Genomic DNA, 144,179 nt, shown 5'->3' on the forward strand with positions numbered 1-144,179 from the left:
ATGTCTAGAGTCACTGACACCCCCGTAGTAGTGCATGATGATAGTAGAATATCGGCTGATGAGGTGATAGCAGCTATTAGAGGCACTAAAAACATGAAGGCCGCGGGTATGGATGGTGTAGTCAACCTCGAGTTGAAAACTTGAGTATTGACTTCTTCAACCATCTTACCCTTATCTTCAACAAATGTTTGGAGCTTGGCTACTTCCCTGCATGCTGGAAGTTAGCCAAAGTGATTCCAATACACAAGCCTGGCAAAGATCCTATCAGTGCCAAAAGCTATCGCCCCATCAGCCTCTTGTTCTCCATCTCGAAGCTATTCGAAAAGTTAATATTCAGCCGCCTGCTGGTGTTTTCAAATGATAATAACATCTTTCTCAAAGAGCACTTTGGGTTTAGGAAAGGCCACTCTACCATCCAGCAACTCGCACGCATCATCAAGCGGAACAAGTCCGTTTCCAATACATCTGCCATGGCATTGTTACACGTCGAGAAGGCGTTCGGCAATGTCTGCCATGATGGCCTAGTGTACAAGCTGCATCGATACAACTTTCCGATCTACCTCGTGAAGATCATCAAAAACTACTTGTCGGGCAGATCATTCCAGGTCTACTTGAACAATGTCCCCTCTGATACGTTCAACGATGATGCAAGGGTCCCTCAGGGTAGCCTGCTTGGGCCTATCCTATTCAACATTTTCACGTCAGACGTTCCTCCCCTGCCGGGTGGTGGTATCCTGTAAATGTTCGCAGATGACACCTCCATCATCTATAAGGGCCAAGTGATCCGTGCTCTGGCGAGTAAACTACAATCAGGCCTGGATGTTCTGTCCGACTATTTCAAGAGCTGGAAGATTTGTATCAATGCAGCTATAACACAAACCATTCTGTTTCCACACTCGAATTCACCTCGGCTTGTTCCGCCTGCTATAGTCAAGGTCCATCTTGATAGCACTCCCATTGAATGGTCGAGTGAAGTAGTCTACCATGGTATCACCTTCGTTAGCAAATTGCTATTCCGATCCCATGTGGACAAGACATCCACCAAGTGTAACATCTTGATTAGGTCGCTCTACCCTCTGACAAATAGGAAGTCCACCCTGTCCCTCAAAAACAATCTTGTTGTCGACAAGCAGATCATTCTACCGGCTATTGAGTATGGTATGTCAATCTGGGAGAGTTGTGCTAAGTGTCACCACCTAAAGCTTCAGAGGATCCAAAACAAGATCCTCAGAATGATCCTTAACAGTCCACCGCGAACTCGTAATTCTGAGATCCACGCTGGAAAGGTTCAGAGTCACCTGTCTGCGATCAAACCACCAGATCATTCGTGATTTGGCAACCTAGTTTAAGTAGTTAGGTAGGTTCCTGTGTTCAAGTAAGTAGGTTATCAAATTTTTAAATTCAAACGAAAACAATCCCATAAAAGGGTATCCTGTAAATTAGCGCTAAACGGAATCATCACATTAGAATAACCAATTAACGAGAACAAAGATGAAGAGCCAAAGGCTAACCAATTGAAATGTTAAACCAAATGTTGAAACATAAAAAAAATAACTAGAAAATAAACGTAAATTTTACTATTACCACTTATGCGTAAATTCATTTTCGTACTTTCAGCTGGGTGCAGACAGTTTGTTGTAAAAAAATACCTAGTATCCCCTTCATTGGTAGCAGTGCAATAGCTAGGTGCGAACACTTGCGTCCCTGATTCACAATTTCGGGGAAAAATTGGAAAAAAAAATGGTTAATTTGAAATAACTAGCGCCTCTGATATACATGTTCAGGTGAAAATTTGAAATTGTTAAAATCGAAATGGCTTGCGCCCCTGGTAAACATGTTCAGGGAAAATTAATCAAAATCGTAAAATGTGAAGTGAATAGTGTACATGATATGAACGAACAGGAAAAAATTAAAATAAAGCAACCAACCGGGAGACGAACCAACCCAGAGCTGAAAGTCTCCTTAATAAAAATATAAAAAAAAATAATAATAATAAACCAATGGATCTTCCGACGAACCATGGTTCCCCACATCGCATATAAATACAGAGAAAAGTCAAGGACTACTTTGATCAAATTTACGCAGCAATCAATTTTACGGATGTCATCTGATGACCAGTCGGACAAAATGACCAGCTGATATATTAAAAATCACCATTTTACTTAAGTTTATACAGTTACAGAGAATAATCAAAAATACATATTAATCAAGATTCAGGTTGATCCGGGTCACCGGATGACCTTTCGATGGACACTCGGTATTTAGTACCAGGTTTTGAGTTGGTTTTGTTAAATATTAATCAGTACTACCCATAGATGCCTGTTTTCACATCTGGTTTTTGAGTCAAGATGTTTCCAATACTCCGAAGAAAATCGACCCACTACAGCGCCACCTAGAGCCGCGTATGTGAAAGTGGCTCGTTTACCCATATGTACATTTCATATTCTGCTCACTATCACATGGCCTGTATGTTGAGTAAGAAGTGTAGAACATAATATTGAGTAGAACTTCTAGCAAGTGAATTAAAAACGAATTAAATTCTTGTACTAGACATTTGCAGAAACACATAAATCTACTGCATATAGCAGAGATCGCGGGCTCCCAAGTAACAATTCTGCGATCATTTGGCAACCACTCTGATTTATGATGGTTTTATAATGGCAATTAATAATCCATTTAGTTTAAATACAGCATTCACAGTGTAAAACGTTCCTGCTTTAGTAGTTCACCTATTCGCTGTTTTAAAAACCTTTTATAGTCTGGCGAGAAGTTAAAAACTGTCTTGTTTAAAAATTAAATTTAAAGTAGTTCTCAATCCCACCATAAAACTGTTCTAAAAATCAGTCATAAACTTCATTAGCAATTTTTTATTATTGTCTTGATAAAATACTCTATAAACCTGTTCTATCATTATAAAAGCAACCATAAAAACCATTAGATTTTAAATTAGAGTAAAAGCCATGCCTATTAGGCTTTTAAAAGTGTTTCATAAAATCTCCTCTGTTTACAAATTGAACTTTAAGGATGGATCCTCATAGTGAATAAAAACCAAATTTATGACAAGGATTCATAAAACATTGTCAAAACAGTCTGAAAACAGACCAGCCTTCTCCAGACCTTGCGAATAGATGAAGATCGGAATAACTTGCGTCAGTACCGACAGCTGAAACTGTCAGTTAGCGGACACTAGTTGGTTTCCGATCCATAGCTGCGATCTTATTCGGTGGAAGGGTCATCACTTGGAAAAAATTCATTCAACCGTACATTCCTGCATCGTTTGATGATGCACTTCCAGAACAATCCGAAAGAAGGGGATCTTTTCGGGAATAATCGAGGTTACAGCTGTGTGAAATGCGAAATGTTGTGAATACTTTCTGAGTAACTGCTTCCAAGCCATCGGGAGAGAATCGCCTGGAAGAACGCTGAATCGCACAGCGCAACTATCGAAAGATAAACAAACTTTGACGTTTAACATTTTGTAGGCAGCATTGCCGCCATAAATGCTGCATAAATCTGAACGGGTTAGGATCAAGCAAAATTGCTTTAGATAAATGCAATTCAGTCTACAAGTTTTCTTCATAAAAGCCATTTCAAAACCTTATGAAATTGTTAAGGATTTCTTGAAAGCAAAATAACTTTTTCACAAATGGCCCATGAAAATCAACTTTTATGCCTCCGCCATATTACAATTATTTTGTTTTTTTTACAATCTTCGATTTTCAAACCAAGGAAATATAACTTTATTTTAGCTAATTTAGCAATGAGAAAATATTTAGAATACAAAAATCATGAGAATCAATAATCTTGGCTAATCTTAATGATCGATCTGAAGAATATATTTTTTTCTTAATGAAAAATAATTAGTAAAATCGATGCTTTCCGTGGGCGGACTCAAGTTTTTCGAAAACTAGGCCACTTCATGGGAACTATTTTATAATTTTGGAAATTCGGCAGGATTTTTATACGATCAGTTTTTATTTTGATTATTTTGATAAGATCGGATGGTATCTATGAATCCTTTTTTATCTTGATTGTTGTTTTTCTAATGAACTTAGCAAGCAGCTAGGGTAAATGGCTCGGATATTGGTTTTAATTGTTGCCAAATAGCTTTTATTGTAGCTTATATATGGTTTTGAAATGGATCTCAATGCGTTTATCGTACAACCATTTTGCAGTAAATCAATCCTGAAGAGCTTCGAAAATATACCCTTCAGAACCTTCTCCAGGGTGGGCCAACTAGACAGATTCTAGCATCAATGGGGCTTTGGTGGATGCATCAGTGGCAAAGCAGTCTTAACCAGGATTTTATAAATGTTGTTTTATAGTAACTTTGTAGTATTTTTTAAAACTTAAAATGTTACTTGGGGTCTCTGATAGAAATATAAAGGGTGTCCACGATGAAATTGCCACACACAAAATTGATTCGCAAAATTCGAGTTTTCATCCGATTGCCATCAAATTTTCAGGGATTGAGAAATAACTATTAAACTTCATTTAACCATTTTACCCGTATTTTATTTACAGTCCATACGCAAATGCCCGCACCTTGGCCTTAACCCCGGCCATAAGATTCTGCACAACCTCTGAATCAACCGTTTTTTGCATGTAAACCCATACTTTCTTCAGTTCCTCGACTGTCTTCACTACCTTAGGTCGTTTAAGAAGGTGCTGCTTCATAATCGCCCAGCACTTCTCGATGGGGCGGAGCTCCGGAGTGTTGGGAGGGTTGAACATTTTCGGCACGAAATTGACCTTATTGTCCGCATACCACTTCAGCACGTCCTTGGAGTAGTGGCATGAGGTCAAATCCGGCCAGAAGATTGTTGGGACGTTGTGAGCCTTCAGGAGAGGAAGCAGCCGCTTCTGGAGGCACTCTTTTATGTACACCTGTCCGTTCATCGTGTCCTGGGTCACGAAAGGTGCACTCCGCTTCCCGCACGTGCAGATGGCTTGCCAAACCAGGAATTTCTTCGCAAATTTGGACATCTTCTGAGTGCGGAAATGCTCCGGAACACTGAACTTATCCTTGGCCGTGAAAAACAGGTTGCCGGGGATCTGTTTGAAGTCGGCCTTCACATATGTTTCGTCGTCCATGATGCAGCATTCAACTTTCGTCAGCATGTTGAGGTACAACTTCCTGGCACGGGTTTTGGCGGACTTGTTCTGCTTCTCGTCGCGATTAGGGGCCTTTTGTACCTTGAACGTTCGAAGCCCAGCCTTAGTTTTGGCCTTCTGGACAAAACTTCGGCTTAGATGCAGCTTCTTAGCCACATCCCTAACGGAGGCGTTCGGATTTCGGTTGAAGGCCCAAACTACGCGGTTGTGATTTTTGGTGTTGTACGGAATACTTTTTCCTTCACTTCTGGGCTTCCGATCGGTGGTCAACCGTTCCTCGAACCGCTTAATCACTCGCGACACCGTGGAATTCGCGATTCCCAACGTTTTAGCGATGGAACGATGCGAGAGATCCTTGTTCTCGTGATGAATGCGCAAGATTTTATCACGCACGAGCTGTTCTTTCGACTCCATTTCCGCGAGTTTTGATCACAGGACTTTAAAACTTGCAGGATGTAAATAATGCACTATGAACTAAATCCACCCAAATTTTCATTAAATTCTACCCAACGGTTAAAAAGTTAAAGCAATTTCATAGTGTGGCAATTTCATCGTGGACACCCTTTAGGGTTGTATTCCTTGGGCCTCGAGGGTATTCAAAAGTTGCTCTCTGGCGGTGTCATTATCCGTACATTGCCAAACTGCGTGATCGATTTCATCGTAACCGTTTCCACATCGACAGATGTTGCTGTCCACGAATTTTATCTGTGGCTGAAATTCGTCAAGCTGAGTATCCGTCATTCAATTTGACCATCATTCGGTGTTGACTACGGTTCGCTCCCTGTAGCGATCCACCCGGTGTTGCCACCGATGTGTTTAAGAACTATCGCCGAAACGAGCAGATCATAGTCCTGGATGGGGCAGTAATTAACCAACGTTTTTCTATTCATGTTGGAACTAATCTTCTCTTTATTTTCTCATCCATGGAGAACCAAAACTAGCCAACGGTTGAGTTCTTTAAACTTACTTTTGAATTGATGCCTCTCACTTGCCCTCTTGTTGTTGTTAAAAACGAAAAGATAAAACAACCCAAAATTGCGTTCTATTCACCCAACTCGACAGTTCCGTGCGCCAAGTTAAAATTAAGTAAGTTGTGTAAAACTCAATTTTGAGTAGCTTGAACTTGACGTTGAGTGAAAACAAAGTAAGTACTCCTGTTTACATGCGAGTGAATGACAATAACTCAAAATCGAGTTGACGCACGGAACTGCCAACCTGGGTGAAAAGAACACAAAATTAGGTACTATTTATGTCAAAGAATCAGTTCAATTCAACCTTCCTACCATCGAAGTTATTGATGGCAACTGGTTCTTGGGCATTACAGTTGTGCGTGGCATGAAGATGGGTAATTATGGTGTTTTGTTCTAGTGTTCCTGCGTTTTGTTGAAGTTTTAGAGAACTGGCTCGAGACATTCCTTGATTCTAGTAAATTAAATATATTAGCTGGTGATTTTTATATTAAATGGCGTGATAACTATAATTCGAATCATTTGAAGCGTTCAGCTGAGTTTTTTAATTTAAAGCAAACGGTAAATGAATATACGCGTACTTCCAGGCACAGTAGAACTTTAATTGACCACGTTTATTCCAATTTTGATTCCATTTGTTCAGTTACGGATACTGATTTAAAAATAACCGATCATGAGACCTTAGTGATTAATGTCTTAGACCATGTTAACGATAACGATAATTTTGTAATATTGAAATGCTGGAGGAAATTTTCGAAGCAAGCTGTTTCGAATCTTGTTGAGAGGAGCGTGGATCTACAGCTGTTCTTAATAACGCTTTGAAAACGTGTACCAATCAACTAGTTGAGCAAAAATTTGTTTCTTTGAAAAACTCGAACAGCTGGTACAAATTGGATCTTTTGCGTCTTAAACGGAAAAGGGACAAATGGTACAAAAATTTGGCCTAGGTACACAATAAGGATTTGAAGGTTTTCACCCAATTACATTAGATGAACTTAGAGTTATTTGTTTTTCATTAGGAAAATCGGCTGGAGTAGACAATGTTAATGCTAGAGTTATTCAAGATTGCTTTCATGTCATTGGCCACATCTTGCTGGACCTTATTAATGAATCATTGCAAACTGGACATGTGCCACAAATTTTGGAAAGAATCCTTAGTGGTTCCTATTCAAAAAGTTGCTGGAACGATTAAAGCCGAAGAGTTTCGTCCCATCAACATGTTGCATACATTAGCGAAATTTTTTAGAACTTGTTGCTAAAGGCCAGCTGTTAGAGTATTTAAATAGTAATAGTTTGTTGATACCAGAACAATCGGGATATCGGGAAGGTCATTCTTGTGATACCGCATTGAATTTGGTATTAGCGAAGTGGAAAAATAACTTGGAGTGTAAAGATACGATTGTTGCTGTTTTTTTTTTGGATCTAAAACGCGCTTTTGAAATAATATCTAGGCCCTTATTGTTAAGATCAATCAAACACTTTGGAATTACGAGTTAAATGGTTTGAAAGCTGTTTGTGTGACAGAACTTAAAGAGCTGTTTTTAATGATTATATTTCCAGTCCCTTGGGGAATAACCTTGGAGTGCCCCAGGGAAGTGTATTAGTGCCCCTTTTATTTATTATGTATATTAATGATTTGCAACGTGTTTTACGATATTGCGACATTTATCATTAAGCTAAGGATTTAGATGATGCCATTATACACTTGAATGAAGATTTGCATTATCTAATTACATGGTTGAAGTATAACCAATTGAGATTGAAAACAAGTAAAACTAAATTTATGGTAATTTCGCGGAATCGAGTAACTGTGAACGTCTCCGTTGTAATTGATGATGAGGCTATTGATCGAGTTCGGGAGATTAAATATCTTGGCGTGATTATTGATGACAAACTTAAATTCAACTCTCACATTGACAATGTCATCAAGAAAATTACTAAAAATTATGGAATTCTATGTCGACTGAAAAAAGATTTAACTATTTCCAGTAAAATATAGCTACACAAATCAATCATCTTTCCTCATCTAGACTTTTGCCCTTCCATTTTATTTCTGGCCAATGCAACACAAATATCGAGATTACAGCGCTTGCAGGATAAAATAATGCGTTTGATTTTGAGATGTAATAGATTCACTTCCTCAACTTTGATGCTAGACACTTTAAAATGGTTATAGATGAAGCAAAGAAATGTATATTTTACTATGGTGTTCATTTTTAAGGTAGTTAACGGTTTACTGCTTCGATATTTGTGTTACCGAATTGAAAGGGGAAGTGATTTTCATAGATATAATACTAGAAACGCGGACGAAATAAGAATACCACATTTCTTGACCTGTGCTTCACAAAATTCATTATATTTTAAAGGAATTAATGTTTTCAATGCGATGCCCAGACACATTGAACGTGCAACTACACTTACAGAATTTAAGAGACATTTCATTTCACAAGTTAAAGCTGTCTTTTGGTCTTATGATTTATTTTTTTATGAATTGACAAATTATGTATTTTGACAAAGTTTTTAACGGAGCAGACGATAATTTCAATGATTTGGTATCAAACAATAGGATTTACAATTATTTAATTAATATACAAAATATTAAACCTGAAATTCCAATTTACAATGGGAAGCCCGTTGGTCAAACATAGGCAAACACTTTATTTGCACTAATGAGAAACAAAGCTTATGTTTAGTTTCCAATGACATCGTTCTCACAAAAACTAAGTTATTGGTTTATAAAGTTATGGGGATGCACATTATGCGGTAAGGTAGACACAGTAGAACATCGTGTAAAAAGTACCAATAGTAATGAAGTAATTTTATTTTGGATAAAGGAAACAATGGTAAAAAAAAACCTTAAATTACAGTTAACGATCCTGAAGAAATGTTAAACAGAACTATCGTATCAAAATAACACCAAAGTAAAACAGCTTTATGACTTGTTGCTCGAGACATAAGCTATAATTTGTCAAATAGTGAAAAACGTTCAGTATATGATTTTACTAAAATGTTGCGAGAGAAGAGGTGGAATAATATAGCTCTAGTAAAGAAAGAGTTTAAACATTGGATTAATTTATTGTAACTTGGAAAGATGTTCCCCTACAATGGATGTAATGTCGGCCTAAATGCCCTTAATTGGGGCCCATACATAAATTCAGCAATCGACTAAATTTTCAAAAGCGACCAAAAATATCCATTAGTACCGAATCAATGACGCGTTCATCTAGATAAATTGATTAATAGCAGATTTTTAGTGATGGACCCAATCTTAGATCCATAGGCCAACATTAGAGCCATTTCGCCTATGTAAAATTGTTTTGAATAAAAAAAAATATTTAAGCATGTTCGCAGATGACAGTTCTGCAGCTCTTCTAGTAATTCTTGATGGAAACCCATTAAATTTGTTTTGAAACACACGTAAATAAGCGCTGTTGCTCATATTATCCCTTGGCGCAAAATACCCCAACTTACCCGATAACAATTTCATTATGCTGTAAAAATTTTGATCGAAAAAATTGTAAGAATTTTTTCCCGATTTTGTCAGTTTCTCGTTTAAGTCAGCCTAAAATTTGAGAAGGGCTGTCAAAATCGGGAAAGTCAAAGTCTGGAATTTCAAATGGGGGGTCAGAAACACCCTACCAAAATTTGCAGTCATTTGGTTCAAGGGGGAACCCCTCGCTCAAACGGCTTGAAGTTTGTATGGGGAAAATCGACAAAATGTATGGGGGAGTGAGCCACTTTCACATTCGCGGCCTGCTTTGATCAAATTTACGCAGCAATAAATTTTACGGATTTTCCGTATTTTCTGTACCACCTGGTGGTAACTCGAAGCCAATGACCAGCGAATATATAAAAAATCACCATTTTACTACATTCCATTTAGTTGCAAGGAACATGCAAGGTCTGCTTTGATAGCATTTACACATAAATCAATTTTACGGATGTTCCGGATCTTCTTACGGACCATCTGGTGACTACTCAGAGCCATTGAACAGCTAATGTATCTAAAATCACCATTTTACTACACTCCACATAGTTGCAGAGCAAAATCAAGGCCTACTTTAATCAAATTTACGCAGCAATACATTTTACGGACGTTCCGGATCTTTCAGCGAGCCACTTGGAGCCAGTGAACAGCTAATATATAAAAAATCATAATTTTACTACATAATATACAGTTGCAATGAAAAATCAAGGCATACTTTGATGAAATTTACTTAGCAACCAATTTTACGGATGTTCCAGATCTTTCGGTGGATCATCTGGTGACCATGACCAGCTAATATTTCAGAAATCACCATTTTACGGTATTCCATATAACTGCGGAGGAAAATCAAGGCCTACTTTGATCAAATTTACACAGCAATCAATTTTACGGATGTTCCGTATCTACCAGCGGACCATCTGGTGATAACTCGGAGCCATTGAACAGCTAACATATCAAAAATCACCATTTTACAACATTTCTCATTGTTGCAGAGAAAAATCAAGGCCTACTTTGATCGAATTTATGTATCACTAAATTTTACGGATGTTTCGGATCTTCCGGCGGATCATCTGGTGACCACTTGGAGCCATTGAAACGCTTATATATCTAAAATCAATAATTTACTACATTTCATATAGTTGCAGAGAATAATCAAGGCATACTTTGATCAAAAATACATAATAATCCAGATTAAGGAAGATCCGGGTCATCGGAAGGCCTTCCGGTGGACGCTCAGTATTTAGAACCAGGTTATGGGTTGATTTTGTTAAAATATTAATCAGCACTACCCATAGATGCCTGTTGCTGTGGATTTTCAGCATCACCTTGTTCTAGATGACTAGTACCTTTTCACCCCCCGATGGCCTCTCAGAAACCCGGAATAAAACCGGAACCACTTGGCCAATCTGTTCCAATTTTTAGTAGACCATAATTTCGAACATTTTTCTACTCACTGTGAAAATTTCAACCAATTTCATGGTTAAACAAAAAAGTTATACCTATGCAAACATTGCTATTCGTATACCTGTTCGTAAAAATAAAAACTGCACAAGCGCGTTAGGCCCTCCCCAGAAGTAAAGCAGGTGGTGTTCCTTTGAAACGCTACTAACTTTTCGGGGGTAACTCGGATCCACATCCAGCCTTCAGCCAAGATGTTCCCAATACTCCAAAGGTGCTACATTTTGTACACGAAGAAAATCGACCCACTACAGCGCCACCTAGAGCCGCGAATGTGAAAGTGGCCCGCTCCCCCATACATTTTGTCGATTTTCCCCATACAAACTTCAAGCCGTTTGAGCGAGGGGTTCCCGTGAACCAAATCACTTAAAATTTTGGCAGGGTGTTTCTGACCCCCAAAAGTACCATTCCAGAGGGTAGCGTTTGAAATCCCAGATTTGACCTATTTTGAAACACTCTAGGCAACAATTGTAAAACGTAAACGACAAACAAATAATTGATTGATTTATCTTTATTTAGGAGGCTGGTTCACCTCCACGCAAACAAATAAATAAAAGATCTGGATCTGACGCGTTGCAGCAAAGTGACAGCTAAATCTATTGTCTAACTGTCAAATTTACGTCTACGCAAGGCAAACGGATCTATTGTGGGTGGCCCTTTAGAATTAAAATACATATTCACAGATATGTAAATGAATAGTATCAAAGCATGCTTTCCTACAACGTAACAGTAGTGTAGAAAAAGAATGAACGCGTTTACTGTTTTCTACCTATATCTATCAACGCATATCGTTGCACCAGTTGACGAAGGAAAGAGTCTTGCCAACGACCCGACGGATTAGGAATTGGGGATTTCCAAATGCATGGTAGAATTTGTAGAATGAAAAATTGGAAAAACCTTGATGCCTGTTGGCGTCTGAGCCTGTTCTATGAACGAGTTCCAGACAGAATGAATGAAACGGTATATTATTTTAAAATAACTTTGTGCACTGCTTCCTTTATGTAGGTAGAAAGGTAATCCTGCTGAATTAATTTCTGCAACTTGATTAACAATTTCTTAACGGCTCTAGCACAAATGTTCAAAACAACCGTCTAACCTCCCTCGCATCGCCCCATGTGCTAAAGAATGCTACTCTACAAAAAAAAAACACACTTCAGACATATGTTTGCCCACAAAAAAGCTAATTGATTTTAAATTTATGGGTAATTACCACATAATTCAAATAAAAGCGTTTAAAAGCTTCCACTCCTGCTTCGAAACAAGTTTGTAAAACAAAACAACAACTCACAGTCAACTTGCAATCGGACCTGGCACGAAAAGCGCAATGTAATAAAAACCAGTTTCATCGGAAGACCCTCTCCTGCCACCAACCCACCCCCATAGGTATCCCGAACATCCCCACGCTTGTCCTGAACGTCCACCGAGCGAGTCCGGTGGAAACCGAAAATCATTAAATTTTCTACAAATCATTATCCCCTCGGATAAAACGTAAATTCATAATTAATCATGTAATTTATTTAACCGATTCTCTCGCCGCAGGAAGACGACCGGGAAAAGTCGATCGAGGGGCCTTCTCCATTTCACGCGCAAAACCGCAAACCGAGAGAACGCGCTAATCCGGTCCCGTCGCATTAAGAACCCGACGCCGACCAATAAAACAAGAAGACATCTTGTTATGTACATTGTTCATGCACACACTCAGCGCGCAAGCAGCGAGAAGATAAATATTTGTAGGCATAAATGAGCGTCGTCCCCTCGAGGGTTTCCGCAATGGTAACGAGGAGAGCGAGCACATAGGCCACGCCCATCACGCTTTCTCCCTTTTGCCAGGGTGCATCCGTGAATGGTCGATTGCACGGAAGGTTACCACTACCATCATGCCATTCCGTCGCACATAACGAGAATCCATTTTCCTTTCTGATGAAATGTTTGCTCTCTCTACTGACTGTGAATGTGTTGGTCCCTGCTGGGTTCAATGAATGAAGCGTGGTAGCAGCAGCAGCAGCAGCGAGGAAAAGCAGGAGTGCACGGCTGGTATCTCTTTCCCGCTTCATTCAACGCCGTTCGAAGCAGGCCGGGGAAAACCAAACGCTGAAGTGAGAAGGCGTCTTTGCTCTGCCCGCTCTGAGCTTCTCATGCTCACCTCTGCTAGGTCGGAGATTTTTTGTGTCAGTCTCAACCGAGCAAGTGTTTCAAACGGATCGTGCTCCCTATAATTCGAGTATTATCGATTCATCGGCAACCACTGGTTAATTAATGGTTGGCTTATTCGGAGTAAAAGTGAAGTGAAAGCTGCGGAAGTGATTATTCCAAAGTGCAAATAAACTATTAAGCGATCAGCTCCCGAGCTACGCAGAACAAACAATTCAGTGCTTCAGTGCATCGATCAACCATGCCTCGACCGTCACGTGAATCCTACGGGGATCAGAAACCCCCGTACTCGTACATCTCGTTGACCGCCATGGCCATCTGGAGTTCACCGGAGAAGATGCTGTGCCTCAACGACATCTACAAGTACATCACAGATCGGTTTACGTACTACCGAAACAATACTCAACGCTGGCAGAACTCCCTGCGGCACAACCTCAGCTTCAACGATTGCTTCATCAAGGTCCCCCGGCGTCCGGATCGACCTGGCAAGGGTGCGTACTGGACGCTGCATCCGAAGGCTTTCGACATGTTCCAGAATGGTAGTCTGCTCCGACGGCGCAAGCGCTTCAAGCTGCAGGACGGCGACAAGGAAAGCCTCAACGAAGAATTCATCGCTCTGGCCAACATGAACCGATTTTTCATGTCACAGGGAGCCTACTACCACGACCCTCACTACGCACCCATGCCGGAGAATATCAACCCAAACATGCTCTACACACCCATCTCGCCACCTCACTCACCACCGGAAGCACTCCGAGCAACCAGCCAGTCTCCGGAACAACCCCAACCCGCAGCCCTTGGAGGATTCCAGAACCTGCCCAACGCCGTCACCTCCTCTCCAGTTACCAAACCAAAGCGATTGTTCACCATCGAAAGTCTGATCGGTTCCGATGATTCCGACAGCAAGGAGGAATGCTCTTCATCCGACTCGGAAGACTATTCCAGCTCACCGCCCAACGTCGTCGCTCCGGATCCTCAGCATCTGGAGCAGCTGCGCGCATCCCTACACCTCAGCCAGCACATCCAAGCCCAGCAGCAAGCGGCATTCAACGAGTACGCTGCCGCTGCAGCAGCCGCGGCCGCCCATCACCATCACCAGCAGCAGGTGGCAGCCGCCGCGGCCATTGCCGCCTCCAATGGGGTGTCTCCGTACGGGATGCATCCGCTTCTGATGCCGATGGGCAAGTTACCACCCGGATCCTACTTCCTGCCGCCGGGTTATCAAACGCCGTCGGCACCGCATCACCACCACCATCATCATCATCTGGTATCGTCGGGTGGAATGCAACAGCCGACGGAAGTGCACATGCTCGATCCGCACAAGGATTCCGCCATGGTGTTGGGTTAGATCGCCCTATTTTGGAGCTTTAGAGAGTTGATTTATGTAAGTAGAAGATTATTTATTACTGTCCATTTGAGTTTATTTTTCTGCAATATATTTTGATATGAAGAGAGAGGGAGAGAGAGAGATAAATCATTGACCTCGGAGGAAGTTGTTAGATTATTATTCTAATATTTATCGGTACAGTTGCGTTTTCGTTCCCCGTTTTTTGTCGGCAGAGTTAGGGAAAATAAGTGCGGAATCGAAGTTCGAATCATTGTGATGTCCTTAGTTAAGTAGACGCCAGCGCAATACCTGTTCCCTCGATTAATATAGTAGGTTTAAGTTGCAACGCAAAAGGACTGATATGTTATGTTTAAGTGTGAAACAGAATAAAAAGGATTTATTTGGAACCAACGGAATCAAGATTACTGCATATTTTAATCAATGAAAAGAAAAGAAATTGTCCTGTACATTGAGATAATCATCATCCACAGGTAAGCCCAGTTGGTGTTCATTGAGAAATGCTAGAAGAACTTAAAGCCGTCATAAACTACTTAGGGAAGTCGATTGTAGGTGGAAGGGATCAATCAGGATTGTGGTTTCCCAGCTTTGTCGTTGCTCGTTCGTTTGCCTGGAAGGTGCTTTTTACCTGATTGCTTGAGTGTCACCATAAAGTGTTGCCCGAAGCAAGTGTGCCTTCTGCGCTTAGCGGTAGAGATATGAATGAAGGAATCCAAGCATGCTGTATAGTGATATTAATGCGGATAAGGGCGTGGTTCAGAATTAACTTTTCGGTAATTTGGTGTTGTCCGATCAATGGGCTGACTTCACACTTAAACTAGTTAGGGATTGGTGAGTTTAGGAATTCGATTCTTGCGCATTAATTAATGCTCAGCGTTAAGTTATTAATTGCCATTAAAGTGCAATAAGAGCGGCACATTTTTTCCGAACTTGATGAGCACCCCCCGGAACGAAACAGAATTTTTGTAACATTCAACGGAAGTTTTTATTCTGATTTTCTTCAAGGTTATTGCAAATTTATGATGAAGTTTTTGGCTATTCACTATTTGATTTTTTGTTCATACTAATGCGCAATTTAACCCAATAGTACATAGATCTTCCCAACTATATAGAAAACTGTATCAAGTTGGTTGGTTGGTTGTCTTTATTAAGGAGATTTTCAGCCAGACGCTGGTTCATCTCCGGCCGATGTATCAAGTTAAATTTTCTGGTCGATTTCCAGTGAAGAAACTAAAACGTCAAAATGTTGCATGTGGCTCAATGAGCTTTGTCTAGCTGGATTACGAAAGCAGGGCTGGTAGCGAGTCACTTTTTAGTGACTTGGTCACTTTTTTCAAGCCAGTCACTAAAAAGTCTCCTTTTTTAAGGCCAAGTCACTAAAGTCACTTTTTCTTGTAATCAGTCACTATTTTAAACTTTTTTTTTTTTGCGTGAACTTATTTCAAGCGTGGTCATTCTTATTGCAGTGTGTAGGATAGGCCTACATTTTGTTCTAATTTTGAACAATTTGAAGTTGCCGACCTTGTATAGTGTTTTTTGACGTTTAATCGTCTTTCATCTACAGGGTCTCTATTCTTTTGACTAAATAAAGTTCCTTGACTATTCCAGATTTTTCTATAACTTTGGCGGATAATTTCTAGGTGAAGTTGTGAAGAAGTGAAGTTATAATAAAAAAGCAATTTATGAAATACGTTTTTTTTTTGTAAAACAACAACAACAACAACAATAATTAACTCAAACGTTTTTAAGACATGACCATCAGTTTTAAAGAAACAGCCTTACATCATTTTAGTAAGTTTAAGATCAAAACATTTAAAATGTTTTCAATTTTCGTCATAGTAAAATTGTGGAAACTTTTCATAAGTTCTATTTATCTTAGAAAAGTTAGATCTAGAGATCTTTCGGGAATTCCACAGATCTTAAGGGAAAGTCCCCGAAACTTTAGCATCGTTAAGCGTTAGTATAGACAAATTCACGATAGTTCCATGATGTGCTGAAATGAAATCGAGAACCCTTAAGATGTTTCGAGAGATTCAGTAGAGAGATTTTCTGAAAATTTATGAATACTTCAGAAATATTTAAGGAACTTCACAGAAATCCAGAGAATTCTTCATCTTCGAGATCTTCATTAGAATTGAGAGCTTTAGGGAAACTCCGAGAATATCAAGACAGGTCATAGAATTAAAGGGCATTTAAAAAGGAAATTGCAGAAAACTTAAAGAAGTTTCCAGAAATTTCCGGAGACTTCGGTTTGCTTACAGAAAATTTCTGGAACACAATAAAAACTATATGAACATCCGGAAAATGTGTCAGTATTTCAGGGGTGTTAAATCATGGAAATTTCAAGATCTAAAAAATTTCAAAAACTGAGTTATGTTGATTAGAGTACATCAACGAAGTTCGATTGATTAAAAAATAACTTTTAGCAAGCACCGATATTTTCAAGAAATTCCAGACAACTGCTAATAAATTAAGATATTTTAAGATTGTTTCATTATATTCAGTGAAGTTCCGAGTATTTCGAGGACGATGAGATAACATCTGAAAAATCCCATTAACTTAAAGAAATTTGCAGTGACTAACAAGGAGTTTATTGGAATTATGGGATGCTCCGAGAATTCTATGATTGATCTGAAAACTTTAGAAGATTCAGAGAACAATAAATGCATATCAGTAAATTTTCCGGAATATTTGATCAATTTAGAGAGATTAAGGTAAGCATAAAAAACTTCAGGGTTGGACTTTCCAAGGAAGATTACTGATTTAAGGCAAAGTTCCGTGAGCGATTATAAGCCTAAGAAAAATTGTAGAACTTAAAGGCAATTAAATTAATTCTTTGAAAAAAAAATACTCAGATATTCAGGGCAGAGAATTTTAAGGAGATATTTTGCGAGGGGGGCGACACATCCAGATTATCTCATTTTCAGCGTGAATCTGCCCTATTTTTTTATATTTATTTACCGTAAATCATCTGTTTGCATCTGTGGCATCTACTACCATCTACTTGCGCATGCTCGAATCTTCTCGTGATCGAGCTATCACCGAACAAACAACCTAGAGCTTTTTGACGTTTAACCGGCGCACACTAATGCTCCATTTAAATGAAAGCAGTGCGAGCAAGAAGGAAACAGATCAGTGGGAAAACAAACCATCCAGGCATCCCTGTGTGCTAGATAGAGAAAGACGATTAAACGTCAAAAAGGTCTATAGCAGACGACGCAGCAAGCCGGAGGTGTTTATTTACATTTCGGTGGGACAACAGAGTTAAGATTTGTGAGTTTAAAGCGGACCGTTCGGAAATAGAGATGGTGCCGCCAATTGATGTTCTGGAAGCTCTAGTATTACAGATTTTAAGAATCTTTACTTTTAAGAGCGAATGAATTCAGCGCTACGAAATTGCTTTGTGGAAGCTAGTGTCCACTGCGTAGCAAAACGTGAATCCTTAGTGTACCGAGTACCGGCCAATGAAAACCTCTGCCAGTTTAGGGTTCTACAATGAGATGTAAATTTAAACATTTTTGGAACGCTGTTTTTGTACATGACGTTATTATGCGTTCATTCATGAATTTAACCATAAATGTCTCGTAAAATGCTCAATTCATGGAAAACCACAAGTTTTAATAGACAATTCTTCCCATCCACTTAGGTCTATTACTGTACTGGATCACCAGCCTGCTAGGTTTTCCTATCGATAACATGTGGTGTGTTATATAAACCAACCAGCAGATGATGCCTGATTAACAACACCTGTATCTCTATATGGTACATCCCACCCCGCAAAGTTATTCTGCAAAACAAGCGTTAAAAACTACATAGGGGAAAAGTTGGCTTCGGCAATACCATAACTTATTATCGTCAGGGGGGTAAACAAAGTCCTAGAGCACTCAAATTTGGCCAATAGTTGCTCTGAAACACAATGTATCTACATGCCAAGATTTAACTCTCAAGGACGTTGTTTACCCCCCTGACGATAATAGGTTAAGGTATTGCCGAAGCCAACTTTTCCCCTACTTAGGATTCGGCTGCATTATGTATGGCTACCTAAATTTAATTTAAATTGAAAGAATTGAATAATTAGGTATGACCGTTTAAAAGTTTTGTTTTCTCAGGGTTTCTATTGAAATTAAAGTTCTAGATCACAGTTCTATAGGATTCCATTTTATGGAGTGAAATCTCCCGAAGGTTTAAACCATTTCATTTTTTAAACATATACAGGAAATGGCTCTAATGTTGGCCTATGGATCTAAGATTGGTTCCATCCTTAAAAATCTGCTATTTATCAATTTTAACTAGATGAACGCGTCATTGGGACGGTACTAATAGACATTTTTGGTCGCTATTGACAATTTAGTCGATTGCTGAATTTATTTATGGGCCCAAATTAGGGGCATTTAGGCCGACATTAGATCCATTTCCCCTACTATATAAAATTTTGTATGCTGCTCATAAAATTAATTATTTCTGAGTATTGGCGCTATGAAATATACCAATAATTATTTTATTACAGTACATATTATAATCCTCTCAATTTCCGAGAAACAAACTGTTCTAGACCGCGGCACCTCAGAGCTGCAAGCTCACTGATTTGAAGCATATGTGAGTAGATGTTATAATATTTGTCACATCACAGTCAACTCTACATTGAAGAGACGATAAACTTACAGAATTAAAAAAACTTATTAATCCCAAATTATTCCATCTACTGTAGTATCTGTCTTTATTTATCCATATGAATTCGGAAAATGGTTCAACAATAAAATAATAAAATTAGTTACAAAAAATTGTTTCAGAGTTTTAATACGAGTAATTATGAATATGTATTATGATGATTTCGGGGAGTATAACTTCACGGTTGATACTACAACTGCAGTACAGGGTTTTAAATTAACTTAGATTTAACTTGAAGCTATTTATGTATGTCACGCACTCTTCTGGGTAATAGAATAATGCGGATAGGGCAGACGGCTTCCGCAAATGAGATACATAGTGTTTCACATCTATAACAACATTGTTGCTTGTAAATTCTAAAACGTAGTCTCCATCGCATTCAATTATTTTGAATTTGCTGCCCAGTAGTCCTATTCCTCTGGGCGCTACATTTTCAGGAGCTTTTGTAGGAACAGTTGATAGAGTGTATGATTGTTTTTTTCCTTTTAAATATTTGAATCCGTACACTTTGAAAACGCTTAGTTGCTCTTTTTCCTTCATCAGCAAATATTCTCCAGTAACGATATCCTTAAAGGTTTCATTAGCATAGCGTGGTTTATTTTTCTTGGCTTGCTTATCAAAGAACCGATACGTACGATCTACCGAGCATTTCTGCAATCCTGACGTAAGCATCCACAAAAATGTTCGTTTTTTAACATGCACGATTTTGTTGCGTTGGTTTCTTATCTTGAATACATTTTTATAGTTTCTGGAATCAGGTAGCATGAGCTCTTCACCGATATTATCGAATAGTTCCACTGCATCATGTACATCCTCATTATTTTTTGGCACACAAGGTTCAAATTCTTCTGGTATTGAAATGAATTCAAAATCACCGCAGTTCACTTGTCAACTTTGATTTTGGTTTGTGGGTAGTTATACTGCTTTCAAACGAAATATCTTCCGCATCCACGCCCAGTTCTAGCAAAATTTCTCGAACTGACTGCTGTGCATATTCAACTGCATCTTTAATATCCATATTTGTTGGCATCTCAAAAAGTTCATCTGCTTCACAAGGTTGTCTCTTCATACTTGGAAAATTTTAAGTATGTTCGTTTCGATGCATGATGTCTTTTTTTAATTGAATTTTGTTGAGTCGTGACTCGAACCCCTGAATAGTGAAATTTACAACCGTGGATTCAGTTGACGTGAAAGCTCGAGCATCTCTAAACGTCCCTTCGCAGGTTTGGCTTTGAAGCAGCGTGGTATGGAATTCATTGTTGCTGTTCCGACAATGGACAATATAGTTAATTAATGCATGAGCATTAATTTCCAGTCCCCAATATGCATTCGTCGTTACGCAGTGCTGAATGTTATGATATTTTTTAATACACCAATTGTGCCAGCTCCTAATCAGAAATAACGTGTGCCTGTAAATAAAATTAATAGACATATTTTAAACAAATACTATAAGAAGGCTTGATAATAACTTTCATGGTGGGAAACGGCTCTAACATTTTGCTTAAAATTCATGCCATGATAAGTCAACCCAAGCGTGTTGAAGCGACTAAAGGGTGATACGGTCAAAATTTGGTCAAGGGAAAACGCGTGTAAATCGGTGAAATCGTTTATTTAAAAAATCAAATTAAATTTCTTTTTCAAGTTCAATTAGTATAAAATTCAGGAAAAATATTCAGTTAGGCTTCCGCTTTTCCAAATCCGAATTGCCGGGCCTTACGCTTGACCCCTGCCATCAGATTTTGTACAGCCACCTTGTCCACCTTCTTCGCCGCAGAAAGCCAGTTTGCCTTGAACTGCTGCTCGTCCTTAGCAGTTTTTTTGGTCTTCTTTAGGTTCCGCTTGACAATAGCCCAGTATTTCTCAATTGGGCGGAGCTCTGGCGTGTTGGGAGGGTTCTTGTCCTTGGGAACCACCTGCACGTTGTTGGCGGCGTACCACTCCATGGCCTTTTTACCGTAATGGCAAGATGCCAAATCCGGCCAAAACAGTACGGAACAACCGTGTTTCTTCAGGAAAGGCAGCAGACGTTTATTCAAACACTCTTTCACGTAAATTTCTTGGTTGACAGTCCCGGAAGCTATGAAAATGCTGCTTTTCAAGCCACAGGTACAGATGGCTTGCCAAACCAGATATTTCTTTGCGAACTTTGACAGTTTCATGTGCTTGAAAACATCTGCTACCTTTCCCCTTCCTTTTGCCGTATAAAACTCCTGTCCCGGAAGCTGCTTGTAGTCGGCTTTGACGTAGGTTTCGTCATCCATTACCACGCAGTCAAACTTCGTCAGCATCGTCGTGTACAGCCTCCGGGATCGCGCTTTGGCCGTCGTATTTTGTTTATCATCGCGATTTGGAGTCACTACCTTCTTGTAAGTCGATAGTCCGGCTCGTTTTTTGGCTCGATGCACGGTTGTAGACGATACACCCAGCTTATTTGCGGCATCTCGGAGAGAGAGGTTAGGGTTTCGCTTGAAACTACCGGCAACTCTCTTTGTCGTCTCAGCGGCTTCCGGTTTTCGATTTCCCCCCGATCCAGACATCCTTGCTGTCGACAAACGTTCCCCAAACACTTTAATTACATTTGTAACGGTTGATTTGGCAACTTTTAGCGATTTTGCCAACTTTGCGTGCGAGTAGCTCGGATTTTCGCGATGCGCGAGCAAAATTTTGATACGCTGCTCTTCTTGCTTGGACGGCATTTTGACAACTGAAGAGTGAATTCCAAAATCAAAATAGGAGCAACATTCTACACACACACACCTTCAAAATGAGGGGTGTTCAGGTTTTTTAAATGCAAAATTGAAAGAAATACGTCAAGTTGATATTGACCAAATTTTGACCGTATCACCCTTTATATTAAGACAAAATCAAAATTATTGACGAAATGTATGTAATTGCATGAAGTATACTCTATTGTATCAGATCCCTCTTAGGTCAGATCTGATTACAAAAATTGAAATAAAAATAAAATGAGAAATAATGTCAATTGTTTAAAATTTGTACTCACTATTGGGTAAAGTTTCCTCAATTTCCACTATTTTTGGTTAAATTTTACTTCGTGTAAATTTATTAAATTGCTCGAAAATATTTACTTATTTTTGAGATCGATTTTGATGAAATCTTATACAATTTTGAGTTGATCAGATCGACCGTGCACACAATTTTATAGAGATTGATAAAGTATGATTGTGTCAGTGATTTGTTTTCATCGGGAAAATTTTCCGCTATGAATTTTTTTTTTCCGATGAAAACATTTTGCGTATACGAATACGTGACGTAGTGTGCGTACGATAAACGTCAGCAATCTCTATAGATCTAAGTTTTTTTTAACAACCTTGGTAAAAACTTTCATGAACGACAACAAGATGTATGAATCGATCATCGCAGTTGGGTCCTTATGATTACGAATGCTAGAAGAATAATTTTATTGTGAAAAATATTTTTGAGTGATAAGCAGGAATACCTAATTTTTAACCTGATTCTTTCAACAAAAAGATTTTTGTTTTGCATTTCGGATGGAGGTGTTGACGAGAAGACTGTCGAAACAGGTACATTTAAAAAGCAACGTGCATGACGACTTATGTTTACAGCACAGCTAGCCACCCGGCTTTACTCTGGTAAGTAACTTTAAATTCTAGCGTTCAGAATCATAAGGGCCTGGTTGGAATAAAATTCCTCGATGAGTTGGATGCTAGCTAATGCAGCTTTTTACAGTATTGTATTGGGAAAATTTCGTACACTTCAAGCTGAACATTGCATTAGGTCCTAAGTAACATTGACAGATTTTCTTCGTCGACTTTCTCTTTGCATCCCCACGACCATGTAAAGACATTCCCACTTATTTTCAGCTCGGAGATCGAAGCTTTTATGTAACATCTAATACATCAACCAGATCAAGAAACGGTTGTGTGCTCAAGTTATAAACGAAAGAGAAAGTCGATGAAGAGAATCGATCAATGTTACTTAGGACCTAATGCAATGTTCAGCTTGACTTGCTTCACTTAATTTTATAGTAATACATAGAGAAAATCGATGAAGAGAATCGATCATCGCAGTTAGGCCCTTATGATTCCGGACTCAGGATGTTTTTTATTCAAAAAAAAGATGCTAGAAGATTTTCCATACAGTTCCATAATTGTTTTTCAGTAGTGGCTCAGTTGAATTATCTATAAGATATGGACGAGTATAATGAGTACACGGAGGAACTTAAATAAGTATTGACTTTTTTAATAGAAAATCCAACTGCAATGTTTAGGTCCTAAGTAATATTGGCAGATTCTCTTCGTTAACTTTCTCTTTGTCCACGGCCATGTAAAAACATTCCCAGGTAGAAGCTGTTATCTAGCATCTAAGGCCGCGGCCAGGGTAGACGCGTTTATTATTATTCCTTGCGAAACGATTATGATGTTATTAACGAAAGAGACAGTCGACGAAGAGAATCGATCAATATTACTTAGAACCTAATGCAATGTTCAGCTTGGATTGACAAACACGAGATGGATTGAAAAGTTGTGGGAAGGAAAGGGTTAAGAACACATCTGCAAAATCATTGCCTGAGCCTGGGCGCCCACTGATGTGGTGTGGCATCGATATTTTGACATGTTGTTGTATGATGCCACATCACCGCCACACCACTGGGGTCCAGCCATATGTGGTGGTGTTCATGGAAATCGATCAAAGTAGATAAGACGTTTTGAAGTGTTCATCTAGATTTAAGAAAGGCTGTTGAAACTCACCAAATATCATGCACTTTCTGCAATGGTGTTTGTATTGAGTCCATGTAAGATGACATGGCTTTTCGTATTGCCTGTAAGAATATTGCCGTTGCTTCACTGCCTGGAACTTGTTGAAGACACGAGATTACTCGGTCTTCCGTCATCTTCTCTACAGGCCGAAATTTCATTTTATCGGTATCGTTAATGTCACTTAAAGATAAACCATGCTGATCCTTAGACACAGTAGACACTAACTCCATCAAATGTATGCAAGATACATTGAAATTCCCTACAAAATTTCACAGTTCGTTTATTCCCAATATTGTATTATAGGTAATGTATATACAACTAATAATTAAACTGAATTACTTACCTAATATGAGTGGTTTGCTGGTTTTCATCAGTCTTGTCCGCAATTTATTAGCCAGATGAGTTGGGTCTTGGACATAGACTATGCTTTCTAGCGATATGAACCAGTTGCCAAATTCGTTTGGTTGGTTGGTGCCTGGATTATCTAAACCCATTTCCTTTACCATAGCCCCAATGAATCGGCTGTCCCCATCAGTAGCCTTGCATGCGATCGAAATTCCGACCTTTTTGAATTCCTCTGTTACATGATACCATTTTTTCTGCACCGATGTAGTATCAAACTTATTATCAGTGCAGTAATAAAGTACACAGAATGGTGCTGCGTTCAATGCAATAGGCTGCGCCATAGCAAGTTGAACGTTTCTACCCACTGGATACTTTTTTATGTTTTCAATTACCCGTTGAGGCGATTCACAATCGAAGATTCCTGTGATTGGTAGGCCACTGGTTTCGTTTAGTGGAGCAACAAGGCCACTGAGCTGGTTTGTAGTAGACCTATATTCGACTCCACCAGTAATTCTAGTCGCGTCCTCACTCCAGCAGACACTTAATGGGTAGCCGTTATATTCTAAATAATCTTTCAGTTGCTTCACCATACACGCTAACTTGAATGTACCCATTAAATGCGTAAATTTGACTCATTTTATGCTATTATTCCAAACTATCAAAAAATGGGTATTTTCAAAAAATGAAAAGCGGGTAATTTTTAATCATTTTAAAATTATCTTCTTGCAATAAAAATGGGTAAAAAGGGTTTGGTGAAATGGAAGAGCAAAGTGTTTTGAAAGTTAACGGATTTCGCGTGTGCTATGTCCTGCAAATTGATCGGAATTCGAGAGATAAATACCGCGTTTCAAAAAAATATGCGGCGGAGGCAGCAGATTCTTTCCGGCCGGTGTTGATTCTGGTGAAAAGGGTGATCGGGTAGTTCCATTATTTCCATAAGAGTCAAACCGCAAACCTAAGTGTTGGGGAAGATCCAAGAGAAGATCAGCACGGCATTTCTGTGTGCTTTCAAGACCCGATTGCTACGAAGAATGTAATTATGATTAAATTTAGGTATGTATTCTAAAAACCGACGGTCCCGTTTCAGGTTAGCAGATTAATAGCGGGTTCGGAGAATAAAACGATGGTTATATGCCCAGGAATCCAAATCCGATTGTACATTTGGAACGAATAGAGGCAACTTCTTTACCCTACAAAAATTACAATAATGTCTACAACTTACTGCAACACTCGCATATTCCAGTACATCGGTTAATTCTATAGTGTTTATGATTACCTATGTGATTATGTTTAATAAAGACTATGAAGTGTTTTAATGATTTTAGCTTTTACAAATGTTCAAATCCCTTATATTTCTCAGTGCAAATAAAAAAAAAACAATCAATAAAACGGTTACTTTTTACTCATTTACAGAAAAACAAGATGATTAAAAACTACCCATTTTATGAAGTATTATTCGAATACTCATTAATGAGTAAAGTCACTTTTACTCATTTCATGAGTTAAGCCATTTTTCTTCAAAATGAGTCAAATTTTACTCATTAATGGGTACTTTAGAGTTAGCGTGTAAGCTCTCCTTCTACAAGTTGAGCTGCATGTGTTTGTAAATGGCGCTGAATCGTTCTAATGTGTGGAGAAGGCGTGTTAGCTCTTTCGAATTTATATAATTCCTTTCCTCCCTGGATGATACTGAAAAGAATAAAACAAATTAATCAAAAAGACTATTTTAAGCGAGCAGCAGTCCCTTTACCGGTATGTAAAAAAGTCTTTCTCTAAGGTAGAGTATCGAACTCCCTTGGACTCGTAGGCTGGTATCGAGGGAAGATGTCTTGGCCATTGAACTTGTGCTACTACCGGCCATGTCGTAGCACGTTACAAGTTTAAAGCTTCGCTTTCATCACAGTCCAAATCCTCGTTGCCCCCGTCACAACCAACAAGATTTTCTCCTTCAACGTCCGATATTTCGAATCTTTCTTGCTCAATCGTCAGCATTTCCTCAAGTTCAGAAATGTTGATATAAATAATCAGGAATATTTTCAAGGATTTCGATCAATGGATCTTCAGTTGCCTCCCATCCTAGGCATGCGTTTTCAAATTTCGCTACTTTGGGAATTTTCGAATTGCAGCTTTGATCGTGTGCCTCTACGCCCTCTGCAGGATGTTCTTCTGAATCAGTATCGAGGATGGCCCGTTTGTGTGTATTGCTGGACTTTTTTTCCTTGAAATTCACATTTGTGGACGTTTTTTATATGCGCCACAAAGTTTGACACTTTCCACAAACCGGATTTTTCAGGACGGCTTGCTATGCAGTTTTTTGTAGGGCATAAAGGACATACAATTTTGGCAACTCTTTCACAACCTTCCTGAGGGGGTATGACTTCCAACATATTTAAAGACAGCAAAAAATCCTGTTCTCCTGTATTCCCAACCTCGGTCCCATCGTACCTAAGAAATGCATTTTTTTTTAATTTTTGTTTTAAATTTGATTGATTATTAAAACAAATTAAGATTGAATAGCTTTTGAGTGTGTTGATTATTTCCTTTTAATTCCGTTATAATTGCTTATCTTTTGACATATACGCGTATTTCGTCTACTACTTACAGACTTTATCAGTGCCAAGTACTCAACATCACTACTTGGCACTGATGAAGTCTGCAAGTAGTAGACGAAATACTCGTATCTGTTAAAAGATAAGCAATTATAACGGAATTAAAAGGAAATAATCAACACACTCAAAAGCTCTTCATAATGGGATTCCGTTTTTAGGTTCGACAACATTAAAAGATTAAATTAAGATTACTATTACCTTTTTTGGTAGAACTCCAACACCCTTTGTCGAATTACGGTTTCGCAATCAACGTTCAATTCGGTGCTACGTTGAGCCTCTTGGAAACTTTTCTGCCATCTCATATAGTGGTTAAAGCCGCGTTTTTTTATTGTGGCAGCTAACATCTTAATTATCGCCTTCTCTCCAGCAAGAAAGCGGAAGTCCTCTGGTTTATTATCAAATTTTTCGAAGCAATCCTTAAGCTTTGCGTTGGAAGTAGATTGGGTTTTTGTGACTCTTTTCATATCTTCTTCAATCGCTTTGATTTCCAAATCAACACACACACACACACACACACACACACACACACACACACACACACACACACACACACACACACACACACACACACACACACACACACACACACACACACACACACACACACACACACACACACACACACACACACACACACACACACACACACACACACACACACACACACACACACACACACACACACACACACACACACACACACACACACACACACACACACACACACACACCTACTTTTCATGATAAATCCTTCTGTACCTATCGCCATCGACTTCTATCTACTGCAACGACTGCAACATCGAAAAAGTAGATGCCAGCGAACAGTAGGAAACGGTAGGAAACGGAATCCTGCAAATCTACACTGAACAAGAAAATCATATGTAAATAGAGTTGAAGCTAAACGACATTTTCGATGTGTCGCCCCCCTCGATATTTTGGACATTTTTAAAAACATCAGGAAACTCTAGACTGTCGAAGAAGTTATGAATTAGTTTCGATAATTTTTATTTCAGACAAATCTTGAGAACTTCAGTGAAAATCGTAGAACTATATTAATTGTTTCGTTACGGGAGCAATAAGTTCCTTAAATTTCAGAATAACTTCGAAAACTTCACAGAGGTACAGAGGTCATCAGAAACATTTCAAAAACTTCATAAAGTCTATGGAGCTTAAGGGAAGATCCGAGAACTGCAGGAACTTGTATGAACATTTCGGGAGCATTTCAAATAAGTTTAGTAAAGCTCCAAAAACAAGGCGGAGTTCAGTTGTTTCACTAAATTTGCGGGAAATTTTAAGAAGTTCACAGATTTTCAGAGAACTTTATAGATGCTAAGACAATTATTGCAGGGCTGTTACAAGAGGAGCGGATTTCGCGAATTTCGCGGATTTGTCGCAGATTTGAACTTTCAGTCGCGAAAATCGCGGAAACATTAAATGGTGTCGCGAAAATCGCGAAGGGGCTGATGTGCTGTCACTGTACCGTTTCGACGCCTTGATTGCACTTTCCGGGAAACAGACAAACGTTCTTTGAAATGTTTCAGCACTGCACAGACGGTGATTTTGGCCATTTTCAACTCCTTTGCGATCTTCCATGTCGGGTTTTCATATCTTTTGTGCAGAATTAATGCTCAATGCAAGAAAACATAACCTATTTTAAAAAAAATTCCTCAGGAATTCAAGAGAGAGACATTGTAAACAAATTTCTGTTAAAAGATTCCAGAGCCGACCACTAAGAGCGCTGTATCGGACAAAAATAAGTGTATCGATTCTAAATAGGCAGAGCTTTACACTGCAAGAGCTATTACTAATATAAAAAGCATTGCAGAAAGTGTTCTGAAGAAGATTTTCAAGAGTATTATACCATAGATAGACATCATCATAGTACCGTTGTACCCCTTTAATCCAGTACTGCATTTAACGTACTAGAATTAAGGAGTACAAATAAACTGGTACTATAGTCGGTTCCAAGCTGCACCCCTCAAAACATAGGAAAATCCACGAATCCCACATTTTATCGGTCAAACTTTCATAGCGAATCAAATCAAACATACTGTAGTACTAGAATTTCGACTAGAATGGGGTACGTGATTCGATTTGCTTGGGACCAATAGGCTTAAAATCGTTAGTTTCCGCCGGTTGGTATTATACCATAGACAGACATCATCATAGTACCGTTGTACTCCTTTATTTCAGTACTGCATTTGACGTACTAGAATTAAGGAGTACAACCACCGGTTGGAAACTAGCGATTTTAAATTGGCTCACTGCTTAACTAGCCTATTGTTCCAAGCAAATCGATTAACGTACCCCATTCTAGTCGATATTCTAGTACTACACAAGTTTGACAGATAACATGAGCGGTTGGTGGATTTTCCTATGTTTCGAGGGGTGCATCGATTAGCTTGGGACCGAAGAGAGTACCAGAGCTGAGCCAAAAAGTTGAGCACTTTTCTTCGGACCTACTAGTCTTAGAGTTACCTCTATGGTACAACCATAAAGGTAACTCTAAGACCATATAGTGTTTATGCGAAAACGGTCAATTTAAGCCATATAGTGTCTTCGGAGAAGTTTGTGCACTTAAAACGTCCCTTCTTTTGAGCTTAGCCATTTCATGATTAATCCACCTAGCAGAGAGATGAAAAATTTACGGGGGAGGTAGCTCATCGATTCTTCCGGTTCGCCTCCTAGCATCGTGCTATAAGGTACCAGGCGATAACCAGGGTAGTTGATCGATAGCTTGATGACGTCATTTCGTTGGCGTCTGCTATGGGAAATTCTCATAGCAGGCGTTGACGATGGGACGTTGTCGAGTTGTTGAATAGCAACTATCGTGGTAACTCACCGATTACCTGTCGATCTGCCAAATTTGGAAAGACGTCTGCATTGAATTGTCTCATATAATAATATTGCGCCCACTATATCACAAGAAATTGCGAGTAGCTGAGTGGAATGGAGTTAAGTTAAGCATTGGGTACAGGACCAAGTCTCCCCTGGGTGGTGCCAGAAGATGAGCGCAATAGAATCATCAAGTTGCCATAAGGCTCGGAACGAGACTATTGCATGGCTGGGTAGTCAAAGTCTTCCATTCGTTAGTCATTTCAGGTGGATTAGAACAGGTTTAGGTTTAGGGTGGGCGTTGGCCAGATTTGGTTTCCTAAATAGGACCTAGATTATTTAATACACTAGTAACCTCAACTTCTGTCACAATGTTTCATTGTGACCAATCAACACTCAATGGGTAAAATATCAAATTTGCGGTAAATTTGAAAAAAGGGAACTTGGAGTGTAGAGTGCACTGTCCACGGGACGATTCTGAAGCCCGACCAAGTGAGTGGGTTACGGGTTTATTTGATTGTACGTCATTTCCAAGTTATATATAGATACATTCATACCATTGGCATTTTGTATTTGAGATAAGACAGAGACAGGATGCGGAGGGCCCGCTTAGGGGGAGCGTAACCCATGTTATGGCTTCCATTTATTAAATAGTTCAGATAGGCTGGAAATGGTAGGTTCATGGTGAGAAAATGTACCATATGGTGCCCGTTCACTGATCAAAATTAGATTCAAATCGTCAGGCCCTGCCCTGGAATAAGGGAATCGACGATGATTTGTCAAGTTTCATTTTGCATTTGCATATAATTGTAAGTTTAGGTTTGCTTTTGTAATTGTAAGATAGATAGTTTGCCTCAATTGAAACATTGAGTTAAACATACCTCTAAAATAGTAGTAGTTACAGTGCCGCATTATCTAACTTTTGTTTTGTTTGTTTACATATAACTAATACTAATACCTCCTTGTTTTCTCTCTAATTTGTCTACTATGTCCCACCATCACGATGAGAGATGAGCTACCGTACATGGTACACGCTCATATACACTCCCAAAATAGTATGCCGCAAGTAAGTATATCACAGAGGCAACTAAAGATCCAGAAACAAAAACCGAAAACGCTGAACGGCAGATTGGTTTACAGTGGTCGACCAGGGTGTGTGCTGATAAATTACAAAATTACAATTACATCATCATTTCATACATCACATCATTTACTGCACTACAACACCGGAGCTAGCAAAGTTCAACAATCCATCGTTGCTTATGCCTTTGTTGTCGTTTGGAACCAGTTTTGCGAGGTAGGTGACGATTGTGCGTATTTCTCGCGTAAATTTTGAAAAGGGCTTAGCCTGAACAATACGTAAAGAGCAAATTGAAACATTGTACGTCGCGTGAAAGTGGAACTTAATGAAGGCCTAAGTACTTTTTCGTAGTTTTTAGTTTTCGGATTTGAAAGATCGTCGGTTACAGTGGCCTGCTTACTGAGCAGAAAAACGCGGTCCCAGGTCCTTACACATCAAAGAGATTTATAGTAAAATCGCTTGTGTATCGTGTATTTTGCGAAACTCGTTGTTGTCGTTGGTTCCGGGTTTGAATGGATACAAAAATTAGAGCAACGGTATTATGTGATATGAGGGGCTCGGTGGCCTTAGAGCAACCGTTTTTGCTTACTGAGCAGAACATCATGAGTCTAATCTCAGGCCCATCCACAATCAAGATTCGTCAATCGTTTTATTTGTTAATATGACTACATGGTAATAACAGCAACTCGGTGATTAAAAAGGTGCTCGTCTGCCTAGTGGCAAACGTTTTTGCTTACTGAGCAGAAGACCGTGGGTTTAATCTCAAGCTCCTTCGCGTTATATGATCGTTAGGACATCAATTCAGCTTATCGTTTACCAAAACGAACCCTGCTGCAAACCCAACCCTCTTATCCAACATCCCAGTGATTCCTCGTGGAAGTGCAGAGGTGTTCTCGGCTTCCATCAAAGCGAGTGTCATGTCAACACAATCCTTCCCATTCCTTTCTTGACCTGTGTTCGGGCGCGGCCGGCGCTGGTATTGCCTAATTTAAGATCACCAGTTTTTACACATTGAGGATGATTGCTAGTCCCAAGCATCGTCTATTGGTTCTCTGTGTAATTACAGCTGATCTGGCAATAACAGAGTAGCAACCGTGGGCGGTCAATCAAGCTCAAGCAAGCTCAAGCTCAAGCAGAGAGATGAAAATTTTACTTTTTTTGTTTGTCGAGGTAGCAAAATGGTGTTTTAAGCAAAGTTTTAGACAATATAAAAAAAAAATGTTGCTGAAGATGTCAACCCTCTATCTCTTATGTTAACAGAGATATGTCATTTTTTTTGGTAAGAGCCTTTAGTATGTTCTACACAAATGTTTATTTTTTTTAATTACGCCATTTTGTCTTGGGAAGCAAGTCCATATCTTCAATATTTCTTGAGATATTCAAGGTATTGATCCAAAATTAGTACTATTTACCAGGTCAATACCTCGAAGTTGGGCAAAATTGGGCAAACTAGGTTGATTACATTTGAAAGTATACTTAAAATGCTGCCCATTGCATACCAAATCATTAGCCTTCTTTAATATTCTCTGCTGATCTGCTTATTACCAAACTATAAGGTCACGACTTCCCGTATAATGTGTTAAAAACAACATTATAGTTATATTTCATCAACCGTTTCATACAATATCAAAGAAAAAAAAATATTCATCGCTACCCATTTCCTCGCCACTTTCAGAATTGTCACTTACTTCTGTTTCACCATCGGTTCATGGATCGGTAGATGGAACTAGAAGAGTTTGAGCATCTTCTGACAAAAGCAGTTTTGCTTGTTTTGGAAGGGGTCTTATTGTTGAAATTAACGGGTAAGATGATTCAAGGACCTTTGCTCGTTCGGTTAACCGGTTGCTACTATAAACACCGAGAATCACATTCCGGGAAGAACAAGGACCACTGTTCGTTCAATCAATCGGTCACTACAACCGACACTGTGAATCACCTGGCGGGGGCGGAACAGAGGCCAATCGTAGTACAGGCATTTTTGACGTAGAACTACGTCTTTGTTGACTATACTGGGGTGCGAATCAAAAATTATGTGTGGTGAAATAGTGTTAGGTTTTGAACGCTTGTAACTTTGCCATTTATAGATGAAACCTAAATACAAATACGCCAATCGATAGAATATTACTTTACAAATCTGCTGAAATAAAAACTTTTACAATTTTCCATTAAAAAGCTTGTGAAATATGTAGAAATGATACTTTTATCACTGTGTTTATGAAATAAACGTTTTCCCCAAACCCAGTCATCATAATCGAGTACCCATGGTGGCACATCGTTCAGCTTGAACCTGAAAATATTTAAACCAGTGCTTCTTTGGACGGCGAGGCAAGCAGCAAGCAAGAGCAAGAGGTGGATTTTCTTTCTCTCTCTCTCTACCTTCGTGCTGAATATTCTCGGAGGCACTGTGACCGGATGAAATCGGGCAGGTGTGAGATTGAGGATGTCGAACCGAAGCTAATTGTTGCATCGGACAACGTGGTGGAGATCGAACCATCGGTCCTTCGCAGGACCACAAATTTTTACAGAAATATTTATATTTCTGGGATAAATCAGCAGTCCACCCCCCCCCCCTTTAAATGACTCGTTGGACGTAAAATAAACGACTATTTGAAACATTTAGGCTTTGATTTTTAGATCTTAGATTTAGTAAACATAAGAGGCAATACATTTGGAAAATCAAACTTTGTTCGAAAAATAAGCAAACTTAAAAATTACAAAATTATTAAAAAAAAAAGTAGAAGGGTCTGTGTCTAGGGGTACGAACGGAAGCTTGACGTAGGACCGCTAGTGGACGGAATAAATGTGAAGAACATTGTTGATCAATTATCTATTATCTCAACTCTTTCCGTTTTTGAATTGTAGGCGTACCAAATTTGTAGTAATTTTTTTTTCAAAGAGAAAGTTGATTAAGAGAATCAATCAAAATCACTTGCACCCCTGCTTCCAAGTTTGGCTACAAGATTACAACTCTGGAGAGCATTTTGTGTGGTCGTTGGGGGCTTGTGATTCTGAATATGGACAAACAAGCACAGATAAATTCTATTCCAACTCTTTACTGCTGTAAGCTTGATGGCCCTGAAAAGGGCCGTTTTATTGAAGAGGACATCCATGGCCACTTACGCTTGGCTTTTTTTTTTTTCCTTCATTAGAGAGATTTTTAGCCTAAGGCTAGCTCATCTCTTACGCTTGGCGTGTTAAGTGTAGGTGACCTCATTTTCCAGGAACATCTTCAGCACACCTCGTAGATCAGACCGGAGATACGTTTGACCTTTGCCACGACCAGTCAATTGTTGCTTGTTAGGTGTGAAGGAGTGGACTAGCCACCATCTTCCTACTGCTGCTATTGCTGTTCACCACACTGTCCGAAGCGAAAATGAGCTAATGCCATACAGCAGCGCTCTTTTATATATTTTCAGGTTAAAACAGAATTATGTGCAACCAAGTGGTATAAAAACTACAAAGACTCCTCCCATTATGAGTAGTTTGCTATCAAGTAGCGACACTGGCTCTTTTCCTTTTGCGTACACGGCGAATGAGAACGACCCAAATTTGAGTTTAGTTCACTCATAATCGTCAAAAGTGCAGGAACTCAGCGATGAGTAAATTTGTCTCATGGTTTCCTGTGGAAAACCTAAAAAATCTGCCAGAAAATGAGGAAATTGACGAAAATTTTATTCAGTCTCGGAGCAGTACCAATAGACTGAGTGAATCGCATCTTTACTTTTCTAAAATTCGGAAATTTTTCCTTGGAAAAACCTGGGAAAACATGAGGCAAATTTACTCATCGCTGAGTTCCTGCACTTTATTTCTTATTTATGAGGTAACTAAACTCAAATTTGGGTCGTTCTCATTCGCCGTGATATCACCTTGAAAGATATCGGCGTCAGTGGTAAGCGTGATTACCTCTTACCCCAGCAGGCCTGGGTCTAATCTCAGTCGGCGCCACCGGCATGTTCTAAGGCATAAAATCTCTGATCACGCCTTCCTTCGGGAAGTAAACCCGTTGGTCCCCGGTTGAGTTGATGGGTCGATTGGCAGGGTCCAGGTGTGGGAGCTGCCTCCCTGGCGTCGGTAGCAATGGAGCTCGGTACGGAAAACAAATCTCGCGTCACTTTTCAATAGGTCCTATCTACATTGATCGATTCTCTTCATCGACACTCTCTTTCGTAAATAACTTGACTTCACAAATGTTTCCTGCCGTCTTCGTCGAATTAGATGCTTGATCAAGGTTGATCAAAATAATTTGTACCTCTGCTTCCAGTTTGATTACATGAGCATTTTGTGTGGTCGTTGGTTCTGAATATGGACAAACAGGCAGATGAATTATTTTCCTATTCTTTACTGTAATAAGCTTGGTGGCCCTGAAAAGAGTCGTTTTGTTTCCAAAGTTGGTGATGATTTAACCTACGAAACCAAACAGAGTGCGTATCTGTCACTTCAAAACGTAGATGACATCCATGGTCGCTTACGCTTGGCGTGTTTAGTGTAGGTGACAGCATCACGGATCTCATTTTTCAGGAACACCTTCAGCACACCTCGTAAATCAGACCGGAGATACGTCAGACACCGCCACGACAAGCCAGACGACGGATGGTAGTTATCTTGGAGAATTTGCGTTTGGTTCTGAATATGGCGATGAGTGTGTAAAATATTACGCAATTCCATCCTCCCTATTCGCACGTGCCCGAGGATCGGAGGCGAATGCCACTTCGACTTGTTTCGTCTACTTACTACTCTCTGACGACTGTGCTGGGGAAGCAGCATATGCATGTAGGTAATTGGTGGATTTGTTAGTTAATTCGACGGTTTTGGACAATGCTGAACATTTACCAGTTTTTCAATAGTTTCTTGTTGAAAATCAACATTGTTATCGATGCGTAGCCATATTTCTGATCGATTGGTGATAAAGTTATTGAAATTGGACCAGGGGCAGCTGAGTTATTAACGTTCAAAATCTTTCTTAATTTGTTACATGTTCCATTTTCGGTTTTCACAAAGTGTACCCCCATATAGAAATCAAAGACGTAGTCCTACGTCAAAAAACAAAATCTGTTCATGTCGCGAAACATTGCATACTTTCCATGAGAATCTGTAATGGAATCTTGCATTTCCCGGATGGGTGTATCAGTTTTCCGCAAAAATTTCCATTTTCATCAACACCTGCATTACTGGTGCCAGTCGTTTTCCAGTAGCTCCTTGACGTTTGAATTAGTTTGTTCCTTCCAAACATTCTCGCAAGACTCAGAAACCAGAACACTTCTCCGTGTGGCAGCCAATTTATCCGCATTAGGCGAGAGCTCGTTTGCCTTGTGTTTGGGCAATAAATCAGACCTGGTCTGGGCTTGCGATATCCGACACCGCCGCCACCTAACGTATTGTTTGCCTTTATTCCCCAGCTGCCTTCACCACTCCAATGAAGGAAGCAAAAAAAAAACGCAAAACACACGATTAAGTTTCCGGTAGTAAAATTATAACAAATATTTACCGCAGAATTTTAACAGCCACTGGCATAGCTTAAATTGGCTACTGCCACCAACCCAGCGGACTATGCAACCGGATCCGACCAGCAAACCATTTAATCAATACGTTCTGTCCCGCTGCCCCTGAATGCAAAGCATTTTGATATATCTCTATTAGCTACGGCTGACGAAAATTTCAAGATTTACCACTGTCTGCCTGCTGGGGCCGTTGTTCGTTTGTCATTTTTGACAAATTGCTGCCCAATTTGTGCTTATTATGCACAGAGTCCAACACCTTCCCGTGTTCCAAATTCGTCCAGGCAACCGTGGGCTTTAAATCGCAAAACCATACGCTTTTCCACTATCGCTCATAGAGTTGACCCTGCGCGTCGTGGGGTCAACCACCATGGCTATCGGAGCATCGCATCGGCTCAGCAACTGAGTTCTGGTTGATCCCGGTCGCACTGAAGTACACCACCACCGTGTCATTAGCGAACATAAACCATCGTACCATTTCTTGGTTTGAAATCAACTTCACGCGCTTCGGCATCGCAACAGAGATATGGTAGTCGGATCGGATAGCAACACCTCTTTCTTCCGTGCTGGCAACTTCTGGTGTCCGTAGGCACCTCGCTCTGATATGGTGGACCGGGGCTGGACGCTAATTACAACCCAACCGTGAATCGCAAAGCCGGTCATCGTGGCCGTGGGGAAGAACTGCAAACGAACGCACCTGTGTGTATGCCGAGCCAATGACGTGACGGTTGAGTATAGGATATATGGGAATATTACCGGAGACTGCTGCTCTTTTCCGGGGAAGAGAGTGAGTGTAAATGAAACTTCTCATTATCGCTTCTGACGAAGTCTGCCGGGTTTACTCGGGACCTGTGTGTTTGCACAACGCTGGACCGTGGATGTGTAATTACCAAAACTAGCCCGGTGATGATCTCCCAGGCAATAAGTGCTGCAGTCAGGGATTTCTGGTTTTTTTTACCCAGCATCGTTTGGATGGAATTAAGGGCACTCACAGTGGGTCACGTGTAGGGAAATTCAGTTTATGTAAGTATTTTTATTTAACTCTGTATTTGATAACATTCAGCTGAGCTAACAGAATCTACTTAAGTTTACGATGTACATTGTTTTCTATAGTTCTTAGCAAGGGGTAAGTGACTCTGCCACCTTGTGCTTGTGTTGATTGTGTTTCTTGCATGTTTTTGGGTATCAGAAGGTGTTTCTGCATGACGACCGACCTGTCAAAATGATGAGCGGAAATTAATGCTTACTGGCAACCAAAACATCCATATTTGTATATAAATTAAATTGTTGGTTCGATTCAGACTAGACCCTCTCCTTCCATTATTAACATATCATTAACGTAACGTAACAAAATCAATGCGACACATTTGCAGGATTACTTCTACGATCTGCGGTCGTTGGAGAATTACACCTTATTGGATGAAAACGGTAAAGACCAAGGCAGAGTGGCACAAGATTCGTGAGCTGATCGATAAAATGATGAAAACCTGGCGGAAAGGGCAAGTCGGATGTGACAGGTGGAATGCAGTATGGTCATAGAGGTAACTCTAAGACCAGAAGGTCCCGAAGAAACGTGCTCAACTTTTTGGCTCAGCTCTGGTACTCTCTTCGGTCCCAAGCTAATCGATGTACCCCTCAAAACATAGGAAAATCCACGAACCCCTCATGTTACCTGTCAAACTTTCATAGATAATCAAAACAAACATAATTTAGTACTAGAATTTTGAGTAGTATGGGGTACGTTCATCGATTTGCTTGGAACCAATAGGCTAGTCAAGTAGTGAGCCAATTTAAAATCGTTAGTTTCCACCGGTTGGTATGGTGGCGGTGGATGCGGTTCCAGTGAGTACGGTGCCTATCAGGATAGCAAATCAGCCAATCTGGGCATCAACTTGTCGGCCCACTGCAACACCGACCCCGAAGAGATCATCAACACGTTCAGCGAGAAACAGCAGCCAAGCAATGAAATTCTCAGAATCTGTCCGCCGATGCCTCCGCCAATGATGATTTCGACGACTTTAATTCACGGGAACGCCAAACAATTCCGACGCTTCCGGCTGCATCAAGGGCGGTCAAAAGTTTGGATATTTCAAATCTGATTTAGGAAATACGACAACGAATTCTGCTGTCGATGACTTAGACAATTTTGTGGCGTTCAGCACCGGTACCAGCAGCTGCCGCTACTCCAGTCGGAATAAATCAATATGTCACGTCTCCCTAATAAAAAAATACCATAAACGAATGATAACCCAAATCATAGAACTATTCCACAAGTGGTTTGGATGATACCCGGAACACGTCGTTAAGCAAAATAACCATAACAATTTTATTAGGGCAGCTGCCCCAGCTACCACCGGGATGAATTGCTTCAATACAGTTTGGAAAAGCTAAATAACTTGTGAAATGTACTAAATCACTTCAGAAAGTACTGAATCACTTTATAAAACTGTAGACTCACTTCGGAAAGTGCTGAATCACTTCTGAAATATTTTTTCAATCACTTCGGAAAATACTGAATCACTTCGGAATGTATTTTATCTCTTTAGAACTGTTCGGAATCGCTTTAGAAATGTTAAAGAAAAGAATCGAAAACACTTCAGAAAATTTCCAAATCACTTTGGAAAGTACTGAATCATTGCGGAAAATTCACTTCGGAAATAATTGAATCATTTAGGCACTGAATCACTTGAGAAATGTTCGGAATAACCTCGGAAAATACTGAATATCCTCAGGGATGTTCAGAATCACTTTGGAAATGTTCATGATTACTTCGGAAAGTACTGAATTATTTCAGAAAGTACTGAATTACTTCAAGAAATTCGGAATCATTTTAAAATGTATTAAATCACTTAAGAAAAATTTGGAATCACTCCAGAAAACTTTAGAATCATTCCAGAATGTTTCAATCACTTTGAAGCACTTTGGAAAGAGCTGAATTACTCTATAAAAGTTTGAAATCACTTCAGACAGTACTGAATGACTTCATAAAACGGGGAATCTCTTCGGGTAATATTGAATCATTTCAGAAAATTTCGGATTCACATTGGAAAGTATTGAATCATTCCAGAAAGTGTGTAATCATTTCCGCAAGAACGGAATCACTTCGAAAATAATTGAATCACTTCAGAAATATTCGGAATCACTTCAGAAGTACTGAATCTCTTCAGAAAGTTCATAATCACTTCGGAAAGAACTGAATCATTTCAGAAAGTACTGAATCACTTCAGAAAAATTCGGAATCACTCCAGAAAGTACAGATTACAGATAGTTTGTAATCACTTCCGAATGAATTGGAATATGCATCTAGAGCAGGCAATAAACAAAGCTACTAATGCTCTATGGATATGCAAAAGAACATTCGGTAAACAGTGGGGACTGAAACCGAAAATGATCCATTGGATTTACTCGGCAATTGTGAAACCCAGGATTACATATGGTGCATTGGTCTGGTGACCAAAAACAAAAGAGAGTGTTGCTCAGAGAAAGTTAGAAAAACTCCAATTAATAGCAACTCTCTCAATAACCGGTGAAATGAAAAGTACACCATCGAAGGCATTGGATGCTTTGCTTTATATGCTACCATTGCATCAATTTGTACAATTAGAGGCCAAAAAGTGTGCTCTAAGGATTACAAGGTCAGTGAAATTCTTTGAAGGAGACCTTAGAGGACACCTTAGGATTCTAAAAACTGTTAGTATCAACTCTCTAGTGAGGAACAACGAAGACTGGATGGAGAAAAGATACAATTTTAATCGACTTCTTCAAGTAGTTGACCCTGGGCGTAATTCATGGCAATTTGGTGGCCCGGTTCTTCGTCCAGGATCGATTGTTTTTATACAGATGGTTCAAGATTGAACAATCAAGTGGGAGCAGGAGTAACTGGCCCGGTTCCTATGGGCAGATGGCCAACTGTGTTCCAAGCTGAAATCCAAGCAATTTTAGAGTGTTCCATTATATGTTTGCGTAGAAACTATAAGAGTTCAAATATATGCGTCATGTCCGACAGTCAAGCTGCTCTAAATGCTTTAAAGTCGGCGACATGTACATCAAAACTTGTCTGCGAGTGTGTTCAATCACTTCAAAAATTGTCTTGTCATAATCAAGTCAACTTATATTGGGTTCGTGGTCATTGCGGGATTGAGGGAAATGAAAGAGCTGATGCACTAGCAAGACTCGGATCTTCTCATAAGTTCATCGGGCCAGAGCCCTTTTGTGGCTTATCGACTGCATCTCTTAGAATGGAGCTAAAAGCGTGGGAATCTTCAAAAGTGGAAGAAAACTGGAAGAACACTTCTATTGCTAGGCAGTCGAAGCGATTCATTAATCCAAACATTTCTGTGACCCACAAAATCCTGGAACTTTCTAAGAAAGATCTTAGAATATATGCAGGTCTTATACCAGGTCATTGTCCGAGCCGTTATCACTTGAAGCTGATTGGAAAACTTCAAGATGATGTATGTCGCTTCTGTGGCATAGAAAAGGAAGACTCGGAACATTTGCTATGCCACTGTCCAGAAATTTTTAATAAAAGGCGTAAGTTCTTCGACAAGGGGCTGATAGAACCCTTTGACATTTGGAGAACAACTCCCAATGCGGCTGTGCACTTTATTCGAAGTATAATGCCGTGCTGGGATAATGCTATTAGTCAAACTATGGCGATCACTCCTAATAAAAGTGATACGGCATCTTGATATAGCTAAAGAAAAAAAAATGGGGAATATATCACAATAGATCAGAAAAAATGGTCGCAGTGATAAAAATACCCGACAAGGAAAAAAAATACTTCCGAAAGAACCGAATCACTTCGGAAAGAACTGAATCACTTTTGAGAAGTTTGAAATCACTTCTGAAAATATTGAATCACTTCAGAAAAGCGCGGAAATTCTTCGGATAGTTTGAATGACTTGAGAAAATTTCTGAATCTCTTAGGAAAATACTTAATCTACTTGCTATCATTTCCTCAAGAACTGAATCGCTCTGTAATAATTGAATCACTTCAGAAAAATCGGAATCACTTTGGGGTGCACAGAATCATTTAAAAAAGTTCTAAATCTCTCATGAAAGTACTGAAACACTTAAGAAAATTTCGGAATCAGTTTCAAAAGTACTGAATTACTGTAGAAAAGCTTCAGAAAGTACTGAATCACTTCGGATAGTACAGACAAAATTTAGCATGAGAATGATTAACCACTCGCGGTTGCTACTCCGGGATTATCAGATTACCTGTATTACACAGAGAAGCAACTAGCGATGCGTAGGACTAGCATGCATCTGCAATGTGTAAAAACTGGTGATCTCATACTTACAGCGCCGGGCGCATCCAAATGTAGGCTAATTAGTTAATGGATAGGAATGTGTTGACGTGATTCTCACGTTGTTGAAAACCGTAGGACTTCTCACTTCCATGAATTTTCCAATCGTTTTTCAACAGAATTCACTTAAGGTGATACTCTAAGGAAGCCTTAGCATGAAACTTTAAAGACGCAAATGTCAGCTTCCATAAAACATACAATTTTGAAATTGCTTGTAGTAGCATAGCAAACAAGAAGTAGCAATTTTAAATTTGTATGTTTTATGGAAGCTGACATTTGCGTCTTTAAAGTTTCACGCTAAGGCTTCCTTAGAGTATCACCTTAAGGGAGCATTGATTCTTATCGCTAAGCCACATTAGTACTCAATTGTGGCACATTGAAAAAGTTCTCGATTTTGGCAGTAAACCCGATTTCGAGTTGTAAACATGCATTTCATGGCTACTGCGATAGAGAATTTGTATGGCATTCAGATTCTATAACTCGATGGTCCCTCCAATATCGAGTTAAAGAGAGTGCACTGTAACTAAACTAGATCTATCTGTACTGACTTAACATTGCATTAGGAAAGTTTGGAATCACTTTGGAAAAGTTCAGAGTCACTCCAGAAAGTACTGAATAACTTGAGAAAAGCTTAGGACCACTTTGGAAAGCACTGAACCATTTCAGAAAAGCTTAGCACGTACAAAATCACCTCGAACAGCAGTGAACTTTACAAAAGTTTTAAATCACTTAGGAAAAAATTGGAAACACTGGATCCGTGTATTCAGCTCATAAAATATTTAATAGCTTCAAAACATGTTTATTCGAATGAGCCTGTACAAATAAAGTTATTATTAAAAAAAAAAGCTTCAGAAAAGCTTCAGTTCAGTAAAGAAAATATTGATTCGCTTAAGGATAGACTGGCTTCAGACAGTGTAATGTTTTCTGAATGCTTTAATACTTTCGGAAGTAATTCCACGTGCTCTGGGGAACGTCTGAAACAAGAACCTGATTGATGATTTGATTTGAGTAGCTACGATTGCGTTATTGACACGCACAAATGATTGAGGAGGTTGGGATTTCACTTAAAAGTAGCAAAAGTTGGGTTCACGTTGTTTCCTAGATAAAAATTTCCTTTACGAAAGTAAGGATCTTGTACGAGAGCCACATGGGATGTGCTATTTAGCATTAATCTACATAAATTGTTTTTTTTTTCATATATCTTTATTAAGGAGACTTTCAGCCCTGGGCTGGTTCGTCTCCGGCATACATAAATTTATCATTGCTATTCTATTATGCTGTAGATTAATTTATGCTATCTTAACAGTAATCATAATTGATCTGTCATCTGATCACTCAATGCGCACAATGTACTGATTTGCTGAAATAAACAAAGTGAGAATCAAGCAAACATAAAGTTTGCTTGTCTTTCATTCTGCGCAAGTGTAAAGCAACATACCCAGAAATAAAGAAAGCTCAATGTGTACCCATCGCTCTGACGGCTCCGACGCAAAGAGCACCACTCTGTGTGGGAAACCCAGCAAAAAGACAAAATTATTCTTCGTTATGCCCTTCATCTCCTCCTATGCATGCAGTCGTGGTAAGAAAAGTCTGCAAATAACATTAGCGCTTGTTGTATTCGCTCCCTGCGCCGCACGGCGTGTACCGCTCATTGTGTGGATCGGTTTCTCACAGATTAGCTGGAAAAGAGTGTGTGAAGCAAATGTGAGAACCACACGCTCTTTGCCGAGTGTTGTGAGATGCATGCACAAAGTTGCTTTGCTAAAGCTCTGAGGTGCTTTCCAGCCCTGACCTCCAGAATAAAGTTAACAGCAACGTAGAAACCAAATTCGGTAATTTTTTGAAAAACACCAGAGGTATTCTGAGTTGAACGCAGTATTTTATTGTTTTTTTTTTTTAAATTTAAGTATCATCATATCCATAATCTTGCCCTTATTAAGCCTCATTCTTAAGACTTAAGAAGGGTGACCGAGTGCCTCGGAGAAACAAAACTCCGTTGCGCCATTGCTTTGGTTAGCGCAGTAAGGGCTCCATACTGTGGAGGTTTTAATTTTCTTACTTACTAGTAGTTTTGGGAACTTTGTTGGCCCGAGATTTTGCCCACGAATGTTTAGGAATTTTTTTAGAAATTGTTCAAGTCATTCAAAGTTTTTTTATGTTACTTCATACGCGAAGTTAGCGATTTTCAGAGTTGGTTGGAAATGCTAACATGAAGCTTTTAGTGTGATAATTTATTAGCAAGAGAATGATCTTTAGAAGAGGGTACGTGGATAGTTCCGTTAGAGTACGGCAGTATGCAAATTGAATAGAAGTTGAAAATGAGCGAAGGGCCATTAATGCGACAGTATAAAGACAAACGCACATCTTTTGCCTAACCCGTACGATGTACGCGGAGACTTGAAGTATGTCTTACTTATTACTGACTGCGGCTGTGGAATATGTCTAGCGACGTTTCATCACTACCTGAAGACCCACGTTGCGAGAGCATTTCCAGTCGATGGTGTGTTATAATGCAATTCTTCTTTACCCAACTATTGTGTTGCTCCTCTCGTCATGACCAACTTGGTCATCTCAGAGAGAAAGCAGTAGGTGGTTGTTGCGTGCTGTACCATCATCAGCATTGTTGTTGTTGTTACTTTAGGTAGTGATGAAACGTCGCTCGAACTATTCCACAGCCGCAGTCAGTAATGAGCAAAAAGAGGACGCACATCTTTTGCCTGTAAACTTGAAGACATACTTCAAGTCTCCACGTACTTCGTACGGGTTAGGCAAAAGATGTGCGTTTGTCTTTATACTGTCGCATGAATGGCCCTTCGCTCATTTTCAACTTCTATTCAATTTTCATACTGCCGTACTCTAACGGAACTATCCAGATCATTCTCTAGCTAATAAATTATCACACTAAAAGCTTCATGTTAGCATTTCCAACCAACTCTGAATTGTTCAAGGTATTTCCTGAATTTTTGAGAAAGTAAAGTATGATATGAAATAAATAAGAAAAGATAAAATATGATGCTTGGAAAATGTTGACAGAACTTTTGGAAACTAATCACAATTTCAAGAAGTAAGGATACAGGGACTTTGTAGATGCGCAAGGAATATTAGACCGGTTTTCCGCCCCTGGGATTTTCGTTGTGTGTCAAATGCCACCTTCGACATCTGTATAGTACGGTGCCGCTCATCATGCAGCATCGATAAAGTGCAAATGTTTTGCAACGTACCATATCAACTAGATAATACACTATTTTAAACTACGTCAGGGGCGGACGCATCGTTATTTTAGGCAGATTTATATTTTAAGGGCGCAGGTCAATATTGGGTGCGACCACTTAGCTCAAATTTTAGGAACACAGCACTGATACAACTAATGTCGTTTTCGTTTTTGCGGTGTAGCACTGGTGTAGTGTAAGCAGGAATAACCCCAGACAACCAGAAGTCGTATAACAATGTACAGACAGTATCGTAAATTGCTACAGTTTAAGTCAAAATCGCATATTAGAATGGCATACCTCGCATTATGTTTAAGTTAAATCGTATTGAATGCAAATTTCCGACTTATATTCGATGACTCATTTTTCCGTCGTACTGTATCACAAATTAAATCGGTTTACATCGTAAGACTTTTCAAAATGGATTTGTTATTACAGATCAAATCGTATATGATGTTAAATCAACTTGGTTAAAATTAAACGAAAATATGCACGTATATGGCCTCCACTTTTGTACGTATAGGACATTTTTTTTGCATTATATACGACTTGTTTGTTTGTATATATGTTTGTATATCACGAAAACAACTTTGAATATACGTGCATTCTTGTTGTCTGGGAAGCGCGAGTCTTTGACAACTCAACATCATTTGTTTGTAAACAAAGGTGCATCCTATATCTACACCCTAAAATATTTCGGTGTACGGCAGTGTAGCACCGGTGTAGCTACACCGCAAAAACGAAAACGACATAAAATTTCACTTAGCTTTTGTCTCCTTTGCTCGTTTCATTTCCTTCTGGTTCTGGTTCATCATCAGCATGCTAATTGCATTTCATCTCTTGTTTTCATGTCTTCTTCTCTATCAAGTTTACCTTTACTTCTTATATCTTTTCATTGTCTTCTTTCATCATCATCTGTGTTTTCTTCGTGTCACAGTGGGGCAGGGAAGCCATTCGCGTGGCCGCGATACAATGTTCTACAAAGTTGCTCAATATTAAAAGCGCCATATTTTGAAAGTTTCATATTAGTTTATTTTTACGCCACATAGGTGGCGCTCGAGTATATCTTTCGAACGGAGCATCCTAGCTGAATGGTTTTTTGAGCAAAGTTGTGTAATTTGAAGTTTTGAGAAATGTTGTCCAGGACATCAAAACACTATGACTCACATTAAGTGAGATATCGGGTAATTAGGAAAACAAACCTCTAAAATTACGTTTTTTTCTTCCTTTTTTTCTCCTATATAGTCAAATGCTCGTCTTTATGTTAGCCTTTATAAATGGTACCCAATGCCAGCCTCTGTCCATTAGGTTTTAATCAACGGATCGTAAGCAATCCAAATTGCAAATAAGCGAGAAGGCTCAGGAAGCCAGAAATAAAGACTTCAGAATATCTCGGAAACGATACAGTCGCAAAACAAGTCGAAAGGACTCTATGGAGGACGTTTTCCATAATATGCTGCTTTCTTCAGATCCACTTTTATCCACAATGAGATCTATTCCAACGAGAAAGGATGTACATTTTAAACCAGCAATTTTATGTCTCCTAGAGTCAGAAGATTGAAGGTAAATAGGTATAAAAGATTAAGTAACGAAAATAATTTTCATTTCGTTTTCAGTGTTCATTTTCATGCTCCTTTCAAACTCCAGCCCTGCTTGCATTACTGAGCTACAATCATCGATTTAAAAATGAATAGTGCAGCTTACAGTCCACAATTTAGATCAATAACATCTTATCATGTTTTACACACAAAGCAAAATTTCAACAAATTTGAAAGAATCTACCATATGCAATATTCAAAAGATTTTACATGAAAATGCCAGCAGTTGCTTGTTGATTTGTGGTCGTTATTTTACCCAAAAAGGTCTACACTAATCACTGTAAAAAAAAATTAATAACTTTATAACTTTATAATAAAGCATAATTTACAAAATAATGGGTAGAACATTGTATCGCTGTAGAAAGCAAACCAACGGCGCTAAAGGTTTTGGTGACGCGAATGGCTTCGCTGCCCCACTGTGAGCCTTCGTGCATTTCTTACTATCCGCCATTTTTTCGATTTGCTCTAATTGCTGTTCCACTTCGCTTTGTCAGCATCCTTATAATCCTCTTCTCGTCTGCTTTTGTCCGCTTTTCTTCAATTTCTTCTCTCTTCTTTACACCTCCTTCGTAATTTTCTTGTTTCGCCTTGAATCCGTGTCTTCTTTTTTCCTTCTGCGGACATTCTTCTGGTTCACCTTCTTCATCCGCCTTTTTTCATTGATTTTCACTCAGTTATATTTCCATTAATCTTCTCTTGCTCGGTCTTGTTCTGTTTCCTCTCCATCATCTTCTCAGTTTCTACAATTTCTTTTACCCTCTTCTTCGTCAGCTTCCATCCTGTTGTCTTTTTCATCTTCTTTCGTCTTCTTTACCACGTTTCATCCGTTGCGTCTTCTTCTGTTTCCTCTTCATCACCTTCTTATTTCCTGAGTTTCCTTTAGATTCTTCGATACATATTGACTTCCTGCAACTGCTTTTCCTTGTCAGCGTCGTTGCATAACGCCGTATGTAGGCTGGTTGATTCAATATCGTATTTTACTCTGGCTGTTTCAAACTTCTTGCAGGGCAAAATTACGTGGCGGACATCCTCGACAGTCCCGCAGCATTCGCAAACCGGTGGTGATGATTTTTTTCAGCAAAAACTCGTGTGTAAGCCTTGTATGGCCATTGTCGAGTGAGCACTCGCTGATCGGTGAAACTTTGCTGGTCAGTCCACTCTCGCGTTTAACCTCTTTCAATTTTTTTGGTCATTAATTTATTTGATAAGGCTCAACTGAATTAATTTTACAGAGCCAAGGATTCTTGTTCACTATACAATGTTTTTTTTTGTTGTACATCACTGAATTCAATCATCAAAAGTGGGTATCAAACATAGCGCTATTATCAATCAAATGCAGCAAAAATATGGGAAACTTTGCCGAAGACACTTTAACCTCATTTTTAATCTTTACAAAGTTATTTGTGATTTACTGTGGAAAAAAAAGTTCAGAATTTCAATACTTGTAGTATGTCCACCAGCAAATCAAACTATCATTGAAATCGATAAATACAAATCACCTACTTTGTTGCAAATCATTTGATAACATTTGTTTCGAAGTTTCTAGAATTCAATAGGAGGATATATGAGCGGAGAGGGATCACACAATTTATTAGTTCCCATTTGATTGCCGTAGCAAGCAGAACCAAAAAAGAAAATCATGTCACCAAAAACCAAGCCCAAGTCGGATCTCATCACCGGTATTGCGAGGATGCATTTGTCCAGAAACCGTTTACCGTCGGAGTTGGCCGTCGTTGCTTTCGATTCAAGCATGAAACCCAACAGCTTTCAATCGGAAAAAGCATTCAAGTTGTGGCTATCGAAGCTGTGGAGATTTGGAATCAAGCCGGACTTTCGCACAGCTCCCAGATTTCCAGACATAGTGCAATTTTGGGACACCCTAAGCTATAATCAAAAGGTACAACACAATAAACATTTTATCTTACGCTATTCAATAAGCCTCCTCCATCAGAACGGGAGCCGCTTCCAGTGGTTTCATTGTATGGAAAATTCACCAACGGGGGTCAGAGCGCTTCCATTGCTTCGGACGCAGAACGTGCACTCACACATTCATCATGAAACGGTTGCTTTCCAAAGTCGACGACGCATCGATTGAAAGAACTGCTGACGAAGAACAATGAGAAGGACCACACAATGGTTGTTGTCGAGAAAACAGACGATCGCGTCACACACATTGAGAGTGATCTTCTTCTATGGACAGCCGAGTGAACAACCTCCTTCAACTTGACTTCCGTTAATTGTATCCAGCGTTCTTCCTATAGCAGACAAATGGCATGATTCATTGCCTTGATGGCAGCCTTCCTTTGGGATGGTGACGTTGAGTGGCGTACTGTTGCGTGCTTCGCCGGCGAGTCGATCTGCTTTTTCGTTGCCACGGATGCCGGCGTGGCCGAGAATCCAACAATGTTGTGTCGGGCGGTTTCTTAACACCACTTCGATCTCTTGGATCCAGGGATGCTGTAATTTGGCGCTTTCTATTGCCAAAAGGCAACTTTCCGAGTCATACAGGATGACCAATTCGTTGGATATACCAGTGTTGAGAGCCGATTTGATAGCAAAGGCCTCCGTCGAAAAAACGCTACACTGTGACGGAAGGCCTATTGCAAACTGCCACAGAATACCCCTGCACCTACTACGTTGTCACACTTTGATCCTTCAGTGTAGACAATAGAAGAATTATTGAACCGGTTTGAAAGTAATTCCTGCACAATGGGACGCACTGTATCCGGGGGATCTCTAGCTTTCACCTGCCATCCCACGTCCCATACAATCCGTGGCTTGGGCTCATGCCACCTTCGGTTGATGAAACGCATCCGCTCAGCGATGTTCGGGAGTCGTTCGTCAACCATCATAAGACGGTCGGTTGCTCGTTGTACAACTGGAAGGTCGATATTTCTGTGTTCCTTCTACAGCATACGAATGGTAACACAAGCCAACCAGGCCAAAAGGTAAGGTCTCCGCTTCAGCCATAATCGCTGGAATCGGGATGGTGACGTACGCTCCAGAGGCGAACCGGACCATCCGGTTGTAGACGGGAGCAACATTTTGAATCACGGAGTCCTTCGCTCTGCTGACGAGTACAATGCCGTAGATAAGCCGTGAAGTGATGATTGCCGAACCGATGCAAAACAAAGAGTTACGTTGCCCACGCGGAATCCTAGCCCCGATCGTTTTCAGAATTCGCAGCCTAGAGTCGCATGTCTTGCAATATTGTTTAAAAGTCTGCGTCCGGAATTTTCCTTACCTAGTTATTGAGATTCCTTCTAATGACTTCAATATAAAGCTCCTTAAGCCATCAGGGATACCATAGCCCTCAATATGAAGCCACATCCCCGTATCTCTCTTAGGGACCACTTAATTAAGGTCGATCGTAAATCACTCGCACCCCATAACGCATGGTCCCCCAAAGCTCTCCCGAAAGCAAAGTCTTATTCCTCCGTCTGTTTTCCGCTCTGACTTATGTGAAATTAACTCGTCACCAATAAAATAAAAGCATCAACATTCTTGTCCCGTTCGGGGCCACAAACCAACGCTTAACTGCCCGCATCAGTATACAGCATGACTTCAAAATGAACCTTTGCCGGCATTCAAATGGCTTCATTTTCCGCAACGACGGTGGCGACTTTGGGCTGCAAGTTCCCGATACCAATCTCGGTGCGTTTCCTTGTGCTTGTTAAAAATGGATTTAAGTTTAAGATTTGCCCCGCTTCCAGCAGCAATTTGGCGCAAAGACGGGGTAGAGGAAGCCTTACACGTTTCGTTCCGTTCTGTTCTAACCCAAAAGTGACCAGAATAGTGCTTGATTTTTTTTTTTTCGTTTTCTTCATGCATAATGGAGGGATGATTTATGGAATTCAAATTTTCTATGATCAAAGGGAATAAATAATTTACTTGATAAATTGTTTTATTTATTTTTGTTCCACCTTGCACCTCTGCCCACGCTATGCCTAGGCGTACGGAACGAATTCCCATCTTTGGCGTGTTTGGGCGGCTTTCCGTCTGTGTTGTTGTTATTTATTGTTTTGCCGCACGTCCCCAGCTGGATGTGAGGATGGACTATTTCATACCCAGGGCCTACGGGGCGGCATAAAAGGTCTCTCGCTCGCCCTTCCGAACGGGGCGATGAATTCACGCTTTGCATTGGGAGATAATGGGAGTGGGGTTCCGAAGAAAAGGGTTCTTGCGTGCGTTTATGAAGTTGCATTATGCTAGGTTTTCTTTATTTATTTCTTGCTTGCCTATCAAAGGGCTATGGCTGTTTTATTTTCTTTCATTCTTGTGAACAGGGCATGTAAACAGAAAACTGCTTGTTGATGGATAAAAGCTTTCTGCTATGTTTGCTGAAAAAAAATGGATAGGAATATTAATTATCTTCACGGTCTTGATAGGCTCGATTGCTGCTCGAATTACAAATGGGTACAACTAGGAACACACAGTTGTATCGACAATACACAGAGCATTCATTCCCCGAACTACTACCACCACGATCGAGACCTGTACCAGTTCTGCCACCCCTGCCGCTTCCTAATCAACAACTACACGGAACCCATCACCAGGCGGAGCTCCTCCCGGCTTCAGATCCTATCAGCCCAAATCAGTGGTTCCTAGAAGCAAACCAGCCTGATTTCCGACCAAACACGGACCTGCCAAAGGATTCAAACAAACTTGCTGTATTCAAGCAGGTAGTGTCTCCTATGCTGGAATATGGCTCTCCAGTGTGAAAAATGTGCGCCAAAATTCATCTCAGAAAACTCCAAATCGTACAAAATAAGTTCCTGAAACTGATCTGGAATCTTCCATCACGTGCACTGACACTCGAGGTCACTCGGCTAGCAGGTTTTGACCCACTAACAAAAAGGATAGAACTATACAAAAGACGCCATCGAGCCAGAGCCCTAGTCTAAGAATGGCATACGATTAGGAATATATATTCCTAGAATTTTGTAAATAGAGGATGTAAATAGTTAGCTTAAATTAGGCTAGTTAGAAAAGTAAAAAAGTAAATAAAATGAAACAGAACAAAGTAATATTGTTCAAACTGTTCTATCAACCAACAAGACGCTACAATTTGCGACAAAAAAAAATACTGAAAAGCTGTTAAGCGATATCACTTAAAATGTTTGGGCAACGATTGTTAAACAAAAACGAATGAATAAAATTGAATTTAATGCAAAAAAAAATACACAGAGCAGTTGAACATACTGCACAGCTCCAGATGCCTTCCTGGTCCTAAGGTCCTACGGTGAGAATTTCCCTGTTGTAGAATGGAACGTCAATTAACTCAGTTCACCTGCAGTTTCATGAGCGTCCCACATTTCCTAGACCTTAACTCTCCATGCTCCAGATGAGCAAGCTGTATCAACGGACCTGATGTTCTAAAGCTTTTAAATATGACAAGAGATGATGGGCTGGATCTGTAACAAGGATGCCGGAAAAGTAACTATCGAAGATTGTACAAGCCAGCGTTTCTGTCACTTAAATCTAAGCTAAGCGATGTTATAACAAAAAAATCAAACTTAAAACCTATACCCAAAGGGTTAAACATCTCACTCGCTAACCATGAAGAACAAACAAACTTCATGCCATCAAATTCCAACATCGTGTGAAGTGAAAAACAATTTTCCAATTTTCCAGCTGATCAAGCCTCACCGGGAGGCAAAGCAATTTTGAACCTTCGTTTTGATTGCTTTCCAATTTATTTCCACTACCGCCCACTTCCTCCACACAAAAAAAAACACACACACCGATCAATCGATATTTAACGATGACGATCACGGCAATTGACAGCTACTGTATAGACGGGCATAAGTGTAGCCTGTAGTGGAATGTTGCATCGAAGCGTATTCAAACATGCGGTACTTCACGGGTTGACAGGTCGAACCCTTCAAACATCAGCAGCAGCAGCAGCAGCATGCCAGCCGTGTAAAGTAGAAAATCGTTTCGTTACCATCCACCACCGACCGCGGTGCACCGCCGCCGTGCGGATCCAATGAAATTGAAAAATAAATAAATAAACGTACACAAAACAAACTTAAATCAACAAAACGGGCAGCTCTCCGGCGGAGCACAATAAGCTGCTTGCTTCCGAATAGGGCACCTGGCTGGATCACGCAACCCTGATAGTTTTCCGAGCCGCTCTAAAATCAAACTCATTTCATTCATGTGCCTGCTCACGACAACATCAACAACAACAACAACAACAACAGCTACACAAACCGATTACGATGATGACGATGATGTCTACTGACTCATACCTTTACCTACCAACGACGACGACGACGACGACTACAGCGAGTTTGACCCACTTGCTATTCGAGTTTGAAAGAGTGCGGCTTGACAAGGCATTCTATAGTGAGTGCGCTGCTATTTGTTGCAATTATTTCGATTATTTCGTGTTTGTTTTTCCATCCCAGTTTAATTTGATTGCCACTGCTGCTGCTGCTGCTTGGACGTCAACTGTCTAGTTGATTAGTGTCATTTGGGTGGGTGGTATTTAGCAGAAGGTGACGTTCGGTAATGGAAAATGATTTGTGGGATACCGGAAGGTAGGATTAGTTTGTAGTTGCAACTTGCATCATCGTCGTTTTTATTTGTTTTTGAAATCATTCTTCTTGTTTAACTTATTTCCTTTATGTTTCGTCAGTCTCTGTCATAGTCACCAAATTAAGGGGGGCAAGACACTGTTGCCCCTCGCACCCAATAATATTAGAAATCACTTATATAATCATGTTTCGTGGATAAAGGGCAGGCTTTTTCTTTCGCTCTTAAACGCGCTTTCGTCTGTTCTCAACTTAGTGTTCTTGAATCACTTCATAAGTTAATAATATAGAGCTTTCTATGCCAACCAGTGCATGAAATCACAGAATGAAATTGCATGGCAAACAGAATGATACTCTATGCCCAGGGAAGTCGAGAACATGTCCAACCCTAACGATTTCCTCGACTGGACTGGGAATCCATTTCTAAACAAATTCCGCATGCACGGCCAATGAGAACGACACAAAATTGAGTAAGAGTTAATCATATTTGAGTTCTGGTTACTCAAATTCGCGAAAACGTGGGTAATGAGTAAATTTTCCAAAGAATTTCCGAGGAAAACTTCTCGAATATGAGGAAAACTGATTATGGTTTTAGTCTGTCTACTAGTACAAGTCCAACATGTGTTCAATTTTTATAGATTTTTCCCATATTCGAGAAGTTTTCCCCATGAAAGTGTCGGAAAATTTACTCAAACAATGAGTGACCTACGTTTTAGCGATTTTGAGTAATCTGAACTCAAATGTGGATAGCATTTTTTGTTCATGTGCGATTGGTTTGTAAAGTATTTTTTTTTTTCTAAATCATTAAAAATAAACTCACGCTGACCCACGCCGCCACGTCGCCGCCACCGAAAGCAAACGGCGTGACGCCGCCACGCCACCAACGCTGGCAGAAAACAACAGATCACGCCGCTGCCGAAAATATTTTGATCGGCGCACAAGTCTACTCTACACTCCTAATTCCCTTTGTTTCAAATTCATCTCAGTTTTCTTACTTTACCCATTGAGTGTTGATTAATCACATTACAAATTGCGACTGAGCGCGGACTTGAGGTAATTAGACTATTAAATAATCTAGATCCTGTTTGGGATTATATATGAAAAATCCAAATTTGGCCAATGTCCACCGAAAATAAATAAAACTACTTTATGACTTAAAGAGCAATGACTAACCTTACCAATCAGGCTAAGGTCTTGTTGTCCTCTGCTGTCCGAAGAAGTTGTCTCCACTCTACTCGATCTATGGCCACATTTCGCCAGCCTCGTAGTCTGCGAAGGGTTCGCAGATCGCCTTGTACTTGGTCGATCCAACTTGCCCGATGCGTGCCTCTTCATCTTGGTCCTGTTGGGTCGCTTTCTAGAACCATTTTCACTGGGTTGTCGTGCGGCATTCTTACGACGTGCCCAGCCCACCGTAGTCACCCAATTTTTGCAATGTGGACGATGGATGGTTCTCCCAGTAGCTGGTGCATTTCGTGGTTCATGCGCCTCCTCCACGTTCCGTCATCCATCTGCACTCCACCGTAGATGGTACGCAACACTTTCCGTTCGAAAACACCAAGCGTTGGTCCTCCACGAGCATAGTCCAGGCCGTAGAGGACCACCGGTCACCGGAATTTTATTCGACCCGAGCGTCCTCCGGAGTCCAAAATAGACATGATTCCCTGCCATAATGCGTCTTTGACTTTCTCTGCTGGTATCATTTTCGGCGGTCACTAGTGAGCCCACACGAACTCATCGACCACCTCGATTTCGTCACCGTCAATCTGAACCCGGAGTGGAAGGCTAGCATTGTCTTCCCTAGAACCTCTTCCTTTCATGTATTTTGTCTTTATTGCGTTGATGACAAGTCCAATCCGGCTAGCTTCAGCCATGATGTCGATGTCATAGGCGAAGCCAAGAAGCTGGATGGACTTCCTGAAGATTGTGCCACTCGTGTCTATCCCAGCTCTTCTGATCACACCTTCTAACGCGATGTTCAATAGCAGACAAGAAAGTCCATCATCTTGCCTAACTCCCTTCGAGATTCAAAGGGACTCGAGAGTGTCCCCGATACTCGAACAACGCACATCACTCGATCCATCGTCGCCTTGACCAATAGCGTCAGTTTATTCGGAAATCCGTACTCGTGCATAATCTGCCATCATAGCTGATCTCGATCGATTGTGTCGTATGCGGATTTGAAATCGATGAACAAACGATGTGTGAGCACGTTGTATTCGCGGCATTTCTGCAGAACCTGCCAAATCGCGAAAATTTGGTCCGTGGTAGCGCGGTCACCCATGAATTCCGCCTGGCATTGCCCCACGAACTCTCTCGCAAATGTTTTGTTCTTCAGTCGATCGATCTCCTCCTCAACTTCTTGAAGATCAGGGGCCGGTAGCCTGCGACCATCGACATCTTCGTAAGCAACATGGGACACAACGTCTCGCAACCTGTGGCATTCCAGGAGCTGAGCTCGGACCACTACCCGGTGGTGGCCAAAGTTGGATCCTCGGTAAACCGATTCGAAGCTTCCCGGCGCAACTACCATCGAGTCAACTGGGCGCAATATCAACACTGCGTCGACACAACCATCGACTACGATGTCCAACCGAGGACGTCGGAAGATGTTGACCGGTGTCTACAAACCATCGAGGAGGTAATTTCCCGGGCCAGGGAACATCACGTGCCAGTATCCAGACAGGTGAGTAACACTCTGAACCTTGACAGCCCTACCAAAGATCTCATTAGACTTCGTAACACCATTCGTAGGTAGTACCGGCGTACTGGCCTGCATAACTTGAAGACCAATTGTAATCGATTAACAAAGATCATTCAGGCCAGGATGGTGGATCTCAGAAATAACGATTTTGCTGGAAAGATCCGCTCTCTCCCAGATTGTGCTAAGCCGTTCTGGAAATTCTTAAAAACAAGCCTAGGCTTATTCCCCCACTGAACCCACTGGATCGTCCCGGTGACCCAGTGGTTCATCTGATAACTCCTGAAGAGAAGGCTGCCGCTATAGGTCTACACTTCGTCAGCTCCCATAATCTCGGACAAAACATCGTCAGCCCTCATGAATCTGAGGTTGCTGAAAATGCAACCAATCTTCTTCAGATTCTTAACATTTTTCCAGAGGAATCCGAGATTACGGCTGACGAACTGTTAGCCTATATGAAATCATCTAAAAACATGAAAGCCCCAGGTTTCGACAACATCCTGAATCTGGAACTCAAACACTTGAGTTCCAGATTCTACAACCATCTGGCACTGATTTTTAATCAGTGCCTCAGACTTGGCTACTTCCAGTCGTGTTGGAAGTCAGCTAAAGTCATACCCATCCGGAAACCTGGGAAGGATCTGTCCTCTCCTTCAAGTTATCGACCAATCAGCCTTCTCTCAGGGTTATCAAAACTGTTCGAAAGAGCACTGTACCACCGGCTCCTAACATCTGCCGATGAAAACAAACTTGTTACTCGAGGAACAGTTTGGTTTTCGGAGAGGTCGTTCGACCGTCCACCAGCTGACTCGAGTACCAAACATTCTCAGACGGAACAAGTCTGTTTCGAAAACATCTGCAATGGCGTTGTTGGACGTTGAAAAAGCTTTCGACAATGTCTGGCATGATGGCCTGGTGTTCAAATTGCAGCAGTACGGTCTTCCAATCTTCCTAGTGAAGATCATAAACAACTATCTATCAGACAGGACGTTCCGAGTCTCTCTGAATCGGATGCTTTCAACATCGGTGCCGGGGTTCCACAAGGAAGCATCCTTGACCCCATCCTATTCAATCTGTTCACCTCCGATATGCCGGCTCTCCCTAATGGTGGATCGTTGTCTCTGTTTGCAGATGACACATCCATCGTCTACAGGGGTAGGGTCATCGGAGCTTTGACTGCCAAACTTCAGAGAGGCCTGGACGACCTGTCTGAATATTTAACAGCTGGAAGATCCGTATCAACGCGGCAAAGACCCTGGTCATTATCTTTCCACACTCTAAATCTCCTAGACTTGTTCCGTCGGAGAATAACAAGATCTGCCTGAACGGTACAGTGGTGGAATGGTCCAAATAGGTCGTGTACCTCGGGCTAACACTAGACAGCAAGCTTCTTTTCAGGGAGCACGTTGACAAAACAAAAACCAAGTGCAACATCTTGATAAGATCGTTGTATCCACTTATCAACAGGAAGTCAACCCTGTCCCTGAAAAATAAGCTTGCTGTCTACAAACAAATAATCCTTCCTGTAATCCTTTATGGTATGCCAATCTGGGAGAGTTGCGCACAATGCCATCACCTTAAACTCCAAAGGATCCAGAACAAGATCCTTAGGATAGTCCTAAACAGTCCCCCGCGGACTAGAAATTCTGAGATCCACTTCCTGGCTGGAATTCAAACATTAGAAGAACGGAGAGTATTCATCCTGGAAAGGTTCAGAGACACCTGTCTGAGATCAGATCATCAGATCATACGTGATCTAGCACGTTAGGTTATGTTATACTAGTAGTTAGGTAGGTTATCACTTTTTTCAATTCAAATAAAACACATCCCCAAAGGGATATTCTGTAAACTAGTTGAAAAACGCAAATATTAAATTATAATATCAAATTAAACAAAGATGAAGAGCCAAGTAGGCTAATCAATTAAAATGATAAATCAATGTACTATCATAATCAACAGAAATAAACATAATTTTACTACTACTAGCCTGTCGTCTTCTGCGCGTGCTCCAAGGTCTGTGGCCGTGCCACCTTCGTTTTCTGCTGCTTCACCGTTGAGGTGCTCGTCATAGTACTGCTTCCACCTCTCAATCACCTCACACTCATTCGTGAGAAGGTCACCGTCCAAGTCCTTGCATATATCGGCTTGCGGCACGAAGCCTTTGCGCGAACTATTTAGCTTCACGTAGAACTTCCGTGTGTCGTTTGCGCGGTACAGATTTTCCATCACCTCGCGATCTCGGTCTTCCTGCTCACGCTTTTTCCTTAGGAAAACCGAGTTTTGTCTGTTCCGCGCTTGTCTGTATCGCTCCACATTCAATCTCGTGCGGTGTTGCAGCATTCTCGCCCGTGCTGCATTCTTCTCCTCTACTAACAGTTTGCATTCGCCGTCAAACCAGTCATTTATTCGGTCCGGGATCACAGTACCTAGTGCCGCTGCAGCAGCATTACCTATGGCGGAACGGATGTCCCTCCAGCCATCTTCAAGAGAAGCTGCAATGAATGAGTGTTAGTTTCGGAATCATTTTAGTGTTACAGTTATGTTTGTTTTGATCCGTAATCAGCCCTGCCGGCCCCTTCAACATTAGTTGCAGGCAGTGGTTATTATATCATGTGACACTGTAACTACTACTATGTTAGATGTATGATTCGTCAAGTTTATACAACTCAATGTTTCAATTGAGTTAAACTATTTATCTTAAAATTAAAATATGGTACATTCTGAACCTGTCATTTCTAGCCTATCTGAGCTATTTAATAAATGGAAACCATAACATGAGTTACGCTCCCCTTAAGCGGGCCCTCCGCATCCTATCTTTGTCTTATCTCGAATACCAAATGCCAATGCACAGTGGTCCAAGAGGGTGATATTCAGGTAAAAACTAAAAAAAGTGCATAAAGATGCAGTTTAATCAAGTTGGTGTCTTCAGACAAGTTTAGATTTGAAAAAAAAGTAGAAGGGTCTGTGCCTAGGGGCACGAACAGAAGCTTGACGTAGGACCGCTAGTGGACGGAATAAATATGAAGAGCATTTAGTTCTTTTAATCGATCAACTATCTATTATCTCAAGTCTTTCCGTTTTTGAATTGTAGGCGTACCAAATTTGTAGTAATTTTTTTCAAAGAAAAAGTTGATTAAGAGAATCAATCAAAATCACTTGCACCCCTGCTTCCAAGTTTGGTTACAAGATTACAACTTTGGATAGCATTTTGTGTGGTCGTTGGTGGCTTGTGGTTCTGAATATGGACAAACAGACACAGATAAATTCTATTCCAACTCTTTACTGCTATAAGCTTGATGGCCCTAAAAAAAGCCGTAGAGGACATCCATGGTCGTTTACGCTTGGCGTGTTTAGTGTAGGTGACAGCATCACGGATCTCATTTTTCAGGAACACCTTCAGCACACCTCGTAAGTCAGACCGGAGATACGTCAGATACCGCCACGGCGAGCCAGACGACGGATGGTAGTTATCTTAGAGAATTTGCGTTTGGTTCTGAATATGGCGATGAGTGTGTAAAATATTACGCAATTCCATCCTCCCTATTCGCACGCGCCCGAGGGTCGGAGGCGAATGCCACTTCGACTTGTTTCGTCTACTTACTACTCTCTGACGACTGTGCTGGGGAAGCAGCATACGCATGTAGGTAATTGGTAGATTTGTTAGTTAATTCGACGCTTTTGGACAATGCTGGACATTTACCAGTTTTTCAATAGTTTCTATATTGTCAACAGAAAATCAACATTTGGAAGCATTAGGTATCAACAAATAGGATTAGGTATTGGTACCGGTAACATAATTCACAACTTTTGTATCGACTATACTGAAATACAGTTATCGGACAACTGGAAGCTTGATACCATTTGATCGGTATATGGTTGGATTCAGCAGGCCGATTTGCCTTATATATGCTCAATTTATTGTGACGTTAACTGTGCATTTTCTTTGGCAAACGGTAATTTTCTTGGGCAACATAGAGTAACTGATGATGGTAGAGTATTGACCCAAAAAATGTCCTCCGTAGCTGACCCACTTTGCTTTGCTACTATACGTAGAGGGGTCGAAAATTCGAATCACTATATTCCTTAACATCACCGTATTTGAGTTCGTCACTAAAACCTTGCTTATATTTGTTGTGATTACTGCTGCCATCACACACCCACTTGTAGATATCGGTTAGTTCATAGCTACCATAGAACTGTTGCAGTTTTTCAACAGGATCCTGACTGCTTATTAGGCGGGTCGTAGTGTGGTCTAGAAGTTCTTGAAGCCTAATTAATGCCACGGATGGCGAAATCTATATTCCTGTACAGTTTTAGTTTATCCTATAGTCCCTTTTACAATTTACCAGATGGATATGTAATACATTTCCTTTGCTTCAAGAATTTTGCCATACGCTGGATAAATATCTGAGCCGTTTTGAAGAATACTAAGCTGAATACTCGTGTATTGCATTTTCGAGAAATTATGTTTACATATTAACGCAAGATCTTCTTCTGGTCGTATTCCTAAGAATAAGCTTTGGCGTTTATATGCAAACATAATTGGATTTTTTTTTTTTTGTTCATGATCCAACAGCTCGGTCACAACTTTCCCTTCCATTAAAAGGTAAACCAGCTACTTGTTGGCAATGAAAATTCCTGTAAATACTTATGACTAATAAAAGTCCTACAATACTTGTGTAAATACACTTACTTTCCGTCATCTTCCAAACCCTTAAGCATCAGCACGTGCAGTTTTCTTGTAAAATACTGAATAATGAAAACTTCGACTGATTCACAACAGGCAAAACTAGAGAGTATCGATACTACAAGGCTGGATACTAGAGATTCGATTGAAATTCGCTTCGTCAGATTATTTTCGGTTAGCGATCCGCAGTATTGAAGGTCTTGAATAGTTCTGATCATAATATCAGTCTTGATACTTCGTTCAAATATTGTGAGAGTAGTTCATGCTGATGGTTAATATTGACGTATGAACTACGTCTTTGTGGAATAAACTGGGGTGCAAATCGAAAAAATAGTGTGACGAAATAGTGTAAGGTTTTGAACGCTTATAACTTGGATGGATTTCGAATCATATTAAACCACTTGATTAAAATTTGATGTAAGATTCGTTTGGTATGAATATTATAGTTGTTTATCAATAGTAAACTATTGAAAATTGATCAAACTTTTTACCATAATGAATCATTCAGTGCTCGCACTTGCTATGAATATCAGGCAGATAGCCGATAGTGAGGTTATAAAAGAGCGCACCTGTAATTTTTTGTGTTAAATGTTCATCGAGATTTGGCTTATAGTTTTTACACGCCCGTTCAAAATTACCCAAAAATGTGTAGCATATGATGAATTATTTTCGGAGTAAACAAAGAAAATCCAAAAAGAGGTAAAAGCTTTACCAACAATAAGGTAAAAACTTACTTAAAATTAATTAATGTGTCGAATTTTTTGCGTGTTAACTAAACAGAAGATTGATGTCTTGGCCAAAGTTGTTCAGATGGATAAAGCGTATTAGATGGTGGAATGCTCAGCTCATTACTCGCTCACCAGGTAGCGATAGTGTGCCATTTGATCTCTAATTACTTGCTTAACATGACATTCCGATTTGATAGAAGGTTGGTGTCTTCGAAAAAGTTGTTCAGGTGGATATATGTCAGATGCACTGAAGTGTATTTATTTATTTACTTGTCTTCGTATAATAAAAACGCACAGACAGAATTATTAATGTCTAGTTAAAGAACTAATCCTATTTTTAAACATGGTTTTCGAAATATTAAAATCATAATCTTCACGCGATTCGTTGAAACGACGGCAGCAAACATCCAGTGGATTGTTTTGACCGTAGACTGTACGATGCTGAGGAATACGGAGAAGGTCATTTTGTCGCGTCTGCCTAGCCGGTGCATTGAACTGGATTTTCCCTAGAAGTTCAGCACAATCTACATTGTTGTGCAGAATGTCGAATATGAACAGCCGTTGCAGAAGAATCCTTCTATCAGCCAATGCTGAAAGACGAATTAAAGCATGGCGATCCTCGTACGGCGGAAGAACAACCGGATCGTTCCATGGTAACAGTCGTAGAGCGTAGCGGACAAAGTTACGTTAAATCTTTTCAATGCGAAAGCAAAGCGTGATGTGATACGGTGCCCATACTAGAACGCCATATTCCAGTATGCTACGCACTAGCGAACAATACAATGTTTTTAGACAGTATACATTCTCAAATTGCTGCGTGTTGCGCTTGATGAACCCTAGTATCGCATATGCTTTGGCGGTGGTTGTTACAATGTGCTCGGTGAATTTCAGCTTACTGTCCAGTATTAATTCATGATCCTTGATTGATGACACACGGTTGACACTTGAAGCGTTCATCTTATAATCGAAAATGGCAGTTGTCCTAGATCGGTTGAACGAGAAGATGTTACATTTACGAATATTCACTTCCATTCCGTTTAATGAGCACCATTCAAGAAGCGAGTCGATATCCATCTGAAGAGCGCAACAATCGACCATGGAGGTTATCAGGCCGAAGAATTTCTGGTCATCAGCGAACATGTACTTCGGTGATCTGATGAGTCCGCACAGATCGTTAACAAACAGCACGAAAAGTAATGGTCCCAAATGACTTCCTTGGGGAACCCCGGAAGTAATTGAAAACGTTTCAGATGAGGTTCCACCGAGGCGTACAAAAGCCCAACGCTCAGACAAGTACGATTCAATCCATTGAGTAAGCCACTGAGGGAATCCCATGCGTTTGAGTTTTTCCACTGCCAGTGCATGTGGCATTTTGTCGAATGCTTTAGAAAAGTCGACATAAACTGCATCGACCTGTTGTCGCTTTTCAAGGCTGTCCACAAGAGAAGAAACGTAGCACATCAGGTTGGTTGTTGTTGACCGCTTCCTGACAAATCCATGCTGACTCTCTGATATCACATGTTGAACGTTACGGTACAAAGAATCATGGACAAGACTCTCCAAGACTTTAGGAAAGCAACTCAAAATCGAAATTGCACGATAATTTTCGACGTCATTAACATTACCACTTTTGTGAATGGGAGTGATGGCTGCAGTTTTCCATTTGTTGGGAAATATGCCCTCCGAAAGAGATCTGTTGAAGAGTATACTCACAGGTAAAGCGATTGACTCCGCACACCGATTGATGAAGAAAGGTGACAGACGATCTGGACCTGCTCCTTTCGAAGTGTCGATAGAAACCAGCTTAGCAAAAACATCTTGCCGAGAGAAGTTGTAGACGGTCACGTTCAAGTCGTAGTGCGGCAAATTGCTCAAGTACGATTCAGTCAAAGGTGGTCGGTTATTACTTTGCACACTTCGAAAGAACGCCGAGAACAGATTTGCAGATTCTGATGGAGATTCAGCTGCCTCACCTTGGTAACGAAGATGTCGAGGCATTCCGTTCGATCGCTTACGGGTCTTCACATATTGCCAGAATTGTTGGGGGTCCTGTTTCAAACTTGCTTCAGTACGATGAATGTAGCAGCGAAAGCATTTTGCATGCAAAGAGTTATATTCGCTCTCTAAGTCACGCAGCTCAGCCTTATGCTGTTCATTCCTAGACCGAAAGTAACGCTTCCTTGCCCTGCGTAGACGATTTCGCAGCCGTTTCAGTTCATTGTTCCACCATGGTTGTTTCTTCCTGTGGGTGTCGATCCGTTGTTTTAGAGGCACAACTTCGCTGATGATTCCATAAAGCTTGTCGTAGAATATCGATACCGCTTCGTCGACACTGCAACCAATTAGAAGATTATAAAGTATTATAAACTGGAATGTTATATGAAATGCATTTTAACTTACGATTGATTTTTTTTTATGTGTTTTCAGTCGATCTTGTTTTGCTCCCGACACCAGGAAGGCAGCTCCTACACTTGGACCCTACATATCGACCTATTAACTCATGGACCGGGGACCAACGGCTTTACTACTCTTCCGAAAGATGCCGTGATCATAGATTTTATGCCTCAGAAAATCGGGTGTCGCCGACAAACCCTATGTTTTGTAATGACTTATCGATAATGTCAATAAAATAATATGGCACACATCTCTTAAAATTAGCAAAATAATAATATTGTAGTGTGATATTTATCTGTCAAACTGTGTGGTTTTCTACAAGAATTACATTTTTAAAGAAGGAGATGATTACACTTTGAAATAAAAGAAGTTAGTTCAGAAAAGAGCCAATTTTAAGTAAAATTTAGCTAAAACCCATGATTTTAAATTAGCTGTCCTGTAATGAAAAATAACTTTCCTTCTAATATTTTCACATAAAAACATTCATCAAAGCACGTAAAATTTGTTCACCTCATTCGTTTAAAAAACTGGTTGTCCCAATTTGCCAATTATCCACTAGAATATCGTATGTTTTAAACACATAAACGCTCTTTACATGTTGCATTTGTGAGGTAGCGTGTTGAAGTATTCTAAAAAAAATTGCTTGTTTTGATAAAATCTTTCTAACACAGTATGCCATGAAAGAATCAAATAAAAAAGTTATGGTTGAAAAAATGATTTGAAGGGACCTTCCTTAAAAAATACTTCATATCTCAATGAAAACGACGATTTGAACCAATTGTGGAATTGTGGGTTCGAATCCCACCCATTCCCTTAGATTTTTTTGGCAAATTTTCTCTCACACACGTCTATTACCGATGATATGTGCTTACGTCTCAGTATGTTCAAACTTTCTCATAAAAAATTAAATTGACTGCAAAGTCGCTAAACCGCAAATTAAATGTATCAATATATAAATTGGAAATGACGTCCAATAAAAAAAAAACCCATAACCCACTCATTTGACCAGGTTTCATTTTACCCATTGAGTGTTAATTAGTCACAATTAAAAACTGGAACAGAGCACGGACTTGAGGCTACTAGAGTATTAAATAATCTAGGTTCTATTCTATCAGCTAATTTGCTCATAATCTTTGGAGGCGAACCAGCCTAAGGCTGAAAGCCTCCTAAATAAAGCTAAATTAAATTAATTAATTTGCTCATAATTTATTGATTGTTATACACTCAGTAAATTAACCGGGAATGGCTTCCTAGTCATGAGAATTAGTATAAGCTGTTTCCCAGTAATGTTTAACTTCAATAACAGTGGGAATCGTATTTTTTATGAAATCTACGGAAATTGATACCCCCAATCTCGCCCCTCTGCTGGACTATGAAAATTTTCCAAAAATATAGAAATCGGAATTCTTAAAAAAAACACACTAAACAAATTTAAGAACTTGACTACAGCTTTCATTACAAACTCTGAAGAATTGAGGCCGCCCTTTGATTATACCGAATATATGAACACCACTGTAAAAATGACCCTGGTCTCGAACAATATACCAACAGCGACCTAAAGCAAACAGCAGGTAGCTTGTTGGCATTATACTATTGATGTATGAAAAATAGCTGCTGAAAATGTGCGTTTCCAATCTCAAACAACCCATCCGGAACAGGTCCTTGCAAGGACAAACAGACCGATTTCACCGTTTCCAACCGAAGACGCCTCTCGTTGGGACGGACATAGGAGGCGGAATATCCTTATTCATAAGGTGGTATCCGGGCTTGAACAAGGGGGCCGGTTAAAAAAATAGAGCATTGGTTTTTCCCAATCGAGCAAATGCACCGACTTGTGTTTTTTTGCTTCTCGATGAGGATCGGGGAAAACCATTCGATGGTATTTTTTTACCTCACTGTCGACTAAAACAAGACAGAAGGCAAGAAGCTGTGCGTATTTTTCATTAATGACTGTTGTTGTGGGGCGGTTAAGGGCTTCCCTACCTGCGGTATGTGAAGTGCTCTAATATTTGCTAATAATTGAGTACAATGCAATGATTTGAAAATGTGGAAATTCCAAACCCGAGTGAAGTTGTGTTCTTGTGAATAAAAATATGGATGCTATATACGGAATGGGTTGCGACATCCGGTGTTCATTCATGGATTACAAAAGAATGGGTAGTTAGTTGTAAATGTTGTTTTTCTTCTATCCCGTATTGATAAAGGGTTTTCTTGATGATTTACGGATTGCTTTTTGCAGACGTTTGCCGTTTTTGTTAGGCTTTGATTTTCTACCTATGGAGTTGAAAATCAAAAGATTTACTTTGAGCGCTGGCTCCTTCGGGAAATTTCCTACTGAGTTCGCGTGATCGGCAATCAATCAATTCTCACGAACAACAACGCTTTAGGGGGACGAGATGGGTTAATGTCTTCATCCGATACAGCGTGCGAGATTATCGGCTAGCTGATCAGGTGCAGAGCAATTTAGATGAAAGTTAATTCCCACGATTAGATAAGATGGGAAAAGACATTCGAGGGCCATTGTCAATCGATAGGATTGTTAATCGCCGCGGATCAATAATTAGGAATTAAATGAAACCCGGCGGCGGCATCGTAAAAAGCACGCGCAGTACGGAACACATCAAAGCGCACGAATCGAACCACTTGAAGTCAACAAAGCAAGGAAAAATGGGGATGAGAATAAAGAGACACATTTATAAGAGGCTCTCCAATAAAACACGAAAACCAATATTGATTTCAATAAATTTCGAATTTGACAATCCACACGCTGAATGGCCACAATCGAGCACATACATGCGGAGAAGAAACCTGAAAGAATAACGACGAACCGAGAGGAAAGAAAAAAGGTCCACGACGAGATGAAAGAAGAGTTGACAGCCGGCATGAACAAACAAAGCATAAATAAGGGAATCGAAGAAAATGGCACCGCTGCTGGAGCAGGAAGGGTGGGGGAGGCAGGGGGTCAGTAGATGGAGCGCGGATGAGTCGCCTTCGTTTATTCCGAACACTGACTGGCTGGTTTGGCTTGGATGCCACTAACAGAAGAAACTCCGCGAGATGCACAGCGGCACAACGCGCGGTTCGGCTTCAGAGACGCGAGTTATTATAATCCTATAATTTATTTTAATAATTTTATAGCATCTTATTCGGCTCATTTTCATATTTGTTCTGATGAGCCGCGCAGCGGATGGTTTGTCATGCTTTTAATCGCACGAACGGCGTATCCGTTTGGCGGAACTAAGCGGAAATCGTACGGATTTTATCGGTATCTCATTGATCGTTAGTTTTTTTTTAATTTTACTTCTGGTAGGTATGATGGGTATGTAGCATTTAACACAAATATAGACTTATTATTTAAAAAAAGGGTATGTTACATATCAGCGGTTTTTTTTTTATAAATGAATAAAATCACGTCTATTCAATTTTACGAATGTTCCGGTTCTTACAGGCATACTAAAGGCTGGCAAAAAGTAAATTGGTACGCACAAAAAGACCTGTAATTCTTGATTCAATAAGTTTAGAAAGTCCATTAATGGTTGCTTTACAGTACTTTTATTAAAACTTCAAAGTTACAGCATTAGATGGTTACATTTCACCCGTTCGAACGAAATCTCGAAACTTCCTCTTGATGGAGCCATAATCGCCCGCACAGTGTAAATGTACACAGAATCAGCGCATTTCTAGATAGAGCTGAAATTAGGGCCTAACAGCTTTTGTAAACAATGACTTCTCTTGATGATTTCTAGAAATTCAAGGCACGCCCACGCAGAGCAACATAACCATCGGATAGGGAAAGTCTTTCCCTATCCTGGTTTGCGTAAGCGAGCCTTGAATTTCTAGAAATCATCAAGAAAAGTCATTGTTTACAAAAGCTGTTAGGCCCTAATTCCAGCTCTATCCCGATTTCTTCCATTTTGCCCGCATTTGCTGGATGTCCTGGACTGCCCCGCCGCTTCGTCGCAGTCACTGCTTTGAAATATTTTTTCAGTATTTTTCGATTGGTCGGAATTCCGGGCAATTCGGAGGATTAATTAACTTGGGAAGAAAATTGATCTTGTTGACAGCAAATCACTCCAGAACCACCTTGGAGTACTGGCAGCTGGCCAAATCGGGGCAAAAGATGGCTTTACCCCTATGCTTGTGGATAATCGGCAATACACGCTTCTTCAGGCATTCTTCGATGTAAACTTGGGATGTCATCGTCGAGGATGTGACAAATGGTTCCATTTTCAGACCACAATTGCAAATCGTTTGCCAAATCATGACCTTCTTCGCGAACTTGTCGGCAAACACGAACTTGAATCTTCGCGGCACATCCCCACGTCCAGTCGCGATGTAAAACTTTTGACCGGGAAGCTGCTTAAAATCGAGTTTGAGTGGCGCTGGTGGTTTAGTGGTAAGCGTGATTGCCTCTCACCCCAGCAGGCCTGGATTCAATCCCAGTCGGTGCCGCTAGAATGTTCTGAGGCATAACATCTCTGATCACGCCTTCGTTCGGAAGGGAAGTAAAGCCGTTGGTCCCCGGTTCATGAGTTGATGGGTCGATAGGTAAGGTCCAGGTGTGGGAGCTGCCTCTCTGGTGTCGGTAGCATTGACTTCTCGACGCAAGATCTCACTGATACTGCCTAGCTAGTGTAGCCGTGTAAAATCGATTTGTTTATTATTTTCAACCACGAAATCAGCTGTCAAAGTGTTCAACTTGACAGCGGTTTGATTTTTTTTTCAACCAGTAAAACGCATGTATTCGTAAAACTGCTCACTAATCCTAACGGTGGTAGAGAACTCTATTGGTGCTCAGCAGGGAAAACAAGATCGACGGAAAACAAAGCAAGGAAAAAAAATCGAGTTTGACGTATGTTTCGTCATCGATCAAAGTGCAGCCCTTGTGTTTCGACAAAACACGGTCGTACAAGAGCCTTGCACGGTTTTTGGGCACGGGATTCTGCTTCATGTGCCGGTTCGGATGTTTACTGGCTTTGAACGACTTGTATCCTTTCCTGGCAAGGATGTTCCGCACCGTTTGAAAGTTGGCACTGTACCTTCTGACTAAATCTCGGATCAAAAGACCGGGGTTGGCTTTAACGCACCTCAACACCTTGCTGCGCAGCTGACGATCCCTGGTTCCAAATTTTTCATAGGTCCGCTGATTCCTTTCCACACTCAGGGTTTCCTTGCAGGTTTTGAGCACTCGACAAACGTTTGTTTTCAGCATCATCAGCACTTTAGTCAGCTTGGAACCGGACCACTCCGGATTTTCCAGGTGTTTGTGCACAATATGTTTTCTTCTTTCGAGTTCCATTTGATGTTGTTTCTGAATGCGATCGACTACTTTGATCAAACTTGCACCAGTTGTTCGCTAAAAAAGTGTAAACAAACCACTGTCAAAGATTTTCGATTCCCAACACTAGAGGCGTGCTAGCGACGCGCGAGGGGTGTACCAATTTACGTTCAGTCAGCCTTTAAGTGTTTGAAATATACGGTTTAATGGTAAAACGAACTTTGAATGCTTTGCTTTTCTTTGTTTCATTTTTTTTTTTTTGGGCAAGAAGAGTCGTTTCAGAAAATTGAGCATCTGATGCAATCGCCTCCGGTACTCACGTATTACGATGTGAATGCTCCTGTTACGCGTTCAGTGGATGCGAGTTGGTCACCGTTTTGTTACAACAGGGTCGCCCAGTAGCGTACGCATCCAAGGCTCTGACACGTTCAGAAATGAATCACCCCCAAATTGAAAAGGAAGCTTCTGCCATTCGGTTTGGTTGCCTGAAATTCCATCAATACATATACGGAAAAAAAGTTGACTATCGAAACGGATCATAAACCGTTAGAATCGATTTTTAGAAAACCGCTTGATCGAGCTCTCTCCCCCCGGCTACGCAGAATAATATTAGAAGTAGCACAGTTGTGTACGTCAAAGGGTACGAACATTCCTATACCACCAGACATTTTAATTAGACAATGTTTTACCCCAAATCGATGAGGAGAAATTAGAAGTGCATGTTGTATGTTTTCGGGACGAAATGGCGGTCTACGACGGACTGATATTCAAGTCAAATCAAGTATTAATCCCACAGTCATTGAGGAAGGATATGCTAGTTAAGGTGCACAGTGGATACTCAGGAATTCAAAGCTGCATTCGACGAGCAAGACAGGTGTTGTTTTGGGTCGGTATGGCGAGTGACATTTAGGAAATGCTGGAAACGTGTTCGATTTGTCAGCGTCATCAACGGAACAACACGAAAAGTTATAATCTTCTGAAGGACATCACAGGACTTCCGTTTGAAAGAGTTGCATCTGATCTTTTTTACTTCAAAGAAAAGGAGCACCTTCTTCTGGTCGATAGTTATTCCGGATTTTTGGACATTAAGCAGCTATCTCGAACAACGTCTCAACACGTTATTAAGCAGTTGAAGGAATGGTTCTCCTTTCCTGAAATTCCTCAAGTTTTGGAGACCGATAATGGACCTCAATACGCTTGTGCCGAGTCTCGTCAATTCTGTACCCAGTGGGGTTTCGAGCATCAAACATCGAGTCCCCACTTTCCTCGAGCAAATGGATTAGCTGAGAGATACGTGCAAGTAGCTAAATCAATGTTGAAGAAGTGTAGCGATGATCATTCAGACATACATCTAGCTTTACTCCACATGCGGAATACACCGAGAAGCTGCTCCATACCATCACCCAACGAAAGACTCATGGGTCGTTTGGTACGATCAAACATGCCGATGTCGCTGGATGCACTCCGGCCTAGAGTATCAGTAGCGAGAACGTGAGATTCAGAAGAGCTATGCGGATAGAGGAGCCAATGAACGACCGAAGTTTGCCGGACAGGAGAGAATAATTGTGCAGAACCAAGTGTCCCGTAAATGGACACCAGGAACAGTAGTTAAGCAGCTCGATGAAAATCGTTCGTACCTAGTGACGGATGGTGAGAGAACGCTGAGAAGGAATGCCCATCATCTGCGGAAGCTTCATGAAGATGATCAAGGAGACAAAAGTGCATCGTTAGCTGATAGGATTTCGGATGACGTACAAAATGAAGCAGAAGCTGAGACTAGCGTTAACTGGAACAGATGTTCACCCGTGAAGACATCAAGTGATTGGTGACACCGTGAAGACCAATAAATTAAGTGATTTTGAATATTATTGAAAAGGGAAGATGTAACGTATTAGCCTACCTACACTATCGATCTTATTGTAGTGCCATACCTTTGTACTTTGACCTTGTTGTAAACCTACATTGTATCACATACTACCTTTCAATAAAGACTTGACTTGTTCACTTGACAACATCTTACAGCTACCATTCCTAAAGCAACATAATAGACCTGTGCTGTTCTGGCCGGACTTGGCTGTGGTTGTGGTACCCAAAGACCACAACCCTCCCAACAGCCCAGAACTCCGCCCTATCTAACGGTATTGTGTTCTTGGTCAAACGGAATCTCAAAAAAACTAATAAATCCATGGAAAACGAGCAGCAGTTTAAATCTAACTGGCGTTCGGCGGCGAATAAGGTCGATGAGACTACTGTGCAAAATTTAATGGAAGAGGTTAAGCGGAAGGCACGGCAGTTCGGATTTGGCGAACCAAAAGAATAAATGAACATTTTTTCCTTTACATAGGGTAAATGTTGGCTTCGGCACCCATTGACTGTTTTCGGCAACCAAAATTTAAACGATAATTTCACTATGTTTTCCCATCAACACACTTCCCTGAATGTATTCAAACGATTCTTTAGTCTTTCAGCTTCAATCTGATTATATTTGTACGACCGAGCAATCCTATTATGCCAGATTTTTCTTCAAATGAAGTATACGCACTACAAAATGGGGCTGATTTCGAGTTGCCGATAATAGAACAGCTGGTTAACACGCAGTTCTAATGGGAAGGTTGCCGAAGAAAATGAGGCTGCCGACAATAGTCACACTCACCTGAGAAGTTTGGAGCGTTGTAAAATCGCTTTCAAACCGGTTTGAAAAATTCTATCGATTGGAATGGAAAGAGAAGCAAGCAGCAGATGAATGTTAACAAACAGACACGTGATATATGTGCGTAACGCTGACAAAATGCTAATAGAAGTGCGGACGCTGCTTAGATTGACGAGAATACGTAAATTCCCCTATATGAATTGAACTACCAAAAAAAAATAAGAAGATTTTTGTGGTATGAGATTTGACTGAAAGAAACGATTTTGTCGACCATTTTTTGCAAGTTCCAGTCTTTACCAACGAGACCAGATTTGCTGCTCACGTTTCTGGGTCAATTCCCAGTGATTCAAGCGATTATCCTCTGTCTCCTTCCAATTCAAATCAGAAACCGTTTGAAGATTACATCCAACAAGGAAGTGTCCTGGAGTCAAGATTTCAAGGTCGGTGGGGTCCTCCGGAATCGGTGTGGGGGGTCGACAATTAAGACACATCTCGACTTGCGCCAATAAGGTCAGAAGATCATCATAAGCTATATTGACATTACCGATCGCCTTCGGAAGGTGTGTCTTCGCCGATTTGACTGCGGCCTCCCAGAGACCTCCGAAGTGTGGTCCTTCGAGCCGGATAGAAGGCAATTCATACCGAGAGGCTCTTGCGGGGTGTAAAAGTGATCGAGTGAGAAATAAAGTTCCCCCTTAGTGATCGGTGGTTCAATTTTGGGCAGTTATTACTGCAGAGTTCGTCTCGGTGCTAGTTAACCACTAGTGAAGAAAGCCCTTCTAGTTCTGCAAGACGTCTATTGTCAACATCTGTTCCAATTTGGTCCAATGCGGAAGAGGTGAATTACACTTTTGTATTTTTTCTCCGACACTTGGCACAGAATCATCTATAATCCCGATGTCTTCAAACTATCTAGTAGGCTATTTATGTTCTACATCTCGATCTCTCCATATCTTGATAGACCCATTGTCTCCACAGCAGCTGAATCGGCAACCCTGCCGAATGTAAAGGCCCTGTGGGAATGAATATGCGCTAGCCACTGGCAACTAGTAGAGTTGTCAAAACGAAGAAATGAAACGCGTTGATTGAGTGTGACCTCGTATTTTTTTTTCTCTACATAAATTGTTAAACATTCATTATATGTTTAGCTTGTTTGTTAAGTAATTATTTACTATTAATAACTTTTAGTGAAACACAGAATTCTCAGCTACATAACCTCACTCTCTGGAGGCCTGCTAAGTGGATAAGATCCAATGTTTTGTAAGATTTGCATTTCAAATACAGTTTGCCAAATATTAAACTAAACATGTGTGGATGCATTTTTTTGGCCTCCGGCGACACCCATTCTGTTTCATTTATATTTTGACTAAAAAACAATCGTCAGCAAAGTTGTAGCTGGGAAAATTTCTTACAAGAATAGCTATCGAAATTTCGCTCAAAAAAAAGGGGGGTATAAGGCAATGAACGAAAAGTTTGTATTTCCTATAGTAATTCCCATACCAACTTCAAATAGTTTGTGCACAGTCAGTTTATAGCCAAACGAGTTCAAGTTTTGGATTTGGAATCGTTTAAGCACTAAGGAGCGTAAGTTTCAAATGTTGCGTCAGTCTAATCATTAGACTCTAATGGATATCCTTATAATGGGCTGTCTACATATATTCCTTGTAGGCAGCATAGGTGGAGGAGGTTTGATCAATGATGTGGACTTTCAAAATTAATTGCCTTTCTTAAATTTTAAAAACATTAGGCAAAAATAAGTGTTCCATTCATTAATCCAGTGGACTTTCCGAACACTGCCTTGAACTATTATAATGGCTTTAAGCGACATATTCTGGTGTGGTATTGTCCCAACTAAACGACCAAGGCAGCACTTTAATTAATATCATTGCAAGTCAGTTTTTAGTCCCGTAGTCCATTTTCTACGACAATCTAATATCCAGGCCGGTGTTTAGAGATCGCTTCGATGCGATTAATAAATATGCAAATAAACAAGTCATTAAATCAAATCATATTCTCTGGCTCTGGCTCTATTTATATACGCAAAATAGTGCTGGCCGTTGTGCGTGTTTGCCTGTGTACTAAACCCACTGAATGAATAAAAACCGGGCAGTACAATTTATTAACCTCGCGGGCAATTGCCGGTACCACGGGCTCTGGCGTTTACTCTGTCTAGGCGATGTTGAATAAAAAAAAAGAAAATCAAATAAAAAATGTTAATTAATTGCTCTTAGTCGGGTTGTGTTGATCAGCCACGTCGAACGGTGATAAAATTACTATGCTACATGAGCTGGAAACGAGGGGCTCGCTAATAAGGAACGATAAGCGTAGCTGTTTTTCAAGCAACAATATTGAAGTAACCCCTCAGCTCACACTTTGCAATTAAAACGACTTGTGAGCTCAATTTCTCCGCTGACTGGCTGGGTGACTACATCAGGCCAAATCGGTGTCAACCGGCTTGTCACTTTAGAGGTGATTAATAGGTGCAACCATTCCGGTATATGTGCGAGCAACAACGCACTTCTATTACTACCCTGTGTAATCAAGAAGCTTCATAGCGCTGATGCTGCTGCCGCCATTAGTGTCCCTTTAGGGTCCAGCCGAAGGTTTCTTCCTTTTATTGCCGTCAAACTGGCCACGAAGTGGCTAGGATATGATTTACGATCCGTGCGATCACGGTCCCTGTCCTTATAAGGTTTTCGCAAACCCTACTAGTTCACATTGCGTAAACATTGGAAAAGGCTTCGAGAAAATAAACACTTTAATTGATCGTAAATTAAGACCCCAAAACGCGTGCAGGTTTCTCGATGGACAAGCGAATTTCTCCACCATTTCTTAGGTCCGCTGCGTGGTGTGGGGTGGTGTGGTGTGGGGCTTTTATCGACTCTAAAGTGTCATGTATTTGCATTTATTGCGTGTGAGAACTCGTTGTTTGTGTGCTTACACCACCGGTTTGTTTGTTGTTATACGCTGACTCTCAATGGTGGTGCAAACTTTGAGTAAGATTTATGCCCGATAATGTTAGGTTTAATCGAGGTAATTAATTTGCGACGATGAGCCCGGCTGTTTTTCTTTCACTTTACGGTGGTGCGCAAGAGGAGCTGACAACAGCATAGCCGGCGCGGTAGCCACGAAGACAACCGACGACGATGGGTAGCTTAAAAGTCTCCGGTGGAGGCCCCTCAGTCGGTGGTGTTAAATGAGCGTGAATTCACAGTTGGATCAGTTTTATTTGTATAAGCAGCTGATTCCGGCTAATGGGTACTTGGAAAGGCTTAATGGATTTTCAATTGAATGGGAAGCGAGGAAAATTTTCCAGGCAAGCTACCTTTAGAGTGGTGTTCATTAACCTTTGCTGGGGTGAACCCTTTCAGACAATTCATTCAATGGAACAAACATCGCGAATTTTCAATTTTATGGAGGTACTGGAACCTACGAGGATATTGAACTTTAAATTTCCTGAGCAAAACCGTCTCCCGATGAAACTTCTATTTATCAAGTGTATCTATTGTAATTTTGATGTCTATGGCTCTATGAGAGCACTTACACGCGAATCGGTTGGACCTTACTCTCTTCGATTTGAATGAAACTTTGCACTTATACTGGTTACTACTCAAGATGACATTTTACATTTAAAAATTGTCAATTTTTCCCGACTAATTTGTATGTTAAAAATTAGTATTATTTTTCAAAAAATCATTACTTTAAAACGGTTTATTTAATCAAACTGACGTCTGGCAAGAGGTTGTAGGCAATGATATCTGAAAAAAATACACTCCGAGAGAAAATCACATGTTTGAAACTTAAACTGTAAATTGTCTTACAGGACTCCACCATCGATTTTTATATGTTTTGGGTGAAGAAATTAGACCTTTTCAAAAAACAAAAAGTATGCAACGATGTTTAAAAAGTCAAAGTATTTTTTACACCCAATTAGTGTCATTTGGAATCCGAGAAGGTGCTGCCAACCACGGGATGAGATATTGTGAAATTCATCTCTGGTATATTGTGTTACCGTTTGTAACATTTGTTGATGTATTTCTGTATGTTTATCGTATTCTGCATGTCCATTTAAATTTGAATAATAATTACCAATTTGGTACCCCTAGTTTTAGTACACTATACACTACCACAGTTTACTACCAACTGCTGGAATAGGTGATGAGCCAACAAATTGAGTTCAGTGGAACATAGGAGAATGGGTACGAGAAGTACAGAGAAAGGGAACGGCGAGTAGCACGGAAACTTCTTCCGCGACTTGCCAAGTAACCTTAAACGAGAGCAGTTGAACAATCTAAAAAAACCGTTAAAATTATATAGAAGAAAAGTAAGAGTGTCATAGTAGCAGGAGTGGAGCGAGAGAGTCAGGACCCGTTAAGTTTTCCTATTAAGAACGCTCGATCGAGGTGTTCGGCCAGATCACGCCGACAGGCCTTCCGTGAAGTATCTCTTCTGGAGCGAAGAGGCTCCAAGTCGATCAGCTGGGCAAATGAAACGGGTCTCTCGAAGGTAACATTCTCAACGCGTATCGCAGAAAGCGGCGTTGAACGAACTCGACTCTCTCAGTACCATTGTTGTAGTTCGGACTCCAAACCACAGAATAATATTCTAGAATGGAACGTACCAGGGAACAATACAGTGACTTGAGGCAATGGATGTCGGAGAAATTCTTATCTGTTCTGAAGATAAAGCCCAATGTCCTTGACGACTTGTCGACGACGTACGAGATGTGTTGCTTATATGTAAGTTGAGAGTCCAGGATGACACCTAGATCTTTTACATGGCTCACACGTTCAATAATGGTGTCCCGGAGAGCATAGTGAAAAATAACTGGTTCTTTCTTTGGGGTAAAGTGATGACTGAACACTTCGCAGGATTTACTGTCATTCGGTTCAAATGGCACCAGCTGGCAAACGCTTCAAACTGACGTTGGAGGAATTGGCAATCATCGATCGAGCAGATCCGTAAGTAGATTTTGAGATCGTCTGCATACGATAGTCGTGGACCTTCGATAACTAAATTCACGTCATTGAAGTAGAGTAAGAAAATCAACGGTCCCAGATGACTTCTTTGAGGTATTCCTAACGTAGCTGCGAAAATGTCGGACTGGCAGTCACCATGGGCTACCACCAACTGACGATCGGCGAGATATGAGCAAAACCATCTCAAGAGATCTCCGCTAATCCCAAGTCTATCAAATTTGGCGATCGCGATGGCGTGATTTATCTTATCGAAGGCAGCAGACAAGTCAGTGTAGATGACGTCTGTTTGTGACCTTTCAACCATACTTTGCGTGATGAGTACGATGTCAGACACAGTAGATTCGTGGTAGTAGATCGACCAGAGGTGAAGCCATGTTGATCTTCACTTAGATACTGCTTGCAATGGGAGAGCAGAGGCTCTATGATGATTAACTCGAATAAATTCGAAATTGCGCACAACGATGTCATTCCACGATAATTATCCACGTTCCGTTTACTACCCTTTTTATACACAGAGAACATATGCGCAAATTTCCAGTTGAGCATGAGCATGAGCATGATTGACCGCCCACGGTTGCTACTCTGTTATTGCCAGACCAGCTGTAATTACACAGAGAACCAATAGACGATGCTTGGGACTAGCAATCATCCTCAATGTGTAAAAATTGGTAATCTCGAATTAGGCAATACCAGCACCAGCCGCGCCTGAACGCAGGTCAAGAAAGGAATGGGTAGGAATGTGTTGACGTGACACTCGCGTCGATGGAAGCCGAGGAGTCCTCTGCACTTCCACGAGGAATCACAGGGATGGGTAAGAGGGTTGGGTTTGCAGAAGGGTTCGTTTTGGTAAACGATAAGCTGAATTGATGTCCTAACGATCGTATAACGCGAAGGAGCTTGGGATTGAACCCACGGTCTTCTGCTCAGTAAACAACAACGTTTGCCATTAGGCAGACGAGCTCCTTTTTAATCATCGAGTTGCTGTTATTACCATCTAGTCATGTTAACAAATAAAACGATTGACGAATCTTTAATGTAGATGGGCTTGAGATTTGACTCAGGATGTTCTGCTCAGTAAGCAAAAACGGTTGCTCTAAGGCCACCAAGCCCCTCATATCACATCATACCGTTACTCAAGTTGTTATTACTATTCAAACCCGGCACCGACGACAACGAAAGGTTTAGCAAAATACACGATAAACAAGCGATCTTACCATACATTTTTAATATGAAAGGACCTGGGACCGCGTTTTTCTGCTCAATAAGCAAGCCACTGCAATCGACGATCTTTCAATTCCGAAAACAAAAGGCTACGAAAAAGTATTAAGGCCTTCATTAAATTCCACTATCACGCGACGTTCAACGATTCGCTCTTTACGCATTGTTCAGGCAATCATAACAAGTTATGACCGACGTGACGATTGTTTAAAGTAATATGAGTAATATGAGTATTATTGTACAAATTACAGTAGATTGTAAAAGGAACCTCATTATTCTGCAGCGCCATCGGTTTTTATTTCTGGATCTTGAGTTGTTTTGGTGATATACTTACTTGCGGCATACTATTTTGGGCGCCCATATAGGCGTGTACTATGTAGGGTAGCTAATCTGCCACAAACGCTGAAAATATTATCGCGACCCCTCACACGATGATGATGACGACGGTGGCGACACGATGGCATGAAGGAAAATGGTAGCCATGCAGCAGGGTGTGCCTGTTTACGATTGTGTACTCACGGTTTTCGCGGATGTTTTGGAAAGGTACCACGAAAAAAAACTCCATTGCCCTATCTGTCAAGACGTTCAGTAGCACTCTGCGACAGTGTTTCATTCACAAGTACACCGTTCTGTTTATATAATGGAATCCCACACCAACACTACCGCGCGCTGCAAATCAGGTTCGAAAACCGTTCTCCCTTTTTATGGCACAGACCTGTTGGTCCATATTAGACCGAAAACCGTTTTTCTTTTGCTTGATGGTACTTCTGTCAGTTTTGCTTCCCGAAAGATTTCACACGCACACAATCGAACGGCCTTCCATCTGTGGAAAGCAGAAAATGAAAACACTTCGATTGTGTACGTACCGGACTGACCGCACCGAACTCACTCACACACTCACTGCTCACGCAAATCGATTAAAATCCCTCTGCCATGTACCCTGACTGGGTACGAGAGATTCGATTTTCCTTCAGGAGCACCATCTCCGATAACCCTATCGAAACGGAAAATCATTCGGTCCAATCGAAAGAGCAGAATTTTCCCAGCCCATTCCACCCAGTGCCATCGATCCGTGCCTTGATTTTCGCTCAGATTATGCTCCGTCAATTTTCTTCTTCGAACGTAGCGATCGCCAGCTCAGGTTCGATGCAAGCAGCAGCAGCCATTCATGCCGTTCGTTTTGAACGAACGACGACCAGACAGCAGACACAAGAATGGACACTTTTTCCACTACTATTACGTCGCGACCGGACCGAAAAATATCACCAATCGATTCAGCACGACCGTAACTTTACACTTTCAACACTTTTAACAAATTTCTCGCCGTTTTTCAGCGTAAAAATTGCACTTCATTTCACTGCCTTCGAGAACCGCCTATCTTCGTCACTCATATCCATATGCGCAAATTTCCAGTTCGATGGAAAAATGCCACACGATATGGACAATCGGAACAGATGTTGTAGCGGTGACAGTAAGTTAGCGATATGCTTCCTCAGAAAGACTGAAGGGACACCATCCGGTCCAGGGTTGATAGAAGGCTTTAGTTTTAGTGTGGCAGTCGTTATCACTTCAGCGTTGACAACAATTCCACCCAGAGCTTGACCGGAAAGTGGAACGTTGCTGCTAGAGTCACGTATTCGTTGATTAAGCTCTCGTCAGAGAAGCCACTTGCAAACTTGTTGGAGAACAGGCGGTAGACTTCCTGTGGAGTGGAAGCGACTTCGCCGTTCAATATCATGGATGATGGAAGTCCAGAAAGACTTCGGGTGCGACTTGAATTTCCTTTGAATCCCTCGCAGATAATGCAAGTAGCATTGACGGCTGACTCGCTTGAACTGATAATTGTGCTTAACGTAGTGACGTTTCAGTAACATCGTTCGATATTTAGTGAATTTCCTCAACGCGGCTCTCTTGATCGATTTCAGCTTCTTCAATTCGTTCGTCTGCCAAGGGAGGTGCGATGCAATCTGGTGAACGCTCTTAGGTACGTGTCTGTCAATGACATAAGCCAAGACATGTGAAAAAGTTTGAGCAGCGGTTTCGACGTTATCAGAATCGAGTATGTTTTCCCAAACAATGCTTGACAGCACATTGGCACTGCTACGATGATCGGCTTTCCAAAAATTGTAAGACACCGTAGTGGAGATGTCTTCGAGATCCCGAATGTGATTGTCTTCAACAGTAATAACCAAAAGAGGATGATGAGGAACTTCCTTTACGAGTGGAGAAGGAGCCGACGAGATGAATGGAGCGCTTACGAAACAGAGGTCTAAGCTGCGATTGTTCTCGTTAACCACGGGATTGATTTGAGATAACGTTGCTGCGCTATAGCTGTCGAGAAGGCTAACTGATCCAGGATGGAAAGCAGAACCAGCGGGGTCCGGAAAGAGAAAGCCACTGTGGGAAGGTTTCCACGAAACACCAACGAGATTAAAGTCGCCCAGAACAATAATCTCATCGATAGGTGACGCACAATCTAATATGGTTGAAACGGATCGACAATGAGTTTCGATAAGTTCAATGTCGCGAGCTCGGTCGGGTGCAATGTATATCACACATAAGTACAGTGTGTGATCGCTCAGCTTGACAGCTACCCATGCCTGTTCAAACGCAGTTCCACATGTCGTGCTCTATGGCTCTAGCATTCAACTCGGACCGAACAGCAATCAGGACACCGCCTGTTTCGACTATTGTTCGGGTTTCGATCGCAGCGAAATACCTCGTACTCACATCCGAACGCTTGGCTGTAAAGCGTTCGAGAGTCTCCCGAAAAAAAAATTACAACGTCTTCTACGGTAGAAACGATGATCTAACCATAATTTTTGTTGTCTCCCATGAAAAACATTGTTTAATTTCTGTAAGATAAATTAGACAAAAAAACAAGTTTTTTATAGTACAGCATTTTTACAATGTTTTGTGTTGTTAAAGGCGAGTTAAAGGTTTAACATAGTTTTATTTTATTTATTTGAAGCGAAATTCCCTATGAGAATATTGTGGTAATGAAAGTTGAACTTTTTTTTTCGTAGAATCTTTATTACTTACAAGAAGTTTCAATTATAATGTTATAATGGTACAATATAACAAACACATAGCATATTTTATTACTCTTTTCATTTCATTCAAAACATTTGTTAATCGTTGTTAATCTACCCAAAGAATAAAATCTATTGAACAAACGTACATTTTGTCCAGAACAGAAATTCTTACGCATTTTTGCAATGAGCTATCAACTTTTATGAGCTTAAGTTCTTTGTTATTCAATCTTCCGTACAAAGGATATTTGTTTGAATCACATATCTCTATTGGAAAATACAAAAAGAAATAATCTCTCTCATTACATAAAATAGTTTTAATAATACCAAACTGGTTTGTTTCTTTAACCATCATACTAAATGTGGAATCGCAACAAGTTTGTCGATTGTAATTTTTGATTTCTGTTTCTTTCGATGTTTCTTTATCAGCTTTGAAAATGTACCGGTTAAATCTCAATATTTTGACTGCTTCAAAAGAAGTTATTGAGTATGAATTAATCACAGAAGCAGGAATTTGAAACATTTCCTTGCACTCTGGTTGATGTTTGTTAGAATCACAAAATTGTATTACGTTTTCTTGACAAGATTCTAAATAATGAGTGCTGTATCGTGCGTGAGACAGAACATATTTAGTAGCAATTTGTAAAACAGGTTCTTTGGGCCCTTTCATATACTTTTTTAACATTCCATTGATATCTTCATATGAAAATAATGAGAAGGCCCATAATGGACCGTAATTTCGTACGCATTCTGAAATATGAAGCATCAAGTGAACATTGTACGTCATCTGTTCAGAACCATAGAGTATTTCAAATTTCTTCACAAAATAAGTCAAACTTATTTCACATTCATTAATTATATTTTAGGTTCGTCCATCGCACAACAACCTATTAATTGTTCTTGAAAATGATACGAAATGGTCATAATAATTTACGGGAAGAACATCATTTAAGCACACTGGACCATAAATGAGCAGCCAGTTTTGCCACTCGTTGGCTTTCCAAGATTTCCTTTCCGAAATTTTTCTAGGATATCTTGAGATCTCAGCAAATGGATGTATTGATTCAAGTAAGCTGTCTATGTCCTCCATCCTATCTTTTATGTAGCACTTCAATTTAGGATGTTCAAACCAAAGCTTGCAAAGTTGTTTCGATACTCCAAGGAGCACTGCGTGCATGTAGTCCACTGGACAATAATTGACTATATTAAAGTTTGGTATGGAAATCAAAGGTGATATACCCTTAACACCTTGGACAGTCTCTCCTCTTCTGTGAAAAAGAGCCATTGCATTAAGCACGTCAACATTTTGACGTACAGGAGTGTTGGCCTCAAATGTGTACCTTATTTGTCTTTCCACTAAGCTTCCCGGATGCATGCAAAAGCTGCAAGCATCATAACCGTTAAACTGTCTTATTTGCTGGAGCTTGCAACGGGCAACACTATCTACACAGCAACAAATAGCTCGTACTTTGCACAACATATTATTCTTTAAAGTCACACCGTATTCTGTTAGATAACTTAGCTGATCAAAAAATGGTTTAAGAAAGACACCTAAATCAGGTTCTCCGTGCGATAACCATAGACCGGCCACAATTATATTCTTGCGAATAAAACGGAGTTCAGGAGGTAAATTGTTTATGGTTACAATTATAGGCCAAAGGGACTTTTTTGCGTTGGAATTAAACATAGCAACACCATCTGTGTTGAAAGATATGAATATATCAGTCAGTCTGGAAAGGCTCTGGATTATTTTTCCATCCATAATATCATTGATAATACCATCGTTGCGAAGACCATGTATATAGTTTTGAATAGAGGTCCAGTTTCTCTGCAAAATGTCTCGTAAGTTTGATATAAAGTCAAACATCACGAATGTACATTTTCTATCGCTTTGGCAAATACGGCAAACGTCACTGGAACTGGTTCCTAAGTAGAATCCACAGCTTTTACAGGCAAAATGTCGATTGAACTTTTTACCATCGAAAAACTGTGAGAACTTGTAGAATGATGACGGCATTGAATCAAAGCCCACAATCACATTGATCAATCGTAGAACATCTTCCAGTGCAGCATTGGACAGGTTATGCTTAATGTAAACATGGAGCAGCATAATCATTACTTCAACTTTGGTTACGGTTAAGTCCTTGTGCAGCAGATCTTCGGAGAACATTGAATCCTATAATAAATAAATAAATTTCAATCATGTGAGCCTAATGATGCAAACACTCTACCTCTTCATCTTCCGATTCATCAAATTGATGAAGATCTGGTTCACTGTCATTATATTGACTGCTGATGGAAGAAGCAGTGTAGTTGTCTTCTTCATTATCTGTGTTATATGATTCATCATCAATGTGGTGCAAATCATTTTGGTCCTTTTCATTTTTCGTTTGTGAAATGCAGTTGTAGGTGCTAGCACCTTTCTCGTCTGAGCCGGCATCTATCTTCAAACGACCCGATTCATCCTGCTTATATGCATCTAAGTTATTCGAACCATCCGACAGCAGGACCGGAGATGCAGGAGCAGGATCCTTTAACAAAAAGAAAACATAATATTGTATTGATTAACCAATTTGTTTATAAATACAATTACGCCCAAATCTCAAATCACTCCGGATATGTGGTACAAAGATTTATTATTTACCTGCGATTTTGATCCAATTTGGACCACCGGAGGAATGCTTATGGAATGCTCAGAGGTAGGAGCATCGACAACAGGAAATTGTGCAGTAGGACCCTGCAACAACTCATCTATCGGAGGAATCCTGACGAATAGCTCATTTTTTTTCACAACGACTGCTGCAGTACGGATCCGTTTGTTTACCTAAAATAAAAATGAATGTTCCTACATATGGATCGATTTGTGATATGTATATGTATGTAATTCCAGGATTAATTCTACTTACTTGAGATCGACGAGCGTATGGGGTTGATTGATTTATAAAAAACAACTTGTTCATCCGTGAATTTCTCATGTTTTTCAAAATAAACTTCGTATAAACATGAAAGGAAAGAAATTAAAGTGCGGCACAATGCATTCACAAAACATTTCAGGGGAAACAAGTTAGAAGGGTCTAACTCGAAACGTAAATAATAACTTCAAATATCGATTTCGCTTGACTACGAACACGCAAACTAACTGCACCATATGTTAAATCAAATTTTGTTCTATCAGATTGTATAGTTAGCTTGTATGGGTGTTTTTATTCGCGAACAATCGCCGTTAAATTCATTGTTTACGTTTCGAGTTAAGGCCCTTCTGACATGTTTTCCCTGATTTAAAAGTTAGCGAATTTGTTTAATTCCCAGGTTGAAACCAGTTCCAACCCAGTGCGAACCCGAACTTTTTTTCAGTGCGAACCTCGACCCGTACCAGGATATAAAAACAAACGATCAAACTGACATTTGCTAGAAAACAAGCAGAGCCTATCTTGATACCCGATCCAGGTTGGAGCTGGATAGTAAACACATTCGCGTGTTGTTCTGATATTATTCAATGTTGTACAACGCAGATCTGGAAAAGTTAATTTGTTATCTTTTCTATCCCTGCGATATAGCTTGTGTGACGTCAAATGTGAAGGAAAAAAGCAACTAACTATAGTTTATCATTGCCAGACCTGTTGTATTGAACGTGGGATTGGTTGACGTTGACGAGATTTTTGATATCGACAAAAAATCGCCATTTTGAAGCTCAATTCAGTGTGGTCCAAGTTTTTTTTTATAAAATGCCTCCGAAAACTCGAAAAAAATGTAATTGGAGTGGCAGCGATAATACAGGTAAGTTACAATCAAAGCCGTATGTAAGTCGACAATAAAAATAATGCTTGTATTTATTGAATAGCACTTTCTACAAAAAATAAACGTGTTCGTACTCGGAAGGAGCTAGCTGATCGAAAAAAAGCTGCCGAGGAAAACCAAGCGTACTTACAACCAATGGTAAGATTATTTGTTTTTAGCTTTAGAGATAGCTTTCCATGTTGACTCCTATGCATAACATTAACATGAGTTTGTTTGCTCATACTTGTGTGTTTGATTCTGATCGTCCTAATCTCATAAACATAACCTCACACAAGCGGCGAACCAACACTTGAAACATAAATAGAGTGCTAATGCTTCCCTAATTTTCCTACATTATCGTTTCAGTTAACATCAGCTCTGTCACAAAATGCTGTGGCAAACTATAGCAAGAGTGGCCATGAATTCATCAACGTTGATATGCAGAATTCAATGAGCGAGTTGGATCAATCGTTCAGCAATCCTTTGTACATATCAGGCACGAGTTCTACCTTTGGTATGGTCATCACCACTACACGTAATGCTGCAATTAATGGACAAGATACACAGTCGGATAACGGACAGGATACACAGCCTACCATTGAAAAGGATGTTCACAATAACGATGGTCCGTGCTCTTATGCTAGAGACGAAGATGCGTCAGTTAAACATAAGAATCCAGGAGACAATACCGAACAGATGGACGACGCCGTGGATAATGTTGAGCTTGTATCCAAAAGTTCACATAAGCAAATGCCAGCAAGCCAAGAAGTGGAAGAAGGGTGCCCAGTATCGAATTCTGAACTCGCTGTAGGTTCAGATTCTGAAATCGAACTCGAATGCTCGAATGATCATAACACACGTTTATTGCAACGGTGCAATAAGCAGACAGAGACCCTAAGAAAATACAAAAAGAAGATTGATGCCAAGGACGTACAAATTGCTCAACTGAAAGATTTAGTTGTGCATGCGGTATCAGAAGCAAAAGCGGCAAAACAGGATCCGAACGCAAAACTCGTAAGTTGTTATGATTTCCAAAAAATCTTTAAACTTAAGGAGTTTTGGAATTTATTTACATATTTTTTGAACGAAAAATTAATTTAGTATGCTTTTTCATAGTTTAATTAAATATTCAACATTTAATCTACAAACCAGACTCGTACTAAACATCGTATTGGTAAATAAACTGTTTGTAAACCCACGTATTAGGTACATGCTGTGAATTGTGTAAACTAAATTTTATATCAAATGTTGAATATTTAGTCAATCTTTAAGAACAGCACAAAACTTATGCCAAATTTCTTTATTATTATTTTTTCTGACACCCAAAGTTTGTCAAAACGTGTAATATTACCTCTGAATGCTAAAAGCTGTTTTCTCCTACTTAAAACTTTTTTTTTATTATTTGCAGACCTTCACTTCTGATGAAAATCTGAACATCACGACTGCTGATATTGAACACATCAACGCCTTATCAAAGAGCGTTGCAGCTTTTGCACAAAACTTGGCCATTCATTTTTACGGAGCTGATGAACTCAGCAAGAGGTCCGTCACTGGAAGGAATTATAAAGGAAAAAGTAGTGGTTATCAGCCCCCGCCTGCGATTTCTCCCACCAAATTAAACTTTATTTACAGTGAGTATCACAAAACATTGCTTTTTTATTAGTCGTTCATTAATGATTATTCTTTCAAATGATATTTATTTGTAGCCAAGGCCAGTGAGAGGGTCGCGCTCCAAGTGGGAAATCGGAATCACGAGCAAATTGCATCACTTAGTCACAAGTCAATGATAAATCGAGCGCTCGCGGAGAAGATAGCAAACCTTAATAAAGCACGGAAAAATGCTACACATCGCAATGCTCCTGGGGAATCCACCAACCAGGAACATGACTGAAGGATACTGTTTGAGATACAACCGTATCTTTTTGTTTCACTCCATTTTCTTAACTATTATTTGAAATGAATTCATATTGTTTTGATTATTCCTTGGTTTACTGCATTCAAACCATGTAACGATTTTAACTCATCATTTTTTGTTGTTGTTTTATTACCAGTTGTATTTTATAAACTATGAACAAACTATCAATAAACAAAGATCAACACAGACAAAATAAAACAAAATCTCTTATTCAAATAAATAGAAGAATAGAAATACTATACCATACAATTATTAAACAATAAAAAATATCTTTCCGTCAAAACAACAATTAAACCACAATTTTTGTTGTTTCATAGACGCTTTTTTGGAAGTAATTCAACAATAAAAATTACTGTTATTCAATCCAAAATGTATGAGAAAATTCCTAAAATTTTATTGTTAAGATACTTAACAACCCCCCTTTTTTATTGTAAAAATTGCAAAAACAATGTTTTTTACTGTCCTCGACCATAATTTTTAATGTTTAATTAATGTTAATTATACTACGAAAACCATTGTAAAATTACTGTTAATTTAAATACTGTTACAATATTTATTATTGTTTTAACACTGTAATTTTTTTTCGGGCTAGCCATGTCTCGGTTAAAACTATTACATCGTAGCAACGGTCCGATACAGCTAACAGGTGCTCGTGAACGTCAGAATTCATTCCACCGATGTTTTGGTAGTGCATGGTGATATCCTGTCTTCGGCGTATATCCGTGCTACGCGGAGCGATGTCCCTGGAAATCACGGGGGCGACAGGTAGCAAACGAACATTACTATTACCAAGAGGATACTCGCCATAGTGAACGGGTTGGAAGACCCCCTCTCCACAACCGACCGCAGGTCCGGAACGTCTGTGATGAACGGAGGCGGCAGAAGGCAGGACTGTGTCAGAGGGATTAGGGGCTTCCGCAGTGCTTTCTACGGTGCGTTCCGGGTGACTAGCTGCAACGTTTCCTTCATCAGCAGCAGCCGGCACGCTGAAATTCGAACTGACATCAGGCACTGTTGAATCGTAATCGATTGGATACTTGTCGAACATAGTAGGTTGGAAGACCTCCGATACGCATCTAAGCTCAGGGCCGGGACGGCTATGACGAGCGCTGGCTGGAAGTGGCGCGACTGAGATAGAGGAACCGGGGGCTTCCACAATGCTTTCCACAGTGCGTCCCGGTTGAGAAATTGAACCACGAATTGCACCAGCTACTGGGAGAAACATCCATTGTCCACATTGCAAACATTAAGCGACTACGGTGGGCTGGGCACGTCGTAAGAATGCCACACGACGACTCGAAAACGACCCAACAGGAACAAGAAGAAGAGGCGCGCACTTCTACCTGAAGCTGGAATTTATTGATCCTACACCTAATAAATATTTAACCTTTCGGTGTTATTTGGACTATTGGAGTCAATTCATTCACGAACGCAAGCCCTGAGGTTTTGTTTGTTTTATGACTGCTACTTTTCATTCTGCGTAACGTTCAGCGCCATCTGTGGTTCTCCAGGTGAGAATAAGTATATGTCCTGCCGAAGCAGGCCCTCTCGCTGCACTGGATTTCGAGACGATCTACCGATTTTTAGGGTAAAGCTATGCAACTTCGTGATTCGAAGCGTTAATTGTCGTAATTGAGCCAAATTTTGATTCGGCTGTTGGTACAGACTGCCGTTTGCTCGGGTAAGACCAAAGGTATATGTTCAGCCGTAGCTCAGATATTCGAGACTACATTCACTCTTCCACTCCTTCGCTCTTCACTGGCTCGAATTGAAATCTGACGCTACAGATTGTACGTTTGAGTTGCCGATTGAACGTTTTTTGAGGCACATCGCTTTGGAATTTGCTGCTTTCTGGCTTCGGTAGCACAAGTGGTCATTATCACAGGTGAGTTGACACAGTATACTACATCGACGATTCCTTTCGATTCTCGGATCACTCAACGTTTCGCTAAACTTCGAGTGGAGCAACTCATCACTAGTACCTACCAACGGACTGGATCTTGGTTCTTCGTTTCCGTACCGTGATTTCCCTGACAACAACCATTTCAAAGAAGATAACCAGGTCAAAAGACTCCTTGAAGCTAGGCTGGTCAATGTTCGCCTAGAACCAGTGTTGGCAAAATCATCAATCAATTGATATTTTTCCGCTCTCGTGGCTCGCAATATCACGCGTGATATTGGAACAAAATATCATGCTTGATATTGATTTTACAAGCTCCTTTGATATTGCGAGACTATTCACAACGTGCAAACATCATGCTGAGAGTTGACTCGACACAAAAATGATTCCATTGCACATCGTTTTCTTAGAAAGAGAAAGCATAGTTTGCTATCTCTTTTTAATCTTCACCGATGGCAGACACGAAGGGACTGCTGCCAGCCGTTATGGAAGTTTCGGTTGCATTCGGGTGTAAAGCAAAATTCATTCAACTCAAACTTACCACAGTTTGGTGAGATTTGCAGTTGGTGAGTTTTGTTAGCTTGATATTCCGAGCTGCGATATCACAGCTTGAAAAATCAACCGCAGTTGTTTGCTTATTGATTTTTGTCTACGAAAATCAAGCGTGATCTTGGGCGTTGGTGAGATTTGATTTTTTGATATTTTCCCAACACTGCCTAGAACATATAGATTTGTGGTGGCAGCAAATAAGTGAGACTTCTTGAGAGATCGAATCGCATGCTATATTGTTCTTGATAGAGAAGGCCAAGGAGGCCAAATCAAACTCCAGACTTTCGACGGAGACATCAATGACTGGCTGAGTTTCAGGGATCTCTATCCATCTTTGATGCACGAAAAGCCAAATCTTCAGGAAGTGGAGAAATTCCACTACCTCAAGGGTTGCTTAGCATGCGAAGCTAAGGCACTAGTGGATCTGCTAAGGATCACTAGTAACTACTCCCCGATTGCTTGGGAGTCGTTGCTAAAACGATACAACGACAGCAAGCTACTGAAGAGGAACCCAACAAACAATTTGTGCTGATTAATTGAATAAGTATTTGTTTTAGCTGAAGAAGCAACTTTTTGCCTGAATTAGCTCTTATTCCTCTTTCAATGTTTGTTGGGAAGTACGTGCAAGCGTTATTGAAACTTACCAAGGAATCGGTTACGGATCTCCACAGACTGGCGGATAAATTCGACCGTGCAATTCAGATATTGGATCAAGTCATCGAACCAGAATTATATCCTCGAAACTCTTCCAGCGAGCGAAGGCAGAACCCAAAAACGAGCCGCAACATTCAACCGAATCGGTTCAGACAGCATCGTTAAACATGGCACAGCATCCCACGTCACAGATACTTTTACCTACAGCAGTTGTTGTGATCGAGGACAACCAGGATTCTCGCTATCCGGCACGCGCACTGTTGGATTCCTGGTCGGAATGCAACTTCATCTCTGAAGGTCTACGTCAGCTGATGAAGGTCTCTAGTCAGAAAGTGGATGTATCGATATCGGGCATAAATAGGACTAACCGGAACGAGAGTCACTCGTAAAATCTGTCATGCTGTCGTCAAGTCTCGGACCTCGTCGTACTCTTGACCGATGGATTTCCTCATCTTGCCATCCGAAAGAGAGATTCCACTGGGAACCGGTCTGCCAGTACTCACCGAATCAGTTTTCGGTTGGATAGTGACAGGCGAAGTTACTACATCAAGCCAAGGTACGACATGTCGGTATCGAGTGATCTAGCGAAGTCCATGGAACGGTTTGGTCCTACAAGGAAGTGTGAGCCATCAGGAAATACCCGCCGCACAAGACACGCTGCGAAAGCTAATCGAGCCTACAGTCGAACTGGAATGGGATGGTCGGTAAACTGTAACTCAACACAACGAATTTCTTGCGAAACTGGGTGTATTGAGGAGCAGTTGTGAAATGGCAAGGTATTCAATTCAGCCTACCTGGAACGGTGGGTGAGGAATGGCGAACATTCCACGAGAGCAATGCTGAACACGATTGATCACCAAAATGCAAGCGCTGACAGAAGGAAACAATTGGAGAATGAATTGGGAAGCACCAATCCTGCTCATCCAAGACATTGTCGAGAATGCCCATGGGCCATCTGGTTCTCACAGGAGCAAGGAATCTAACCTCGAATGCTCTTGAACATCTCTTGACTCTCTCTTACGGTGGTTAAATCTGCATATCGACGAAAGCTTAGAATTGTGCGTTGGTAGTAGACTATTAACCAACAAGCCTGCTAATTCGTTCCTCTTTTTCAATAATGAAACTAATTTTGATCAAGTGGATAACAAAATCCTGGAACTAATCGCATCACTGAAAGAAAAACACATCGTGAGATGATGTTCAAGGAATGCAAACGAAGGAATATTTAGAATTTCAATCTCTCATGTACCCCACATATTAGAGGATTGTGGGAGGCAGCGAATGTAAACATTGTAATTTACTATCAGTCCAAATTAGCAATCGTCGATTTATACTTGCGGAATGCGGAGTACACCTTTCGTTACCGCAAACACCATGAATGAACAGGTGTATTTGAAAGAGTGTCTCCAAAAGCGGCTGCTCCCTCTCCTGAAGGCTCACGACGGTCCGACGATTTTCTGGCCGGATTTGTCATCATGACACTACACGAAGGACGTGCTAGAGTCGTATAAGGCGAATGATGTTGATTTCGTGCCGAAAGATCTGAATTTTGTGTGTGCGGTACACCCTTTAGTGTCTTGTAAGAAATATTGCAGTCGAATATATAGAACTTTGTCGTGAGCGTAAAATTAAATGTGTCTGGAGCTGTAAACCTTGTGTTTGATGGTCTTTAGGTAGTTAACTGCAGCATAAGGATTCGAGCAAAAGATACGGATTCGATAAGGAAGGAAGGAAAAGGTACGTTCGCCTGGCAGTGGAAATCACTATCAAGCGGTCAGGACGGTCCCCAACGTGAAGAATGACTAGGAAATTTTCAATTAAATTCTGAAAAGAATTTCAATGTAGTTTAGAGATAAATATCATTGTATTTCTGAGGCGAATCACATGGGTTTTCTGAGAAGAAGCTCATGAAGACTACATGGAGGTGAATTTCAAACGACATCCAAAGAAGAAAAGGGAATTTTGAGAATAATCTCCTTCTTCTAATATGAGTGAATTTTTCATTTTCAAACCCCCCTCCCCTCTTCCTTCAAATTCTACGTCATGTATGCATGTTCACACTGAAAATCGCAAGATGAAACAATCCTAGGTGCAGTAGTGACACATATGCATTTTGTTCATAACGCAAAAAAAATCTTTTAAGAATACAGTTAATATGGACTACATCATGGTGCTTTATCACCCGCTAAAGTGACAATGAAGCAATGAAACCGTCAAACAAGCGTCGCAATCTGTCACAATTAGCTCAAACATGTAGATCAACACTTCCTGTGTGCTGTGCAGAAGGTAGGTATCTCGTAACTCGTCAGTCAGGAGCTCCATTCCCGGCAGCAGCAAAAGCAGCCAGTGGCCAGTGGAATTCTAATCATACTAATTGGAGTTTGCGCGAGCATTGTAAAGGCATTATCATTTTATAATTCACTCGCCGTTTTTCAGTTGCTTAGTTTCGCGAGCCGTTCAAAGCTGCTGCTGTATAGCGGCGCGTGATAATTGGATCAGAAAAACGAACTGCCGCCGTTCGTTGTCGGTTGGTGGTTAGGTTGGTGCAGCAAACATATGCAAATCACGACTTATAGTCCAGAGCGCTCAAATTACCGTCCGAGCCGCGCACTCAGCACCACACCGACGACGGGCCGACCGGGCCGAGGCTGGTCGTAAATCGTTCGGAGGTGTGAAAGGCGTATAATTATTTGCCGTTTTTATGAGTGATCTTATTTTTATTGTTGTTTGCATCGAACCGACCCGATAGGGCGAGATAGGGTTGGTTCGCCTCCAAAGCTGCTGCAGTATGTGATGAATAAATATGTGCTTGAGCTCTGGTCTGGCTGGCTGCACTTAATAACGAAACCTACGTGCGTCATGTGGCACTCCAAAGGGCCCTGCCAGGTATCACCAACCTACGGCCAACTAGGAACGCTGAGCGAACACGCAAAACCAGCATGTGTTGTGTACTGTGAATGTAATTTTCTAGGTAAATATTGAATTTTTTAAACTCTTTAATCTATAATTGATAGTGGGAACGTTATAATGTAATAATCACCTGCGACTAGTTATTTTTTTGTACGTGTCTGGGTAAACCAGTCGATCAAGATTATGTGCTGGTGTGAATTGCAATGAGTAGGTGCATTAGAGGATGCATGATTTTCGATTTGAATGTTAATCTCAAATTGACGATCATTGTCTTAAAGCAGTATCAATTTCATTTATCCAATTGTATACGCAGATGGGTTCCGAGTTTACAACAACGAAAACCAAATTTGGATGGCCAACAGCTTGCTGTTCTAAGAAATAAAACAAAAAACATAGAAGCAACTGTCAATCCCCTGCAGCCAACTGTCAGCTGACTAATTGAAACTGCCACACCACACCCGGGTACAGTGACCAATCGCCTGCATCTGCATGTCCCAAATGACCGGTCATTACGTAATACATCCATCGTGCTTAATCTGCAGATAATGGGATCAACAGAAAGGGCAATCCTTTGAATCATTTTTTTTTCGGAAAAAAAGTGCTAACGCTCACTAACAGGATTCTCCAGAACTCGCTGGAGATAAACAAAAATTGAAGCCCTATTGATTGTGTTTGACAGATGCTGCATCAAATGCTGAAACCTGCCGGACAAATGTCTTCTTTTGCGGCATCACATGCAGGGAATTATGAAGCAATATTTTTTAGCCATTCCAGAGTACGATATAATTTAGTAATTGCGATGTGATATTAATTTGCCATTTATATGCCCGTTTGCCTCTCGCTTTCTCTGTCTCCGTTCACTCATTTTTGCCCCGATAATGGACAAGTGAATTATAGGTTTTTGTGTGCTGATATTTGGAGTTTCTTCGAGGAATAACCACCATCGGATCGGACGACTCGAGGAATGTGTGTGGTTAGAAAAAATGGGGTGAACGGAAAGTTATATCTGCAATTTAGCGTAATTGATTGCTGGTTCGCGATGAATTAGGGGGTACGAGTGGTCTTTATTGAAGTTTATGACTTAATTTGAGACGGGTAAGACGATCATGGAGCGTTTTTCTAATGATATAATCTTGTGTGCATCCATGATGAAATTTTCTTGCAAGAAATTGCATTCTCAACATCGAATTGTCAACTGCATCTGCATGAATTGAACAGTTGGTAGATGAAATCAACGATAAAAAGCATTTCCAGGCTGAAACACAAAATTGAATTTCAGGCTCGAACTTTTCTGATATGCATGAAATTTATCATGGACAAAAAGACATTTTAAATCTTGCAAAAAACGTTAAAATAGCATATTCGATATTTTTCAACAATTAACGCGAAAATTCACGGACCGCTTCCAGTGATTTAATCGTATGGCAGTATAGCCAACGGGGGGCAAAGCGCTTCCATTGCAGCAATGGACGCAAAACGTGGTCAGCACTCACACACTTATCACGAAACGGTTGCTTTCCAAAGTCGACGACGCATCGACCGGAAAAGTTGCTAATGAAGAACATTGAGGAGGACCACACAATGCACTATGGGCAAAAATGGGTCCAAATTTACCCAAAATTCAATACCTCAACAGCACGCCGAATTCCGGCCATGAAAAACGACTTTTCCGAAGGAAAATCGTCCGTGAAATCAATTGCACGTGGTCCCATAGACCGGAGAGCCTTGTAGGTATGTGTTTTGGACCATTTTACCGCATTTTCCCCTACTTTTTGGAGGAAATGTTTTTTTACAGCTCTATTTTTCGTAAAACATAAGCAATTTATGCATGGTTTTAGAATACTATGTAGTACAGTTCATGAAATATTAAGGGAATACGGGGTACACTTTATAGGGGAGTAAGGGGTAAAAGTGAAATTACAATCAATGTTTTTTAATACAAAATCCATTTTTTTGATATCATAATATTTTTTTCTAAAAAAAAATTTTAATTAAATTTCATTTGGTATTTTGAGATCCGCCATCGGCCAAATAGTTCAAAAGTTATAATTTTTTGAAAAAAATTGAAAAAAAAATTTTTTTGACCTCCCTAATATATAAATAGTCACTTTAATGACAAAATAAAAAAAAAATACGGGTCTTATATGTTGCGATAAGGAACAAAACTACAAATTTTTATAAAATTCTTAAAATCGTTTTGCTGTATACAGACGAAAAAAAGTGAAAACTCTTTTAAAACAGATAGCAGTAAATTAAAACTTATTTAACCCCAATTAACCTTAAGTTTTCGAAAAAAAAAATATCTTATTATTGCAGGCATCCTTTGGGGTCATTCAAACAATCGCATCGTTCAACATTTTTATGAATTAAAATAAATTTTGCGAGGTTTCACTTTTACCCCTTACTCCCCTATAAAGTGTACCCCGTATTCCCCTAATATCTCATGAACTGTTGTTTAAAGACATAGTATTCTAAAACCATGCATAAAGTGCTTATGTTTAACGAAAAATAGAGCTGTGAAAAAACATTTCCTCCAAAAAGTAGGGAAAAATGGGGTAAAATGGTCCAAAACACATACCTACAAGGCTCTCCGGTCTGGGGGATCAAGTGAAATCAATTCCCCGGACGATTTCCCTTCGGAAAAGTCGTTTTTCATGGCCAGAATTCAGCGTGCTGTTGAGATATTGAATTTTGGGTAATTTTGGACCCATTTTTGCCCATAGTGCAATGGCAGCTGCCGAGTAAACAGACGATCGCGTGACACACATCGAGAGTGGCCTACTTGTGTCGACAGCCAAGTGAACACTGGCGTCCATTTGCTGGTCAAAACGCCGAATTTATAGTGATAAGACGTCTATGAGTGGCTTCTAAAAAACCGCGGAGCTCTAGGATCAGTTTCATGAATTGACCACATTTACGGATGTTCCAGATCTATTAGTCAACCATCCCGTAGTCCGAAGCGTCCATTTGCTGGTCATAACGCCGCATTTATTGTGATAAGATGTCTTTAAGTGGTTTAGAAAGAAAACGCGGAGCTCTAGGATCATTTTCATTTCACTTTTACGGATGTTCTGGATCTTCCAGTGGACCATTCCGTAGTATCCAGAGTCCCTGTTTCGAACACAACTCCGAATTCGTATTGATGAGACGTCAATGAGTTGTTTTGAAAAAAAATGAGCTCTAGGATCAGTTTCAAGAATTGACCACTTTAACAGATGTTCCGGATCTTCCGGTGAACCATCAGATAGATTCGTCTTTTTACTTGGAACTGCTCATAACTCAGGACTTTGATCAGATAGAAGTAATATGAGTTCTACAAACATTGGCGTGCACAGGGTGGGGCAAGGTGGGGGCAATTGCCCCTCCTTTTATAAATAAGATGTTTATTTCCACATTTCCAAATTACGATATAAAATAACTTGTTTTCTTGATAACTAGATTTGAAGGTAAAATAACTTCATTTCATACTATAAGGGCACTGTAAACCTTTTATTGCGTCAATTCCTTGGAGATGGTGTCTGAAAATTGCACCACAAAGGTGCATGAAGGGACAAACTTCAATGAAATTTTTTGGTCAAAAAATTGCACCACAGTGGTGCATACAAAAAAATTCTGTTGTAATTTTTTTTTCAAGGTGGTTCATGGAGGGTTAAAAGAAGAGGGTTAATTTAAGGTTGAAAAAATTCACCTTCATGGTGGTAAATCGACGACAAAGCTTTTTATTGAATATCTGGTGTAAAAATATCATCAATCATGGAGGGACTAATCAAAATGAATAACCCTGGTGGAAAAATTGAATCACGATAAAAATTTGGAGGTGCACATTTAACTGAATATTCCTTGTGGAACGTTCGCAATACTGTGGTGAATGTAGAAGCAAGGTTTATTCATTTTTCTGGTGCATAATTTGCATCGTTCTGATGAAGGCAAGCTTCATTGAAAATTTATGGTGAAAAATTAGCCATATTTGCCTGAGAATTGCACCACAAAAGTGCATGGTAAAAGAAACTTCACTGACAATTGTTGGTGCACCATTCTGGCGAATGGAGGAGAATGCTTTATTGAAAATTTCTGGTGCAAAATTTGTATAGCTCTGATTAATGAAATTAACAGAAAATTTCTGGTGGAAAACTTGCACTGGTCTGGTAAATGAAGGCACAAGCTTTATTTAAATTAAGCTATAATGAAAACTTCTGGAGGAAAATCTGCACCGTTCTGGTGAACGGATGGGCAACCATTTCGGAAAATGTTTGGTCTCAAATTTGCATCCTTTTTTTTCTAATGTAAAGTTTGCTCCATTCTTATGATTGGAGGGAAGCTGATTTACTGAAAATTTATGCTGAAAAATCTGAAAATAGGGTCAAGTTTTATTTGGTGGAAAACCTGCAACATTCTGATGATAGGAGAAGCAAAGCTATATTGAAAATGTTTGGTGGAGAAAGGAAATCTGCACAAACCAGAAGATTGGAGAACAATTTTTTTTGAGCATTAACGGTGAATTATTTGCATCGTTCTGGTCAATTGAAATTTCCTGGTGTAAAATTTTCTGGTGTACAATTTTCTGGTGTTAAATTTTCTGGGGGCAATTTGTATTGAAAATTTCTGGTGTAAGACTCAATCTACTGCATGAAGGGGCTAGCTGAATTGAAAATTCTTGATGTAAAAATTGCACAGTTCTGGTGAATGGCGGGGCAAGCTTTATTGAACATTTCTGGTAGGAAAAATATAATGTTTTGGTGAATGGACGGACAACTTAAACTTGACTTCCGAGAAGAACCTCAAAGGTATTGAGTTCTGAAGAGAAGTTCCAAAAGAAAAGATTTCTGGGGATAATTTCATGAAAATTCTGCGAATAATTTCTAGTGAATCCTGCAGATAGTTGCAAGATAATTTCGAAAATAATATCGAGAGAATCAAATTTTAAATGAAATTCCAAATGGATATTGGGGAAAATTTCAAGGAAATTCCGTAGATAATTTCAAGTTCATTTTGAGAAGAATTTCTGGAGAATACAGAGGAAATTCTTCTGAAACATTAGGGGAATTTAATTTCCAAGGTGTTCTGAGAAAAAAAAAAAGTTCTAGAATATTCCGAGAAGAACCTCAAGGATATTGAATTCTAAGGACAGTTCCAAAATAATTCTGAAGAGATTTCAAATAAAATTCTGCAGATAATTTCTAGTGCATCCTGCAGATAGTTAAAAGATAATTTCGAAAAGAATATCGAGAAAATAAAATTTTGAGTGAACTTCCAAAGGGACTTTAAGCAAAATTTCAAGCGAATTCCGAGGATAATTTCTAGCTCATTCGGGGAATAATTTCTGAAACTCTAAAGGAATTTCAGTTCCTAGGTTTTCTTGGACAAAAAAATCATGAAGAATTGTAAATATAATTCCAGTGGACTTCTAAGAAGAATTTCTCTCTCTTCGGAGAGTTCTAAAAAATCCGAGAAGATCCTCAAGGAGATTGAATTCTGAGGACTGTTCCAAAAGATATCTGGGGAGTTTTCCAAGAAATGTCTGCGAATAATTTCTAGTGAATCCTGCAGATAGTTCCAAAAGAATACCGAGAAAATTAAATTTTGAGTTAAATTCCAAAGGGGGTTTTGAGGAAAATTTCAAGGGAGTACCAATAATTTCTAGCTCATTCCGGGAATAATTTCTAGATAATATTGAAGAAATTCTTCTGACACTCTAAGGGAATTTAAGTTCCAAGGTGTTCTGAGTAAAAGTCAAGAAGTATTCTTAAAATAATTCCAGAGTACATCTGAGAAGAATTTCAAAAGAGCTCATAGAGTTCTAAAAATTTCTAAAAGAACCTAAGGAATTCTGAGGATGGACTTTTTCACAACTATACAAAGTTTAAGACAGCTTTTGGATTCCCTAATTAAAAATTAGGTATAAGTTTGCCATTGAACCTTGATCGATTGTTGTCTTACTAAGAATTTGTCTAAGAATCTTCTATGAAAATTTCAAGTCATTTGTTACCGTGGTTGACATGCTCAATCCTTCGCATAAGTCGTCATTCCGTTAACAATCCTGTACTCGTTTATCAAAATAGTTTTGTGCGCCTTTGGTCCAATCTTTATATAGTTTTAAACCTTTTTTATGATCCTATTAGCCTTGGCATTTAGATCAAAATTTGAAAAAAATTAAAACTACATTTTTTGCTGAAAATGACCAAGTTCAACGTACTCGCAACGATAACAGTAAAGTGACTATAATAGCATATAAGGGCTTACAAAGATACTTACTTGAAATAGTCAAAAATTGTAACGATGCCTTCAAAATATACAAAAACGTACTGCACAAAATTTCAGAAAGGTAACTAAATAAAAGATGATACCAGTACCTTGAACAATATCTTTTCTTTCAATTGTATTGTTAACCTATAAAGAAGAGCATGACGCAAAACATTATTACAACGATTCCTACAGGGTTCAGAAATTTGGAAGAAATCGACCGAGTTGCTGGGCAAACACAATTGCAGTGATACCCATGTTGGTAGTATGGAAGCGTGGAAGAATTTCAAAACCAGGAAGGCTATCGACAAAGAACTGGACCACCAAAAACAGCTATGATTGCTGCTAGTAAGGCAAAGCGGCTACAAAATCGCTATAAATGGAACATTTCATCGATATTGTGCGCATACTTTGCAAAGGTAGCCGACCACTTCGTGAACATTCGGAAGGAGCGGAAAGTGTGCCACCCAGTTGGTGGCTAACTACGATCCTGTGCTGGAAAAACACTTGGTGAAACGTGCGAAAAATTGCCAGTATACAAGTAACCGAATTCAAAATGACATGATTACGTCGTTGCACAATGTAATGTAAAGAAGATGAACCACCACCGGAGCAAAAAATAAATAAAATTAGCTAAATTGAACAGTAGGGAAAAAGTGGGAGGAGGACAGCGCCATCTACCACGTACTTTGGAGTACTACCCATCCCCAGATTAAATGCACCATAGAAAAAATTGCCCCTCCATAACAAGATTCCTGTGCACGCTAGTGTCTACAAAGCTTTTCTTCATCTTCTTGATTAATTTATTTAACGTTCGTCACTGTTCCGCATTATGCCCCTTTCGACAATATTTAGAAAACAGCAGCTCTAAATGTCATGCAATTGAGTTCAATTTTCATCAATGTGCAGTAAGCAAACACTCCTCAATTTCGTAAACAGAAATGCTCCATCAGTTCTCTGCAATGAATATTTCATAGGCTGCCATTCTCTCTTCAAGCAAAATACCCTTCCTCAAACTCAAACATCGGCATTGTTCTTGTTCTTTCAATTTCCCTCCGTTGCGTTCAATAATTCATCCACCCAAAAACTATTTGCTCTAGTTCGCTGACGTAATCAATTTGTTTGCGTCCATATTTTTCTTCATTTTCCCCACCTCGCCATTGAACCGCCATACATCCCATCACCAATAATAGAATGCTTTCCCCAATTGCTTTTCGCTTTTTATTTTATTACCTAACCGCATAAAAACACCAACATATCAACCGTTGGCCTAAACGTACACATGTGACCAAATAGGAAGGTATGTCGACCGTAAAGCTCTCCCACATGTTTACAATTCCGGTAGAACCAAACAGCACCACACCACACCATACTCAGAGAGCGAGAAACGGAGAGCATGCGTTTGAATTTAGGTTGTTTGATGCAATACCTACTTCCATATTTATAGGTACAGCAGTTGACTGCGCGAAGACTCCACCTTCTAGTTATGGTGCAGTTTAGGGGGGAACTCTCACGGGTCGAAACATGAGGGGGAGATTGTTACTCTCTCGCTCTCACTGCTCTATCGATGGTTGATAGCTACGTAGGCAGAAGAGGATTGGAATTCTAATGCAACACACTTAACGTTCGCTAACTGAAAGGGATTTTTTGATTGTTGTAAAAATTGCAACTGTCTCGTAGTCATTTTAGGTCAATTTCCAAAAATAAGTCGCGGGCTGACCAATTTTTAACAGCGATCGGCATTAAGCCACGGTAAGCTGGATTTTTTTTTAATATTCAAATAGTACCTTCCAGTTAGCGAACGTTTACTGAACAGTAATAGAGCTTCGTTGTTTCACAGGCAAGGGCTTGGAGAGAAAGAAGATAATGGAGCTCTCCAACTGAGAGTATTGGTTGGTTTGATTTTGGTACTACTCGCAGCAAAACAGAAGCAGTTTTAAATTTATTTGTGACGGTATTTTTGCGAGTGAAGACGGCTACTGCCGACGGTAGTTTTTCGCAAGTGTATTTGATTATACCCAATCCACATTTCGAGTTTTCGTTACAGCTCCATGAAGCTCTTAGGGTTCAAAAATGTAGTCGCGATGTAGTAGGGACTGTTCATTAATGAAAGTATTAAAATATTTATTTTCGAATAAATTCATAAGTTTACTTTATATAAATGAAAATCAACATGCATATGATCGATATCACGTGAGTTTGAATGATTACTTCTCATTTCTGAAGAAGGTTCGGACTTTTCTCTTGATACCGCTCATTAGATTCTGCACAACTTTCTTCCTAACTTTTCGTTGTGCTGCAGACCAAATTTTCTTGAAGCAGTCAACAGAGCTTGCTTTTCTTCCATCTTTCTTAAGATGCCGTTTAATTATTGCCCAGTATCTTTCGATAGGACGCAGTTCAGGGCAGTTTAGGGGATTTTGGAATTTTTCGACAAAATCGACTTTTTCCTTCTTGAGCATCACCAACGTAGCAGAAGCATAGTGAGCAGATGCCAGATCCGGCCAAAACAATGGAGGATCCGTATGCTATGGGTAGAAGCCTATTTGATGCATTATTTTTTGTAATTTTCAACATTGATTGTGCCCGTTGTGAAATACGAAGAACGCTTCAAGCCACAGGAGCAAATGGCTTGCCACACCAAAACCTTTTATCTAAATTTTTCGGTTCGGATGTATCATACACAGAGATGCAAGATTTTTTTTTTCAGAAGTCTGCGAAAAATGTCTGTGATTTCAGAAATGTCTGTAAAATGTAAATGTATAATGCGAAATTTGAAATTTCTGTAAAAGTCATGTTCGAGCGACCTGCTTTTAAGGAATTGAACCTAATTGTAATTAGGAATGCATCCATTTACGCCGTTTACATGACAAATGAGGTCAACTCAAAGTTGAGATTAGTTCACTCATATTCTTGAAAACGAAGTTAACTCATAGACTGAGTGAAACTTTCCGAGTTTTTACAGAATGTGTGTAATATGAGCAACATCTCAATGTACATTTTTTTTTTTTTTTCCTTTGTTGGGTACATTTTTCCACTGCGACCAGTTATTTGATCTATTGTGGCGGGCCCCGGTTTAATGTATGCCACATCAGGGTGTTATATCGCTATTTGTTTGAGTGATTTCCACTAGCTGACTATAGGCATTGTCCCAGTAAGGTATTATAGAACGAATGAACTTTATTGCCTTACTGGGATAAATCATCCATACTTCTGAGGGCTGTATTAAACCCTTATCGAAAAATGTTTTCCTTTTATGAAAAGTGCTGCACAGTTACATAGTAAATGTTCCGAGTTTTCACTCTCTAGGTTGCAGAATCGACACTTGTCATCTTCCAATTTGCCTAGCTGCTTTAAATAATATTTACTTGAACAGTGGCCCGTAACTAGGCCACTAAAAGTACATAGATCTTTTTTGGAGAGACTAAGAAGTCTCTGAGTTGCTCCTTTATTAGGTGATATAAATCTTTTGGACTGTCGAGCTATTTTAATGTTTTTTCCAAATGTTATCTATCATCGATTTTTCCCAGTTTTTTAGTTCCATTTTGAGGGTACATTCTGAGGCCCCACAAAATGGTTCTGGACCTAGGAATGGTTTTGATGATCCCAATCTTGCTAATAAATCTGCCTTTTCATTACCTTCAACCCCACAGTGACCAGGTACCCAAAATGAGTTAACTGTACTATTTGTAGCCACCTGCTGTAGTAATTGAATGCATTCCCAAACCAGTTTAGAACAACATGTAACTGACCTCAATGCTTTTAGGGCAGCTTGACTGTCAGAGAAAATATATATATTTGTATGTTTGTAATTACGACGTAAACAAACCGTAGCACATTCAATAATTGCCTGTATTTCTGCTTGAAATACGGTTGGCCACTTATCCATAGATATTGATATGTTGACACCAGGACCCGTTACCCCAGCGCCAACTCTGTTGTTTAATTTGGAGCCATCAGTGTAGAAAATTACTGATCCTGGTTGAATACTAGGTCCCCCTGATTCCCATTCAGTGCGACTAGGTTCAGTGACGTTGAATAGTCTTTCAAAGTTATACTGTCTATTCATCCAGTCTTCATGAGTTAATAAAGAATTAATTTTAAATTCCTTTTAAATACTGAGATGACCCCTAAGGTCCCCATCAAAAAACTGTTTTGTTCTTTTTAACCTTAGTGCGTTTCTTTCGGCTTCTAACTGCACAAATATATGTAAGGGAAGCAGATTTAGCATTGCATCTAGCGCTTTAGAGGGCGTGCTACGAATTGCTCCTGTGATGGAAATTGTAGCAAGTCTTTGCAACTTTTCGAGTTTTTTTTTTTGAGCATATTTAACTTTTGTTTTTGGCCACCAAACTAATGATGCATATGTTATTCTGGGTCTTATTATAGCCTTATAGATCCAATCGATCATTTTAGGTTTCAGTCCCCATTTATTACCAAATGTTTTTTTGCTTATCCATAGGGCATTTGTAGCCTTGCTTATTATTTTATTCAAATGTAAGTTCCAATTGAGTTTGCTATCAAGAATTACTCCCAGATACTTAACCTTTTGAGAAAGGACTAATTTAGTATCCTCCAAGTGCAAATCTGGTATTTTTATTTTCCTTTTATGTGTAAATGGTATAATAGTAGTCTTATGAGGGTTTATGGACAACCCCTCATCTTTACACCACGCCATCGTTAAATTAAGAGCATATCGTAACCTATCTCTGATAACGTGTTCATATTTCCCACGAATAATGATTACTATGTCATCGGCAAAACCAATTATTTCAAATCCTTGCGCTTCAAGATGTAATAGTAGTTCGTCGGCTACCAGTGACCACAGCAAAGGTGAAAGAACCCCTCCTTGTGGGCAACCCTTCACGGTCCTTACCGTGACCGTTGAACTACCATGACTGCATGTTATTTCTCGTTTTTGCAACATTTCAAAAATCCAATCTATGATAGTTTTATCAAAATTTCGTTTTATCATAACGTTCCTCATTGAATAATGAGATGCATTGTCAAATGCTCCTTCAATATCTAGAAACGCAGCTAACATAATCTCTTTGGCTTCAAAGGTTTTTTCAATTTTTGTCAGTAGTGTATGAAGTGCTGTTATTGTTGGTTTTCCGTGTTGGTATGCAAATTGCTGTTTATTTAATGGGATCGAATCTAAATACTTTGACTTAATATAATCATCAATCAATTTCTCTATTAATTTCAACATACATGACGAAAGGCTAATAGGTCTAAAGGATTTTGGACTCTTTTTATCCTTTATGTTAGCTTTAGGAATAAAAACCACACGAATTTGTCGCCAGAGTTTTGGAATGTGGTTCAACCGCAAACTGGCCCTGAACATTTCAGTTAAGCAGGGAATTAGCATTCCTTTGCTTTTTTGAATCATCACAAGACGGATTGCATCATTTCCTGGAGATTTAAATGGTTCAAACGAGTTTACAGCCCATTCAACTCTTGCTTGAGTAAAATACGACTTACGAGGCGTGTCCTGCCTGGCCATTTTTTGCCCAGTTATTTTTGCAATATCATGAGGATCCTCGAAAACTTCTGTGTTGGTCTTCTCTGATCCAGTCAGTGTATCTAAGGAAGTCGTAATTTCATTTCAATGTACATATGAAATTAGTACACGGAAAAATGTTTTCATTTAGTTTCTATTGGGAATGCACATCATATTTTTCCATTAACAAAACCAATGATATCGATCTGAATTTCACATAATATTTATGTGATCACATGAGTTCTATATGATAAATCCCGATTATGATATCACATTAAACAATTCCCAATTATGATATCACATGAAAGTTATGTGAAATTCTAATGAATATTTTCCATTGGATATGTGATTTATTCTTAGAGTGTGTACTTCTAAAATGAGTAAATTTTTCGTCGATTTTTGTCATATTCGAAAAAAAATTATGAGGCTTAGAAAATTTTACTCATTCTACAAGTAAACTACGTTTTCTAGAGTTTGACTAATTTAATCTTAAATTTGAGTCGATCTTATATGTCATGTAATGTGGAAATCCGTTAGTTACTAAGTACTGGTTCTTTTGCACGCCAGCAGCGGGGGAACGAGCACATCTTAGTGAGAGATTCAACTTTTCACCACCTAAATATGGAGAAATCGACAATCAAAAGAGCAATTTAGAAGCTCATTAGTACGATTCTAAACACGTCGTGCTCAAAAAGTGTTGATGAATCAGGATCAGGGTTGCATTTTGCAAAATAATTACAATACCGACGATGACAGGAGCACATATCGTGGTAGGGGTAAACAATAGTTGCAATTTCCAAACCTAGGACTAGATGCCTTCCTTCAAATAACAACTGAAGTGCGGTAAAAAATCGGTAGAACTGTTTCAAACACACCGTTGGTACTTCGGGTCGGTTTTCATCTATTTTTGCCAGTGGTGGCGGGGGGACACACACCCCTCACCATCCCTCTCCAAAGGGGGAGTTTGGTAAAGAGAGATGAAAACACCGATTTGTACCTTCCTTAAAAGTTGTCCTAGCTCGCTATTCTAATAATCTATATGCAATCTTCACACTGCCGTACTCTAACGGAACTATCAACTCTATGCTTTCATCTACTCCATCTATCGTATAAAAATGACCACTACAGTCTGTTATTTGAAATTAGCATCTTCAACTATACAACCCCTGCTTTTGTGATATTTTCCCGGAGATTTGGCAACAGAATTGATGGCCAAACGTGACCAACTGCAAGAATAAACTATAGGTTCCATCGATGGCGATCTTCACCGGATGCCTTAGATTGGGGAAGCATGTTGAGGTAGTGATGGAAATCAGTAATGACCTTGGAGATATCGGAGAATTCCCATTCGTGGCATATGCGTTTTCGTACTTCCTATATTGTGTGTAATGCGCTATACTATCACCTCAAAATTTCAAGAGCACAGCTGCCACAAAACATACAACAATGAAACTGGAATTCACATTTGATGCAGCAGACAGGGAGTTCCAACTTCATGAGTGATGTCACAACTGTGTCCGAAATTTGTTCTCTAGAACACTTGAAGTGATAGGACATTTCAGCCAACATCAGGCAATTTGTGGACTCTTCAAGGAATCCAACACTACTAAAGAGTGGATCAGCAAACATGACCTTATCTTGCAAATTGAAGCACGCCTACGCAAATCAATTCCACCATAAAAATAGGAGAGAATTATTGAATAAATATTGGACTTTCGTGTCCCTCGATTTCATTAACTTTTTCAGTGACAGTGTCTATATATAACAGTGACAGCTCGTTCATGTGGTGGATTTGAAAACGCTCGAATTTTTAATGCGTGTTGCAAAATACATCGCACGTGTTATTTGATTAAAGATGTTAAACAGCGTAACACAATAAATTTTATTTTATTCTCCTTGATTACAAAAGTCTGTAAATATCTGTGAAAAAACAAAAAGTCTGTAAGTGTCTGAAATGTCTGTGAAAAAAATAAAAGTCTGTAAATTCACAGACATGTCTGTAAATATGGCATCTCTGATCGCACATCATCAGGCACATCTGTCCTCTGCTCAGCGTTGAAAAAATGCGGCCCGGGTAGTGTACTGGTACCCAATTTCACCGTTGAGCCTGAAGACCTCCAAGATCAGATCATCGAAATGATTTGGAGAATCAGAAATATCTTGTTAACACAAGCATACATCTAACAGGTGATGTTAGAATGTTCCTATTTGCGAGATCTCTCAAATATTTTCAAAGTCCTAATTCTTAAAACATGTTCTACGTCTGTGATTTTAAAAACGTTCAAAGTTTCCAATCTTGGATTCCAAACTTACTTACCTTACTTACCAATCAGGTTGAGGCCTTGCTGTCCTCTGCTGTACGGATAAGTCGTCTCCACTCTACTCGATCCATGCGCACCTCTTCTTCTTGTTCCTGTTGGGTCGTTTTCTAGAACCATTTTCACTGGGTCGTCGTGCGGCATTCTTACAACGTGCCCAGCCCACCGTAGTCGCCCAATTTATGCAATGTGGACAATGGATGGTTCTCCCAGCAGCTGGTGCAATTCGTGGTTCATTCGCCTCCTCCACGTTCCGTCATCCATCTGCACTCCACCGTAGATGGTACGCAACACCTTCCGTTCGGAAACACCAAGGGCGCGTTGGTCCTTCACGAGCATAGTCCAGGTCTCGTGGCCGTAGAGGACCACCGGTCTAATCATCGTCTTGTAGACAGTCAACTTCGTGCGGCGGCGAATTTTATTCGACCGGAGTGTCCTCCGGAGTCCAAAGTTGGCACGATTCCCTGCCATAATGCGTCTTTGAATTTCTCTGCTAGTATCATTTTCGGCGGTCACCAGTGAGCCCAAATACACGAACTCATCGACCACCTCGATTTCGTCACCGTCAATCTGAACTCGGGGTAGGAGGCTAACATTGTCTTCCCTAGAACCTCTTCCTTTCATGTATTTTGTCTTTGATGCGTTCATGGCAAGTCCAATCCAACAAGCTGAAGCCTTCAGTCTGATGTACATTTCCGCCATCATCTCAAAGTTCCGTGCCATAATGTCAATGTCATCGGCGAAGCCAAGGAGCTGGATGGACTTCCTGAATATCGTGCCACTCGTGTCTATCCCAGCTCTTCTGATCACACCTTCTAACGCGATGTTGAATAGCAGACACGAAAGTCCATCACCTTGTCGTAACCACCTTCGAAATTCAAAGGGACTCGAGAGTATCCCGATACTCGAACAACGCACATCACTCGATCCATCGTCGCCTTGACCAATTGCGTCAGTTTATCTGGAAATCCGTACTCGTGCAAAATCTGCCATAGCTGATCTCGATCGATGTGTCGTATATGGATTTGAAATCGATGAACAAATGATGTGTGGCCCGTTGTATTCGCGGCATTTCTGCAGAACCTGCCGAATCGCGAAAATTTGGTCCGTGGTAGCGCGGGCACCCATTAATCCCGCCTGGTATTATCCCACAAACTCTCTTGCAAATGGTGACAGGTGGCGGCATATAATTTGGGAGAGTACCTTGTTGGCGGCACTCAGCAGTGTCATCGCGCGGTAGTTGCAGCAATCCAACTTGTCGCCCTTTTTGTAGATTGGGCATACGACACCTTCCATCTACTCCTCCGGTAATGTCTCCTCCTCCCAAATCTTGGCAATTTTTTTTTTTTTTTGTTTATTAATTTATTTGATAAGGTTCAACCGAATTAACTTTACAGAGCCGAGGATTCTTGGTATCTATACAATACATCTTAAAACTATAGTCAAAAGGTACAACACAATAAACACTTTATCTTCCGCTATCCAAAAAGCCTCCTTCATCAGAACTGGAGCCGCTTCCAGTAGTTTCATTGTATGGCAAATTGTTGTACGCCAACGAGGGTCAGAGCGCGTCCATTGCAACAATGGACGCAAAACGTGGTCAGCACTCACACACTCATCACGAAACGGTTGCTTTCCAAAGTCGACGACGCATCGACCGAAAGAACTGCTGATGAAGAACAATGAGGAGGACCACACAATGGTTGCTGCCGAGAAAACAGACGATCGCGTAGCACACATCGAGAGTGGCCTGCTTTTGTCGACAGCCGAGTGAACACTGAAAATCTTGGCAATTACCCGGTGCAGCGGTCTAGTCAGTGCTTCACCACCATATTTAATAGCTCACTTGGTAGTTGATCTACACCAGTTGCTTTGTTGTTCTTCTGCCGACCGATCTCCTCCTCAACTTCTTGAAGATCAGAAGCCGCTAGCCTGTCGTTTTCTGCGCGTGCTTCAAGGTCTGATGCCGTGCCACCTTCGTTTTCTGCTGCATCACCGTTGAGGTTCTCGTTATAGTACTGCTTCCACCTCTCAATCACCTCACACTCGTTCGTGAGAAGGCTACCGTCCAAGTCCTTGCACATATCGGCTTGCAGCACGTGGCCTTTGCGCGAACTATTTAGCTTCTCGTAGAACTTCCGTCTGTCGTTTAAGCGGGACATATTTTCCATCGCCTTGCGATCTCGGTCTTCGTCCTTAGTTTTGTCTGTTCCGCACTTGTCTGTATCGCTCCACATTCAATCTTGTGCGGTGTTGCAGCATTCTCGCCCGTGCTGCATTCTTCTCCTCTACTAACAGTTTGCATTCGCCGTCAAACCAGTCATTTCTTCGGTCCGGGATTGCAGTATCTAGTGCCGCTGCAGCAATACTACCTATGGCGGATGTCCCTCCAGCCATCTTCAAGAAAAGCTGCGCCAAGCTGCTCTTCCGGGGGTAGTGCAGCTTCCAACTGCTGCGCGTAGTCCTGGGCAACTCCGGGGCCCGTAGTTGCTCAATATTGGGTCGCGGCGTTCGACTTCCATGGGTGTTATGCACCGTCGAGTATTTTGAGCGCATGCATACTGCAACTAAGTAGTGGTCCGAATCTATGTTCGCACAGCGGTACGTGCGGACGTTGATAAATTCGGAGAAGAATTTCCCGTCGATTAGACCTTCAGGTGGCTTTGTCCTTGCGGGGGAAAAGGTACTACGAACTACCGTACCCCGAGAGGCTGCAAAGTTCACGCATCGTTGGCCGTTGTCGTTCGATACGGCTTGTAGGCTGTTTGGCCCGATTGCCGGTCTATGCATTGCCTCCCGTCCTACCTAAGCGTTCATGTCGCCGATGACGATTTTGACGTCCCGTTGCGAACAGCCGTCGTACACCTGCTCCAGCTGCGCATAGAACGCTTCTTTCTCGTCGTCGGGTCTCCCTTCGTGTGGGCAGTGCACGTTGATGATGCTGTAGTTGAAGAAACGGGCCTTAATCCTCAACTTGCACATCCTCGCGTTGATCGGCTGCCAACCAATCACGCGTTGGCGCATCTTACTCAGCACTACAAAGCCGGTTCCCGGCTCGTTGGTGGTACCACAGCTCTGGTAGAAAGTAGCCGCTCGATGCCCGCTTTTCCATACCTTTTGTCCCGTCCAGCAAAGTTGCTGCAGTGCTACGACTTTGAAGTTGCGTGGTTGAAGTTCGTCATAGATTAACCTATCGCAACCCGGGAAGCCGAGTGATTTGCAGTTCCATGTTCCGAGTTTCCAATCGTAGTCCTTATTTCGTCGCGTAGGTCTGTGCCGATTGTTCCGATCCGTATTTCTTTCTTCGGTATTTGCAACTTTGTTTTTTTTTCAGGGCGGCTTGTTGGGCCTGCCCCAACCCCCTGTCTCGCCGGGGGACCATCGTGCACAGCTCAATCCCACGCTGGATCTAGGATGGTGATCAGCCGCTCCTAACATGGAGAACAGACGCCGTTTTGAGCCGCACTTCCATGGTGAACAGACACTCGGGTTTGGTGAAGCAGTACCTCTTCACTTTGCTATTGCCGGACTGGCAACATTGCCCAGGCAACGCCACCCAGCTGTGTCCATGTTTCAGCTGGTAGTCTTTTGATATCATATGACTCGGGGAGGCGTGAAGTAGGAACTTGTGATGACCAGGGCTAGGTATTCCGCTCCTTCCAGGTGTTGTCAACTCACCATTTTGTAGGCCGGATTCCAAATTTACAATCTTCAAATAAGGAAATAGTTTGGTGGGTTTGCCTCTTCTTCTTATTCCAGTTGAGTCGCTTACGAAAACCATTTTCACTGGGTTATCCGGCATTCCTGCAATGTGCCCAGCCCACCATGATCGCCCAATTTTTGCAGTTTGGACGATGGATTGTTCTTCCAGCAGCTGCACATAGGAGTATTTGACCCAAAAAGTTGGCCTAAACCACAGAACAGATAGGTAACATGGGAATCAGAAACGGAGCCATTTAAATTTCAATTGGTAGTGACACCTAGCGGTGGAGAGAACGCTTTTTACACTCAAAATTTATTTACACTTATACCACCTTTTACCATTTATACCAAACATACCCAAGATTCAAATATTGAAAGGTGTGTACACTTCTGTTGGTGCTTATGTATAGAGTGTCTTTAGGAAGATGAGAAAATCTTATTTATTTTTTAGATTATATGCTTGTTTTGAATTCTTCTTCTTCTTCTCCTTCGAATTTAAACTTATTGCTTATTGCATATAAGCTTATTGCGTGCTCTAAGCTTATGTCGTTTTCGTTTTTGCGGTGTAGCACTGGTGTAGTGTAAGCAGGAATAAGCACGAGTCTTTGACAGCTCAACATCATTTGTTTGAAAACAAAGGTGCATCCTATATCCACACCCTAAAATATTTCGGTGTACGGCAGTGTAGCACCGGAGTAGCTACACCGCAAAAACGAAAACGACAATAGTGTTCTAGATGCACTTCCACAGTTATTTATTGAGAGCTTTCAATGCCGGTATCATTTTACATAAGTATAATTGTGTGGCAAGTACAATTATACCAAAGACATCATATCAAGAAGACTGGCAACTTTGCCAGAATCCAGGAGAGATACTGTAGCGCTGCGCTTATTCTGCCTCTATAGTTTATTAGCTCTATTACCAATACATACGCAACCAAAACAAACGGCGGTGGATAAAACTGTTTTGCAGTATGGAGATTTTAGAAAAGTCGGCAGTTTCTCTTCAAACATTGCTTCTTGGTATGAGCATTATCGACACATCTAAATCTCAATCCTAGATGCTTGAAAAATATAACGCTAGCGAATCACTCTACGCAAAATATTCTGCATTTCAAGCCTCTAAATCTATCTACTCGCATCGCGATCCATCTTTTTACCGGAAATCTACAAAATCTTCATTAATATTTAATCTATCTACTTATCACGCGCGCATCTCAGGTCAGCAAAAAAAATCTTTTTTGCATCTAAGATAGAGTCGCACCCCTCGCACATTATATACTAATAAAATATCGAATAGATTTTTCCATTATTGATATTTTAATTTAAAAATAATTTCCGCTATATTTACATTCTCAAGTCAATTAACTATCAATTCACGTAATCGAACGCAGCTCGTCCTTTGGTGGTAAGTGCTGTCATAAGCAGTGCAAAACACCTAATTTAACGCATCGCGACATGACATGAATGAAGCTTTATGTGATTTCACTTCGGGTTGAGCTCGGTGTGTTCGCAGTTGATGAGTTTTAGCGTTTCAGCGTTTCCGTCTTGTGCCGTGAACACGTAAACTTTTTTTTTAAATGGGACGTAAATCTTGTGCGGTGAGAAATTGTTGTAAATCAACATTTGCATCAAGTGTTGCATTCTATGCCGTAGGAAAAAGGTAGTGAAGTTGCAAATAAAAAATTGAGAATAAAAAAATTCAAATATTTTAACACTTCTAGATGCACCGACGTTCAATTCGCGTGGCTTGAGAATATTGATCCAACAGTGAGGGAAAATCAAGCCACCCGAAATATTTTTGTTTGCTCAGATCACTTCCTACCCACAGATTTCATCAATGCTTCCTGCAAAAGCAAAGGGTAAGTAAAATGCTAATTGTGGAGTGAGACGATCACATAAAAGAAAAACTGTATTTATGATTGTTTTGCTAATTCTAGTACGATTATCATAATTCCGTACACTTTGATATTCAAAAACACAATTAGAATAAATCCAAGAAAAATTAAAAAAATATCCAAAGTTTAACGATAGGAAATATTATCATCAGCGGGTATTTATTTGCATCATGTTCCAATGTATTGTTCTGCAAACAATTAACACTCTTAGACTTCATTTACTCCCGTTGCGATAAAAGGGAAAGAAGTGCCGAAGCCGACATTCCCCCTAATTAAAAAATATCCAATATTTCATTCATCCTGAATTCTCAAAACTATATTCAATACACATGCAGATCGCTCTACCTGTAGGATTAGAAAATATCTTGGGTTGTGAGAGGATATGTCGAAGGTATGGCAGGGAAACTCTCTTTACTCCAATGGTATTTCTCATGGCCGTGTGCGTTTGTGTTGAAAAGCAAAACCTTTTCCTTCTTTCACTTTTTATGCGTAAAAACCGTCGTCCAGAAAAAGCGAAATGATAATGCATTTCGTCGTAGAAAAAAATCGTTCCATTCACGACGGATGACCCCATTGTTTACGATTTATGAGAGGGAAAGCGAATACGAGCTTATCAGTCATGTAGCATAATAGTAACTTGCCGTCTCTTTTGTTCTTTCAGTCCTCCTGGTAGCAGTTAGTGGGACACTACACTCGATATAGGCAACTCAGTGGCGCCTTGTTGCTAGTTTTCCCAGACTTTTCGATTCGTTGCGTGTGTAATAATATTTTTTGCATTCCTTTGATGTTTTGATCGAATAATTCAATGAAATAATTAAATAAATGTTGTCATGTTTCTTTTACATGTAACATTTGAATGCTTATCAGTACATAGTGGCTTAAGCATTTTTTAATCCAAGGTTAGTTGTATACTAGGATTTAATATTTTTCTTTCAATCTGGCATTGCTGGTACTAGTATAATGGACAACAAGAATCGTACAGTACTATCCTAATATTTTGATCATGTGAATCAAATGAAAACTTTACCGTTTTATTAAAGTACGTTAAATTATTTTTTTATTAAAGATTGCTAGTATTGAAAAGCCAAACGCAACGGACTATAATTATGTTATGAATGGACAGCTTATTTGACACATGATCTTTATTAGCATATTTGTATAGCTTTAGCTTATTAGTGGACATAAAACATTTGTTTCATGCGAAATTAATGGAACGCACCCTAATTACACGCAACAGAACAACGGCTCTCTACACAAATCTTTACACTTTTAACATTGAAATCAGTGGTTATGTAAGGAAATTGGTTTAGTTTTGTTGCTATTGATTCGTGGAGCTTTGCTTATTTCTTAGACAAATATTGCATTTTTTTAATGTGCTGTGAAACTTTCAGAAATTTTGGTCGCAATATAAGAAAGTTATTTAATTTTTTGAGTTTGTGGTTGAAGCAAAATAAACCGTTTAGAATTGTCTCCGAAAAAAGTGCACACACAATAACAGTTGTAACTTTTTAATCATCGTTTTCAGAGAAGATTATTGTGTACATATTGCAATTTTTTGACGATCTAGAAGGTTTTATACCAAATTACAATGGAGTGAACACACTTCTCTCAGAAAAAAATGTGCACACTATTCCAGGCCTCCGCTGTTCGGTAAATTTTTGAACTATCATATGGTTAAAATCTAGGGGTGCAAATTATCTCAGAAATTCATAAAAATATAATTTGAAAAATATTTTCCATGAAAATTGAGAAAAGCTGCAAAGAAAAACCGAGAGAACAATTTTCTAAGTAATTAATTTTTTTCAATATTTTTTCGAAGGATAAGTGTGACAGTTTTTAACCCTAGTTGTCATCTAATTGGCCCTATTTTGAATTTCAGATTTTTTCATTCATTATATTATTTATTTCGTTACAATGTTAGAGCACAAAACTGGAGCATTAGTTTTAAAACTGACACACTTACCCTGCTTGAAGATTTCTTATCTTTCACTGGTGAAAACTTCAGGATGGATTCTCTTATTATTTGTGTTAAGATCAAAAATCTAACTAATTGAAAATTTGAATATAAAACATTATTTTTACAATGCTTGAGGGTGGCAAAATTAATTATATGATTTGAGTAGTAGCTATACTGAAGATCCGAGAGATGTCGCCCCTTCAGTGGTAGGAAAATAATTTTTTGCTGTATGAAGAATATTAGAAAATCCACGATTTGTGACTAAACATGTTTTCACAGAAGGAAACAAATAAACGAGTGTTTACCTTATCGCCATAGTAATGTACTCGTGCAATTTTTGTGCATCTAAAACTGCCCATAAAGACGATAATGAATAAAAACTGAAAATTTTCATGCATTTCCAAATGGTTTCCTACCATTCCCATACATTCGAAAGTAACTGGCCCTCTGGATGTGGATGAAGTCAAAAACAACAAAACATGATTAATTGCAAAGCAAGTGACGAATGTAAAAATCCGTAAACTTGTGGGCAAAGTTTCTAAAAAAAAATCTGAGACTCCTCTTTGGCACAAACCTGCAGACAGATCTTTTGAACCATATCATTTTGTCCGCGCACGGACTTTAAACTTTTACGTTGCGTTTTCGTTGTTGTGTAGTTGAATTGAACAAATAATACACCACTTGCTTGACCATAGAAGCTAGACGGATTGGACTTGCCATCAACGCATCAAAGACAAAATATATGAAAGCAAGAGGTTCTAGGGAAGACAATGTTAGCCTCCCACCCCGAGTTCAGATTGACGGTGACGAAATCGAGGTGGTCGATGAGTTCGTGTATTTGGGCTCACTGGTGACCGCCGAAAATGATACCAGCAGAGAAATTCAAAGACGCATTATGGCAGGGAATCGTGCCTACTTTGGACTCCGGAGGACGCTCCGGTCGAATAAAATTCGCCGCCGCACGAAGTTGACTGTCTACAAGACGCTGATTAGACCGGTGGTCCTTTACGGCCACGAGACCTGGACTATGCTCGTGGAGGACCAACGCGCCCTTGGTGTTTTCGAACGGAAGGTGTTGCGTACCATCTACGGTGGAGTGCAGATGGATGACGGAACGTGGAGGAGGCGAATGAACCACGAATTGCACCAGCTGCTGGGAGAACCATCCATCGTCCACATTGCAAAAATTGGGCGACTACGGTGGGCTGGGCACGTCGTAAGAATGCCGCACGACGACCCAGTGAAAATGGTTCTAGAAAGCGACCCAACAGGAACAAGAAGAAGAGGCGCGCAGCGGGCAAGGTGGATCGACCAAGTAGAAGGTGACCTGCGGACCCTTCGCAGACTACGAGGCTGGCGAACTGTGGCCATGGATCGAGTAGAGTGGAGACGACTTCTTCGGACAGCAGAGGACAACAAGGCCTTAGCCTGATTGGTAAGGTAAGTAAGCTTGACCATACCTTGACCGAACCTTATTATTATTATTATACAGAGTCTGAACAGCAAGTAGCATAGTTGTACATATATACATAGTTGTTACACAAACACAATCACCTTAATCACCAACATCCCATCAAATATGTTTATAATTGGTTCAAACAAATTATGATACTAATAGTGATTTTATGCAAAGTACCTAATACCCTATTCACGTATTCAAACAAAACCGCTAGAATTACGTCAATAATCATTGTTTTGGCAAAGCATTGAAAAAAAAAGATAATTTAATTTTAGCATGTTCATACAATTAGGAGCGTACTGTAAGAAAAATGTTTTAACGGTAATTACACCAATTTATACAAGATTTGAAATCATCATGTGCACTGCGAAATGAAAATAGAAAGGAATAGCAAAAATTACATGAAAAGCATGAGCTCAGTTTCAGATGAAACCGTTTGCTCTGAGTTACCTATCTGTTCTGTGCCTAAACTACAAATCGATTATTCTGAAAATTGATTGTAATGTGTTCTCATGTAAAATTGTGTGAAAAAAGTAAAAAAAAAAATCCCCCTAAAAGTTGTGTACCAAGTGTACGTACATGTTGTAAATAGTAAAATTAAAAATTAAAATAAGAATGAAATAGATCTAATCCATACGCCAAAAACTATGCCAGTAGCAAAACGACACTGGTCGATTTACTATAAAAATAGAATGCCTCGTGAGTAAAGCCACTCGACCTTGTACAATTTCTCCCAAGGCCGAGTCCAGTGAAATCTTCGGGAAAGTTGGGAAAAGAGAGAGTGTGGCTACACCCGACTTTGAACGAAGGACCAACGATCGGAATAATCTCTCGCATTACCGATCTCGTTCGAAGAAGTTCGCGGGAAAATCGAACTTCCGTTAAGTTCGGCCGAGGTCACCTCCCCTAATATGAGGTCACGGTTTCGCTTCGCTTTCGTCCGAACCGCAGATTGCAGTGGAAGTGTTTCATTTGTTCGCGTGATTGTTTTGTTTTGTAAAGTGAGTTAAAGCAACGTGGTTGTACTTTTATACTTCAATTCTAATTTCTCCTCGTCGTTTGTTTAGTTATAGTTATAAATCTAAACGTAGTGTGCGTCTTAGGCTAGGCTTTGTGTGTGCGAAAAATAAGCTAGACCAGGTAATGTGCTCGTTAAAAGAAATCTGTGCATTGTGCTTAATGTTCTTTCCCCCAGCCAACGGCTACGTTTACGCTTCTAACGTCAGCATCTGCATCCCGGGGCGAATAATCCCGGCAACCGTCACCTTGTCCGGTGGAAAGCGATCCGCATCTACATCGCTGAGCGGGGCCTTGTGGTTCGTCCACCCACGTGGTCGAACGCGCATCGGTTGACGGTAGCATCGTCGCCGCGCCAGTAACAGCAGCGCAGCAATCATCAGCAGCTAAACCAACTGGTGAGTCCGTTCTGTTTTTTTCGTTGAGTGTGGCGTCCGGCGAGGGCGCCACGGAGGACATTTTTTGCCGACCATAAGGTCGAAGAGCATGAATTGCTAACATTTGGAGAAGTCCAAGAATTGTAAGGTTGGGTGTCGGCAAGACAAACGTGCGCACGTAACGTCATACATGGTTGCCCACCCAACCCATCAATGTTAGACACCCGGGTGCCAAGAAGCTTTGCCGTTCCCCGCTTGCTGCATCGTCGTGGGATTCGTCAAGAAGAGACACAAGAGCACAGCACAGATAGGTAGTTACGCACACAAGAATAGGACTAGATAGAGAAATAGAATAAAGAGGAGTAGGAAAATATACAAACAATGGAAATTTCGTAAAAGCATGTTTTAGTCAATAATAAAATCTCAACTTACCGTTTTCCGTTGTGAAATAAATGTTTGATTTGAAATTGATGTAATGTTGTTGATCAGTCCGATCCAAGATTAGAATGCGAGGAAAAAAGTATTTTTACGTTGTTCTCGGGTCCGTTTAATTATGTTGTTGTCTTCCGCGTGGTCGGAATTTGACTGTTATGTTGCGTACCTCTTTTACTGCAGCTGCACCTCTGGCGGAATTTAAGGGAAACTACCGACGAGGAGAACTTGACGTGGAACGTCGTTTAGGGTTTGTGTATTCTCTTACCGGGAGCTTTTTGGAGTCATTTCGAGGTTGTGAGAGAGTATGCTGTTTCGTAATAGAGGTTTCTAATCGATAAAATTCGGTAGTAGTCAAGCTGGCTCGATCTCTTCTTTCTAAGAAGATTTTCACTTGGACTCGCCCTGGGGCAGTCTCATCCGGGCAAACTTAACGTGGCCTGCGGTCTCCTTTACCGGAGTGGCGCTTAAGTCGCAGGCTTAACAGAGATCGGCCAGTGTCGGCTACAAAGTGCAACTTGTATTTTTCTCTATTGGTTATAATTTATCTAATTAAATTCGTATAATATGTTGCAATATTATTTTATCATCGAATATAAAAAATACTCTTAATTTACTAAAAACCACGTTCTAGACTCTAAACAACGAATGCAATGAACATAACTTTAAAAAAAAATGCAAAATGAAATATTTACCTTGGTAAAAAATATCAATATATTTCGTGGCAAAATTTTCTGATGTATATCATTTGTGAGAAACCAAATCTATCCTTCAGTATGAAACATTCTGCTCGGAAATGCCCGGAACATTTACAAAAATACCTTTCAAACATAAACACTTAAGCAAAAATCGTTACTTGCTTCTACCTTAATAATTATTAAGTTTGCGCTTTGAAATTCATTGCTTCATAAGTTCAACATATTCTACACACCTTTATCTTGAAAATCCATATTAATTCAGGTTGCTGCTATGCTTGAAATTCGAAAATTTTTTTAGAGAACTTTCCTTATTTTCAAGCGAAATTTCGACATGCGACTTACAGAAGAACTTTGACAACCAACAACGGGATGAAAACAAAACAAAAGAACATAAAATGGCTGCCACATAGTGCACTGGAGAGTTACGAACACAGTGGCGAGCAAAATTATGTGCTAGACAGCTTTACATTTTGGCCAGCTTGCCCAAATACTCCTCTGTGAGCTGGTGCAATTCGTGGTTCATTCGCCTCCTCCACGTTCCATCTACCATCTGCAATCCACAATACCTTCCATTCGAAAAATTTTATATGTTACATCGAATTAGTCAGCGGCACCGGTGGTGTAGCGGTAAAAATGATTGCCTCTCACCCCAGCAGGCTAGGGTTCAATTCCAGTCGGTGTCGCCTGGATTTTCTGTTTTCAATACAACACAGCTTTAAGATTGACCAAAACTGATGACCAGTTTCCACATCTTACATTCTCTTTTTCATGAACACCATTCGATTGCTGCTTCTGTGACTCTCCAATTAATTAACGAATCTCATTATCGCCAAAACAAAACTTTTGAATAAAATGTTCAATCAAATTCGCTGCTCCTTTCAACTGTCCAGTAAATGGTTTCCAACAAGCTCTTTCCCCTCGGAACGAGAAAATTAAATATTTTCCTTTCCAATCTCGGCGTAATCGTCAGCACGTCGTAAAATGTAAGTTTTGTATCACGCTGAGATCAGTTCTGTCCGCTCTATGGACTCTTAAACTTGAACCATTCCGAAAAAAAATACCCATATATGGCCATCCGGTTAACTCACATCTCCCGAATTACGGTCCATCTCTCTCCGCCCGGAGGAGCCAATGCGCGCCAACCACCATAAAACCAACTAAATTATTGAATCGTAAATATCGATAATTTAATTAAAATTTTGACACTAAATTGGCGAATAAATTAGTGAAATTATGACTCCCCGTCACCGACCACTTCCCGACCTCCCCCATTCCGGCCGCTGCGTGCGGCAAGATTGGAAAACAAATTCTCGTGCGGACCAGTCCGGGTTGAAAGAATGTTAATACTTTATTTGCTAAGCCACGCCGGGCGAGACGGTCAAAGGTCCCGGCTTTGTTGGTGGCATTTGCCTACAAGACACGTCGAGCGCGTTGTGACCTTGTTTGGCCTGCGGCCTTGGAGAGCCACCAACAGAACGATCCCGGGAGGAACAGCGCCGATATGAGTTATGCACTAATGTAGGCGTAAGTCAACGAAGACGACGACGACGATCGATGGCTTCGAATTGCTTCGGTCGTAAAATGGACTTTGTTTTTCGCGGAGAAGATGCCGCCGAACCGAATGCAAATATTTATTTGTTCCGTGAAATTTCTGGTAGTAAAGCTGATTTGATACGGTTTCAGGAGTGGGAAAGTGTGGACCTTAGGAAACTAAATCAAAGTGGAAGAATTAGCTGTTGGTCAAGAAGTGTTTTTGGTCGAGATAACACTTCCAATTCTAAATGATCCGGGAAAACTGTGACAGTGATTTTAAATAAAATTGAAATTTGATGAATGTAATAAGTAGACAGAAAAAGTGAGAAGCTGATTGGTGCTTGAAAATTACATAAGAGGCAATTTTCACTACCATTTACAAAATAATATAGTTATAAAAAACACAAATATAACATACAATATACTCACTCTTTATGCATACACCCATTCAAAATAACAAACGAATATGGTGGTTCTCAGAATTTTGTAAAAATTGGTAGTTTTGTTCTCAAAATATTCCATTTTTTTTTTATTTCGTCATTAGAGTGACCATTTCCAAATATCCATAGTCCATGGTCCAAAAACCGTTTTTTTTTTTCAAAAATGATTTTTTTCAAAAAAATATCGTGACGCTATAAATCAAAGAAGACGCATGGTAGTCTAGCCGCAGGAGTATTGAACAAAACCCCAAAACTTGATACGTAACTTGAAAAAAATATAGCTCAAGCATGAGCATGACCATGCCGGCGCCGGTGGTGTAGTGGTAAGCGTGACTGCTTTCTCAACCCCAATGGGTCTGGGTTCAATCCCACCCGAGGTTGGTGCGAGTTTTCTGAGGCATGAAAATCTCGGGAAGTAAAGCCATTGGTCACGGCCCATGTGTGTGTTGAATGGGTGCGATATCCTACGCAGGTGTGGAAGCTGCCTTCCTGCACATTCGGTTGCCGTCAATGTATGGCAATCAGTTGTTATGGCGAAAGGTAGTAACAGCCTGGGTACTGTGGACTCACTCAATATGCTTGTCATTTGGAAGCCAGTGTGAACTGTCAAACGGAAGCCAAACCTTCAGAAGCCACAAATGTAGTTACTCTTCTTATTCATCGTCAAGGATTGACATCTTATAGAAATTAACCGTATTTTTGCAACCCATTATTAATTGTAAGTCCCCAGAAGCCTACTGGCTTTGTGATGAAAGCATAAATACCAACACAGTTTTGATGACTCAACAGGGTGTTCAATGCAATAAAACATACTTTGGCAAAACAATTATCTAAACAAACTTTATTAGAGTCATGAAGGCTCGAGCACTGAAAGCTGACTAAGACAACTTTTATGAATGAAGGTACAAATCGGTTTGATCATCTCTCTTTACCAAACTCCCTCGTTGGAGAGGGATGGTGAGGGGTATCTCCCCCCGTCACCACTGGCAAAAAGAGATGATCACCGACACGCTCATGCACCGACGATGTGTTTGAAACAGTTCTATCGATTTTTTCCGCACTCAAGTTGTTATCTCATGGAAGGCATCCAGTCGTAGGTTTGGAAATTGCAGCTATTGTTACCCCTACCACGGTATGTGCTCCTGTCATCGTCGACTTGACGATCTCGAGGGGACACGGGTAGGGTAGGTGCTGCTACTGTACCTTTCGACCAACGACAGTAATTGATGGTAAGCTCCCATCCAGAGTTATGTACTTTAACTATTTGTTTTGTATTACTTGTACGTGAAGTCAATGATTTACATAGTTGAAGATGCTTATTTTAAATAGGTAATAAAAATTACCACTCTAGTCTGTTATTTGAAATGTGCATGTTCAACTCGAAGGGTCTTCGATTTCTAAAAACTTCGCACATTGGTAGAGTTCATGGATATATTAACAAAAGTAAATTTCATAAAAATTAGGGTTACTAATTTTTTGGGAAAACCTTACTTAAAGTTTTCCGATTTTCTCGGACACAACCAACTTAATAAAAATCATAACTTTTGAACCAACATTGCACAGTCAAAGTAAATTAACAAACATTAGTTTTAATTTTGTCAGCTATTGATAAAAAATACAGTTGGAAACAAATTTCTCATGACAGTTTTCACCATTGAAGAAAATCCCAAAGTAAAGCTGTGGAAATTATCGTCTGTATTAAGGATATTTATCAAAATAAATGTTTGAAAATGTGTAAGCTTTTTTCGATCAAAATTGCAAGATGGTATCTCAAACCGTTTTGAGATATGCCCGAAAAAGTGATGATCGATATGCTACGCTAACCTACCTACCCATCTATATTGTAATGAAATCAAATTAAATTATATTAAAATCAAGGGGTCGGCTGAGTTGAAACGTCTAAGTCAAACGATCTGATCGTCATTATGAATCAGATCGTTTGGGTGATCGTCACCACTATCTATATCTAATAACGCCATTAAAAACTGTTTTTAGGTATAGATAGTTATGTGTTGAAGATATAATATCTGATTTGAATAGAGCTGCTAAAGCTCGTTGAAGTATTACTAAAAAAAATTGGTTATAAGAATTCATCAAATAGGGGAAATGGATGTAATTTAGGTCAAAATGTCCCTAATTTGGGCCCATACATAAATTCAGCAATCGACTAAATTTTCAATAGCGACCAAAACTATCCATTAGTACCGTCCCGATTATGCGTTCATATAGATAAAATTGATAAATAGCAGATTTTTAGCGATGGGCCCAATCATAGATCCATATGACAACATTGGAGCCATTTCCCCTAGTGTGTTAAAAATCGGACGCAAGTGTATTAACCATGTTTATTCTGCAGGAAGCCAAATTTACGTAAGTTCTTAATTACTCAAAAATTTCAATTAATCACTTCCAAGACCTTTAAAACAAATTTTATACTTCCACATGACTACTCATAGATAAGGTAGTGTACTACAACGTTCAAGCATATTGCTGTAATATCTTTGAAGTAGGTATATCACCACAAAATAGTGAGGAAATCTTTGCGGTGTGTTACTCACAACAATATGTTTGAGTTACATTCGAAAGGCACGCAATGGGTAACGGATAAAATGAAACTGTGTACATCTTGTCGGCTAAAGCTGTCTCACAGCAACGAGGATGAGGATTTAGTGAACGCTCCTTCGGAGACAGTAGAGACAGGTCAGCACATTTCGCCAATGTTCTCGCCAGCTGCAACAAGAGACGCTCCTTCGTCGGTAGGATCCGGCCAACACGCTTCACCATTATTGTCACCAGCTTCAACGGTGGAAACTGCGTCTTCCATCGAATCTGTTCAGCTTTTGTTAAACATGGAAAGAATAGGAGCTTCTTCTTCTTATTCGCATTTCAAGCTTATTGCTTAGTGCACATTAGCTCATTGCGTGCTCTCAACTTAGTGTTCTAATTGCACTTCTCAGTTATTAATTGAGAGCTTTCGATGCCAATACCAATCCTTGAATTTGTATATTGTGTGGCAAGCACAATGATTCTCTATGCTCAGGGAAGTCGAGAAAATTTCCAACTAGAAAGATTCCCTCGACCGGACCGTGAATCGAATCCGCCGCCTCCGGCGGAGAATAGGAGCACTAGTCGCATTTCCGGAACAATTGTCATGACTGGATCCTTCAAGTAGTAATTACCGTGGTTCCACAGTTGGCAAAATGTATTCAAAAATTGTGAGCACATTAAAGAAATGGTTTCTCGATTACTGATGCAAACGAAGATTTCAAATCTGTTTAGTTGAATTTAAATCCACTTTTCTAATAGCGGACACAGTATAACAAAAAATTCACATGATAACTTAACCAAAAACAAATGTAATCGGACTGCAGCGTTTATCAAAAGCAGGACGACCTTCGTATAGTGCAGATGTGCATGTTAAAATATTTAGTAGCATTTCCTGGATTGAAAGACACAACTTCTATAAAGTTGTCAAACGGAGTTCGACAGAATTATCAAAACTCCTGTTGCTGGCTCCGTTAAGTGAACTATATAAACAATTTTCAGATTTATGTGATAGTGAACAGCAGGTTTCATTTACCTTGTATTGGAAACTTCAACCAAAACAATGTGTGTTTACTAAAGATTCATCTGCATTGAATGTTTGCGTTTGCATGATTCATGCAAACAGCAAATTTTAAATTTTTGTTTGATGCTTTACATAAAACAGCTTGTTTTAAAAATTGCAACACGGAATAAGATTTGAAAAACTATTTGGCGAACGAATTAATTTTATAGTGAAAACTTTCATGCGAAATGTGTTTCCAATTGTATTTTTGTGAATAGTTGACAAAATTTCAAGTATTTTTTGTTAATTGACTTTGACTGTGCGATGCTTGGTATCATTCATCAAAGATTGATTAATTGCGTAGGAAATCAGTTTGGCACGGCATTCGTGACCAGCATACACCTTCCGGTCGTATGAAACAGGTCAAAAACTGTCCAAATCCGCAGATAAAAATTTTTGTTTTGAATTTATGTATAGCACAATAGTGAAATTTTCGTGAACATTAACGGCAAAGAACTCACCAACACTGGGAGACCATGAGTTCCTGCCCACCTGTCTTAAAAACATCTCGGTACAGCAGCTTGTGCGGCTCGCACTGATTTCGTCCGTATTCGCTTTGGTTCTATCTTCTTCGATGAACGCAGAATTGAGCAAAACAGACAGCTGAGTGTAACATGAATTATTCTGAGTGTAGTAGTGCGGATCATTCCTCTCTTATTATTTTTTCTATGCTGAACCTTTTACGATTGCATTCTGCTGAGTGAGCTGAATGAGAATTTTGCAGAAAGAATATTTTTTTTTATTTTCTAGCTTTAAACATACATTGACACATTTAAATTGCTATTAATATGGAGAAAGAGGTTATACTGTAACACATAAATAAAAGCGTTAAGCAAATACCGTAAAACTGCTGTGGCCAATTCAAATGATTTAAATCAGTGAGCCAAAATCTATCTGACTCGGCTATTTGAATCGTTAAGCAAACCCCACACGCATCAATATATTGACGCGAAGGGGAATTATTGACAATAATATTGTTGATGTGAATTCAGAAATATTGTCAATCTCGATGTATTGACGTCAATATAGAATGTATTGACAATACGATTATTGTCAATAAAAGCAATCGTGTAGGGTTCACTTTAGGATTTTACGCATTCAATCTGGTTCTCCCTCGGTAGAGAAAATTATTCGGCTGCCTTTCAGTTTGTTCTTCTTTCCTTCTACTACTGTCAGTTCTGAGTCGATCTGCAGTCACTTGGTTGGAATAATTTACACTCGTTCGGCAATCTGTTTGTAGGTGATGATGGCTATTTAAATTATGTGGTGCTCGCGCGAGAGAATGAATATTCCTGAATGAATTCCTCCATGAAACAAACATTTTAGACGCTCGAGCAGGTGTTGTCACTGTAGCTTACTTTACCACTTTTGCCGCAGCTACTGATCCAGTTTCACGTAGTTTCATTTGCGTAGCGTAGGCCAACTTGCTAACGGAATGACCTCGTCTTAGGTTAGCAGTCTTTTGGCGCTTTAGAGCATCAGAACTATCCCGAAAACAAATCGGGTTCCCGAAGGAAGGCTAGAGAGTAGGAGACTGGGGAGTTTGAAGGATTTTCTGAAGTAGTGGATATGGCAATTTATCATTTTTGTGTCGCTTCTATGGAACTTGCGATACAGTATTTGCAAATCGGATGCAGAGCCCTTTCGACATCATATCCATTCAAACAAGACTCGGCAATGTTGTACACCGCATACACTTCCTGGCTTATCGTCTTAACTTTCTCTGCCTCAGTCCCTTGGGTTTCCTTCCATATTTGAAACAACTTCAACTGAGCAATTTCAACTGAGCAATTTCAACTGAGCAAGTGCGATAAAAAAAAAGAGTTTGAATAAATATATCACAATTTCCAATAAATATTAAAAATATAATAATAAATACCTGAAGAGAAAAAGTGATGACTGTTTATTGCAATTCCATAATCGGATCTACTCTACAAAAGCGTCTAAATCACTAACAAATCCACCAATTACGTACATGCATATGCTGCTTCCCCAACACAGTCTTCAGACAGTCGTTAGTAGACGAAACAAGTTGAAGTGAAATTCGCCTCCGATCTTCGGGCGTGTGCGAATAGGGAGGATGACATTGCGTAACATTTTGCACACTCATTGCCATATTCAGAACCACAAGCCCATCCCCCTCCCCCCCCAACGACCACATAAAATGCTCTCCAGAGTTGTAATCTTGTAACCAAACTTGGAAGCAGTTGTTGTTCTGGATGGTAGAAGAGCATAGCAGAAATAGTGGTTAGTGAAGCCATGGCCATCAAAAGAGGAAATCGATGAAGAGAATAGACTTTTCACCCTTCTGCTTCTAAGCCCCTTAATTCAGTCGGTGTCATAGCAATGAAAACTAGCATCGCACCGCTTTTGGTTCTTGGGTTACACTTGCTGGTTGCAATTCTGCTGTTCGACATTTTTGAAGGACCACCAAAAACATGAAATTACACCATTTTCTAGGGATGCCTAAAAGTTCAATTACTCGGTTAGCGATTAATCGTAAAGATTTTCTGCTAAAGGCTAAGATTTACCAATTTGTTGAGAGAAGGAGTTTGAGCATGAGCATGATTGACCACCCACGGTTGCTACTCTGTTATTGCCAGATCAGCTGTAATTACACAGAAAACCAATAGACGATGCTTGGGACTAGTAATCATCCTCAATGTGTAAAAACTGGTGATCTCAAATTAGGCAATACCAGCGCCAGCCGCGCCTGAACGCAGGTCAAGAAAGGAATGGGTAGGAATGTGTTGACGTGACACTCGCTCGCCGAGAAATCCTCTGCACTTCCACGAGGAGTCACTGGGATGTTGGGTAAGAGGGTAGGGTTTGCAGCAAGGTTCGTTTTGGTAAACGATAAGCTGAATTGATGTTTGAACGATAGGGAGGGGTTACTGTATAAATAAATAAATAAATAAAAAGGAATGATCTCAGCCAAATAACCAAGTGGAGCTGCACCAAAAGCAACCGGCCAAATTCATATTATATTATAATAAACTAAAAGGTAAATAACAATGATAAGCTATTTGATACACCTTCTGGTCCTTCAGGATCTGCAGGACAACTTTTTTCTAAGAATGAAAATTTTAGTTATAATGATATAATGAGATTTCAAATATGTGAAATAAAACTAATTTACTAGTCAGGCAATATATAAAATAATGTAAAATAAACAAGTATTACAAAATACAAATAAGCTCGATTTCAATTAAGCTCAACTGATTTCAACTTCTGATATTTTATTGGAATTGAAACAAACACTGAAAATAGTGAATCATTATAATATTAATCTAAAAATGTCGAAGAGCTGAAAATAAACTTAAAGATTTAAATCAATGAGTCCAGCCTAAACGGAGGGCTCGCGAACACATATTATTCACTCATATTCAGAATTTGATTAAATAAGTATTTACAAATATACAAATAAATATATCAATGAGTAATGTAACTTTCTATCCTGGAAAGGAAAAATAAAATGGTTAATTTCACTGTCATATAAACGTTAAACATACATTAGAGAAAATCAAATGATGTTACGTTGCTTCTTCCAGTAGTGTTTTGACCCAGTTATAAATATTTATCATTGAATATATAATAATAATATAAAAGGACCTGGGATTTATTCAAACTCAGCTTCACGGTGGTGCCCTGTATACAAGAGTTAGCCTCTACTACCGACAATCTTTCAAACCCGGAGACAAAAAAAAGCTACGAAAAAGCGCTTATGCCTTCATTAATTTCTACTTTTACGCGACGTTCGTTGTTTAGATTTGGACCTTACGTAAGACGGGAACAGAATCCATAAAACTTTCACATTTTTGAGCTACCGTGCCCATTACTTCACTAAGTAAACTACGACTGACGCGACAATTTTACCAGCGTACAAATATTGCACATCTTTTAAGCTATCTCGAACGAACTTTATTGTTACTTACAGTCGTTCTTGTTTTCTCCTTCATATTTCGTCATCAAAACCACCAAACCCCACCATAAAACACGACCCACCGTGACTACAGTCAGTCTTAAACCACGGCCCTCATGATCTTGTTAAGGATACACCTAACAACACATCAAAAGCTAATCGGTCGAGTGCCAAGCTTGCATGTTCGATCGCGACATTTATTTTCTTAACGAATCATGCTTCAAGATGGAAATAAAATCATAGTGAATTATTTGTATGCACCTAACCGTAAAAACCCGAGGAACATGCATCATGCGACCGTGGTCATCACTCTGACAAATGAAACGATGAACGATGAACATACATAAATCTCGATTACTCCCCCGAAGGGACGCATCCGCTCCCGCAAACAATGCATCCCATCCCCAATCCGGCGCAACCAGCATCCCGCCCACGCATGCCAACACCACCATCAGATAGGGAAAATTGTCCCCTACCTGATGGCGGCGCCACAACGCGCGGACGAGCCACCAACCACACCAAACCGACCATCAAACGCACTGCCCACAAAAGCAGACACGTCCCCTCGAAAATGCAATCGAGAAATGCATAAGAACAATCTTCAACTGGAACATACTCACCAAATCAAAACATCCGGGAGCGCATTCCTGATGCTTGTTGAGAGAAGGATTTTAACGAGAAAAACTAAAAAAGGGAGGAGCTTTAGCTGGGTGGACACTGATATTCTGCGGCCTCCCAACCTGTCGCAGATACCAGTTCAACCCATGTCCAGCAGACGGGCCGAGACTCTTGCGAGTGCCCAATCATTGAAGCGAAGAATATGGGATTGTCCGGTCCGATTTGCTGATCCAGCTGCCTACACGTCATCATCATGTTCCAAAGACTTTAAGCATGTACTACCATCGGCCCTTTTCAGGGCAACCAAGATTTTCCTAAAGAGATAAATTACTGAACATGTCCCAACTAAAATTCATATCAAAAGGTTCTTTTCAGGGCAATCATAGTTATACTAAAGAGTATAAACAGAGAGAATCCCGCTCAACAAATAACATTTATTATATAAGACCACGTAATCCTACGTCAACATTGCGTACAACCCTATCGGGCTGTCCCTTGTAGTTTTAGAAGTAATATTTTCTATAACTTTTTTGTGAACATATACTCTCTATTTGTTGAAATGAAAAAGTTATATTCCAATATTCCAAAAGTTGCGGAACAGACAATTATGAAAATCATTGCAACATGTCAAATGGCTAAAATGTACACAAACATCAGGATACAATTAAGTTTACGAATTTTTACTTTTAAACCACTGTGCAATGCTCGGAAAGACGCATATGACCATTTTTTTCATATTGCTGACGAATTTTTGTCCAGGCTTCCAGCAGAAGTAAAAGTTCACATATACGATGACTTTAAACAGGTAATGAAATGGTTAGTATCCCAGAATATCTGTTAAATGTTTGTATTATTGTAAATAAATGTTAATGTGTATAAGATGTAATTGGGTCACAATATGTAGTTTAAAGTAATCCGCAAGTTTCTGTTACGTGTTTTATCGAAGAAACAATAAAACCCTATGCAAAAACCACGATGATAATAATTTCCGTGGTATCACCTAAAGGAAATTAATTACCCGTGTTGGGATCTGGATCCAACCCACTGCTTTTACTAATGAAGCAATCTCTGCAAATACCACTCCCCAAAACCTGGAATGGTTTAGCTGAAAAGTAAATAGTTACGGCAAGAGAAAAACAAGGGAACTGGCATCACGGTTTTCGAAAGAATCCCTTCCGTATCACTTGGCTACAGAGGATTCCGCATCAACTTCAAATGACTTCCAGCACGATAGAAATGTAACTACTGTAATAAGTTATTATATGGATGTTTTTTTTAAATTATCTTATCTAAAACTAGTACAAAACCTCATAACTGAGCATTTTCAAACGTATCCCATTTAAAACTCACTGCGTGTTTATGGCCTTCTCTTCATTGAAACTTTATATTTAATTGCAATACCTTTTATCATGTTTTTACTTTGCATGACAGGTAGACGGTTTGACAGTTCGATGAGTAGATTCGTGGAGTGACTCTTTTATACAGACTCTAGATTCATGAACATCCATCGACCCCGTTTCACCACTTTACCTCCATGATGGCTTTAAAGCAAACAGGTGAACAGTAAACTATAAATATTAATCCACAAAAGTGAAAAGTGGTGGAACTCGTCTTAAAAGTGGTCCAAATTAGTAAACGCACCATAAAAACCTCGCGAAAATGATCGCAATTAGGTGACCACCGTCGAATGCTATCAGTCAGCCAGTGGAGTGTTACTACCAACAGTAAACAGTTTTCCTTGCTCTCCGGAGGCAGAGGAGCGCTGTGGTAAATCTATTCCATTACATTAGCGCGAGCTACACTTGGTTGTCAGTTTGATATAGTGATTGCTATAAATTAGAAAAACAACTTTCCACGAGTTATGAAAACCTTTTAATTACATCTATAAACGTACCTCGCGGTTGTAGAGCGCGTGATTGCGAAAGAAGAAGCAGAACAATCAAACCAACAACGGCCAGGGTGCAATTATTGCCTGCTTTAAAAAATCTACAGTAAGTGATAATAAATTGAAAACCACACACCACGATCCTAGTTTTTGCGGGTTTTTTTTTGGCTCCATAAAAGCATTAATTCGCCCACGATGACGATGGCTTCTGGCTGCCAGGCAGCTAGCCAAAGACAGACTGAGAGAGGAAGGAAGCCCATAAAAATGAACCTCGTAGACCTTCTACTGCAAACACTTATAATTGAAAAGCAATGCGAGGCTCTTGATTTTTTTAGATAAGGCCTACGACGACGCTGCTCATGCCGAGCTCTACCACGAAGTCAGCAAAAGGCGAAACTAAAAGTAAGAGCTCGTAAAAGGAGGCAAACGTGCAGCAGCAAGCGCTGAGGTGGCAATAAAACAAACTCGCAGAAATTGAATCAACCAACAGCACGGAGTTTGGAGTTGGCGTTGGATGGATGAATTGGACCGAAGTCCGTTTCCTCTCGAGGCCAGTCAGGTGTAAAACTGAAATGAGTGCTATTAGTGCAATTTGTAAAATCATTTAATTTGAGTATCGTTTGGTTGCACCCCAGCATATTTGACTTTTCGTCGACGTCTCTGTCCGGATGCGAAAATGATCTGCTAAGTCGGTTGATGATCCGACGGCGATGGCCAACGAGAAATACGTAATAAATTTTTAAATCGCTCATCAGGAACCTCACTCTTGTCATGCCACTTACCATTAAAGTCGTCATCCCACGAATGGATTTGCGCTGCGCTGAATCTCCGTCGGGTCGGCCGCGCAAAAACGAAGGTGGACACCGACTCCTTATTACCGGAACGCCTTCTATGCGCGTTTTTCCCGGCTAAGGCTTCGCTGGCGACTAATTGCCGAACGCGGACAGGACTGCATGCGTGGAAATGCGGCTGTGGCCACTGCGAGATATTCCTGTGAGCATGGAATTAATTTTCCGCTGTACGCTGATAATTACAGCGCCGGCCTGTCCGTAAATGGCTGCAAGATAAATAAGGCATGTTAAGCCTACATAAGGCATAGGACACGGGAAAGTGAGATGGGAGGAGGATCGAAAGGCATCAAAACTGATTATGAGATGTGCTGTTGCTTGGAGTGTCGAGCGGATGTCGTTCCTGGATTCAATTTGCTGCCCGCGTTCAAGATGAGTGTAATTGTTTTTACGGTTTCTAATTACCTGCGCTCCTGCGCAGTGTCATTAGGTGTTAGATAGCTCCGCTCGGATAATTGATTACGATTTTAAGTATTGCGCACTGTTTGAACGGATTTTAGTTTTTCTACTATGAATGTGTGGGAACGCCTTGCCCAATCTGCAGGTAGCTGCTAGTTGCCAGAAAGAGGTGCTAACATGGTTACGGCATGGAACTCGTGCGTAGAAATGTGTTGGTCCTTATAAGCATGGATCAGGCGACTAAAGAGCTTGGGTAGATACAGAACCGGAAGTGGACGTACGAGTTCAACTAGCTACTCACGGAGAATCCGTATAAAGTCTTAAACGGCTCTGGTCTTTCCGATGGTGCTGAATTCCATGAACATCAGGTAATCAGGGATTTTTTTTTAATTCGTTTGTATTTGTATACTCATGCTCTACCGTCGTCTCTCTCACAAAACACAAACGGTTGAATAACATTCGAGTAAAAAGAAAATTATCAAATAACTATCATATGACATCTGTGTTTTATTTTTTAGCATTTCTCAATTTGGTGTAAATTAAACTACTTCTGATCAGAAATGTTATTAATAGGACATCATTGCTTGCTATTTTCAGAATTCACACGAACAAAACATCAGCAGCTCATATTATGAGAAAAACTAAAATACATACATTCGTGACGGTCTTCGGCGGTAGTGTCGTATGACAGAGCCTGTCATATGACATTTTAGTTTGGTACTGTACTATGATAGCTTGTTTTGCAAATGTCGGAGGCAAAGGCAGTCGATTATCACAGAAAATGTGTAGACTACGGTGACCGCTTACAAGACTGGCCATAAGCCCGCATTTTGAAAAGTGAAAAACTGAACTTTGGAATAATTTTCAACACTCTGGAGCTTTGAAAATATTCTTTCTGTCTGAGAAGGGACACATATACAAGGATTCAGCTTTAGTTATGCAAAAATGCCATTTTAAATCTTGATCTTGAAAAAAAAATCCAAGGTTCTTTATTGTTGAAAAAATACATAAATCGCACATTTAAATATACTAATCATTGGGTCAAATTTTCAAAGTTTTGTGACTTTGAATTATTTTAACAATATCATGCTATGGTAACCAAACTTTTTTCCATATTTGAAGATTTTCAATCCAATATTTTAAATCTTTGAAAAATTTGAAGATCATAGATGTAGAAAATGTTTCAAGAATTAAGATTTTGAAACTAATTGAGACTTTGACTTTACTTCTGCGTGAAGTTAACGATTTGCATAGTTGAAGATGCTAATTTCAAATAACAGACTAAAATGGTAATTTTTATACGATAGATGAGGAGATGAAAGTATAGAGATGATAGTTCCGTTAGAGTACGGCAGTGTGAAAATTGTAAATATAGAGTAGAAAGCGAGCAAGGACGACTTTTTAGCAAGGTACTAATCGGTTTGATCTTCTCTCTTTACCAAACTCCTCCGTTGAAGAGGGATGGTTTCTAAATCTTCCGGTAAATGTTTAAAAAGGAGATTTTCTAGTACCAACAGACACGATAATTTCAAACTCGATATTTGTTCATTCTGGCTTGTATGTATAGTGCCGATAACTATTTCGTTAGCGTGCATCGATTTCGTGAAACCATTTGAATTACTTTTTCTTTTTTCTTTCCTTTATTTAACGTCGGTCTCTGTTCCGCAATGTAGTGCCAATCACCGACGAACATCGATTGCCATGCATTGACGACAATCGAATGTGCAGGAAAAGAAGGCAGCTTCCACACCTACGTAGGATATCGCACCCATTCATCAACACACATGGGACCAGTGTGCGGAAAAACTCAAAAACTCAAATCTCATGCATGAGTTTATGCGCCTATGAGTTTTGCCTTGCAAAATTCAACGTCGCAAAAATCACCGATGAGTTTTCAGGTTCAAAAATTCATTGCTTTATATTTTGGGGTTATTCGTTGTTATTACTATTGTTTGTGCATCAGGGGTTGGAAAACTAACACAACATGCATAGGCATGATATCAATTGACGTTTGAGTGGTGAATATGCATGACAATCTCAAGCGTGAATTTTGTTTGCCGCATTCGCACGTGAATTTATTCTCGCAGGGAGGCTCAATTAATGAGATTTGAGAATGATTTTCCGAACACTGGCCGGGACTAACGGCTTTACTTCCCTTCCGAAGGAAGACGTGACCAGAGATTTTTATGCCTCAGAATACCTCCCACCGACCTCGACTGGGATTGAACCCAGACCCATTGGGGTGAGAAAGCAGTCACGTTTACCACTACACCACCGGCGCCGGCAACCATTTGAATTTGACAGTTCATCTCTAGACTTTCAACCGACCGGTCGTGTTTGTCTATTGCGGAGCAATATTAGTTCGTTTGCGGTTTGTAGCTGAGGCTACTGTTAGCGTGTTAGGTCTATTGTTCTTCGTGGGACAATAGAATAATATATAAATCGGAACCGTTGTGGAAACAAAGGAGAAAAATGGAGGAAGCTCGTGCCAACTCGATGCGAGCTCACTTCGGATATTCCAATTCATGAGGGTGAAGATGGGGCTGAACCATGTACAAAGATCCCAAGGAACATTGTATTATCATCAATTTTAAGACGGAAGAACAATTGAAGGGAGCGGTGCTACGTCTTCCCTCGTCAATGGATTTTGACTACAGCAAGTATGAGTCGACCCAGGTTACGTTCTCCGCTGCTTCTGCGGTGTTCAGGTATGTCCGGATCTTCAATCTCCCACCAGAGATTGAGGACAAAGAAATATCCACCGTGCTTTCGAAGTACGGTATCATTCAAAGGATGGTACGTGAAAAGTACGGTGCAGAGACAGGATACCCTATTTGGACATCGGTCCGCGGAGTCCATATGGAAATCAAACATGACATTCCTGCGACGATCCATGTACGGAATTTTCAAGCACGGGTGTTTTATGAGGGTCTACAGAATAAATGCTTCGTTTGTGGAAGCATGAAGCATTTGAAGGTTAAATGCCCTAAACGTAGCAACATCAATCAGCGCCTAGTGCAGAACGATGAAACGGACACGGCTGGTTCACCGAAACCAGACACATCGGAGCAAGCGGGGCCAAGTGGGGCAAACAAAACGAAACCAGGGGCATCAAGTTCAGGTTCATCCAATCCTTTGTTCAGTGATATGACAGCCGGCCGTTGGTCGGGAAGGCCCACTCCAAAACCTAAAGTCGTGGAAAACAATGGAATGGTTGTGTTGAACAAAACCAAACCGGAAAAAGAGAAGAATGTTAAGGAAGATGGTGGCTCGACCGCCATTGCAGAGGCAGGTGAGAATTCTATGGAGGTAGACGCCAAGGCTGTTGGCGAAGCAGAGCAGCTGAAGGACATCCCAACGGGTGATCAACTTTCTGGAGCGTTGTCTAAAGCAGAAGTCGATGATGATCTTTCATCGGGATCAGAAGCATTGGAGGAAGACAGGGAGGAAGAGTTTCAAACGGTCAAGGACCGTAAACGAGCACGTCGATCGCGTAAAGCTAATGCTGAATCGTCATCTAATGGCTCCATCGAATACGAGCGCGTAAAGGTGGTTACCGGAGTGACTAAAGGTATTGGAGAATCACAAAGCGTGCTAACTCAAGGTAGGTCTAAACTGATCGTTCTCCACAACGACGGAGCCACATCGGATATCAAAAATATTTTTTTTTTTCCTTTGGTTTGTTTTTTCCGTCGATCTTGTTTTCCGTGCTGAGCACCAATGCTACCGACGTGCCAGGAAGGCAGCTCCCACACCTGGACTCTACCTATCGACCCATTAACTCATGAACCGGGGACCAACGGCTTTACTTCCCATCCGAAGGAAGGCGTGATCAGATATGTTATGCCTCAGAACATCCCGGCGGCGCCGACTGGGATTGAACCCAGGCCTGCTGGGGTGAGAGGTAATCACGCTTACCACTACACCAACGGTGCCGTTATCAAAAATATTGAAGCGAATTCGAAAGATAATTAACACTTTCAACTCTGATGTTTTCTTTATGGAGCCTCTTAGTTTTTTTCAGATAGTTCAATCTATGTTATAGTATTTAATTTTTAAAAATGAATCATGTAATGAAAATCGCGACGGTGAACTTGAGCAGTACTAAGACGGTACTTAATCAAAATTTACTCAGGGATTTCGTATGGAATCATGAGATTGATTTGGTTTTCTTGCAAGAACTATGTTACGAAAACTTCGCCTTTATCCCATCTCATCATGCATTTGTGAATCTGAACGACAAAGGAATGGGTACTGGTATTTTGTTGAGGAAAATGTTTGAGTACAGGGATGTTATTCTTGATCTCAATGGCCAAATAATTTCGATTATTGTGAATGATATTAATTACATATATATTTATGCATTTTCAGGATAAGAATAAATAATAAGAAGAAAGAAAGGGAGGATTTGTTTTTGAATAACCTTTCTGTTCATATAAACAAGCCAGTAATTAAGTACTCTGTACTAGGAGGAGATTTCAATTGTATTTTAAATTCATCGGACACTCTTGGGAATTCTAAAAATATGTCATCCGGTCTTCAGCGAGTTGTTGAATCTTTCCAATGGAAAGATATTTTGTAGGAGCTCAAAAAGAATGAGTTCACTTTTTTTAGATCAAGTTCAGCGTCCCGTCTGGATCGTTTTTATGGACCAAAAGAATTTTCAAACTCAGTTCTCTTCGTTGAAACAGTTCCAGTTCCATTCTCAGATCATTGTGCTGTAGTGCTGAAGGTTAAGATTGATCCAGATTGCTTACCTACCAAAGGTCGTGGCTATTGGAAAATAAAATCCACAATTTTAGAAAATGAACGCGTTGTAGATGATTTTGCTAACAGTTATATTTCTTGGAAATCTCGATCCATGTATTGCACAAATCGCAGCAGTTGGTGGAACTCTCTGGCTAAAAATAAAACAAAACAGTTCTATAAAGCAGAAAGTTGGTCTAACAATCTGAGAATAGCTCAAGAGAAAAGTTATTTTCATTCAGTATTGATTAACTTACACATCAGATTGTGCTCAGGAGAAGACGTTCACAAAGACATCGGTATAGTAAAATCACGGTTGATGGAAATAGAACATGATAGATTAAAATACTACTGCAGCAAATTGAACAGCTTTTCATTTGCTCAAGAGCAAACAATCAGTATTTTCCAAGTATCTGCGCAAATACAAAGGCACTCAAAATCAAACAATTTAAAGCTTTTAGATGGAAATGTAGTTACAGGAGAAACAGCAAGATTGAAAGACATCATCTTTGATTATTATTCTACTCAATTTCAAGCGACTAACAACTTTTTGGTACATAACGCAAATGACGATCCAATAAATCACGTAACGAAGTTTTTAACCTCTGAGCAGCAAAGAGAATTAATAGAACCTATAACGATCGATGAAATTTTTGATACACTTTAACTGTGCACTAAAAAGAAAAGTCCGGGTCCTGATGGACTAAATTACGAATTTTATTTGAAACATTTTGACCTTATTAAAGAAGATTTAGTTTTAATTTTCAATAGTTATTTATCCGGTAACAATTGTCCCCCAAAGAGTTTTCCTCAGGAATAATAACTTTAATTCACAAACAAGGCAGCAGACATGAACTAGATCAATACAGGCCAATCAGTCTCTTGAATTGCGACTACAAACTTTTTACTAAAATCATAGCTCTCCGCATCCAAGCGGTCTTAGGAAATCTGTTAGGACCGGAACAAACCACTTGTAAACCCAAGCATTCTTGCATAGACAACCTTAAAGACATTCGAAGAGTAATTTTGCGTGCTAAAGAATCAGTAAGATTTAAAGGAGCTCTCGTTAGCTTAGACCTCCAGAAAGCTTTCGACAAAGTTGATCATGAGTACCTGTGGAAAGTACTTAGGCATTTTAGGTTTCCAGATAGTTTAATCCAGTGTATTAGGAATCTTTACAGTGTTGCCACTTCTCGCGTGCTTTTTAACGGATTTTTCACTAACGAGTTTGAAATTGGCTGCTCGGTTCGCCAAGGATGCCCTTTAAGCATGATCCTGTTCGTATTGTACATAGAGTCATTGATTAGAAAAATTAATGATAGCATTTCAGGTGTACTTATCTACGATAAATTTATCAAAACTATTGCTTATGCTGATGACATTAATGTATTTGTTAAAAACGATGAGGAATTTGATTTGCTCATGCAAATCTTACATTCCTTTGAAAAGTGGGGTAAAATTAAATTAAATTTCAACAAATCGGTTTTTATAAGGCTGAATAGGTGTACTTTAGGACCACAACTAATTCATGAGGTTGACGCTACAAAAATATTGGGAATTGAAATAACAAGCAAAGTTTCTTCAATAGTAAGTTTAAACTACGACAGGATAATTCGCAACGCCAAACAGGTGTTAAAAATGCACAGTATGAGGAACCTAAATTTGATAGAAAGAAGCTGGTTGATAAATGCTTTTGTTTTATCAAAATTTTGGTATCAAGCGCAGATAGTTCCACCAAATCAGAAACATCTAGGTGAAATCAAATCCGCTGTAGGACAGTTTTTATGGGCCAAATATATTTTCAAAACAAACCGTGAACAGCTTTACTTAGATTACGATAAGGGAGGAATTCAATTAGTTGACCCGGAATCCAAAATGAAGGCGCTCTTCATTAAAAACATTTTGAGTAATGACAATGGCAACTCTTCAGAGATTTATCTATTGGAATATTGCAGAACGCAAAGTCTACCATTCAATTCCAAGAACTGGATTGGTGTTGTCATTAACATTGAAGAAGAAACTGATTTACATTCAACAGCATCTATTTACAGATTTTTAATATCACAGAAAAACATTATTCCTAAAGTTAAAATCGATTTCCCTCAAATTGAGTGGGATATAATCTGGAAAAACTTCAACTACAATTTCATAGCATCTGAAGATAGATCGAGGATATTTTCATTTTTTAACAATATAATAGCTAATAAAGAAAAGCTAGTAGCTTATAATATTGGAAGGCTAAATGATAGCAATTGCGACACATACTAACGACCGGATAATAATAAACACAGAATCGAAGTGTCCGTCGGCCAGAATAACTTCAAATTGGACAAAAAATGTTATTCAAACCAAATGTAAAATAGTTTTAAACAGCTTGGAAGATATGCTAGCATTTGAAATTGATACCAAGAGCCACCGTGAAAAAGCAGCATTATGGTTAGCTATACGAGGAATTTCCTTCTGTTTGAAATGGTACCCTAATCCCAGTCTGTATGTTTTCAAAAAAGAAATAAGAGAAATGTGGTGGAAACATAAAGATTTCTTTAGACGACATTTCGGAAATTGTGTAAATATTTGCTAGGAAAATCAATAAAAACAGTGACATGAAAAAGTAAAGAAAGCAATGAACAAAATGTTAGGTTAAGATAGGTTAAGTTAGGCTAAGTTTCCCTTCCCTTGTGTTCGTGTGTTCGGTTATATATGTATCGATGAAATAGAGTGAGTGAATATGAATGAGTGTACATGAGTGAATGTGTTAACCCCGAGTACGCCGCGGGTAATCGGTTTCCCAAGTTTAACGTAGGTTTTAAGTTAGTTTAAGAAACGTGAAAGGAAAAAAAAAGAAAAAAAAGGAAAAAAAGGAATGCCGGTACAGGAAAAAGAACTGCAGGTACCTGAAGAAGAAATAACGGAAAATTGTTTGTAATTTTAGTTTTAAACTTTTTCAATAAAAAAAAAATTAAATAACTTTGAAGCACAAAATCCAGAATCACCTCGTCCAATAAATCGAAAACTATTTGAGCAGCTTAGGCTAGAACACTTGAATGCAGAAGAGCGTGAGCAGTTACTTAAAACAATCACAGAAAATCAAGATGAGATTTTACTTGAAGGAGAACACTTGAAATTGACGATTTGCCAATTTATTCAAAGTCTTACCGGTACCCTTTTGACGTAGAACTACGTCTTTGTCGACTATACTGGGGTGCAAATCAAAAAATATGTGTGGTGAAGGAGTGTTAGGTTTTGAACGCTTGTAACTTTGTCATTTATAAATGAAATTAAAATCCAAATACGCCAATCGATAGGATATTACATTACGAACCTTCTGAAATAAATATATTTCCAATTTTTCTGTAATTAAACTTTTGAAAATGTCCAAATGATAATTTTATCACTGTTTTCACGAAATAAGCCTGTTTCCCAAACCCAGTCATCATAAACGAATACCACTTGGTTGCCATCATTCTGCTTGAACCTGAAAAGATATAAATCAGCGCTGCTCTCCTGCCTCTGCTCATTACCGCTTCGGACGGCGTGGCACTAGGTCCTACAGCAAGCAGGACCAAGTCAGCGGCTAAAGGTGGATCACGGCGTGTCCACCACAATGAGGAATGATACTTGGAAAATTATACATGTTAAACTCCCTCAAACCCCTCCCCCCCCCCCTACCAACAACTTCTCCACCCCTAACAACAACCCGAAAAATGCACGATCACTTTTTTCCGGGAAATAAATTTTAAGCAATACCACAATTATTAGTAATACAAAAGTTTTTCCGTTGATTTCTTCCCGCACCAAAACTTTCAAATTTAAGAATAAAATTACTTGAAAGGCATATTCGATGATTTATGTTGGTGAATTACACACAGCTGACTGTAAAACATATCTGGTACCTCTATATATGCAATTAGGTTAACATCCAAAGTGCATCCTTTTTTACATATTCTGCACAAAAGATACGTTCTGCCCCGCCCCATTCATAATAATAAGTTTAATCACAAACGAAGTGACAGACGACTAACTGGCGAAGAAATCCATTAAAATAATGTGGTTCACTGTTATAGAATTTTCTTGGAAGCTTGTGCCATCATCCACCAGATGGGTTAGTTTTTTTGTTTTGATTTGAACAAAGTTGATTTTGTGTACAATGATTCTTTGACAGTGTGCAAAGAGTGTATCATTTTGTAATTTTTTTATGCATTTCAGTTTTGAGTAGAGTGAAAGAGATAGAACCAAAACATTCTAATACATTTGGTGAAAATGCTAGTACAATCCAGTAGTAGTGTTGCCATGTGGTACAATCCAGAAGTAGTGGTGTTGCCATGTGGTACACTGAAAAATTGAAATAGAGGTTAGTCACCAAAGTTTTCGAGCCGCTCCGTCTGTCACTTCGTTTGTGGTTTAATAGTCAAAAATGCATGCCAAACATCAATTTTGCGTGGTTCTACGTCATACTGCGGTCGTGTCTAGGACACAACCCTTTAATTTTTTGTCACCAAGAAGAGGTACAGAAACAAATTTCTTAAATGTTGTAACAGGGTATCATAAGACACTGTGTTAGTCCTTGGCCATCTCCAGTCTTGATCGTCCCTAAGAAAATGGACGCTTCCGGGCAACATTGGACTTAGCATCTGGTTTTCACCAGAACAGTCGAAACATCTGATATACCAAAGACAGCATTGAATGTCGGAAATGGGCATTACGATTTTTTGCGAATGCCCTTTGGGTTGGAAAATGCTCCATCAACTTTTAAGATTGTGATGAACAATATTTTAAGAGAACACGTCGCACAGTGGTCTAGAACTGTGAAAAGACGGTCAAAAGTCATTATCTCATGAATCTTGCATTTTAGTGGTGTCTTCAGAAAAGTTTCTGGATTTAAAAAGGCCCTTCTTTTGACATTGACAAACCAATGATTAATCCTCCTAGAAGTGAGAATCAAAATTTATTTTTCCGAAAATTCCATATTCTGGTTTGTTGTTTTCAGCAAAGTTTTAGAAAATATTAAAACAAGAAAGTTTACCTAAGACATTAGGTGGCTATTTCTTCATCTCATTGAAATATGGAACGTTTTTGGTGGAAAACCTCCTAATAAAATTTTCTACTGCGTGGGCGTACCTTGGTTCGCGTGTAAAGCGCCTTAGAAAGTTTGTTTACAAATGCTTTTGTGCCGTTATCAAATGTTATGCCTGAAATATGACATAATGAATATAACTTTGTATAGATAAAATACCTAGTTGATATTCTGCAATGAAAATTATAATTATTTTACATATAATAAGATGCAGCTCTATGTTTCCTCAGCTCTCAATATCAAGTGGACTAAAATTTCAAGGTTGTATTAAGCAAATATATATTTTTATCTCTAATGACTAATAATGTAAAGATGTAAGTGTAAAGTGTAAAGTGTGATGTACAACTAACATGACTAACAATAAAATGGGATTAAGCGAAAAATAAAGGAAAGATCTCACCCAATATGTTGCAAAGGAATCCATGACATCACGATGATTTCGAAGAGCTCCAATAGATATGCTGCCGACTTCTTCAACCGGTGTTAAAAACAGCACTCTCGAACCGAAAGTCTCACACAGCAGCGCAAACCCCATCAAGCAGCACAATCAAAAAAAGGACTGCATCCACTTTTCATCACCAATCAGTCGCGACACAACGGCTTCAGTTCGCCAGTACACTGTAAAGGGTGATACGGTCAAAATTTGGTCAATATCAACTTGACGTATTTCTTTCAATTTTGCATTTAAAAAACCTGAAAACCTCATTTTGAAGGTGTGTGTGTGTAGAATGTTGCTCCTATTTTGATTTTGGAATTCACTCTTCAGTTGTCAAAATGCCGTCCAAGCAAGAAGAGCAGCGTATCAAAATTTTGCTCGCGCATCGCGAAAATCCGAGCTACTCGCACGCAAAGTTGGCAAAATCGCTAAAAGTTGCCAAATCAACCGTTACAAATGTATTTAAAGTGTTTGGGGAACGTTTGTCGACAGCCAGGAAGTCTGGATCGGGGGAAAATCGAAAACCGGAAGCCGCTGAGACGACAAAGAGAGTTGCCGGTAGTTTCAAGCGAAACCCTAACCTCTCTCTCCGAGATGCCGCAAATAAGCTGGGTGTATCGTCTACAACTGTGCATCGAGCCAAAAGACGAGCCGGACTATCGACTAACAAGAAGGTAGTGACTCCAAATCGCGATGATAAACAAAATACGACGGCCAAAGCGCGATCCCGCAGGCTGTACACGACGATGCTGACGAAGTTTGACTGCGTGGTAATGGACGACGAAACCTACGTCAAAGCCGACTACAAGCAGCTTCCGGGACAGGAGTTTTATACGGCAAAAGGAAGGGGAAAGGTAGCAGATGTTTTCAAGCACATGAAACTGTCAAAGTTCGCAAAGAAATATCTGGTTTGGCAAGCCATCTGTACCTGTGGCTTGAAAAGCAGCATTTTCATAGCTTCCGGGATTGTCAACCAAGAAATTTACGTGAAAGAGTGTTTGAATAAACGTCTGCTGCCTTTCCTGAAGAAACACGGTTGTTCCGTACTGTTTTGGCCGGATTTGGCATCTTGCCATTACGGTAAAAAGGCCATGGAGTGGTACGCCACCAACAACGTGCAGGTGGTTCCCAAGGACAAGAACCCTCCCAACACGCCAGAGCTCCGCCCAATTGAGAAATACTGGGCTATTGTCAAGCGGAACCTAAAGAAGACCAAAAAAACTGCTAAGGGCGAGCAGCAGTTCAAGGCAAACTGGCTTTCTGCGGCGAAGAAGGTGGACAAGGTGGCTGTACAAAATCTGATGGCAGGGGTCAAGCGTAAGGCCCGGCAATTCGGATTTGGAAAAGCGGAAGCCTAACTGAATATTTTTCCTGAATTTTATACTAATTGAACTTGAAAAAGAAATTTAATTTGATTTTTTAAATAAACGATTTCACCGATTTACACGCGTTTTCCCTTGATCAAATTTTGACCGTATCACCCTTTATGTAAGACGCACCGCCAGTTCCTCATCGGCCGAATCAACTCGCGACCACCGCCGAAATCAGAACCGACGCGTCTAATATCGGGCACGGCACACTGTTAATGGCTAGCCAGATGGGCTAGTTTAAAGGGATTCCCCTAACCTCTGGTCTAGCCACGGAGATCGTCTGGGGTGGGCTACACTCGCCTCTTTTGTTGGCTAGCTCGAGCTTGAAACCCTAGAGCTTCAAGGCCGGCTCCTGGCTTGTCGATACCAATCAGAAGTACAAAACACCTCTTTTTAATTTTCAACTCGTTTATTACTTACGATTTCGGTGTCTGTAGTGTATATGTGTGTGTAGTGCTGGCCAGCGATGACGGGATTCTGCAGCGGGTGTGGTTTTTCGGCGGCGGATGAACGGACTGTTCACGGTGGATGCCAGTGCTCGACGGTTGTCACCGTGTGGCACCACGGATGTTGCACTGGGGTTCGATCGGGTGATCGACGGTGGTCTCCCAGTGGTCGTCGGTGTATTACCGATGGACGCTTGCTACACGGGGAACTACTTGATAACAGACGCCCTCATGGTTTAGCCAGTAATTATGAAACGGGCTCACCGTCGTTTCATAAAGAACCCTATTTGTGATTTAAATTTGCGCCTTCGTGGTAGGCAACCAATGTTAAGTGGGTGGGGTTTACACGTCAGTGATCAAAAGGTCAACTTACCGATCAAATCGCGAAGAAAATTTAGAATATGTAATTTTAGAATCAAGAAATCAGAACCGGAATAAAAACGGAAAATAGGAAAATTGAGGCTTCTGGATCAAGAAAGAGCACCCGCTCGATCTTTCCCGTTCAGACCGCCGAACAGTAAAGTCTACATTTTAACAAGTGAATATCGAAGCTAAATTCGGAGTGATAGTTAATCAATTGAAAAGTAATTTAAAAGCAAGAAGTGCAGTGAATTGAATTGAATAGTAATTTATAGTTTTTATGTATTTCCAGAGTTTATTTAAAGTAAATTGATAAATTAAGAAAAAATCGTGAGTCGTGAATAACTTGAAAATCCTGTAAAGTAAGCGCGTGGTGAATTTGATTGCAGTATATAAAACTAATCATAAAATTTTAATAGGGAAGAAAACGTGAGTCCAAATTAAAGAACTGATAAGAAATCAGACATTGCAGTTAAAAAAAAAAGTGAGGTAATTGCTGGAAAGTCGTTTATTTCGTGTTTGGGGGTACTAATGTGAATTCATCCACAGTCACCACACGTGAACAC

General features: G+C 40.0%; 1 protein-coding gene and 1 pseudogene across 1 annotated transcript; one reads left to right on the top strand and one right to left on the bottom strand.

The window, feature by feature from the left end:
• Window positions 1-13,215: 13,215 nt before the first annotated feature.
• Window positions 13,216-14,917, top strand: LOC135717530 (fork head domain-containing protein FD4-like). Its single transcript, XM_065239662.1, has one exon. It carries the CDS (start codon window positions 13,421-13,423, stop codon window positions 14,525-14,527), a length of 1,107 nt encoding a protein of 368 aa, XP_065095734.1. The 5' UTR covers window positions 13,216-13,420; the 3' UTR covers window positions 14,528-14,917.
• A 4,491-nt stretch (window positions 14,918-19,408) lies between these two features.
• On the bottom strand, window positions 19,409-108,627 carry LOC135717596 (uncharacterized; annotated as a pseudogene).
• Window positions 108,628-144,179: the final 35,552 nt, after the last annotated feature.

This window comes from Ochlerotatus camptorhynchus, unplaced genomic scaffold, assembly GCF_037179485.1.
Source record: "Ochlerotatus camptorhynchus isolate MF236.1 unplaced genomic scaffold, CSIRO-AGI_Acam_v1.1 ptg000062l, whole genome shotgun sequence".
Taxonomy (NCBI): Eukaryota; Metazoa; Arthropoda; class Insecta; order Diptera; family Culicidae; genus Ochlerotatus; species Ochlerotatus camptorhynchus.

Bases quoted from the DNA above. Each gene is read 5' to 3' on its own strand.
- LOC135717530 (XM_065239662.1), top strand. From the start codon at position 13,421: ATGCCTCGACCGTCACGTGAATCCTACGGGGATCAGAAACCCCCGTAC.